The 116,256-nt window shown below is 39.3% G+C and overlaps 2 protein-coding genes across 2 annotated transcripts; one reads left to right on the top strand and one right to left on the bottom strand.

Moving 5' to 3' along the window:
• The first annotated feature begins 31,377 nt into the window (after nt 1-31,377).
• Nucleotides 31,378-42,999, top strand: LOC145770608 (uncharacterized). The gene is made up of 13 exons (XM_082582297.1): nt 31,378-31,449; nt 31,597-31,694; nt 32,002-32,292; nt 33,915-33,967; nt 35,738-35,843; nt 36,313-36,365; nt 36,828-36,905; nt 37,732-37,824; nt 39,366-39,458; nt 39,876-39,968; nt 40,235-40,369; nt 40,778-40,962; nt 41,447-42,999. Exons 5-13 carry the CDS (start codon nt 35,815-35,817, stop codon nt 41,609-41,611), a joined length of 924 nt encoding a protein of 307 aa, XP_082438423.1. The 5' UTR covers nt 31,378-31,449; nt 31,597-31,694; nt 32,002-32,292; nt 33,915-33,967; nt 35,738-35,814; the 3' UTR covers nt 41,612-42,999.
• Nucleotides 43,000-53,634: 10,635 nt separating this feature from the next.
• On the bottom strand, nt 53,635-114,961 carry LOC145770378 (uncharacterized). The gene is made up of 7 exons (XM_082582010.1): nt 114,833-114,961; nt 112,710-112,769; nt 96,071-96,935; nt 94,066-94,211; nt 91,762-92,054; nt 56,960-57,221; nt 53,635-56,092 (listed from the first exon to the last, which is right to left on the bottom strand). The coding sequence occupies exons 1-7, from the start codon at nt 114,855-114,857 to the stop codon at nt 55,530-55,532; spliced, it is 2,214 nt and encodes a 737-aa protein (XP_082438136.1). The 5' UTR covers nt 114,858-114,961; the 3' UTR covers nt 53,635-55,529.
• Between the last annotated feature and the right edge of the window lie 1,295 nt (nt 114,962-116,256).

The following is a 116,256-nucleotide window of genomic DNA, read 5'->3' as shown; positions in this document are numbered from 1 at the left end:
TTTTAGATAAGAAAGTGGGCATGCAAGGGCCTGACTCATAAAGAGGACGTCAAAATATTTGTAGTTTGTTGCTTCAGAGACGCTATTTTTAACTTTTACTGCTGTAAAAAACAATTTTATGTCATCTTGTGGGCTGAAAATTAATCGTTGTTTTTTATCATCCATCTAAACCAGTGGTTCCCAACCTGGGGTCAGCGGACCCCTTGGGGGTCCGTGAGAAAGCATTTGGGTGTCTGTGATTACCTTGATGAATTTTGAAAAAAAAAAAAACGAAAAGCGATCTTTTTAACTTACTTTCATTTCTCTCATTAAATTTGCTTACGTTGAAAAAGTTTCGGCATGGCACTTTGGGTCACCTTAATATTCAAGTACTGCTGACATTTCTTGAACAATTCGTTCATTTTCTTATTTGAGTAACCCCTGATATTTGCCTCAATGCATTTGAAAGTGGGAACGCGTCTTAGCAAGAGGAGAAAAACAGCGGGAGGTTGGGGGATTTCCCCCACCAACAAAAAAAATGAAAAATTACAATTAATTTGGTGCATTCTGAGCAAATTTTCAGCTCTAAATTGTAATGAAAAGTTAAGATAAAACTTTTGCGGTTTTCACTTTAGAAGATTTCTTTTTTTGCGAGCCATATGCCGTCGTCAAAAGAGCCATAGGTTCCCGACCCCTGCACTATCTGATAATGGTAATATACCGGAATGGCCGTTTCGGCGAGTCCGAATCGGAGAGTTTCCTATTTCGAGACAGCCTTTTTCATAGAGTTCCCTGTTCGGCGATTTTTTGAAAATCCAACGACGCCTTCTGTAAATCCGACGACGTCTTCTGTTTATTTAAAGAATTTTGTATTTTATTCCACAATATCGTTTCTTTTGCATTCCGACAAAGAAAAGTAAACTGAAGGCTGCAAAGCATAACCGCACATTGTTTTACGAAATCCACAATGTTTGGTTTATTTAATTGGTTACTCATTTTATTGTCAATAACATACATTTAGAGAAGGCTTCACAGGGTTACCAGATTGGCCTTTTGCCCTTTTTAAGGGCAAATTTCTCGAATTTGGCCTTTTTTAGAGTCTGTTGGCTTTAAAAATTATACATTTGGCCTTTTTCTAGATTTGACCTTAAATTTGGCATTTTTTAATTTATTCTTCAAAATGCAAAATATTCAATATTTCTCTAATATCGTAACCTTACCAGATGAAACCATTCACCGTTGTTCAATGCATCTTCTATAATTGTTTAATACTTGTAATATGACGCCGGTGGAGAGTCAGACTGCGCTCACACTCTAAGCCATACAGTGGTGCCAGATGTCACCACTGTAGCGGATTAAAACTCATCCGCTACAGTTCTTTTATACTTGCTATTTTTCTTGCTTTTTCAAGAATATTTTTGCTATAATTTATTAAAACCCGCTACAAGTCATAAAATATCAATAAATATGAATATTATGGACATTACTTTGATAGAAACAGGTAAATATCCATCTTGCATTTTTTATCTGCCGCCACGTTAGTTCAGTGGTTACGAACTTACGCGCCCGGCTCAAGATCACGCTGCGCTGGTTGGACTCTCGAGGTATGCGCTTGAGCAGCGCATTTCAGGACTGCTCTCCATTCAGTGGCACTTAGTGAATGGAGTAATTCCCCAGCAACAACACTTCAACAATCGGAAAACTTCACTGTGCCAATCTCGGTAACCGGCCCTGTGTCAAGAGCCTCTACAAGTACAAGAAACTACCAGGAATAACCAATCAAAGCTTTGTCAATCCGAGAATAAACATTCAAAACCAAACAACCATCTAATATTTTCCTTGTTTGGCCTTTTTTGTATTATTTTGGCTTTAAGACCTTTTCATAGTCTGGCAACTCTGCTGCTGAATGCTGATATTCAACAAGAACAAATCCAAGCTCAGATTCTACCACAATGAGTCACGACTTTTATCTTGTTTGAGTTGGCTTATGTTTGGCCTTTTTTTACCTATTTGGCCTCAAGTTTGCCTATTTTTTGGTGAATTTGGCCTTTTTTGCAAATTGCAGTCTGGCAACCATGTAATAGGCTACTTCATCACGCTGAACAATGTCGTGTATGTCCTTCGTGTTTTGTTGAGTAGCAAAGCATATAGGAGTGGGAAAAGTAAAACCCAGCTTTGCTTTTTCAGAAGAACCACGTATAACTGCCACAAATAAGACAATTAGTTAATATCGATAAATTGATTGAATATATCGCTATTACAAATTGATTGGTTCTCTTTGTGCGAAGGTGAGTTACTGAGTACAGACGAAATCGTTTGCTGTATGTTCCAGCCAGCAAAACTAGTCCTTTTTACATTGATTTATTGTCTGCAGACGTTGAATCAATGCAAAAAAGACCAGCTTTGCTGACTGGGGTACGACCAAAGCATTTTTCTGCAAACTGGGGCAATCGGACTTCCTTTCATCTCACCAATCTCTGTGACGTCACAACGCGAACTTTGACCTTTGAAATTTTTTATTCAAGCGTGCTATTTTTAGCCCCGTACTTGCTGTGTAGTTTTGAGTATGAAACGTGGCCTACGAAAATAGAGGTATGGTAGAAAAACACCGCTCACACTCACTGTTTGTTTTGAAATCGCAAAGGTTTTTTTTCAAGTCTTTTGCGCTGTCTAGCCTGTCTCGTAAAATAATTAATTTACAATGTTCTTCAACTGAACGAAACTGTGACATCAAAAGCATTTAAACTTCTTTATTGGGAAGTGTGATGTGCTCTTCTGTTTAAATGAAGCCCAGCTGTGCGAAAAGTGGTTGTTTGCAGTGTGATGTCTAGCACATAAGATTATGACCTGGGATTACAGATACAGACTCTTGTCTTTGTTTTGATCGCTTGTGTGCGTTTCGGCTCACGCCAGTCAGATAAATATTGGGTTGTGAAAGAATTGTTTTCGCTTCGGCTTCTCAGTAATTAGGGAAACCAAAAGTCAATAAAGTCAAAATTTTTCTGCCTTGTTCAAAGTTCATAAAACGTTAGGTCTACCATATTTTCATCGCCTAAACACAGGCTTGCCAGATTGGCTTTTTTACGGCCAAATTTCACAAATTTGGCCTTTTTTGAAGTCGTTTGGCCACAAAATTTGGGTTTGGCTTTTTGGCTTTATTTTGGCTTTTTTTTCATGTTGGTTTGGGCGCAAATTATTTGTTTGGCTTTTTTTACATTTACTGTATTTTGTAAGATTGAAACAACAATGGCAACACTTGTCTTTTATTCTTTCACTGTGGGTTGTGGAATTGCTATTTGTTTTTGTTAATGCGCATGTGCACTGTGCAGAAACTGCAGGAGTGCAGGGGCAGACTGACAGCGTGTGCAAGGATGAAGGCTTGCTCTTTTGGCGATGCTTGTTAATTTTTATAAAGTGACCATTTTGACAGGCTATTATTTAAAGTACCGTATTAATTATTATCTGTTCAAAAGTAGGCTATTGTAGCTGTTGATAATGTCAAAACGAAAGTGGAAGGCAATGTATGATAGCAGCAGGAAATATCTACCTGAATGGGAAAAGGAGTTTGCTTGGCTTAAAAAAGATGAACGCACAGGCAGGGCCGTAGCCAGACCGCAGAGCAAGGGGGCCAACTTTTTTTTAGGGGGGCCGAAAAAGCTCTGCAACGGGAAAGATGGGCAAAATCATTATAATTGTAGCTGTTGCTCGAGAATGTTGGGATTTTGCCAGGGGGGCGAATTTTTTTTCAGGGGGGGCAAGGCCCCCCTGGCCCCCGGCTGTCTACGGGCCTGCGCACAGGTGATGCTTTTTGCAAGTTATGCCAAGCAACCATTGTCCCAAAGAAAAGTAATTTTAATAACCATGAAAAGACAACGAAGCATAAACGTAAACTTCCAGTACAAGGTCAAAATTCTTTATTATTTGATACGCTTGCAGCTACTGCACTTGATTCTGAAAAAGCAAAAAGAAAGAAGATTGAGCTGAAACTAGCATTGTCTGTCGCATGCCACAGCTCTATTAATGCAATTGATCATTTCCAAGATATAATTGTTGCAAATGCAAAGGGTAGCATACTGCAACAGCTAAAATCATAACTAATTACCAGCTCCTGTTGATTTTTTTTAATGAATTACAAACTGTTAGAACGCAACGTGAGATTACCTATCAAACTTAGTTTTTACAAGTGACTTGTTTGGCTGGTTTTTGGCTTTTTTTAGTTTAATGTTTGGCTTTTTTTTACAGTTTTATTGGCCTTTTTTGGCTTTTTTTTTATGAAGGTTTGGCTTTTTTTTCAATTTAAAATCTGGCAACCCTGCCTAAACAGAGGACACGTTTCGCCAGCAAGTAGAATTTTACACTTGAAGAATCGTTTACATCGTTTTTGGTCATTACAGTATAGGCCTATACGCAGCAAAAGTTAACGCAAAAAAAAACAAAAACAGGAAAACAGATTGACTAAACGTTTAACTTATTTTTTCTCATTTTTAGTGCTTCCTTACGACAACAAATGATTTTATATTATTAAGAGTCAGCAAAAAGTGAAAAAAATACCTAATTTTTAGACAGTTTCAGTCAGACAGTCATGATTACAAAAATGTGACAAATCAGGCACGATCTCCAGGTAGCCAAGCCTTAACTTTCTTCAACAAGAAATGGTCAGCCTTAAGGAAATTGTTAAATTACTTGCAAGAAATATGATTAAAACAGTAGGCAGCACATAACCGTTAAGATGCTAAAAACGGCGTGAACTAAAAATATGTCCCTTTAACAGCCCTTTAAGCAGAAAGCAAAATACAAAGTTTGGAATTTTTTATGGTATTTTCATTTGATTTAATTATTTTGCCTACTGCACGTAAGCGGCAGTGTAACTCAATTGATAAAAGCATCCAACTGGTATCTGAAGGTATAATTATAAGCACGGCGGTTATCTCAGTGGTTTGATTCTGAATCAAGAGGTTGAAGATTCGATACCCACTGCCGCTGTTGCGATTCTATTCATGCATAACTTACAAAAAATTTTGTCCCTTTTTAGTATATTATGTTCGATTTTCGTCATGTTGATGAAAACAGTTCGTGCGGCATGGGATGGGGCAGCGCTAATCAAGAAAAAAAAAATTATCGTTATCGGACATTATCGGCGATAATTTATCGTTATCGCTTAACTTTTTTTGATTTATCGTTATCGCTTTAGGCATTTTTCGTTTATCGATTATCGTTATCGCTTAACTGAAAAATGAGTTATCGCGCCCAACACTGCCCTTTCCTTGCAAAGCTTTAGGCCTATCCATGCAACGATTTCTTTTGCTGGAGGTTAGGTGTTATACACATTGCACTTATAGACATTCGTTTCGATTTGTTTCAAGTAACAAACGAACCAAACTGAGCTGGTGATCAACAATGTCTACAAGCGTTGTACCAATATAAAACGTATGTAGGTAGCCTAAAAGAATAATTTTTTGTGAAAGTGTGAGCATGGCCTTTAAAATGTCGTTTAATATCTTACAGTGAACCAGGCAATGAACGCTCAACAACAGTTCCATAAAATGCGCCAATTTCTTAAAGAATTTATAAATCAGTATGTTACATTGGTAGCCTATACAAAATGTTTAGAAAACAAATAGCCTACAAGCTGTCGCTGAAACGTCATCAAGCAATATAATCCCGTTGAAAATATAAGCAAGAAAACCTAAAGTGTCAAAAAATAGGACATTTGAGCATTTTTTAGTGTCCTCGGAGGACAATTAATTTTTCTTGAAAAAAGAGGACAAATCCTCTTAAAAGAGGACGTATGGTAAGCCCTATAAAACGACCATAAACTAAATTTCAGGCTGACACGAAGAGAGGTTTCAAAGTTATTAAGTAAAAAATAAGTCAAATTTCAAGGTTAGGTCAAAATTTTCTTTTAGCGTAGTTTTTCTTCTCTCTATTGATATTTTACTAAAGCTACACAGATACTGAATTTTTGTTGCAATTCTGACGTAATAATCCATTTGTTGCAATTTCTGAAGTAATAATCTTGTTTCGCCCACTACTGAGGATAGGCGTGGAAGACAAGTAACGTAGTCTTTGTTCTTGGTTAGGTGAATGCTCAAACCATTATACATATAGCATTGAGTTTTAGCTTAGCATCCCATCGCGTAATACTGCAGAACCCTTTCAGTAATTTCGGGATATTTAAAGACACTCCATATTTATCTTTTGCAGTTTTTCGAGTGACTTTCATTACCTGTTCGTTAGCTGTAGTGTCCTTGAGTCTTCTACATTTTTCTTTTTATTTTATTAGAAAAAGAAGATAGGCTATCCTAACTTAGCGGTTTGATTTCTAATATGCTTTGTATTTCGCATTTGGGTTGCAAACGCAGCAAGTTATTGGTCAAAATACGTAAATTATAAAGTCAAAATTTCAAGCTTTTAATTCAAAAAATTAGTTGCCCTACTCATTAGACATAGACAATTAGACGCTGACAAGATTTCAAGACATTGCAGTTATTGTGGGAGAATAGCGAAAGGATAATTCGACAGCAATGTTTTGGGAAAAAGCGCAGGGTTTGGGAAGGAAACTATATATATATAGGCCATTTGCAAGCAATGTGTTACTGACTGTACTACATTTTAACGCGAATTTAGAAATTGCAGTTACCATTTAGAAATTTAAAATATTTTTTAACACTAACTCTATCCTCTACCCTAAACCATAATCTACTCCTAACCTAAACTCTAATCTACCCCTAATCTAAACCTATAGTCGCCTATCCATGGTAGATTACTCTGTTGGCTTTGGTTACAGTTTTTTCAGTGGGTTTAGGTATTCGTTCTGTCCATTTTTGAGCAAGTTGAATTTTTTCTTTGGTAATTTTTTTGGGAAAGTTTGATTTCAAAGCTTTGTTTTTAAGTTTTATAAGTTGTTCAAGTGCTGCAGTATAATCGTGTTGTGTTTCATTCAATCTCCTGAGTCGTAATACTTCTCCATGTATGATTGCCTTAAATGTAAATGTGGGGTGATGTGATTTACCATTGAGATACAAGCGGTCTATAGCTGTTTCTTTGGTGTAGTTGGTGGTCACAAATTTAAAGTTTGAAGTTTTACAAATGCGGTGGTTAACATCTAGAAACTCAACATTTTTATCAGTTTGGGAAGTGTTGATTTCTCTGAAAGTAAGATCCAAGTCGTGATTTTGAAATGCTGTAATTAAACTGCGTTTTATCAATTCTGTAGTCTTTTGGCCAAATGATATCCAAATTATGTCATCTGTAAAGCGTTTGAATATTTCTGCTTGTTTCAGTGTGTTGGAAGCTGCTTTGATGACGTAGTGCAGGGGTCGGCAAACTGCGGCCCGCGGGCCAAATGCGGCCCGCGGACAAACTTTTTGCGGCCCTCGAACGATCTTACCTTTAGTGCATACACATTTAAGTTTCATCATTATGTACGCATGAATTCATTTTATATCATAACAATGTCTACTGTTGTTAAAATAATCAACTTTGTTTTGGCAAGAGGCCTTAACCACAGCCAATTCAAAAGTTTACTTGAAGTGATGAATGCTGTGCATCAAGATCTGGTGTATTTTGCGAGGTTAGATGGCTAAGTCGCAGTGCTATGTTACAACGGTTTTATGATTTGCGAAACGAAATAAGGACTTTCTTGAAACAAAAGAATGCAGGTTTCGGCATTGATGATCCTGATTGGTTAACAGATTTAGCCTTTCTCACTGATTTCACTTCTCATATGAACAAGCTAAACTTACAACTACAAGGAAAGTAGCAATTTATTAATCAGATGTATGATCATATTACTGCCTTCGTAAACAAGCTACGTCTTTGGGAAACTCAATTAATCAATTCCAACTTTGCTTATTTTCCCAATTTTGGCCTTTGTAAACCTTCCAACCCTGATAAGTAGCCTACATATCACTTATCGTTTCCACTAAAACTAACTTTGAATCTCGATTTTGCGATTTAAAAATTCAAAAAAACAGATTCGATTTATTTGCCTTCCATTTTCAATGGATGTCAATACTATGCCACATGAGATGCAAATGGAAATAATTGAACTTCAATCGTCTTCGTCGTCGTGTGAGCCTCTGGGGCCAAGGGTCTATCTTTTTACCACCCCAGATTCACGATGTTCCCGGACTACAGTGGAAGGCTACTAGAGAGCAGCCAGTCTTTGGTTGAACATTGAACTTCAATCATCCAACATATTGAAGGCCAAATACGATTCAGTTCCAATTGCCAACTTTTTTAAAGAATATGTCCAGAAATCCACCTATCCTCATCTGTATGACAATGCAAAACCTGTAATGTGCAATTTGTGCATGTTTGGAACCACATATTGCTGTGAGCAGCTTTTTTCAAAAATGAATTACGCAAAGAATAAACTTCGCACTCGCCTGTCAGATCGTCATTTGAATTACGTATTGCAAATATCATCAACAAAGTTGCCAGTTGATTTAAACACCTTGGCCATGACATAGAAACAACATCATCCTTCACATTGATAAATGATAAGTAAATAAAAACAATGCATTGCGTTTTAATACGTGTTTGACAATAAATATAAGACGGCAACAAACACGTCTCATTGTGCAATGGACACAGGAATAGGAGTTGCAGGTGCGCCATGATTTTAAGGATAATGTGGCGATTGTTTATAGGTTGAAGTTTATGCGGCCCGCGCGTTACCGGAAGTTTGTAGATTTGGCCCAGTAGTACAGAAAGTTTGCCGACCCCTGACGTAGTGCATGGCAATGTTGGCGATCGATACAGAATGGTTGTCACCTGTTATTATACCCTCTAGTTGCTTATAGAAACTCTCACCGTTTTGCGTGATAACATTGTCAAAACAATAATACATAAAAAGTCAAAACATTGTCAAAATTAAAGCTTTAGGTCAAAGGGTCAAAAATTGTCAAAACCAAGTCAAAGTTGTTAACAAACTGCATTGTCGTGGTGTCGTAGAGGTTGCACTGTCAGTGAACTTTTCATTTCACACCTTGTAGCCAACTTTATATTGTTGTAAGTAACCCATTGTCTACTTATTGTGAATCATAAGCCATTAAGTGAAATAATTAGGTTGATACGGTGTGATGCTCAACACACTTCAAAGGTTAGGTGCAGCTCTTGCTTCCGTTTTGCTTTAGGTAGGCTACTTGGCTCCAACGTTGCCCCTTATTTTGTATTTTGTCCTATTTCTATTTGCGTCTACTTCACTACCCTGTTTTTCAAAACTGTTTAATCAGCAATTTTATTCGAAAATAACCAGGGTGTTGTTTTTTCTTAAAAAGCTGCTTAATTTTCATATCTGTTTGTGATTTTTCGAAATACCGAAAATATCAAATACGCACAACAAAACTTGGATTTACATACGCGAGCGTTTCCAAAAGAGTTTTGCAGGAACCCGAATGGCGAACTGTTTTGCGTAGTTGAACTCGTTGTACTAAAATAAATTTTAACTTTTTGTACAATAATGCATAATTTAACTACTTGAGTTCTTCATACGTCAAAATTTGTCAAAAAATTTTTTAATGTCAAAAGTTGTCATACTTTTCAATTTTTAGGTCAAATTTTTCGTTTTTTAAGTCATGGCCACCTGGAGATGCGGCCTGATTTGTCACATTCTGCAGATTTTGATTACAGCTACTGCTAGTGCTTGACTGACATTTTTTGAGATGTTTTTACTTTTTGCGGTTTCCTAATGACATAAAACTTTTTTGTTTCCTTGTGGAAGCAGTAGCAAATGAGAAAAAGTAAGTTGAAAAACGCAAAATCAGACTGTTATTGAAAATTAACAGTCTGACTAAAATCTTCGAAATCAAATTTTCTTTGTTTTTGAACATGTGAGGATGTTAAAACTTATTGTGTCATCTGGGGAAAAGAATAAAGAAAGCGTAAAAATCTAATTTTTAGAAAAATTTATTTAAACGTTCGCCCAAAGTTAAAAAAACCTGGAAATTTCGGCAAAATGTGACAAATCAGGCCGTATCTTTAGGTGGCCATGTTAAAGTCAAAAAATAATCGCCCTAATTCAGTGGCGCCGGCAGAGGGGGGGCAGGCGGGGCAGCTGCCCCCCCCCCAATGTTTTGGGCATCATATTTTCAATTTTATTATATTATAACATATTGTTATTATTTTTTTAATATTTGGATCCCAACCTGAAGTCAACTCAAGTTGCAATGGGGGGAGGGATAAAAGCTTTCTCTTTTATTTTACACTTGCTCTTCTTGCTGCTGTTATTACTGCGATTTTGTGATTCTATTCACGTACTTCGCCTGCTGCCTGTCACGTAACAATTGTTACCGGCTGTTCAGCAGATTGGCTCTTGCTTGCTGGTTCTTGAGTGGTGGCAGTGCATACAGCCAGGCCCGCAACTAGGGGGGGCATTGGGGGCATTTGCCCCCCCCCCCCCCCGAAATTTTTTGAAAACATTTTAAGCGTTCTATGCAGTATATAGACTATCGAAACCGAAAGTAGGCTACGCTGGTTGGAAGCCATGCTAACGATTTTGTTCGATAAATTAGGCTGGCATCCTCATTATCTGTTACTCAAATTCCAAGCGCGGAATTGGTGTTAAACGAACTTGACAAATCAAATAGAAAGTTAGACATTATGCTCTAAATTAAAATGTCATTTTGCATTTGCAAAGTCAACTTCTTTGGGCCTACAAATATAAAAGCTTGTTGAGCCAACAAAATCTTTCAGGATTGTAATTTGTAATTACCGTGTTGAGTTTATTCATATGTATATGTTTGTTTATGTTAATGTAAATATATGTTATTGATTAATTTATGACTCCAGTCGTGCCAATGCAGTTCGTAGCCTACAGATGTTGTATTTTATTTGTAATCCAGTGAACACATTACTGCATTATCGTAATTTTCTTTCTTGGGTAGTCATAGCTAAATAAGAAAAGGTTACAAAGGCTAGTTTCCTTTAATGTTGTACTAAACAAAAACGTGATTGACATAAGTTATGACCACTAAACCGTAACATGGTAGTGCCACACACTCTTGTCCCTTATCATTGGGCGTGGACATTAACATAAAAATGTCACAATGCATCATTTTAATGTTTGTTCTTTGATAAAAATTAAATGCCCCCCCTCCCGAAAATATTTACTGGTTGCGGGCCTGCATACAGCAGTAGGTCATTCAATGTTTCAAGGATATAATGTAGAATTGTAGATTTAACTCAACGAAGTCTACTAAAGTAATACAGTAAGTAACCAGTTGTTTAGTTGTTTGATGAATATCTCTGACTGGAGTATGTTTATTTATGTTTCTTTATCCTATCCACGAAAATTTCATGCGCAATATAATGACGATAAAGTTTAAAACACAAACTGAGCGAACAATTATATTATATACGTAATAAGATGCAAAAAATGCAGTATGACGAAATAATGCAACTAAAGTCAACATGTTCCTACGTTTATTAGACGTCTAAATACGTTTCACTTGCAGTAAAATTGTTTTCTCATTCTTTTATTTCTGAGGATATTGCTTTGCTTTTTGCCTTTAAATTGGAAGACTTGCGTTTCCCGCGAGCAAGATTGTGCATTTTTTACATCGATTCAACGCCCTACAACGTTGAATCGATGTAAAATCAGCAGATTTATCTGGCTGAAGTTGGCGTTTTAGTTGATTATTTTTACTTTCAGTGAAGCTTGTTTTTACGTCTAAAAAACGTAGAAACATGTTGACTTCTGTATTGTTCCGTCATACTGCATTTTTGGCATCTTAATATTAAATAAGAAATATAAAAATTGTTCTCTAATGTTGTGTTTTAAACTTATCATTTGATATTGTGCATTTTCTTGATGAAATCTTCGTGGATAGGAAGAAGAAATATTAAGAATAAAAAATCATTTAACCTCGGCTGAGTATTTATTGCAGTTGAACTACGCCTGGTGGCCGTCACAGTACATTTATTCCATTAACTTTTATTAGCCTCAATTCTCACAATGTCATAGGCTACGCAATACGCATGTGACCGCCTCTGCGTTTGATATTCTACTATGTTTTGATATCTGTAGTTTCCAAGCATGGCAAAACGTTTTCACAGCGTTTCAGTAGGCCTACAGTATTTGATAATTTCTCTGTCAACTAACAGACTAGACAAAATCATGAGGAATATTTAACTAACAGACTGTTCGATAGTCAGAAAGTGCATTTGTAAAAATGGTTTTTCAATCCGGAAAAAGCTACGCAGAATTTCGCTAGCCATGGCAGTTGCAAGCCCCATACGGAATCAAACTGTGATTTATTTTGTATTTTATTTTTTTCAACAGATCAGACATGTCAAAAATGTGGGACTTTTAGTAGGCTATATTGCAGTAGACAAAGCGGTAGAAAACAAGAGAAATTAAATAATATATCACTGTTTTGCACCAGTGGCGTAGCCAAGGGAGGGGGTTTGGGGGTTTCAACCTTTCAAATTGAATTTACGGATGTTAATACATTGTTTGCAAGAAAAGCTTTAGCCTATGATGCAATTTCACGTCAAACTGTGCAAGGATGCAAGCCTTCTGTAACTGCTGAGATAGCTTGTTCGATCTAGATTAACGTCTAAACAGCCATTCGTTATACAAATCCGATATAGACATAATAAATACCAAAACATATATCAGAAATAAAGTAACTTCATTGTCTCAAAGCTTTTTGTTTGACACTCATCAAGATGTATGACGCTACATTTTCTAAACTTTGGGTTGACTTTAAAGCATAAAAGTTAATGACTTACCGGAATAAAATCGCTTTTTGGATCAACCAAGGAAAAAATTCATAAATAAAAAAACTGTAATAATCTCGCAAAAAAAAGCAATCAACCTATGTCTCTGAAACAAAGTTTGCCTAATTTTAAACAAAACTGCATAGCGAGTTTTGCCAATACCAAACATTTAAATATCTCAGTCTGGAATTAGCAACAAGAAAACATAGAGAATTAGCTTTATTTCCGAAAAATGCCGAAGAAAACATGATCTTATCCTTTTGCTATGCCACCGGACAGCACCATTTTACAGAAATATTCATACCCACAATTTTGTTGAAAATGCTCTCGGAATGCACCAAACGGAAAGTAATTTTTCAAAATTTTCTGGGGGAGGCCCCCCAGACCCCTCTCCGCTAAGTGTCGCCTTCGGCGAACACGCCATCGGGCTTTGCCCGTCGGCTATCAACACCCCCCTTTCAAAATTCCTGACTACGCTACTGTTTGCCCCCCCCATCGTTGAAGGTCTGGTGGCGCCACTGCCCTAATTATAGTTGAGGATCATAGCTTATACAATACACATGTTTTCAAAAAATTCACAAGATAAAAGTATTTTCAGTTTTACCCCACTCGATTTCGTTTCAAAAGCTTAGTTCAAGCATCATCGCTGTCAAACTCATTTTGTTGAAATTGTAGATTTTAGACTTTTCCATCTGATGAGTTTTAAGTAATTTATCAAATTTGGTGCAATGGAGGGAAATCCCCCAAATAAAAAATGGATGAAACACATGTACAACCCTGATTATGGAAAGTAAGTTCAACTAGAAATACAGCTGTAACTCTTTTTTTAGATTAATGGGCATCTTCTGGAACATTTTTCAACACTGACACCTAAAATAATTTTTTGGCTGATGCTCTAACTAAACTTTGTATAATTTTGTGCAATAAAATTACATTGAAAATGAATTATCTGATGTGAAGGTTTGTTTGTATGTACAGTACACTGTCAGAGTAAAAGTATTCCAAATAATCAGTTTTTAGACATGATGTGTATGAGTTAATTTTGTTTCAGGCGCACTGGAAAACTAGTTCCATTCACAACAGATCTAGAGGCTTTATTTCCTTCTTCACCATCAGGTATTTTCATTACTTGTTTCAAAATGACAAAATTTGTCTAGCAGAACATAACAGCACCTAAGAAGGACGTGTCATGTAATTCTGACGTTTTCTATCAGTTGTTTGGATGATTTTTCTGTTACTTTCATGCTTTCATTGTGTAAATAGAAGTGACAGTATATTGATAATACCATACAAATAATTTTGTTTTCTGTTATTGTTTTCTAGAATATTCAGATGGTTCGTCAGATTCATCTGTGGTGTTACGGTCTGCCAAAAAGGTAAGTTTTAATTTTAATCTTATTTGCTTTAAAAACATTATTTTCGAGAAATTTGTTTCAAAGCTGGTTGTTGTAAAACACCGCTCACCTCTACCCAGGGTGTAATAAATTGGGTGGGCACAGCTGCTGAAGGAAAGGCGGCCGAGAGAAAGAAACTGGCCACCCTACTCTCGTTAGTGCCGATGGCTTAGTATAATGAGAACCTAATCTTCTCATTCCCCGATGCTTGGATTCAAGTATGGGACTCACCTTAGTCTCAAAAGTAAAAACCTTGCAGTTTATTTTTGCTACCTCTTGTTTGCTGAAAAACACAATGCTGCAATGCAATTTTAGACTTGAAAATTACAACAGGAAGATCTGAATAGTCTGATATTCTTTTCTTCCTGTGGCCTCCAATTTGCAAGTACGGTTTGTTTACATTTCATCATATGTCTGATGGGTTGTTCTAATTTTTATGTATTGTTTTCAGCGAAGTCAACCGAGCATACCAAAACCTCCGCCATCCTTCTCACAATCAGCGAGTGAGAATTCTCCAAGTCCAGGTTAATTTTGGGTATTCATTTGTTATTGGTTAGAACAGGGGTCACCAACCTTTTCTGCATGCGGCCACTTTGGCAATTAGGAGAGCTGTGGCGGGCCGCACTAATAAAATTTTAGGTAGGTTGAGTCTTATGCTAGAAAATAACGCATTTCGTACCTAGTATCCAGCGTTACATGTTGTTAATAGTTATCTTAGAATACCACAGCAACAAAAGTAGTGGAACAACGCTACTACCAGGCCAAGCTTCTTTAACAACACTTTTGACTTGTTTTGCGCACTTCTAGCGAGGCGAGCGGTTTCATTGGAATATTCATCCCCAAGCAACAGTGGTGTTATCACTTCGTTTCACAAAAGATATCTTGCCATGACCAGTTTCAGTAAACATGGAAATGTTTGACACATCGCAATACAGGCAACAATAGTGACCTGCAAACATCAGCGAAAAATAGGCTCCAATAACAGGGAAAAAGAAACCAGGCACCATGAAACAAACGCTTGTGGAAATCACCGAAAAAACGTTTCTATCGTAACTCAGGAACAGTGTTCCCTCTAAAAAAGCAATGAGTTGGTTTTTCATCCTTTTTGTGAGAGTCTATAAAACCGTCTTTCCTTGATTATTAGACAAATGTCACTTGCGGTGCTTATCAGCATGGCAAGAATTTGTTGATTAACAACATTTTGTAGTACTGAGCTAAATATTTTCATAATACCAGAAAAAGTTTTTAAATTTATATATAATATTTTTCCAATTTGTTATAAATTGAGTTGGACACCGACCTACTTTTCCAACAAAAACTTGCATAAGGAACACTGCTTGTGAAACCCAATAACGGTGAAACGCACACTAGTGTTTAGCCTACAGGACATTTACAAACGTAAAATAATAAGCAACCTGTTGTGAAATTTTATGTTGCTTCAGGTTGATGACGCGCTCTGCTTCACGCTGATTAGCCGGCGCGGCGTTTAATCATTGCGTTCTTTGTGTTATTGTTGTTGCTTTCTTGCTGAATGTCCAGCTATAGATGTTTGTGGACTGTTTTAGTTATTCAGTTATCTTATGTTAGGTGCTTGTGATAGGCAGACTTTAATTTGTGCTTGTTTATATTTTGCATGTTTTGTTTAGTTCATTAAAGCCTTTATTTTAAGGTGAAGTTATTTGTTCATTTTTAATTGATGTTCATTACAATTTAATCAACTTGATACCAAGACTATGGATAAACTACTAAAGCCATCTCGCCTTGACCTTGACCCAAGCTCTCCTACTGCATGCAAAGAGTGGAAGCATTGGAGAAAGACATTTGAGTATTTTGTTGAAGAAATGGAACAGGGTGAGGCTAGCCAGGCTGTCAATAAGCTCAAGCTGTTGGTGAATTGTGTTTCACACAATGTTAATGAATTCATTGATGAATGTGACGAGTACGATGGAGCAATTGGCATTCTCCATAATTTATTTTCGAAGACCCCACATGTGATTTTTGCTCTTCATTTGTTGGCAACTACAAGACAACCGCAAGGTCAACCTCTTGAAGAATTTCTTCAACTGCTTAAAAAAAACTCAGCAAAGATTGTAACTTTGCAAATGTGTCGGCTGAACAACATCGGGTAGAGGCCATCTGTGATGCCTTTATTAATGGACTGCTGTCACATTCAATCCGACAACGGCTTCTGGAGAATGATGCGTTGACTCTAACTGCAGCTTTCAATTAAGCTCGAACGTTAGACATTGCACAGAAAAATTCGGAGGCATATGACACTTCTATGCTGGCGACAGTTACTCCAACGTCTACAGAACCAAACGATGTAAATCGCGAAGAAGCCTCGGCGATGACCAAATCGAAGAAATTGTGTTTTCACTGTGGTCAATCATATCACGACAGAAAGCATTGTCCAGTGCGAGACTTAGTGTGCTTTAAATGTAACAAAAAGGGCCATTTTTCTAGAGTATGTAAAAGCAAAGGAACTGCTGATACATCTGCTTCTGTCTATTCGGATGCCTTGTGTGTGATCAAAGAAGCCCTTCAATGCTTGTCTCATGCCACGCTAAATGCTGTTATTGCTGGGAGTGAATTATCTGCCTTAATTGATACTGGCAGTTCCTGTAGTTTTATAAACAACGAGACAGCACGAACGTTGAAGCTTCCAGTCAACTCTTCCTCGTTACAGGTTTCGATGGCTTCGTCAAACCTTAAAGGGAATGTTGTAGGTCATTGCATGACTGACATAATGGTCAACCGACGTAATTATCCAGATGTGTGCTTGCGAGTTCTCAACAATCTGTGTTGTGACATTCTGCTGGGTCAAGATTTCCAAAGTCGACACAAGTCTTCTATATTTGAGTACGGAAGAAACGAAGAGGATCTTGTTGTGTCTCGTTAATCAGGATTGCGTGCTCTAGCTTCAGCTTCTGCTGCTGTGCCATCGCTGTTCTCAAATTTGTCTCCAAACTGCAAACTAATAGCTGTGAAGTCGAGAAGATTCAACAAGAAAGATCATGCTTTTATAGAGGCCGAAGTGTCACGTCTTCACTCGGAAGGAATAATCAAGCCCAGCATTTCTCCTTGGCGTGCTCAAGTGGTGGTAGTGAAGGATGAAGAAAGCAAGAAAAATCATCTTTGCATAGGTTATTCGCAAACGATCAATTTGTTTACGGAACTTGACGCTTATCTCTTGCCCAGAATAGATGACGTGGTAAATAATCTTGCCAGTTATTAGGGATATTAGATTACAGGGATGCGTAACTACATCCGCTTTTCGCTTATCCGCAACACTAGAAGGGTTACGTTTTTTTGTAATTTACGAAATAATGTACTTTTTATGGGTTATATTAAGAAGAGTGAAGTGGGTTTTACAGTAATTTAAGGTTTTTAGTTGAAAGCAAGCCAGCAGCAAAGCGTAAAAAAATGTCTAATTGGCAATTGACCCTTCTAATGTTGGCGGAACAACGAAGTTGCTCATCCCGTAATCTACTGTCCCTACCAGTTATAAAGTGTTTTCCACTTTTGATCTGAAAAGTGCATACCATCAAATCCGTATAGCAGAAGAAGGTAGGCGTTTTACTGCGTTTGAGGCCGCTGGGAAATTATGGGAATTTGGACGAATTCCGTTTGGCGTAACTAATGGTGTGCCCGCATTTCAGAGAGAAATGGACCACGTAGTGACGGATGAAAAGTTAACGGCAACATTTCCTTATCTTGATAGTGTCTAGGTATCCCTGTCTTGATAACATAACAGTGGCGGGAGGTACTCAAGAAGAACATGATAGAAATGTTGAGCGAGTGCTTCAGACAATCAAAAAGAAGAACTTAACATTAAACGAGAAGAAAACCATCTCATCTGTATCAACAATAAGCATACTTGGTTACACCGTTGGACAGGGTGTAATCAGACCAGACCCAGAAAGACTACGTCCTTTTAGAGAGCTTCCACCTCCAACCAGTGCGAAATCATTGAAGCGTACTTTAAGTTTATTCGCATACTACGCAAAATGATTTGCGAGATTTTCAGACAAAGTTCAGAATTTGAAGAAAGCCACAAGTTTTCCATTGGATAGTGCTGCTCTACATGATTTCAACACATTGAAGGAGGAAATAGAAAACGCAGCTTTGCACGCCATTGATGAAAATGTGCCATTTGTTGTAGAATGTGATGCATCGGATGTTGCTGTATCTGCGACACTGAACCAAGGGAACCGTCCAGTAGCTTTCATGTTATGGTCGTTACATGGAAGAGAGCTTCATTATCCTGCGATCGAGAAGGAAGCAACAGCGATAATAGAAGCAGTGCGCAAGTGGAACCATTTTTTTGCCCGCCAACACTTTACATTGATCACTGACCAGCGTTCAGTGACATTCATGCTTGACAATCGGAAACGTACGAAGATCAAGAACAACAAGATACAATGTTGGAGGTTAGAATTGGCTTCTTTCAGTTACTCTATTAACTATCGCCCCGGAAAAGAAAACGTGGATCCAGACACTCTTACTCGGGCATTCTGTGCCACTGTACCTGATTCAAAGCTTGCTGAAATTCACAAAGGACTGTGCCACCCGGGAGTAACGAGGCTTTTGCATTTTGTATGTACAAAGAATTTGCCGTTTTCTACAGATGAAGTTAAGAAGGTGTGTTCTTCTTGTCGCACATGCGCTGAACTGAAACCACGTTTCTACTTACCTCAAGAAGAAAGACTCATCAAAGCAACACTGCCGTTTGATCGAATCAGCATTGACTTTAAAGGTCCATTGCCATCAATCTCACGTAACAAATATTTTCTCACCATAGTTGATGAATAATCACGGTTTTCGTTTGCCTTTCCATGCCAGAATATGCATTCTACCACAGTGATCAGTTGCCTCAAAAAGTTATTTCCTATGTGCGGAATGCCGGGCTATGTGCATTCAGACAATGGTAGATCATTCTTGTCCAGTGACTTTAAAGAATTTCTCTTGGAACGTGGAATTGCGTCTAGTAAATCAACGCCTTACCATCCCACTGGAATTTCTCAGGTAGAACGGTACAATGGCGTGATCTGGAAAGCAATCCGACTTGCCTTGAAATCAAATAATCTTCCAGTTTCGTGTTGGGAGGCTGTGCTCTTGGATGCCCTGCATCCGGTTCGGTCTCTGCTATGCACCGCTACAAATGCGACACCGCACGAACTGTTTTACAACTTCAATCGGCGATCACCCAATGGAAAATCGCTGCCAGCATGGTTATCAAAATCAGGACCAGTTCTGCTTCGAAAGTTTGTCAGGTCAAACAAGAATGAGGATTTAGTTGAAGAAGTTATATTAACTCCAACATATGCACGTGCGCTTTCCCGATGGGAGAGAATCGACTGTGTCTGTACGAGATTTAGCTCCATGCCCGCCTTCGAAAGACAAACATACTATGCACGTAGACCATGTAGAACAGTCAAACCTCCAAGGATACCAGCAAGTCGTTGATCAAGATGCAAACACAAAACAGTTGATTAATTCTAAAGTACTCAGTCCGGTACCGGACGTTATTTCATCAGAGACGATTGAGTCGCATCAAACCGTAACCGAAACTCGTCGTTCAACCAGAAAATATTTAGGTGTACCCCCTCTTCGATATGGTTTTAACGATGCTTAGTTATTTTTATAAGGAGGGAGAATGTTGTGAAATTTTATGTTGCTTCAGGTTGATGACGCGCTCTGCTTCACGCTGATTAGCCGGCGCGGCGTTTAATCATTGCGTTCTTCTTTCTGTTATTGTTGTTGCTTTCTTGCTGAACGTCCAGCTAGATGTTTGTGGACTGTTTTAGTTATTCACTTATCTTATGTTAGGTGCTTGTGATAGGCAGACTTTAATTTGCGCTTGTTTATATTTTGCATGTTGTGTTTAGTTGATTAAAGCCTTTATTTTAAGGTGAAACAATATGTTCTTTACACAACCCTATGCTCACAAACATTTTCGAGATTCGAAAACAGACGTTTTAATCAACCACTGGGACAGCGTGGCTGGACATCGCATTAAAATAACTTTAAGCGACCCCCACCTAGAACTACAATCTGATTGGTCGGTCTGTGGAATCGTATGCAAAGCAAAAATATGCTTCCTGGAAATTATTTTTTGCCTTCATGCTCTTTAACTCCTCAAGAAAAGTATTTTTGGTTATACTTGTGCGCTGATACCTTCCGCGGGCCGCACATAACAGCGTGGCGGGCCGCCAGTTGTTGACCCCTGGATTATAACATCTTCAAGATATCAATTAGTTTGAAGCACTGATTCCAACTGAATTTGGTCATCGTCATCTAAACTAGAGAAATTAAAGTAAAACGAAAAAAAAATTCATCTGTATATTTTTTTACTCAACTAATGGGAACATTTGTAGTTTTTTAACAACGTAGTAATATGTCCTTCTTTAAAGAAAATTATGCATGGTCAAATTTTGCATCTGTTTATTATACTGTACCACTACATGCTTTTTGTGCTGCCTCCAAATAAAATTACTTGTTTCAGTAGTTTGTATTAGAAACTCAGAATAACTGAAGAAGCATACAGGACAAACTGTTCTTATATCATGCTATTGGAAGATTAACTTTTGGCAATTTAGGATATTCTGAACAAAACGTTTCCAAAAAAATTGCGATTTTATTTGGCGAGACTCTCACTTTTGTTATATTCATAAATAACTCCTAATCATGGCCTATGTATTGCTGGTATGACGTTTAAGCAAAGATGATAAATACTTTTTTATTTTGAAAGGATTTGCAATAAAAGAAATAAAAACTTAAAAAGAGGGTCAACGTAAATACTTGGGTCATTGGTAAATATTTAAAGTAAATATTTGGGTCATTAAGCTGAATCGTAGCATTTTTACAAACTGCTTAAATGGTTAAGCTTTTAAACGGGGGTATTCACACTTTTTGAGGCTAACTGCCAGTTAACGTTTATATTTGTAACCTCAATTGAAACACTATTCCCAGGAAATAATGTCCTTTTGTACTTTTTCCGGACTTTTTCGATTGTTAAAACTTAAATGCACTTGACATGATTCAATTGAGTTCGACTCATTATCAGTTTGTCTGTGTATTGTTTTCGTTAATAATGCTGGACAGTGGACATCTCTCTATGAGCTACTGTGAATTGCGGTGTAGTTAGTCCATGTGATTTATATTTCCACAGCACTTGCAAATGTAATTCCAATCGCAAAAAATTTCAAACTTGCTATGAATGGAACGAAGAATGGAAGTTTCACTGAGATCCCGGTCAATCACACCCCGCTATTCTCACGCACTGCCAACACTGTTAATTTTAAACGAGCTGACGTGGATAGAAGGTGACTGGCATCTTCGTCTTATTTCCTCCCAGGGCCTTTTTAATTTTGCATCACGCTTGTTTGCACCTATTCAAAGTAATTACTAATCCACCTCAACAATTGTCCAACTATTTTTTGTTACAAATTCCTAACTGCATTTTGGCAAATCTGTTTCTGGTGAAGATTAACATGACTCCTGAAGTGTTCAGAAAATTTTCCTGACTTCAAAAGTGCCCACAGTGGTCAAACACTTTTTTAAAAAAGATTGCGAGATCACAACAACTGGATCAAAAGATAATTCATCCAGACACCCAGTTTGTTCCACGATTTTTTTGCTGCTTGTGCTTGACATCTGTGATTTATTCCTTACCGAGTTGCGCTACTGAGTTGTTCCGTTGTTTGTTTTATTTCTTATATCATTATGACTTACGAAGACTTCTATCATTGCTATTTTCACTAAAAACTTATATACCATGTAACATTCTGGTTTTAGCGAATGTCAATTGCTCTGTTGAGATAAAACTAAACCTTTTAGTGTTGAAATTATTAACCGCCTCACATCACAAATAGACCGATGATATCTTATTTCAGGTCGAGATTCCATAGCCTTAATAAATTTGAGCTTGATTAACATCGAACTTGAATAATTAAATCGACAACAATGTCCTTTCTAGATTAAGGTTTTCTGGAGCGAATCTTGTCCAGATCGACCCCCAGCGTTGCTTTCCAACCCCTGATGTAAGTTCCCTAATATTGTGGCAGTTCAGTTATTTGTGGGGCGACCACCTACTGTTAGAGCTTGGCTTGTGTTGTGCAATGTGAGCAGTTTCGATCCTAGTTGGCTTGATGTCAACTTTATATAATGCTCAATTATCAACTGGGGATATTCTTATACCACCTTTCATCCATCAACTGCGTTAAGAAGATATATACAATTTCAGTAATTGATTTGTTTACAATTTTATTGCCCCCTCTTGTTCAAACGCTAGATTTGAACCTGATCAACTTTAAAAGTACCTTTAGAACCTTTCCATTCGTAAAGGCATAATAGACATTGTGACGTAGGTGAATTGATAAATAATCAAGTTTTTAATTACTTTGCTGTAAAATGACAGCATGACAATGCCATAAAATGACACTTTGATCTTGATCGTTTTATTCTACTTCCCTTGCATGAGGTTGATAAAAGCCCAGTTTCCTTTCATTTGCTGACAAAGGCTGTTGGACAAACTAAAATTTTTAACAAAACCGGAGATTAGATTAGAACTAAAATTAGAATTAACAAGTTTTTATGAAATTAGTCTTAGATTCGAATTAGAATTACCAACATTTTGCTCCAATTCATCGAATTAGACAACTATAATTATTTAGTTGTCCAAGTCTGATGCTCGCGCCATGATTGGTCAAAGTCGTGTTTTTTATAATTTGTGCTGTACTGGTCACTTTTAAACCATCTGTGTTTCCTTTATGTCAACAACACCTATAACTTTTAGCTTATCATGTTCCCTTCTTAAACCGATCATGTTTCTGTTTAGATTTGCTTTCCCCACCAAATAAAGTGTTTTGACATCTAATGTTTCACCTGCCATCAACTTTTATTTCAGAATTCCGAACTCACGCATGGATTGTCTGAAGGAGACGGTTACCACACGGCTACGACCACACCACACCGGTCCTTGAACAAGTGAGCACTTTTATGACATCGAAAAAAAGTTCAACTTCATTGATTCGACGTTTTTATGATACCAACTGCTTTCATCATGTTAACTCAACTTTCCACTACATCCACTCGCTTGTCTCCAATTTTCCTTCAAATTAGTCTTCAATTTTTTCTTCGTTTTCCTTGTGCTAAAACGACTTGAAATTGTCTTTGCACCAGTCCTGGAACAATAAACATGTTGATGTTGGCTGATTTTGACACCAGCTTCGAAGAAAATCGAAGTAGTTTTCAGACCTGTGGACGTAACCCCTACCCTGTCCACATCATTACCGAAGCTGGTTTTTGCCTCCTGAATGAAGTTCGACGTACAACAGGCTTGAATCTTTATATTTAATCCAAATCGCATCATTTTGTCTGTTGTGTATGGCTTGAACGGTGAATAATTTCTCATCAGTACACAGAACTTGTACCTTTGTGCCATCAATGAGCTTATTCAGAGGAATCTTTGATCTTTAAAGTCTTCGCCATGTGTGTAACTTTAATTCTCTTTAATTAATTAATTATGAAAATTTATAGAATATTAATAATCTAGGATGATTATGGATTATACTATAAATTTATTAAAAAAAAAAACTAATTTAGTGATCGGGAAATCTGTTTAAATTTAATATGAAATTTAGTTCATACTTGGCTTGGCCTCCCTGTACAATGGATTAATGCTTGGTGAACACTGAACAGTCCCATTCTGTATCTAAAAGATAATAATTATGTTTGATGATTTTAGTCACTAATACAAATCTTGCCGCTTTGACATTTTCAACATTTGCTTTTACTTTCGTGATCAAAGCGTCACACAATGAAAAAATGATAAAGATTGGATATTGCCGTTGGTGGTGGCTGACGGCTGTATCTCTTCTCACTTTTTAAGTATATTTAGGTTATTTCTTGTATTTTTATTTTTTGCATGATCAGTTACCCGCATCAACGACGTCTATTACCGCTACTATTACCTAGCCAACTTTACATTGTTTTATGCGGCCGCTGAGGTTGGAGATCGACTGCAACGATCATGAAATGTTACGTAACAAGAACGATTATTATTAAACAGTTAATACTCTTTTCCAAAAAACAGTTAATCTGTCTCTTGAGCTTTGCATATTGCGAACCGCCTTGGGACACCTGCGTTATTCTTTGGCTCGCGGGCGCCGCCTTTGTCGCCTTAATCTCGTGCAAGCGGACAAAATTTAGAATATCATTAAATTTGAAAACGCTGTTTAATTAGAGAATTATAAAGATTATTGTTCGGGAGAGTGATATACATTCTAACGAATTATTTGCAAATATTAGACTAGTTGGAAAGAAACAACAGTTTCAAGTATCTGTGATGTGTCGCATTTTGTACCTGTAGTGTAGAAATTAGTGTTTTGCAACATAGTTAAGGCAAACTAAACAAGGTACAGATGGCGCTGATAACACAAGGGAACACAATTTTTGTTGACTTTGATCTTACAATTGTTTTTGACTAACTTTTGGGCGCTGAATCCAAAACTGACATCGGTTTTTCTCTATCACGTCAAGTTTTTGAGCTAGGCACCCACCACTTTGTCTCATAACCCAGAAAAGTACAACATTTAAGAGATCTGCGTTTATTGTATAAAACGTTTTAAGAACTACAAGCAACCGAAAGTAACTCCATGGTTTTCAAATAAACATTCATACAGCTATATTCTGTTCCTTAAAACGGATATTGCTTCTGCAGGACAAATAAAGTGCGAGTTTTAAGGCAAAAATTTACACTTGTAGCTTTTCCTGGAATGTTCAAGCTATGAACAGTCTCGCTTATTACTCCAGCAATAGTCAGCCAGCATATCTAAATCCAATCTTCCCTGATATCTTTCCACCATCACCTTCAAATCTTGGTGGAATCTTTCTCCTTGCTCATCGCTGACCGCACCAAGGTTTTCCGGGAAATTAGCAAGACGGCTATGCAAAAAATGCATCTTGATGCTCATGTTGCAGCCGAGTTCTTTGTAGCTTTCGAATAGCTTCTGAACAATTTAGATATAATTCTCTGCCCGAGTATTCCCAAGAAATCCCTTGACAAAGTTTTTAAATGATAACCACGTATTTTCTTCCAATTCTGACATTGAACCACTGAAATGTTCATCTTTGATGAGTTTCCGAATTTGTGGACAATCAAATAGGCTACACCAGCCTTAATTTTTTGTATTGACAGGCCAGGAAAAGCCAAAACGAGGTAATTGAAACAGCTACTTTCGGTTGACCATGCTTTAACGAATTGCTTTGTCAGGCCGAGCTTTATATGCAGAGGTGGGAAAATAATTTTCTCTCTGTCAACAAGTGGCTCATTTAGAATATTAGGATCACCAGGTTTAAGGTCAGATCTCGGCCACAAAGCTACTATCACTTCGAAAGTACGGTAAAAACGCACTTTCTTTCGATCGAAAGTGATACCTTCGCTCCTTTCCCAAGTAAATTTTTTTCATTTAGTCTGGATGCTAAGAGTTCCGAAGCTTTTTTTCCTAGTCCCAAATCTCGTGCCAAATCATTCAACTCATGTTGATGGAATACTACACGTTCAGAATCATCTTCAATTGCAAAATCTTCATCATTAGGCTTGTCATCACTAAAACATTCATCATGATCCAAATCTTCGAGCATAGGTGTTTGAACGAAAACTGGAACTGGGATTTCAGCTGAATGAGGCACTGGAGGTAGGCTATAGCTGATGGAAGACTTGGGTACTCAATTTTACGTTTGTTTTTCTTTTTATACCCTGAAGTTTGCACCAAGCAAAAGTAACAGTCTGTGTAATGATTTTTAGGCTCTCGCCAAACTATGGGTATACCGAATGGCAATTTGTCTCGTGTTCCCTTGGTCTACATCCGCAAACTCTCGATACACTGCTTGCATACCTTGTGGAGTGCCCAAGACTTATCTTGATCATCAAGTTTTATTTTAAACGGTGCAAAGTAGGCTTATTTGACAAATGCACTAAAGTCTTTTCTTTGGCTAGGAATAGTAAAACTGCCGCAAATATAACAAAATGAATCCGGGTTATTTAGACACTGAGGACGAGAAACAGCAGACACAGTCGCAGACAAGATAGTATTCTAACAAACAAACATGTAGTACTAGTACATACATGATTGAAAGTGGAAAGCAACTAACTTCAAAATTGATGACTGCATCGTTGGATGATTGCATCCTCCTACCAAAAGTGGGGGAAATAGCATCGACCTAAATCGATGCCTGTGCCTGTTTTGCTTAATAATTCAGTTGACCCTTCTTGTATATAACTTACTATATGATTAGCTTGTGCATTCCTATTACGTATGGAAAAGCAATACGGCTAAACTCGTGAAAAGTTGCATATTTTGGGTGTATGCTGTAGAGCAAAAACTTGACGTGATAGAAGAAAACTGGCGCCATTTTTGAAATCAGCACACCGGAATTAGCCTAAATCAAGTGTAAAATCAAAGTCAACAAAAAATGTTTTCAAAATTGTTCCCCAGTGTAATACAAATCAACGCTAAGTAAGGTGGAGAGTTAAACATGGAAACCGTCTCCCTAAACGATCCCTATAATGTTTCTAAATTAACAGAAGCTGGAATTTTTAGGATTGTCTACACCGAATCGGTTGTCACCAGCCATTTCCGAATTGGCGGCACCGAATTGTCACAGACCACTCCAGTTGTTATCAGTGTATTGCCTCATAGCGCTGGTCACTTTCGGTTGACGTTTCGTTGAGTTTTGTCACAAGGATCTTTGTATTAGTTGAGTTATAAGTTCACATTTGTTAATTTCAGTATTTTTCCGAAGAAAATTTCAGCAAGTTTGTCCAAACCTCGTTCAAGTGAACTGGTGAGTGGTAGTCGATGTCTATGAACATATCCATTAGTTTGCGTTAATGTCTCAATTATCATAACAGCCTACAAAGGTAATGCTACATGCTGGTTGGATCAAGGATAGCCTATGTGCAAGTAGAACTAAGAATTAGATGCAGATCGTTCATTCTGTGTATATTAGTCGAAGTATCACTTGATACTTTTAGTTTGGTTCCTATCACAATCTGAAAGGTTGCAAATGTCTGCAAGTTTTGGTCATAGCGTCCACATAGCTTGTCTTTTGGACAAAAGTGCATTTGCGTGGTATGCACTTTATGCAGCCCATCTGTTGAATTATAACCAGCGCTCCGAAAGTTATGCGCTGCACAATGTGCGTGTAGGATATAGGAATTGAGCGCTGTTTCTTAGTTTTCATCACGGCATACCCATAGTTTAAAAGTTCACCCAGAATCGTTGCCTGTGCAGTCTAGCCCTGCGCACACAAGTAACACTTCTCCAAGCAAGAAAAAGAGCAGCAGCAAAGACGACAATGATGATGACGAAAGCAGTCTTGACCTATCCCTTGCAGACCAATTTGAAGTGGAACCTTGCATCTCTGACCAACCACGGAGGTCAGTTGTATTTTCGATTGGTAGAACATCTTGTGTTGCTCTGCACTTTGTCAACATGTGTTGTGTTTTCATCAGATCAACGCGTACTTCGAAACGAAATATACCTGTGGTTTCTACTCGCATCCGCAATGACTCCCCACAAGATGCAACCACATCACTGAGTCATCTTAGGGTCAGGTCACGTGGGAAGAAGACTTCCTCTCAACGCAAGAAAAGGGAAAGTTCCAGTGATGAATATCTCCCTACTCCTGCAAGTCGACCGAAAAAGAAAACCAAAAGTGCGTCAAAAGGTCATAATCAAACCACCACAACACTGCCAACAAGCACTGATGAAGCACTCGGCCTGAAGGAGTGGCTCAATTCAAAGGTCAGTTTTTGTGTTGTAAGTAAAGGTATCTTCACATGACCATTCTGGGACTTTCTTGTCAAATTTTTACTGGGTTGAGAGTTTTTAGTGCACGCTTCTCTTTTGACATTCAGCAATATAACTTATTATTTATCTTATCTTTAAATAAGCAGCACAATAGGATTTAAATGATCAACAATATATGATCACAATAGGATCAAAATATGCTCCGACCACACCTCATATAATACTCGCTGACATTTTATACCATTGTTTGTTCGTTCTTTGCAGCGATCTAAGTCGGATGTCAACCAGGTGGAAACAGTGCAGACGGCTACAAAAAGAAAATATGCTTCAAAGAGGAAACTCAAAGGTTTTTATAAATGTCCTGCTGTTTTAATGAGTTAAAACATCCCCAAAGTGCTGGCTGCTTGTGGCGCGCGGGTACACCGTCTGTGGCCACCGTCTTGGCACTAGAATATGCAATCTTAATGCTTAGGCCGAGTTTCAAGGAAAAAATGAGTGAAAATTGTAATGCGGCCCGCCAAGACTCGCGAAATGCGGCTAAAAGGGTAAGTAGCTAAAAAGCTTTGGGCACACCTGGTCTAGCGGCTTTTCTTATAGTCGACTTACTTACCGCATCATCCCCATGCAATAGGTGGTCAGACCACACAGCATGTGACAACTCATCAACTGCATTTCCAGCTACTGTCCAAGTCAGCAAAAGAGATTTTCACCTAGCATCGGACTTTCTCGGTCATCGCAAATTGCTAAACTGAATATGCTGCCTTTTAGGACATGCCATTCCAAGCTTCGGCTTGCTCGATTTCATCATGGGCCACCTTCAGCCACTTGCTGAAGTGTTCTTAGCTCAGTTGTCACTTGCTCAACTTCTATTTGCTCAATTCAACTGCTGACTTGCAAGAAACTCCATGCAATATTGTTCCTATCTTTCGTGTACACGTCCAGTTGATCATGCTATGTGGTATTGACACATATCTAAGCTACACCCAGGCAACTGCACCTTCAATCGCTTTTAACCTCTTGATGCCATCCAGATACTCAGTTGTAATTGAAGGTGTAGTGACTATTGATGAAAAATCGATTTTTTTTTTCAACAAATTTTAATACATGCTCTGATTAATCTTGCTACGTCATCAGGAGGCGACCATGACGTCACAGAAGCAGACCCTCAAGAAAGAACTTACCGAAAAGCGAGCAACATCTCCTTCCCGGTAGTCGACCGATCCTCCACCATGAATTTGCACGACAGGCAAGTAATGACAGGATGACAATGACGGTTTAGTGATGAGCTGAGCTCTCTTCATATACTGCTCAACATTTTGTTTGTTTCTCAACAGATCAAAGCACATTTTGAAACAAAGCACCATTGTGTCCTCTCCCCTTCTCCAAAAAGACCTTTCAAGTGATGCCATCACATCACTAAACCGTCTTCAGGTTAGGTCGCCTCGTAAGAAGACTTTATCTGAAAGCAAAGAGAAAGGTGCCAGTGATGAATATTTTCCGGTCTCCAGAAGAGGTCGACCAAAAAAGAATAGCAAAAGTACGTCAAGAGTAGATCATCTGATAACCACGCTCCTAACCAGCAGGAGAAAAGCACCCATTCTGAAGGAACGGAACACTACACAGGTAATGTATTGCTTCAACTGGAGGTCTTTGTTTGAATTTATGTTACAGTAGTTGGGGTACTGTCTGTATATTCGCTTCTAGTTAAAGCCAATCGACCAATTAGTGGGATCTTTCTTAGTTTCCATCACTACATACCTGTAGTTTAAAAGCTCACCAATAATCGTTGCCTATCCAGCCCGGCCCTGCGCACACAAGTAACGCTTTTCCAAGCAAGAACAAAAGCAGCAGCAAAAACGACGATGATGACGAAAGCAGTCTTGACCGATCCCTTGCAGACCAATTTGAAGTGGAGCCTTGCATCTCTGACCAATCACGAAGGTCAGTTGTATTTTCGATTGGCAGAATCATTTTGTCGTATCCAATATCCATGCTTTCACCCGGTGAAGGTTTCGATTAAGTGGACGGGAAGGCAAGGAAGCCACTTTTCGTGTCCACCTTCAGGCATGCCTTTATGTGTTTTGCCAAAGGAACAACCGCATGCTTATGAGCGGTGTCGAACCAGCGCCCTTTTGAGTGCCGTACCACGGCTCTCACCACTCGGCTATGCTTGTGTTGCTCTTCACTGTGTCAACATTTGTTGTGTTTTCATCAGATCAACGCGTACTTCGAAACGAAACATCACTGTGGTTTCTACTCGCATCCGCGATGACTCCCCACAAGATGCAACCACATCACTGAGTCATCTTAGGGTCAGGTCACGTGGGAAGAAGACTTCCTCTCAACCTCTTCAATGTTTTAAACCTCTTTTCTCCATCTTTTCTATTCATCGTATCCCCCTTCTTTAGCCCACCGTACCAGGGCTCTCACCACTCGGCTATGCAGCCGACATGAGGTCATGAGTACGGATCGTACCTGTTCGTGAAAACAACCGTCTTTGGACATATTTGCAACGTCACTGAACGTTATGAAAAGGGAAAACTCAAAAATGCTAAGAAATTACAAACACCAATGCTACTTTTATTCTTGCTGCGTCATCAGGAGGTGATCATGGCGTCACAGAAGCAATTCATCCAGAAAGAACTTACCAAGAAGCGAGCAATATTCCCTTCCCAATGGTCGACCAATCCTCCATCATGAACCTGCACGACAGGCAAGTAGTGACAAGATGGGTCGTTGTATCTGAGAGCTGTTGCATATTTTGCAAAGCGACGCTTAAGACTTTAAAGTAAATTTGCGTTCTTCTGTTGACTATGGCTACCAGGGTTACCTCCTGGTGTTAAAGATGATGCCTAGCTTTTATTACCGACGTTTCGTCAGGCAACACGACTGACTTTATCAAGGGGGCTGAAACAGGTAAACACAACTTGTTCAACAACGATGGCACAACACAAAAGCATACTGACGAAATGAATAAAGGAGCAAGAATCAGAGTTAAAAAAAAACAAGCGGTTACAAGCGAGTTAAAGTAAACAAGCGGTTACAAGATAACCGCTTGTTTAACCGAATGCAGTTTTTGCCTAAGACTTTATTAATGTTTGAGGTAAGAAAAACATACCCGTTGTTATGGGATTTACCAACACGACAATAAACGGGAAACCGAATAGTTGTAATTTTAAACAACCTAGCGAAACTATATCGACACACGGCATTCATTAATATATATGTACAAAATGATAACAAAAAATGGAAACGTTTTCGGCTATACATCTAGCCTTTGTCAAAGTAGTAGTAGTGTAGTAATCCAGTTTTAATCCGGTGATATCCCCGTCACCGAAGGTGGCCGAATTCACCTCTAAGTGCCGCAATCACCTTCACACCCTGCCTCCACATCGATCTGTTTCATTTGCCTTGCAGCTATCCCAACAAAATTGCACGAACCGGTCCCCCTGCCTCTACCCCGCGTAAAGTCAAAACTACCAAAGACAGCGCCGGAGCATCAATTGCGCCCGATGCTGTTGATAGAAGCGTCGGTGAGTCAATGTGTTTTTGAGTTGGAAAATAGTCTGTTTGAAAATTGTGAAATAAAGTTTGGCAAATCTTTTCATTTGGCCGAAAGCTAGCTTATACCCTACAAAAAGGGTTCAGTTTGATGCATCAAATTAATATTGTTGTTTTAGATATAACGATCCCTACTGACAGTGAGAGAAGTTCACTTGGGGGGTATGGAGAGACGTCTCCCGCGTATGTAGCGACTCCTTCCGACGCAGAAAAGCAGGTTGTTTTTTGCATTTGTAATTTGTGATGATGATTTGACCAATGTGATCTTTGGAGTTGCATCCGAACTAGATTTGGAGATCTCAAATCCGAATCGCTCAACTGTGAACTTTTATGGGTGTACAAAAGATTTGTTTCTTGTGCTCTCCCTTGGTATTCTGTATAAGCCTCCTTTGGAGGACATTATTGCTTACCGCATTAAACACTGTCTGCTTCTGCGGGCCCTCCTAAGTCAATTGCATTGTGACCTTCAATCAAAGTTGCCTGGCGTAGTTTTGCTAATGTTCGTTGTCATGTTTCTACTGTAGGAGTGTATCCAGGAATGCCACTTTGATTGAAGAGATTCCACTTCCCAATGTGGATAAAGATCAAACATCTTCAGCTACCGGTGGTGCTATTCCATTAATTACTGTTGATAAAGTTGCTGTTCCTTCGGTTAATAACAAAGATAGGAATCATGCTATTAAACGGAAGCCTTCAAAAAGGTCCCAGAAGAATATCTCTTATCACGAAGACACAGATGACAGCGGCTCAGATGAAGAATGGAGCTTAGTAAAGAAGACTCAAAAACGTAGAAAAAAAACAAAACCTAAAAAAAAGTAAGCATCGTGTTTGTATATAATCATCATCAGTCGTCATCTCCGCCTGTAGCAGATTGCGCATCAACATGGGTTATTTGCTTCCAAGAGTGGCGATTTTGAGCCAACTCGCCTAGTGTCGCCAAGTTGAGTCCGGTCCATGATTGGATGTTGTCTTGCCATCGTTTTGGTTGTCTGCCACGTTTTCTTTTTCCTTCTACTTTGCCTTCTGTGCAAACTTTGCTGATTCCGAATTGTGATCTTTTAGTGTGGCCGAACAGTTTTAAAACTTTTGATTCTATTATTATTGCTGCAATTGGATGTGGTTTTGTCATAGTTAAAAGATCTTCTGTTTTCGTGTGGTCAAGTAGCCTTTTGTTAGTCATGCTTCTCATGATGTGATTTTGGAAGGTAGTCAGTTTTTTCATTGTTGATGATGTCCAATTTCCGCATTCTAGACTGTACAGCACAACTGGTAAAACGTAGGTGTTGAAAATTTTTGATTTCAGTTCGATTGAGAGTCTATTGGATGTTAGAATCTTTTTGTTCTTTTCAACAAAAGACTTTGTATGTAAGGCTTGTATGCGATAAACTTTTCATATCTTTTCAATAATAATGTAGTTGCCATCTCCCCAGCATTCAAAAGTTAACTTATTTTTTAACAATGCTTAAATATTGCGTCCACTTGATTGATTTGAAAGTAAGCTCAAGGTTGTGCGAAAGCACCAATACAAATAAGAAGCAAAGAAGTTTTCCTTCGGTTTCTTAGTGATTGAAACTTCGTAAAATCGACGTAACTTTGTCAAAAATTATTCATTTCCTTTAATTCATGATCTACATAACATGTTCCGTGTTGTGCTTTTGTAACCCTGTCTCTGACGTCATGAAAGTACGCTGCTGCGTGGGTAATCTATTAGCATCCTGACACACAGAAAATAGCTTTCATAGTTCGAAGTAAACTTTCACCCATTAACTCGATTCTAGTCCCCAATATCTTGATTCTGTCTCAACTCGTGCACCCATTAAACGCAATTCTGTCCCGACTAACTTGATGTTGTACAGTACGCATTAACTCGATGTTGTTCTCCATTAATCCAATGTTGTCTCCCATTAATCAAATGTTGTGCCCCGTTAATCAAATGTTGTGCCCCGTTAATTCGATGTCCCCCATCAACTCGATGTTGTACCCATCAACTCGATGTTGTACCCATCAACTCGATGTGGTACCCATCAACCGGATTTTGTACCCTAATAGCTCGATATTGTCCACCATTAACCCAATGTAGTCCCCATCAACCCGATGTTGTCTCCACTAACTCTATGTTTTCCCCATCAACTCTATGTTTTCCCCATCAGCTCTATGTTTTCCCCATCAACTCTATGTTTTCCCCATCAACTCTATGTTTTCCCCCATCAACTCTATGTTTTCCCCATCAACTCTATGTTTTCCCCATCAACTCTATGTTTTCCCCATGAACTCTATGTTTTCCCCCATCAACTCTATGTTTTCCTCCATCAACCCTATGTTTTCCCCATCAACTCTATGTTTTCCCCCATCAACTCTATGTTTTCCCCCATCAACCCGATGTTGTCTCCATTAACTCGATATTATCCACCACTAACCCGATCTTTTGATACCACAGATGCTCATTGTACGAGGCTCTGTATACGACTTCGCGACTTCCGCCAAGACTTCGTGAGTGCTGTCATGGATGTTTCATATTGTGTGGCTTTTATATTTTGATCACATCACAATGAGGGTATCTCCAGAGCCTCACGTCATGTGTCTACAGTCTACACAACAAATATAAGAACTATCTGTTTTGATACCACTTTATTGTCAATCATTTTCAATTGTTTGTAGTTTCGTTTTACGAGAAACATTTCTCATCAGAGGTATGATTCTGAAAAATTCAAGATATTTCATGCAGGGTGATCCGAAAGTAACTCCCCATTCTAAAATAACTGTAATTTATTCTTGAAGTGTAATTTCTCCAATTAATGAATATGAGAAGAAAATATATTGCATAAAATTTTATTTAAAATTCAATATGGCCACCATCATTCGCCGCAAGCTTCTCAAGTCGACCATGAACAGCATCAACTGATTTCACAAGAAACTCTTGTGGGATGGAACTCATAACTTCACGTATTCTCGCTTCAAGTTCTTCCAAATTTTTTGGTTTGGTTGAGTAGACTTGTTCTTTTAACCAACCCCAAAGAAAAAAGTTACAGGGTGTTAAATCAGGACTTCTGGCTGGCCATTCGTGTGAACCACGACGACCCATCCATTTTCCATGAAATTGGGCATTCAGCCATTCTCGAACAACAATAGCAAAGTGTGGAGGAGCTTCATCTTGCATGAAAATTAAATCTTCAATATTATCCCAAGCACTGATAATTGGCCAAACCTCATTTTTCAGCATGATGAGGTACTTTTCGGCATTCATGGTATCATGAAGGATAAACGGACCCACGTTCCTATCCGAAGTCATTCCACACCATACCGTTACCTTGGGTCGATTCTGCATTTTTTCACTGGTAACACGAGGATCTTCTCCAGCCCAGCAGTGACAGTTATGACGGTTCACAAACCCACTTATGTGGAATACTGCTTCATCACTCCAGAGTATATTTTTTAAGAGATCTAGCCGGTCTCCAAATCAAGCCAACATCATCTCTCCAAACTCCATACGAATGTCGCAGTCTTCGGCAGAGAGTGCTTGGCAGTAGTGTGGCTTCTAAGCACGCCATTTAAGTTCATTTTTGAGCACATTACGTACACAACGAAAGGAAAGTCCACTTTCTCTTGCTGCTTGTCGAATTGACTTTTTCGGGCTACGGCTAAACATTTGTTGAACAAGCTGCACTACCTCAAACTCTTTGAATTTGGAAGGGCGACAGGCTTCTTAGAGTATCACTCACAGATCCTGTAGTCATGAGTTTTGCATGACAATTTTTTATCGTCTTTGAGTCAATTTGAGCATGTCTTCCCTTAATGGTTCTCCACCATCTTTGTACTTTAACAATGGATCTCCAAACTTCGTAACGTGCAGCTATCTGGGCACGTTCCTGCACAGTGAGACGTCCAGCCATTTTTGTAGGGCTTTAAAATTTCAAACAAATTAACAAAGTTAAAAAAACAATTCACATAAACATATCTGAAAAGAAAGCAAGATCATAGATTTAATTGCCAAACATTAAGTATCTTACAAACAAAAATTAAGAAATAATATTGCAGGATTTGAATAACTTCTGAGTATTTTCAAATAGGGAGTTACTTACGGACCACTCTATTTTGTTCCGTTTTTCTTATATGACCTCCCTTCAGAAGCGAACAATCTGGGCCAAAGAATATCTTGTTTGCATAATGTTCAATAGCTTCAACTAATGGAGTGGACAGTTAGTCATCCATCATGTTGGCCAGCTTCTCATAAAATTCTTACCTCAAACATTATTCACTCAGTGGTTCGTCCTCCATCCCCACACGCCATCCAACTCGGCCTTCGCCGCAGCACTCGCGCCCGAGTGCGGCCACTGGATATGTGCTTCGGCGAAAGACTTGAATATGAGTAAGCGTCCATCTAACTTTTTTCACAGATTATATTGTTATTGGATATATTTACAAGCGGATCCGTTGCTTCAGGTTTTGTTTGCGCAAGCTATTTAAAAACTGATACCGGTCCAAATCAGGAATAATAAAAATCAAAATAGTTTTCATAATTGCTTTCAGATAACTGGTAGTTACTAGCAAAGTTTATAGAGTAAAAGTCAATTTGGATTTATTAATCTAAGTTTTACTACGCCGTAATGCTTCCTCTACTTGTCACAGCTAGACAAGTGAGATTATGTTGAGTAAAATGTTATAAAGAAGCTTTCTCGTGACCTTGAGGTTATCCAGCGTCGTTTGTGACGTCATAACTCGTCAATATCGTGTAACTGCTATTCAGTCAAAACTTATAAATGCAACATAGTGACAAAAGTGGGTTTTGAACCCATGTCACTGACACAATGATCTAACATTGAACACTTTTATCGCAGTGACAACAACGAGCTGGTAGGGGTCATGACGTCATGCAACACCATTGACCCAGGTCAGTCATTGGATGTGGTTGTTTACGCACGGAATGTAATGTTTTTTGTTTGTCGTATCCAGGCTTACGCCCGGTAGTTGAAGATTTAGATTTAAGTGGATGGGAAGGCAAGGAAGCCAATCTTCGTGTCCACCTTCAGGCATGCCTTTAAGTGTCTTGCCAAAGACACAGCCGCATGCTCTTGAGCGGTGTCGAACTGGCGCCCTATCGAACGTCGTTCTAGGACTCTCACCACCCGACAATGTAATGTTGATTGTGCAGCAAAGATGCCTCTGCAGCGAGTCTGCTGTTGGTCCAATGCAGTTGTTCACATCCGATACGAATCACATGATTGGCGGTCATGAACCCAGACAGCAAAGCACCCGTTTTTGTACATTGATTCAACGTCTACAGTCGTTGGATCAACGTAAAATAGCGGTTACTTTGCTGTTTGGGAACTGATTTTATTTTTTTCCAATCCAGTTCATTACTCCGGTGACTCCACCACATCCAGCCTCGTTCAGCAGAGAACAAAGAAGAAGACCTCCAACCGCTCCCGTGGTACGTTGATAACGTTGCAACAACTCGCATGGTGATCTGGCTGTCATAAGGTCATTGCTTGCTTCAAGATTTGTCGCAAGGCGATGATACCATTTTGTTGTCAATTAAAGGGGTACTAAAGGAAAAACCTGACTTGGCGATTTTCCACGTTCTTTGTGTTTAACATGCTACCATAAAACGATTTTCAATAAAATTTCGCCCCATTGCGGTCTGACCACCATTGTGCGCGTGCTTTTGTCAGAGCTTTCAAAATGACATTGAGCCTGAGCAACGAAGCGTGCGACTGTACAGTCTACGTCATAAAGGCTAGCAATCAACCGATCACGCAATAATTGTTACTGCGGGCGATTTGACTGTAGGCTATGTATGTATGTACATCAAAACAGCGCATTTCAACATCAAAACAGCAGACAGTTTGCTCAAAACATCAGATGTGGTAACGTGGCTTTTGTTATTGCTGGCTTTTATGACGTATTCTCGAGCAGTGTTTGCACGTTTTGGTCATTTTGAAAAAAATGAAAATAAATGAAACACTGGACTTTGGGCCTTGCCAGCGCCAGTGAAAACATTTTTTTTTTCGGTAATTTTTTTTGAAATGTATTCTTGAATGTTCAGTTTACTCATTTTAATGCTTAATTCCGGTTTGAAATTTTCCTTTAGTATGCCTTTAAGAACAAACAATCCATTATGTACTTGTACTCGCGCACTGTATGTTAGACTGTAGTTGCACTGTATGTACTTGTTGTTAGACGACTTTTACAGTTGTGACAATTCAAATTTCACTAAATGAACAACAAACATTATAACATAGTTTTACATTGTGCAGCTCAACCCATCGACGATGCTTCAAGTAAGCGAATTAAAAAGATCAGGAAAAAGCAAAAACCTGCCAAGGAACCCTCCCCACCACCGCCGGGAGGTATGTGGGAAGCTAGGCTAACGAATATGCATCGTAACCCATACAAGTTGCTGTTCTGGCAGGTGGCCTGCAATGTGACCAAGTAGGGGGGTGTTGTTCCCTGTACGCCAAAGGGCTGATATTGTTATAAACCAGCGGTTCTTAAACTGGGGGGCGCGCCCCCCATGGGGGGCGCGAAAGGTTCACAAGGGGGGCGCGAGCGATGTCAAACTATGTGATTAAACGTGACTAAATTAAATCTGCTCTTGCAGGGCAGAAATACTAACCGGATTAATAGCTATGATTCCATTCAAGCATTTGTGGTAAAGCTGGGGCTGTGGCACCGCCGAATACAAATAGGAAATGCAGCTTCATTTCCCAACCTAGATACTGCACTTGACAAAAAGCAACTTGAACTGGAAGGTGAGCTTAAGGCTGAAGTGGAAGCTCACCTTCAGCTTTTGAAACAAGAATTCGAACGCTATTTCCCAGACTTGGGTGACACCGACCTTCCAGAATGGAAGATGACAAGAAATCCCTTTCGTGTTAACGAGGACTCTTCCCGACGGTTTGCAAGAGGAATTCTTGGAAATAAAGTGTAATTTTAATGCAAAAGACGATTATGAAGCAATGCCACTAACTGATTTTTGGGTTAAATATTTGCACATATACAAAAGAGTGGGTAGCGTGGCCATACGCACACTTCTTTCGTTTTCGTCCACTTATCTGTGCGAAAGTGGCTTTTCTACACTTTTGAACATAAAAACAAAACATCGAAACAGACTTATTGATTGTGAAGCCGATCTGAGGTGTGCATTATCAGCCACAAAGCCTCGAATTAAACTTTTGGTTTCCGAAAATCAATTACATCCCTCACATTGATGAAGGCTATAAATATAAATTCCTGTAGTCATTACACTTTAATGTTTGCTAATTTTGTAGTTTGGTGGGGCGCAAGTTTGGATGGCACGTCAAAGGGGGGCGCGGCTCAAAAAGTTTAAGAACCCCTGTTATAAACTCTTTGAAAGCATCAAGGGTGCACTGGTTGCCATTTCTAACCCACCACACTCTTTCTTTAAATAATTTTTTTCCATTACTCTATCCATACTTGCGCTACTTAATAATAATGCTTGTTTTTAAATAGCGCTGTATCCATCGCAGAATGCGTTGCTCCTCAGCGCTTTACAAAGCAGACAGTGTCAATGCAGCCGTATAGAGGCGCAACTGAGTACATTAATACCCGAATCCATCCATTGCTCAGTGCCAAGCAGGAATTAGATTCAGTACCATTTTTAAAAAGCCACCGAACCGGTTTAAAGAAGCAATAAGTGCTTTGGCATTGTGTTATAATGTTGAACCTTGTACGGTGGAATTTACTCTCCAAAACTAACGGCAGTTAGTACAGTATGTTAGTCAGTTTAAGCCACTATTGCATGGTTGTATTGTATAATCTTGTAGAACTGGTCCTATGTTGGGAAACATCACCCTTCAGCATTTCGCTTGGCTGTGTCTCCGTTTGTTTGTAACATACAAGTGTGTTCCTCACATGGTTTACGTTTTAGAAGACTCATGGACCAACCAAGAAGAAGACAGAGCATCCTCCGTCAATGCCGCCCCTTTTGACTTGACGAATCGCGAACACTCACGCTCGCCTGGTGAGTGACTGAGGGGCGAGGGCTGCCAGTTTTGGTCTGTGTCTTTGCAACTCTCATATGAGCTTAGAGGAAGTTTTAACCATCACTTTTATCATCCAAGTTCGGTTTTGTCCTCACTAGTGGGGGTGGCCGATTTTTTCCTTGCAGCGATTGCCTTCACTCCTATTCTCCGCCTTGTTCTGTCCATCGCATCGTCTTTCTTTAGTCCGATTTTTTCTGCCTTGTTTTTCACCTGTTCCTTCCATGTTTTATTTTTGGGTGTTCCTGTTTCCTCTTCCTATCTACCTTCAAAGTCAATGCCTTTCAAAGAAAACTTTCTTCCTCCCTCCTTAGTACATGCCCACGCCATCTTAGTCCGTTTGTTTTATTTACTGCATGCTCGTTGAATAACAAATAACATGGTTTTTCATTGTGCAGTTCAACCCACCGATGATGTTTCCAAAAAACGAAACAATAAGATCAGGAAGAAACAAAAACCCGCCAAGAAACCCTCCCCACCACCACCTGGAGGTATGTGGGAAGCTGGCGTGCATGTTTTTTTTTTATGATTTATATGATGGTGCGAACGTATGCGTTGTCAGAGGATGGTTCGAAATTGTTCAACTAATCTTGGAATTGGTTCATATCAAGCGATCTTGATGATTTTCACCATGGGTTGTAACAGAATGCGTGCCTTTTGAAAAGGGGGCAGGTCACGTGAGCAACAAACGTTGTTGGACGAACAATTTCCCCCTAGCATTGTTTCCAATGCTTTATTTAATAGTTGAGCTTTTCAGACGATCTTCCCGCTGCTCCCAGAAAAAACATGGAATCCTCTATTTGCAACGCTACCTTCAACTTGACCACCAGTGAGCAATTAACTAGCGCTAATGTTTCCATCTTGGACAGGACCGGACGCCCATGCACAGTCGGTGAGTGGCTTGTTGTGTGATATCTAGAACAGCAGGAAATGTTCCTTCAGACGTGTAGCGGCAATTTTGCTAAAAAAAAAATAGCCTCGCGAAAGTGTCTGCAGAAGGAAGAATTATGAATTCTTCAACACAACTTGTGTAAACTGTTTAGTAATGAGACTATTTCTGTTCCAGCACACGAATACAGCCAACTTTGCTTAAGCAGACCATATTAACACCAAGCCAAGTTGGTCTCATTAGACAGAGTCACCTTGTGTTTAATTGGGTTATCAACAACATCTTTTGTGGAACTGGTTAATGTCTGCACACAAATTGTTACGAACCAGCAAAGATTGTGATTTAACTTAATTCCTACTTTCCTGGTACAATGTAGTATCTAACAATGTCTTTGTTTTCTCCTCCCATCAGAGGCACGGACCCTGATCGCCACCCGAGAGAACGAGATCCCATTTGGCAGCAGCGGGGAGCCATGGCAACCTGAAGATCCCCTAAGATTCGTCAAGAACCTCTCCAACGACCGGTTCGCCATGGGGACTGTCACCATCAAACCGCTCCATGAAAAGCCGATGTCCTATATGAAGAAAGATGAACTGGTATGTATTGTGACCATCTTTTGAATGCTTTGCTCTCAGCTTTGGCTCTATAGTACGTAGTAGTCAGTGGGAAACCCCCCGTTTCGACACCAACTGTAACTCCCGAACTTATCTGCGTAATAAAAGTTACAAATGCAAATTCATAAAATGACCCACGTCCTACATGCTTCATCTGATTTTGTGATCAGGCATTAAATGTAGGCTACCAATTTTTTTTCTGAATCCGTAGCAAAACCTTTCCAAGTTCTCTATTTAATTTCTATGTGGTCTGCACATTTTTCAAGTTGTGCTTCCTGAATATTAAACCTTTACACTTGCTGGCTATTATGTTCACAAGTTAAATTTAATCTGAAAATCGTCTCTAGTACTACATGCAGTAAATCCAAATCCATGGTCTGATTAAGCAGAGTCAGTTTTTTATTGTCGATATCAATTTTTGATCTCTGCCCATCTGGCAGCTCTTTAACCTGCATTCTTTTTCCAGGCGTTCTACGTCACTCGTGGCACAGTGGAGATCTGCATCAACTCAGGGGAGGCCACGATCTCTGAAGGTTCTTCCTTTATCATTCCTCCTGGCAACCATTATAAGGTGAAGAACTTATCTTCAGATAAAGCGGCGTCTCTTGTCTTCTTCCAGCTAAAGAGTTGAACATGAAGAAATCATCCTCTCAGATGGGAAGATTTATGAAGAAGCAAAGCCGGATGTTGTGTGTCCTCCGGATCCAGCTATTATGGTTGTTTTTATCATCTTGAAATTAAACAATGTTCAATCCCTGGCTGGGACTGCAAATATGAGAGCACCATGGAGCAGGTTGCGGTGGCATCTGGTTGCATCATCCTGGTGCTTCACCAGTCACCACCTCCTTTCAACTGAAGTCTGATGATGAGCTTTGTCGTAGCTTCTAGGAGAGTTAGATACCGAAGTCAGGCGCGGATCTAGAAGTTTTTTTTTTCGGGGGGAACCAGAAAATTTGAAAATCAATTATAAAGAAAGAAAAAGATAAAACAGATATGAACAATGATACTACGACATATACGATATGCTATAAAATATACATTAAAACAGCCATTTTCATCAATTGTGAATGTTTAAAAAATAAATTTTGCTTGAATAAAAATTGCTAAGCATGCAAAGTAAACTTGAAATCTGGTTTAAAACTCTGTATGCAGTGTCCATGACCAATTGGATATTTGCAGGTATATACGGTAATTGATTGAAATTATAATGAAGATTAAAAACTATAAAACAGCCATTTAAGGTTTCAGATTGTTTCAACAGAGGTCATTTGGTTCAGCGTTGGTTTCAGCTGAGTCAGCTCCAACAAACGTTGCTATTGAAATGTATTTGAAGTTGTATGAAAGAAAATAACGGATTCTGATCGATGGATAATTTCAACCAAGATAATAACAAAAACTACCTCCCCCCCCCGGATGAGTTAAGTCCATACAGTCCATACAAAGTTCGCCGTGGGACTAATATCTGCTGTTTACATATCAAACCTCAGTATCTGAGTATGGGACCTTTACCTTTACATATCAAACCATATGATGCGGGAACATACAATTTCAACAATTCCTCACAAAAGTTTTGGGGGCGCCCCCCATAAATCCGCTCCTGACCGAAATGCTTTGTATGATAAAGAGTATTTATTTAACCTGTTTCGATGTAAAGAGCTTTTCAGAAAGAAACGAAAAAACGCATCACCGAATACTTATGTATTTGATGATTGTGAGTTGATTATGAACCTGCTGTGAGGATCTTGATCCGGTTTCATCTGGCTGGTACCGGTTTCTATAGCGTAATAATGGACAGCTGAAGTCACATGATTTGTGTACCTTAGTTTCTTAGGGAATATTGTTCAAGTTTCAATTCAGTGCTCCCAAGATTGCTAGCGTGTTCTTTCGAATATGATTTTGTCTTTCTTTCATTTGTCACTGCCTACTACAGTTTCTATAGGCATGTTTTATGCCAAGATGTGTTTAAAATTCACAAATTTGTTTTAGTCGCTCTTTGTTAAATACAGAAGAAAAGTTGTTGTAGAAACCCTGTCTACTTAAACAATTTAAGTTAGCTCTAGCAAACTTGTATTAAAATGCAGTTTATGGGTAAGCAGCAAACTTGAATAGGCGTAAGAGATCCAAAACTTGTTTTCATCATTCCATGAGAAGCTGGCACTACTTACTCTGGCACACTAATGGTGTGGGCCATTATCATGTTCTCGTTATAGCTTAGGCCTAGAAGATCTAAAACAAAGTAATAGAAGACCAACATCTGGACATAAGAGATCCAAAACTTTGGCATAGGGAATCTTGTTTTGATTATACTAAGTTGTGGTCATTCTGGCTTGTGAACGGTGTGTTTCAACAACCAGTTGAAGCCGAGAGTCGAACCAGGATTGCATAATTGGAAAGCGAGCGCCTTATCCGCTGCGCCATTCCACCGCTTGGGCAAAACTTGTGCATAGAAAGTTAAATCAATTTGTGCTGACTCCAACGTTGAATCAACCCAAAATTAATTTAGGCTACTCCCCCCCCCCCCGTATTTAACGTAAATTACCGTAACAGTGTGCGTATCGCGTTGCTCGCTTTATCGCTAATTTTGGCATTATTACATCTCATCACCCCTGAAAACCCATTCAACCCAGTCCCAAGCAAACCTGTGAAGAAGTGAAATTTTCGCAAGGCAAACTGGACCAAGTTCACACTCCTGATTGAAAAGAAAACCCGGCACCTCCCAGAACCGACTTCTGACGGGCTGGAGAAGTCTTATAAAGCCTTCTGCAAAACCTTACTCGTGGCAGCAAAGAAGTCCATCCCCCGTGGATTCCGTCGTCAATTCATACCTTCCTGGGACGAAGAATGCAACAAACGCTATGATGCGTTCCTGGCCTCAAAAACCAGTGAAGAGAAATCCATGACTGCCACTGATCTGTTGGAACACCTCAACGTAAACAGCGTTGGGAAAATACAGTACAAGGCATTGACTTCACCCACTCAACAAAACTTTCGATCGCCTTACAGGCCGCACCTCCAATCCTAAACGATGCCCTGTAACCGCTAACTCCATAGCACAACAGCTCCTAGCCAATGGCAAATGTAAAGTGGCAAATAAGAAGCACGCCCGTGCAGTGAAGCAGGAATGCAGCAGGCTCTGGAATGCCCCAAGCGCAGATGGCCATTTGTCAGCCCCCTTCAGCACCGGAGAATTTGCGTCTTCCCTCAAACAAGTTAAAAGCGGAAAAGCACAAGAGCCCGATAACATCCCTCCAGAATTCTTAAGGCACTGTGGCCCCAAATGTCTGGCATTGTTGAAAAGGTTCTATTCTGCTTGCTGACCCTCCAGGCCATACCTAAAATCTGGCGAAAATCAACTGCAGTGGCATTACCTAAACCAAATAAGCCAGCTGATGATCTCAAGAGCTATCGCCCAATATCACTACTCTGCGTCCCATACAGCATCCTGGAACGGCTCCTGCTAACTAGACTCGAGCCAGTTGTTGACCCCCAGCTACCTAAAGAACAAGCTGGATTTCGGCACGGACGCTGTACGACTCATCAATCAGTCAAGCTGACCGAGGATATTGAGGAAAGTTTCGAACAAAGCAGGAGTAATCTTGGTGGACCTCACTGCTGCTTATGACACTGTGTGGCACCAAGGGCTAACCCTAAAGCTCCTCCGCATGATCCCAGACAAAAAGGTAGTGCGATTTCTCGCAAACATTCTGGCAAATCGGACCTTTTTGCTGAAGACGAGTGACGGGCAGTGCAGCCGGCCCCGCCGCTTAAAAAACGGTGTTCCGCAAGGATCATGCTTATCACCCTTACTATTTAACATCTACATTAGTGACATGCCAGAGACTACGTCACGCCAGTACGGCTATGCTGATGATCTGGCACTACTCCATTCTTAGAAGTCCTGGCATGTGGTAGAGGAAGCACTTACAGATGACTTGGCCCAAATCGCAGACTACCTGAAGCTGTGGATGCTGAAACTGAGCCTGGCAAAGACCACTGTCACACCTTTGCAACATGGAATCTACGCGCCAATTGTCAGTCTCAACGGAAGCCCACTCCCACACAACCCGTGTCCCACCTACCTAGGAGTGAAGCTCAACCGACAATTAACCTACAAACATCATGCTGAAGCCCTGTATGCTAAGCCAGGGCCCACAAGAGGGGGGGACAACCGGTGCATTGCACCGGGGCCCGGTGAGTTCAGGGGGGCCCGACAACATGTCTAAATTCACGCGCTAAAAATTTCAACAATTTTGCATAAAATATTGTTTTTATATTTATTCCGTGTTTCGATTGGGCCCCCTCATGGCCATGCACTGCCACCACTCAAGAACCAAGCAAGAGCCAATCTGCTGAACAGCCGGTAACAATATTGTTACGTGACAGGCAGCAGGCAAAGTACGTGAATAGCATCACAAAATCGTAATAATAAGAGCAGCAAGAAGAGCAAGTTTAAAATAAAAGAGAAAGCTTTTACCCCCCCCCCCCCCCCCCCCCCCCCCCTTGCAACTTGGGTTGACTTCAGGTTGGGATTCAAATATTAAAAAAATAATAACAATATGTAATACAGTAATATAAAAACAATTAAAACGATGATGCCCAAAACATTGGGGGGGAGTTGCCCCGCCTTCCCCCTCTCTGCCGGCGCCACTGCTAAGGAGTCATTCAGGTGTGTTTCAACCAGGGATTCATCAACAACCAGTTGAAGCCGAGAGTCGATACAAGATTGCATGATTGGAAAGCGAGCGCCTTTCCGCTGCGCCATTTCACCGTTTGGACAAAACTTGTGCATAAAAGTTCCAAACAAGATTAATGGAAGATCCAAAACATGGGCATGGGAGATCCAGCCAGGCGCGGATTTATGGGGGGGCCAGGGGGGCCGGCCCCCTCCCGAAATTTTGTGAAGAATTGTTGAAATTGTATGTTTCCGCATCAAATCGTTTGATATGCTTCTTAACAGCTGATATTAGTCCCACGACGGACTTAACTTATCCCCGGGAGGGCGTTGAGAGGATAATTTTTTGTTATTATTATGGTTGAAATTCTCCATCGACCAGAATCCATTATTTTCTTTCATATATCTTCAAATACATTTTAATAGCATCATTTGTTGGAGCTGACTCAGCTGAAACCAACGCTGAACCAAATGACGTCAGTTGAAACAATCCGAAACCTTGAATGACGCTGTTTTATAGTTTTTAGTCTTCATTATAATTTCAATCAATTGCCGTATATACCTGCAAATATCCAATTGGTCATGGACACTGCATACAGAGTTTTAAACCAGATTTCAAGTTTACTTTGCATGCTTAGCAATTTTTATTCAAGTAAAATTTATTTTTTAAACATTCACAATTGATGAAAATGGCTGTTTTAATGTCTATTTCAGTAGTTCTTAACCAGGGGTCCGCGAAGCGATTTCAGGGGGTCCGTGAAAGTTTCCGAGCTTGCAGCATGATTGATAAATTACGAAATTTAAAAATTGGTTGGTTGTGCTTTATTTATGTAATTGGCTACCGTGATTTTCAAACTACTTCCCAACGAACTGGTGCGATGTCCTTTGAAAGTTTAAAGGTTTGGTTTCTTCATTAAAAAAATGTCATATAAATGAATTAATTTTTTAATAATGCTTTGTTCAACTTAATTCTTTCAAAACAGCAGTCTATTGATCAATGCTCAACTTAGAAATGCAAACGTTAGTGAGCAGTCTATCACCACTCACAGTTTTGCAATGACAAAGATTATAACGAATTAATATTGATTAGAAATGAAAAAAGGGAGAAATTGTTAGTAACGGTCGCAAAATTCCACTGATCTTTGATAAAAATTTATTGAAAAACTACAAATCAACATATAGATTGCTGATTTTTGATGCTGTATGCCAGCATAAAGCTCATAACAAAACCGCGTCTATGTCATCAATCGTCATAAGTGCGTTGCGAGTTCAGCAAATTTTTCTAAGTGTCGCTTCGAAACTTATGAAACATTTGATTCCATTATAAGAGAAGCGATATACCAAAATTTCAGATAAAAGTTTTTTAAGGGTCCGCGACCGCTTCGAAGGTACCAAAGGGGTCCGCCAAAACAAAAAGTTTGAGAACCACTGGCCTCTATTTTATAGCATATCGTATATGTCGTAGTATCATTGTTCATATCTGTTTTATCTTTTTCTTTCTTTTTAATTGATTTTCACATTTTCTGCCCCCCCCCCTCCAAAAAAAACTCCTATAGATCCGCGCCTGGATCCAGCATACTAGTATGGGAGTTGCAAATCATGGGCATCAGAGATCAAAATTTCTGCATAAAAGATACATAACAGGCGTTAGGGTTGGCACGGGAGATCCAAAACATAGGCATAAAAAATCCAAACATAATCACAAGGAATACAATAGTTATTTTCAAGTATTTTTGTCTTGGCAGACATCTTTTGGTACTCTCGAAGCAGTTGGCGGACCCCTAGAAATTATTTATAAAAAATCTGAAATTTTAGTATACCTATAGCGTCTCCTAACGGAAACAAATATTTTGTAAGTTCTGAAGAGACGTAGTGAAAAGAATTTGCTGGACTCGCAACGCACTGGTTCGACTCTCGGGGTGTGCGCTTGAGCAACGCACGTTAAGAACTGCTCTCCATTCAGTGGCATCTAATAGATGGAATAGCTCCCTGGCAACAACACTTCAATAATCGGAAACTTCACTCTGTCAATCTCGGTGTAACGGTCCAGGAGTTACTGCGGTCTGAAAGTTACCGTAACTTCTGGACCGCGTATACGCAGTCTGAAGTTACTGCCAGTCCAGAAGTTACTAAAACAGGGTTTTTCAGATTTGACGCTTGCAGCAGATTTGTATAAATGATTTCAACATTGGAAACATGTTGAACTTGAATTAAGACTTATCCACCATTGCATCTTAACAACATGATTTACAGCAGAAACGTAATTGGGAATGAAGCGAAAATAAGATGAAAGTTAAAAGATGAGTTTTGTACCAGAAGTTGTTGCTGTTTTGGAATGAAATTTGAATTTGTGACCTAACAATTTACGTAGGCTATCATTTTAACCTGATTTGTTTGTATTATACCATTTGAAGTTGTGTCCGTGCCTTGCGTGCGTTGGCAAATAAATTTGCATGGGGAGGTGATTGACTAAATGACCACTTAGCCTATAGTCTTTTGCTGTCATCCTGATTGTGGTATGATGCAACTTACGATTCACAAGTGTTATGAGTGTTTTATTGACTCGTTGTAGGCTATATGGCTTTGTTGAAACAAATAGTTTAATTGATCATCGCTATAAACATTTCAAAGTTTAAATCGTGGTTATACGTGAATCGGTGGCATTTGATAAGCTATGCAGGCCTTAATATATCGTGCAAAGTTTGCATTTGAAGGTTGACTTGTTAGCCGCTGGTCTTGAGTTGTAGTTGACGAACATAGTCTTTGACTATATTTTATGTAGGCCTATTTCATGAAAGTTAAAACCAAAGTTTTCCAGTGAATGAAGCACTGAGCCTATTTTTGGTCTGGTTTCTCATAACTACCGTTTTGAAGAAATATAAAGTAACTTAGGCTACATGTAGGCTAACCGGTAGTCAAAACGCCATCAACCTTCAGTGAGTAGGCTATCACAGTCTCACACGAGGGGAAGGCTTTAGCTTTTACGAAAGTGTTGAACACTTTGAGATTCCAATGAATTTCCGTTGGACTCTCATCGAAAACACGTGGCACGAAACTTAAAGTCTAGAATTATGGTTTCGTGGTGAGAATATTTATCCTTGGGATTCATCTTTCGCATACTTGCAGAGGGTTTAATCTACTGACCAAGTGAAGTTTCAGTCCATTTACAAGTTTTCCCAAAAGAATTTCGAAAAAGCACACCCACTTGCAATAGCAATAACTTTTGGACCGCTTCTGCGGCGTTGCAGTCTGAATTCTGGAAGTTACTGTCAGTCCAAAAGTTACCAGCGGTGCCCGGCGTTTTCACAATCGATAGAAAAGCGAAAATTGTTTCAACTAAGTGTAATGAATTCATTGCTCTCAAACTAATGCAAGCTTTTCAGTTAACATTACAAAATACTTATAATTATTAATCTGACCTTTTGAGAGGTTAAAAATTTAATTATTTTTCAAAACAAAATTAAATAAAATTTAAATGAAATATTTGGCAACTCTTGTAACTTTTGGCATGCAGTAACTCTTGGACTGCTACACCGGCCCTGCGTCAGTGATTTAAAGCCTCTACAACAGGGTTGCATTCCTGGGGGGGGCTCGGGGAGCTCAGCCCCTCGAAATATGAAAAAGCTTGAAGTAGGGGAGGCTCCGGGGGGGCTCGTTCAAGCTTCCACTTTTCAGCTCTTCTGGCTGAACAACAACTTATCGACTGAACAAGTAACACTTTAGCAGCTTTCTCACAACAGAACTGCAAAAAAACACGAACATAAGTTGGTAGCAATCGCCATTTTCCGTGATAAGGTCCCGTATAGTCAGCTTAATTCTATCATGCAATCTAAAATATACCGGTATAGTAAATCAAGCCTTTTGCAAATAGGGCAATAAAGAATGACGTAACAAATTTTGTGGCTCTTTTGACATTCTAGATGTCTGCGTGTGATGTGACTTGCATTGCCTTGTGACCTCTCGCATTGCCAGTGACTCTTGCGTCTTGCCTTTCCCACTCATGTGCTTTAAAATTTAGAAAGGTGGGTAAAATTTTCAGTGTGCGTTGTGTTACGTCCTCACATCATGGTATCAATGTGGATAAAATGCTCTGTGGAATAGTTTCCCAATATTGTATAGAAACACTTCCACAGGCCTCGCAGAAAGGAAGAATATTAAAGAAACAGATCGGGCCATGTTCAGAGGTCTCTGCATGAAAATGACCAATAAGGAATGCGTAGAAGATCTGGCGCTATTAAAAGATTGTCGTCGGCAATTATCGCTTTTGTCAGAAACTCTCTAGACTGAGAATACCAACTTCGTAGTGGTTAATCGTCACGTCAAATGGACTGTTAATTCTCTATTTCAAATTTAAAAAAAGCTGTTCAAGAAGGAAAGTATTCGTTTGATGAAATTGTTAACTTGAGTCCTGAAAGTACAAAAATACTCCTTTAAAGGCATAACGTTGGATCAGTTCACAGCTCGACGTAGAGTTTATATCCTTCTTTTGGTCGTTATCGGTTTATTCAAGCTTCAGTTGACAACACTGGAAGCAGGATGGTAGACACCAACAATGAAAATTCTGTGAAGAGCTTGGAAATTATTGTACCAGAGTTATGGCCCGCTCTAATCGAAGTTCTATGACAGGAGGGGGGCAGATATTATGGGAAATAGAGGAGAGATTTCATATCACCACTCTTATTTCCGATTTTCGATTGTACGTTGACAATAATCCTTGCCATATACCAGATAAGATAAAGTTGCTCAAGACTGTAGTACTAAAAATGATTGCTATAAGTTCTGCTGAAGCCGAACGTGGATTTTCGCAAATGAACTTGGTCATCATACCGCTACGATCACGGCTGACCAGATTACTTGTTTCAGTAATGTTGTTCATCAGCATCAATGGACCACCGCCTCATTTATGGAACGGCACTGCGGCAACTCAGAAGTGGTTGCGGACTCATCGATCGACTGTGAATACTCAGGTTAAGCATTCTAAGCTGCCCACATTAAATGAACTAAGATCTGCGCAAAAACTGTTGGCTGGCTAAAATCAAAGACTGTCGTGGTGCTTATAACTTAGCCCATAAAACCAAAGACCTGGCAGACAGGCCAGGCGCGGATCTAGGAGTTTTTTTTGGGGGGGGCCAGAAAATTTGAAAATGAATTAAAAAGTATGAAAAAGATAAAACAGATAGCCTATGAACAATCAGTGGCGTAGCCAGGAATTTGGGGGGTTTTGACGGCCGGCGGGCGAAGCCCGACGGCGTGTTCGCCAAAGGCGACACCCAGCGGCGGGGGGTCTGGGGGACCTCCCCCAGAAAATTTTGAAAAATTACTTTGAATTTGGTGCATTCTGAGAGCATTTTCAACAAAAATATGGGTATAAATATTCCTGTAAAATGGTGCTGTCCGGTGGCATAGCAAAAGGATAAGATCATGTTTTCTTCGGCATTTTTTCGGTAATAAAGCTAAGCATCTATGTTTTCTTGTTGCTAATTCCTGGCTGAGATGTTTGAATGTTTGGTATTGGCAAAACTCGCTCTTTTAATGCAGTTTCGCTTAAAATTAGGCACACTTTGTTTTAGAGACATGGAGACTGAAAGCATCATTCTTAATCTCGTGACGTCACACGCGTGCCAAAGGGGGGGTTGTAAGTCAGCTGTGGGACTAATATCAGCTGTTTAGAAGCATATCAAACCATTCAACAATTTCTCACAAAATTTCGGGGGGGGCCCGGGCCCCTTGGGCCCCCCCCATAAATCCGCGCCTGAGACAGGCTATTTGTTTTGTATAATCTCGTTAATTTGCACCAACTTGGAATACGCTTTTGTTGTATTTGGAGTTGTGCGGTTCGTTAATAACTAAATGAGATTTTAGTGTAACTGTCACATTGGCAGCTTATTGGTTCTTAATCGCTAAGCAGCAAACACAAGCGCTCATTTCAGGAGATGTATTTCTCCACTTTCCTACAGTCAAATTTTTTTTTTGCAAGTTTATGCCTACTTAGAATTGGCTCATTCAAATATGTAGCCTACGATTGATTAAAGAGATTGGAATTAGCTCATGCAAAGCGAGTTTCAAGTGTACTGTAAGCCTTTGCAGTAAAGAAAAAGCAAAGGAGATTGCAGTGTAGCAACCAAGCCATATATCAAATTTATAATTTTATTTCGGATTCAACCACGTTTTCACGTTTTGTTGCTTCTACCATTTTTCTGTAGCCTACTTCAAGCTATGTTTTGGCGTGGGTTGTTTTTCGATATGATGTTCAGAAATAAAAACAAACTGAACAGTGTTTCTTTTTAAAAAAGGTAAAGATTGTTGGCTCACCTACACCAATTACTTATACTTAGCTTGTCTATATTATAGACTCTATAACAACACAGCTAGGTGTTAGTAGAACCCCCCCAAATAAAATGCTAGGAATGCACCCCTGCTCTACAAGTATGCGAAACTGCAAGGATTATGCTCTGCAAGAAGCTTTTCCACTCCGAGGATAGAGATTCAATCAATCAAGTGGTTTAAGTTTCAAAGCAATGCTTCCGACATTCTTAGCTTCGAAGTTATGCTGAGTTTTCACTGATGTGGTTTTATGTTTTTTCCAGGACTTGTCACTGCCTACTATAGTTTCTATAGGTTTATTTTATGCCAAGACGTGTTAACAAGTTTGTTTTAGTCGCTCTTTGTTCAATACACAAAGGAAAATTGTTATGAAATTCGGCTACAACTAGATAATAACGCACCTTTCTGTAGTAAGGGTAAGCCGTAGGTGTTAGAATTTGCAGTGAAGGTTTCGGCTCGTCCGCCCGATAGCTCAGTTGGTTAGCGCGTGACTTCGTGAACGACGAAGCTTCAAGATCAAGCGGCGCTGGTTCGACTCTCGAGGTGTGCGCTTGAGCAACGCATTCTAAGGACTGCTCTCCATTCAGAGGCACCTAATGGATGGAATAAGTCCCCGGCAACAACACTTCAACAATCGGAAACTTCACTCTGTCAATCTCGGTAACCGGCCCTGCGTCAAGAGCCTCTACAAGTATGCGAAACTACCACAAATAACCTATCAAGGCTTTGTCAGTCCGAAGATAAAGATTCAAAACCAACCAAACCAAGCTACATCATGCTATTGGTAACTCAGAAATTCACACTTCTGACATTGACAGCATGATGGACCCCGGCAACACTGTTAAATCTTTGTGCGTATTTACGAGTTGCACCATATCTCTACCCATTGGCACAGGAAACGTATTGAAGTGGAAAGATATATGTAAAAATGACGAACTTTGCTGTCTGGATAGCTTTTGTGCCAAGACCCAATTTAAGTTGGTTGTGGTATGCCTAAATATCCTCTTAGAACATTCCATGGCTCACTGTTCGTTCCATTTACGTCAACACAATCGTGTCTGCATGCTACAACTTGAGTGGTGGGGAACTCCTACAATATCCCATTCGTCACAACGCAGTGTTACCAGCGTTCCATGTTGAGCTTCCGGACGTCTGTGACGCTGTTAGAGTGACGTAACGTTGATTTAGCGTAAATTTAACACGCTTTGTTTTGCGTAATAAAGATTATCCAGCACATTGGCACTCCAAAATATCCCAGGCTGTCACGCAAGGACCGTTTCAGTACAGTACGTTCTCGTTTGCGCCGTACGCTAAATGTTGTCTTTACATTTTATGTGATTTGGCAACCCTAATCACTGGTTCTTTTCGTCAAATGTTTTCTCGTCGTGAATTGTCAATTAAGTTGCGTTTCATTACGTCCAACCACCGGTAGCAACGCAAGTCGCGTCTTGGCGACGGACGCATGCCTATTGTGACGTCACCGACACGTATTAAGCTATCTACTGATCTGATCCGTTGCGAAATCTGCTCTTTCATCCCATCGGGGTCGCTCTGATCTGATTTCCAAGTGACTTGTTTCTGGCAAGCACCATTAATGTAAAAATGGTTGATTTTCTGTCTGGGTATGACCTTGCAATGCACTAAAACCAGAAGGCAAATATGCATACCAAGATGTATTGTCTTTCATTGTCAAATATAGTAAACAATAGCTTCTCTTTAGTTTAGCGAATTCACAATTCGCCAAACTATTAACAAAATCATAAAGAAAATAACAGCAATAACAACGTTGATCCAACGAAGGAGCGTCTATACTTTTAAGCAGAGCATCAATACGATTGCTTCATCCGAGGCCAGAACATAATTTGAATCAAACAAATTGTAAGTGTAACAGTTCCTGCAATAACATCACGACGCCACAAGTTGAGCTGAAGAAATAGTAAAAAACAACAAAGTTTTTCTTTTTCCACGTTGATCCATCGTCTTTGACGCAATATAAACAAAAAAATGAAATTTGTAAACCTTGTTAACAACGTCATAATGGCGACGCGAATCATTGTTCAAAACCTGCAGCAATAAAGGTAAAAATCCGAACAGAAATATATCCTGTGTTAATATCTTTTACATCAATTCGGTTACGATAGATACGGCGCAAACTGGCAGGTCGTAAGTCCTACTTGAAAGGGATGCAGAAAAAATTGCAGTTTACACTTGTCGGAAAATGGCATCAGAGCCAGAAAACAGGCCCGTTATTTACCCTGACTCAAAATCTACACGTAAAACGGAGTGAATCTCTCGCTGTGATCAACAGAACATATTTGAAACGCTTTTCAAGCACCATTCGTCCTAGTGAAAGCAATGAAGCACCTTGGAACTTTCGAATTCGGTGGCCGGTAAAAAATAGTGATTTCCAATCCACAATGTTCCGCATCCCATCTATTGATGAGTTCCTAGACAGCAAAATCAGCCATTGTTACATTGATTCAACGTCAGCAGACGTTCAACCAATGTAATAAGAACGAATTTTGCTAGCTGGGAATAATTCTCACAGTTCGCAATTTTTGATTGAAACAACATTATTTTGCGTTACTACAACATCCATTTCACCACAAATGAGATAAAATGACGTTTGTGATAACACAAAATGTCGACGTTTTACGTCAATGACCAAACACTGCAATACAAGCAAGCAGTTTGATTGGCCCGTTAAACTGACCAAATACATCAAGAACTTATCACGTGACCTCGGCAAATGTCACATTCTAAGATCTAGAAGCTTTCGTACGCTCATGCATTGAGTGACCGCTTTGCAAGCGGGTCAATACGTACTTTCTTTTTTGTTTACCATAAGTGTAAAACACCAAGGGACTATGTCTCGAAACAATGCGGATAATGCGTCGAACCAACCTTGTAAGAAACCAACGAAAAACAACGAAGTTATAAAAGAACTCTAGCGCAGATTGCGGCAAAGACCTCAGAAGATGACGCGGTTGTCAATGGTCTCACTATGGCAAGTTGAGTGAAGGTAACAGTATGAGGTGACGAAACTCAAGGTGCTTTGAAAATCACAAATCAACATTTTACAAGCAAAATACCACCTACAACATCACCGATGACTTGTAGTATTAAATCAACACCTGAACTTTGGATTTAAACCACTTCCCAACACTTATTCAACATACGTTTGCATAAAAGCGACGGCAAAATTAAATCGATGTTCGGCCAGACATGTCATCAACAAGAAGCCGTGTTGTTTCCACTCGTTCTAGTAAGTTGAGAACTGCTTGCAATATCAATGATGGATCACGTCATACTGCCAGACAGAAAAATACGCCATTTTTACATTGATTTAACGTCTGCATACGTTCAATCAATGTAAAAAATGACGAATTTTCCTGTCTCACATTACCTTATACACCTTCTCCATCGAATCTTTTGTGAACTTATCGGTATGGGAATGTGAAACTTGCAACCTCAGCAATAAAAACTTGTTTGCATCACATTAAAAACACGTTGCAATAAAACATAGTTTCATTTTCAATCATTAAATAAACTATTAGCGCCACTGCTTTTCAACAAGCAACGCAGAATAGGCCGGGGGTTCTGAATACTCAGGGGGTAGATCATCTGTTACCCCTCTGGTAACCTGGGGAGAATATGTCCTTTCACGCAATAGCAAAGCCGATTCAATTGGCGGTGAATGATTGCGAGGATGCGCAACACCTCGGTATTGCGGAAGATTTGTTGCCGGAAAAGCGGAGTTGTCCTCCCGCGAATACTTTGGAAGGTTTCCCGATGTTCTCCCACCAGTGTTCGGTCGTTGTCCCGCTAGGTGGCAGCGTCCAGTCACATCAGTGACCTGGTACTCGCCATAACTGACAGAAGTGATGCGTTGTCCGTCGTTTTCTATGATAGCACGGTTTGGTGGGGCCTTGTGACATGTGGATTCGATTGCCCCTCCCCTTCCATGCTTTGAGAGTCTTCTGCTAAACGTCTGGGCGGCAACAGGAAGGTGTGAAGATAGGACGGACGGAGAGATTGCATATTCTTGCCTGTGTGGGTTGTTGATCAGTCCGTTGTACTTGGAAAAGCACGACTGGTCCTGTCGAGCGATGGTTCCTGTCAATCAAACCAAAATTACCAAAGAGCCAGACAGATTACAATCGCCGCCCAAGGCAACGGCGCTGCATGTTTTTTTCTACCCATGCACGACACAGCCAGACGCTAACGAGACGATAGTGATTTAAACAACACACGATATCTGATTTAGATTCTCTAAGAATACACAGCACAATGGCCGGGTGCAAATGTCAAAGCCATCATAAACACCTTTCAGCCAACTGAAAACGATGATTTTCATAGCAATTCTCCATTTGCGGTGGGGAAAATTGGACAATTCGTGTTGTTGTTTGCCGGTCATGCATTCGGTCAAAACAGACTTCTGCCCACTTTACTTGTTTCAAACCAAAGAAAGGCCAGCGATTGAGTGTTTTTTTTACATTGATTCAACGTCTGTGCACATTGTAAAAAAATTGCTGTAAAAAATTACTGTAATCGATGTAAAAAAATACTCATTTGCTGGTTGGGTCTGTTCTGTGGTACAAAAAAGGACTGAAGAATTGTTGGATATGCTAGAGATGAGAGAGACCATAGACCAACTGGCAAGGGCAAATGGAGTAAGATGGTATGGACATGTGATAAGGAGGGAGGAAGGAAGTTTTCTTAGAAAAGCACTAGATCTAAAGGTGGATGGAAAGAGGAAACGCGGTCGTCCAAGAAGAACGTGGAAACAACAAGTGAAGGATGAATGTAAAAAAGTCGGACTGAAGGAGGAAGATGCAAGGGACAGGGTGAAATGGAGAAAAGGGATTAAAACAATTGCTGCGCGGAAACAATCGGCCACCCCCACTAGTGGGGAACAAACCGACGATGGATTATGATGATGATGATGAAACTGATCCCAGGCTGATGAAAAAAAAAACTCACCGTTGTCGTTTGGTCGCTTGCTATTGGTCAGATGATTATGTGACTCGGACGTCATGTGATCGGGTAGCTTTCCGCAACAGCACCGCTTGGTGTCTCGTTTTCTTCGGAGCTTTTGACTTTTCTTGGACTGATGTTGACACTGGTTAAGGAAGTCTGCGTTCTGTTGAGATGGCTTGCTACTTTTTGTGACCGGTTTGAAGTTCTTGTATTTTCCAGCACAACAACAAGATCTACTCTGAGTCATATCCTCAGGTAAACGGCTCTGCAAAACAAGAAAACTGTCAAGAGCTGTGTCGCTATTGAACCTTGCAAACCTAACACAATGCTCCATTCTATTCTCAGACAGCAAAACTCGTCATTTTTACATTGATTCAAAGTCTGCAAACGTTGAATTATTGTAAAAATGATGAATTTTGTTGTCTGGGTGGTACTACAACGGAACAAAATATTTTGCTCTGACGAAACAGATCTTCTTGGCAAATGTTATATAAATGCGGATGACGCTTCTATGATTGGCGCTGTGTCAGAGCAATTGCATTAATTAATCAAGTACTCAAGAATGCTAATTAGATGCAAACGACAAAGCTGCAGAAGTAGTCATTTAATTGGCTTCCAAATCACTGCACTGCATTGATACCTGTAGTAAAGCGGTAGTTGGGACTTATTTATCTTAGCAGGCAAATGATAACCCTGTTTTTTTCCTCCATTATGACAACACACATGAGAATGAATTATAGTTGCAACACGACAGACAAGTAGATAAACAGCTGATAGAACAGTCCGATCTAAAAACGCATCTGATGCAACGCAACCTTCTACTCTATTCTACTAGGTGGCCATGATCTACTCCAACCCTTGCAACTATTCGGACAATGCAGGACTTCTCCACCACACATGACAAATGCTGAATACTAAAAATCTTTGTATTCAACTGGACTGAAAAACGAGGAACCGTTCTCGTAGAATGACTAGTATCAAACTGCCCGAAACACTTATCCCCCCTACACACAACGGGTGCGCCGCTGTCTTGGCAAGCCCCTTATAGTGTCTCTGTGTTAACAGCCGCTAGGTCGTGGTAACGCAAGAATCGCATCAAGGTAGGCTTTGTAAGGACTTGTTCTTCCCAAACCTATAACGAAACTACCCTTGAAAGTAGAAACTGAATGAGAAAGTTCTGCGACTGAAAAAGGAAGTTTTACAACACCACAGACAGATGAAAAAGAAAACGTTTCTAAAAAAAAGCGGACTTTGTGATCGCTAGAACTACAGCTGGGACATTTTTTTCAAACCGGGACAAAACTAAAGTGGTTTGGGTTGGTCGCGTGACAAGAGATCGAATGTCTACTGGTCACGATCTACTCGACTCGTCACGCTACCAATAACAACTACTGAGGCGTCGTGCTGCGGTGACTAAGTCATATTTTCTCAAGCCTTCTAATCTCTTAAGTTGGTAACGATAAAAACGTAAGATAGTTAACTCACATAAAACCTTCATACACCGCAACACGATTGAATGAAATTTGTTTGTAACGAGCATATATTTATTAACGTACAGTTAAATAAGTGGAACAAGAATGGCAAAGCAAACCAGACAGACGCTTGGACTAAACTCAAAAACAACGACTTTTTGTTTTAACGAGCCCTCTTATTTATGACTGCATCAAAAACATTCGCCCAATTTGTTGTTTTTGAGGCTATTTTCTTCTGAATGATGCATTTAAAGCGGATGTTATTGTTAAAATTCACTTACGTATAGCACAGCAAAAGTACGTTGCTATACACAGAAGTTGTACCACTTGCACCCAACCCTAACCATCAGAAGACGCAGAGCCGCAACCGACACGATCCTCAGCGTTGCCTGCAGAATTTGATTTCAAGTTGACGCTTCTCAAACGATCACGGCAATCATTCTGTACACTATTGTGACTGCGTTAAGTTCTATTGGTCAAGGCTGCTGGTATGTTGCTCAAGTACAACCAATACTTGAGTATTTTGTTATTAGTTTCACAACAGCAACATAATCTAAACAAAATTGCTGAATTTATCAGGTTAAATTTTTTTACGAGAGTTTTGAAAAATTAAAATTTACAAAAGTAAGGTTGAAAAGCAGGAATAACTATCACTCTCATCCAACTAGATAGTCGACCTTCACACATTGTTTCAAGGTCTGTAAGCACTCTAAGTTCTCTTTTATTCAAACTGATCAAGATTCGAGAAACACAACAACGCCAGCCTTCCCTCATTCTCACGAACTATTATATCAGCAACTGTCACAATATCGCACTGTATACAGTTCCCTCATACACTCGACTCGGTACTAAGGCCTCAATGCTCTGTTTGTGTTTATTCATATGACGGTCAAAATCGAATGAGTGACTTGAGATTGAGAAGTAACTCAGACTAAAATAATTAAAAAAAAAAACAGCAGAAAACGACTAAAACTGTTTCGACGCCTTAAAAGCTTAGTCAATTGTTTAAAACAGCAGTGAAAAAGTAACTAATACCCTTTGCCGAAAAACCCATCAAGCCAGCTTGGACAACTGTCCATCCACCCGTTGCTGGTGTGACCTGCTTATGACTTGCCCTGCAGACGAATGAACTGATAATGACAAGAAGCCTGGTCTGTTGCATGCGTTTCGTCATCAGACTGCGTTGTATCCGGTAACTTTTCACATCCTGCCACTCACTCGCTGCGCACGGATAAGACTGTGAAAATACTATTTCAAAAAAGTAATTAAACCATCTCATTCTTCAAAGCCTGTTCTTTTTGCATTGATTCGACGTACACAAATGTGAAAAGAATGTAAAAGGTTAGGAGAAAAACTAAGCTACACAAGAATGTAACTGGCCCAATTTGAACAAAAACGTTTTCAAGAAAGTAGTATGAATTTTCCCTATAGCAAGCATCGCTATTTAAACAGTGAAAGCAATTTTCTCCAAGCTAGACTTTGGCTTGCTGCCACTTTCGAGACAAGGTCAGTAAGTTTGTTTGTCATTGCAATTAGGGAAATTCTTTCATGAAGGAGGGTGGGTGGCCACATGTTAGTGGCACTTTCATCATTAATTAACAAATCTCAAACTGTATGTGCTCAGTAAAGTGAAAACTATAACCCTCTTTGTACTGACGATAAGTGCAAACCCACTGCTCATGTTACCAAACTATCCATAGATCAATGTTTGCTAATTCTTGCAGTTCCAGATTTTTACCAACATACAAATTCTAATGCAAGTGGGTGCTGTCAATAGAAGGTTAAAGTGGAACATTATACGTCGTTATTGCATTGTGAACTAATAAATCAAAATATTTCATTACCATAAAGACTCTCATGGGATAGCAGGTCACTGAATCTTTGGTAAACGAACCAGGCCAAAATCTTGTTTAAGAAAAACATAACTACACTTCGGGACACGTTTAACCTGACTTACACATGTGATAAAAAAACAAGCTCCGGCCTCAATCCATCATATTTTCCTGGCATCAAGTCAACTAAAAGAATTCTGAGACGCTTCTTTGTTTGAAAAGGTGTCACGTTTTATGCAATCAAATAATGCTGATGAGAAGTGAAAACAGATTTGTTGTTTATCGGGCATGTGTTCCAGACGCAACCGCAAAGTTGAATCATTAGTCAAACCTTGAACAACAACACTGCCAACGGACAAGCAAAGCAGAAAGAACATCATACTTTTGTGAATTCAATCACTTGAGATGGTGCGCCCTAATGCTTCAGATACATATGCATAAGTCGGAATTAGACGAAACCTTCACTATGGCTGGCAAGGTGCTAGAATGGTAGCCAGCTTGAAGTGCAGAGATCGATGTTCCGGCTTTTCCGGTTCAGGTTTTAACAAAAGAGTGCACTTATTTTGTCACAACAAAAAAAGAAATGTTGTCATAAAACCACGACAAAAGGTATTTCTTTAAATTTTTAACTGTAGTCAAAGCACAAACGACGATTAGCGTCCTGACCTTCCACCAAGCACGTCTTACCACACACGTACGTGCATGATAGTGACGTCACAAGAGTTAAAACAAAACTCTGTATCCGGTGTGTACAAGTGAAACGGCTAATCACTTCACAAATGGTGCCTTTTGCACGACATTTACCTGGTCTTTTGACTTGCTGAGTATTTGCAATGATCAGACCGGCATACACTGTATAACGTAAACCTAATTTAGATCACAGCCGACTGAAACAGTTCTGTGTTTCTACCTGCTCTTCTCCATACAAACAGCAACTTTCAGAACGGAATACACATAAAAACTACGTTTCTTCAACGCAGAATTGTGTGTTTATTGTTCTGCAACCGTTGATGACTTGGACACGTAGTCTGTCTGACAAACCCTGACCGTATTTCAGAATGCAGTGTGCTGGTCTGCACTCTCAAAGTCAATCGAAAATGCAGTGGATTTGCACACGACACTTGCCGTCTGTCATCACGGTCTCTAGCAACGACGATGCTTTCGCTTCACAAAACTCATCAATGCCCAGCCAGTAAATCAGTACTTTTTACATTGATTCAACGTATGCAGGAGAATCAATGAAAAAAATAACTGGTGGCCCGTCTAACACACAGACAACATAATACGTGACCAGAATACACATGAAATTGAATCACCAATACCAAAGTAACCTTTACAGCCTGTTTCATCCTTTGCGGTATATAGATAGAACGAGTAAATTTCGTGTCTGGGCCGCCAAAACTCAACATGGAAGAATTTGTACACAGAACACACAGCATGGTTTCGCCAAACTAGGTCCGCGAAGTTGATAGTGAGGCGGTGTTAGTAGACAAAAATAGATTTCCATATACAGTGTTTTCTTTTGCCACGCGACTTCTAGTGAAAATCGAGTTGGCACATCCAAGAAGTTGTATTTGTTGGAACAGTCTCTAACATACAGATTAGCTCTCGTCTGTTTTGTATATTGAAGAACACACACACAGACATTTCACCATCATGCCCGATGCTTGACACGCATTCTCTGGCAGCACAAAACAGGGGAAATTAATGTCTAGTGTCAATGCAAACTAATAGATGATATTTAAGAACATGTTGACAAATACCAGGCCGGAGTCATTCCCAATCCACTGGGGCTATTTCAAACAACCATCAAATCCCAAGATAACAAATATGAACTTGCAAAATTAAAGACAAGGTTTACATCTACAGTATACGTACTTAATTATAGACGTTAAAAAACTATTTGCAGTAACTGCATAATTTTTTGAAGCAACAATGGTTTTCAGTAATTAATCATCAGTGGAAAATGAAAAGAGAACTGAACGACTGCGAATTATCATGTTATAAATTAGATGAGTTTAAACTTAAGTTTTGTGAATCAGAATTAAGGAGAACTGTTAAATATGCTGTCTCTATATTGACAAGTCAGCAGTCGAACTTATTTGCTGTTTACTTTGTGTTGATTTCCTCACATTTGCCTTCAATGAGCTCACAGTAATTATGTCCATTTGCATGACAGAACGTCTTCCACTACGCTTGGTATACGTGACTTCACGTTCACTCGTGACATCACTGTCTTTTGAAGGAAGATTTCGAATCTACTCCGGTCGGCAAATTGATTCTTACATTGATTAATATCTGCACACATTGAGTAAATGCAAAAATGAGCAACTAGTGCTAGAAACAATGACCAACTTTGCTATGTGAGACGCCACGCCACCACCTCATTTATAATGCAGAGTGGTGTGCACTGTGCACTTGAACGATGACAGCGCGCGATGTTTGGAAAGGCAGCGTGTGTTTGTTTACCTTAGACGCCTATCAGCCAGACAGCGCAACCCGCAATTGACCCAGTGACGTCAAAGCCAACTATGCGTACACAAAGTTGTTTGTGACGTGACATACATGAGAGGAGAAGTTTTCAGGTCGATTTTCGGTTGAAACAACAGTGTCTGTGAACAATCATTGTTTTTGGTCACAAGACCAATCGCTTTCGAGCAATAATACTTCGCCAATCTCTGCTATGGAAACAGTTAGCGAATCGCTGGTCTACATTGATGCAGAAAAAAGTTGCTTTATTATATCAACCCTCAATTCTGACATCTCGTTCCAAATCCAAAATTGTTTACACCAGTGGTTCCCAACCTTGTTGTTGTCACGGACCCCTTTAGACAGATTATTAATTCTGCGGACTCCACCTTAATTTTGCCAGAAACTCAATTAACATACCAATACTATTGACTATTGTAATAATTATGTTACTCAACTACTGTACTGTGTCATATTGCATTGCCGCTATGACTCCTGCGGCAAATATCAGGTTAAACAGTTGCTCAAATACGAAAATGAATGAATTGTTCAAGAAATGTCAGAAGTATTTGAATATCAAGGTGACCCAAAGTGCCATGCCGAAACTTTTTCAACGTAAGCAAATTTAATGAGAAATGAAAGTAAAAAGACCGCTTTTCGTTTTTTTTTTCTCCAAAATTCATCAAGGTAATCACGGATCCCCAAATGCTTTCTCACGGACCCCCAAGGGGTCCGCGGACCCAAGGTTGGGAACCACTGGTTTACACTGATAAAGAATGCAACAAAGAGATTTCAGGAACTAATCCCAACAGTGCTTTTTAATTAAACAAAACAGCTTTGCGTTGCCAGAATTAGCACAAAAGTGTCTATGTTGAGCTTGGAAACAGGAAAAACAAGTTAATTAAGCTTGGCAATAGATGAAATATAATGAGATTGTAATATCTTTTGTTTCACTCTAATTCCAACTAAGTGAAAATCGCTCGAAGTCATCACGATTTTTGCAATCAGACTGACTGCACAGAAAAACAGTTAAATCACATGTTGTTGAGAAATCAGCAACCCTTGTGTTTCAGCATGTTTCAAATATCACAAACCGTGCCTTGGCCAAATTGACTAGCCACTTTTTAATAAAAAATATCTTCCATTAATCGAGTTGAAATGTTGCAATCGAAAAGGGAATTTCCGATCGTCAGACGTGGTCTAGACAGAGATGTGAGCTAAAATCATCTCCAGTCACGAACCAAAACTTAATCCGACCATGACACTCAACACGCAACTTCACATCACGTGATCGAATCCAGTCAAGCGGAAACATCAACGTCAATGTTGATTGACAGCCCATATGGAGAAAAGCTGCAGGCTCATCGTGAAGAGTTGGCACGTGGAGTTAGCTATGAATAATTTAATGGGAAGCTTTGTTTCTATTTCAAGCGCCAATTACGGACATAATCTTCATTTTCGGTCGATTCAACGTTCGACAACGCTGTTTTCGTGAAAAGTACACTGAATTAAGTTAGATTTCTGCAAAGTAACAGACCATATGATGACCTTGATAAAGTCGACGTTCGCATCACATCGACATAAACAGACTTTAAATAGACGCAAAATGTTAAAACGTATTCGCAAGTACAGTAGCATCAAAGGTCGCCTGCCCTGGTCTGAACCTTGCGCCAAAAATATTGATCGTCGTCTGCAGGCTGCACCTTCGTCGTGATATGTCTGTGCATTTTTCTCTACGCCCTTGTCACTTCTTTAAACATCACCTTTCCAGTAAACAAATCAATTTATTTTTTACACTGATATAACCTCTACAGACGTTGAAACAATTTCAAACCAACTGGTTAGCAAGCTCTAGGGCAGTTTTCAATGTTTCCGCCACAGCATTGCAACAGCAATTTCAGGATCCCTTCAAAAGAACTTCTAGACGGTCGAAGCAGGATATGAAAAAAGCCGAAAATAAGAGCAAGACTTGCTTACGCTAAAACTGGCTTCTTTAATTTCCGGTCAACTTTCACATTAATCTTCAACCAACAAGCAAAAGTTTGGATGCAAAAATGACAAAGTCTGAGCAATGATGAGAAATATTTCGTGTCTTCAAACAAACATTTTCGTGTATGATTATGAGTCAAGAATAGACATCCCTTTGCAAATAAATAAATTGCCCTGGTGTAACTTAAATATCAACTTAGTGCATGGTGCCCGCCGCATAACCTTTGTAGACATGCAAAGCATGCCCTAACGTCGGTAAAGAAAATGTTTAAAATAAGTCTAAAGAGTTTCTTTCTTTGCAAAGTGACGGTATTAAAATACTAGCAAGCGTGTAACCATCTGCGAGGAACAACTCCTTGGACCAACAACAGATCGCTATGTGCGAAGTTTATATGTGAATCAGTAATCGGCAATGCTAATCGGCGGATTACGGTGTAAAAAACTAATTTGTAAATTAATCTGCTTTATCAGCCGATTTACTTAATCGGTAAGTTATATGCTGCTAAATAATATAATAGGGGATGCAACAAAAGAGGAACAGAGAATGATAGCTGTTGGTTTGGTTGGTCCTGATTGTTTTTACGCTGACTCTGAATGTACAGCAGTTTAAACGTCTCTCACCAATGATGTATTTTGTGGTCATCGCTCAGACTGTTTTGGTAAGTGGGGCGCACAATAACGTTCCCGTTCCACCACCATCTAGACAGCAAAACCCGTCCTTTTTACATTGATTAGACGTTCAATCAATGCAAAAATGACGGATTTTGCTGTATGGGCTGCGTTATACTTTTCTCAACAAAATTAAGTGCATATTAACTTTCTTACTGAAGGTGGACACTTGCACTATGTTATGTTTGACTTGTTTTCATCGAAGTAATTCAAGTAAATGTCATTCAAATAGAATCTAAGACAGATAGAACGTGCAACCGGGCAGCTACGTGACGGCGCTTCACCTGAACAAAGGGCTCTAGATTGGCGCCGGTACGTCATTTAAGAAGATAGAAGATTGAGAGGCGAGCGCCGAAATGAGCGATGCTCGCGATGATGTCACAAAAAGTGTGCTCGTCTAGACAGATTGAAATATTTGTTCAATCAAGCAAAAGCGGTGGCAGTCCTATACAGCAAAGCAACCTTTTTTGCATCGATTTAACGTTTGCAGACATTGAATCAATGTAAAAAACGATTGGTGTACTGTCTGACAATAATAACAACGACGAAACACACAATCATGTAGTGAGATAATTTGTTTTGTAACTTGTGTTTTTGTAGGATGAGCATCGACGTTTTCATAAACCTCTGACAGCCAAAGACAATCATAATCTAATTAGCATATTGCAATTCGGGCGGTGATGCATATGCAAAATACTGACAAATTTCCAATCAATGGTTAGCTAGTTTCAGACAAAAAGTTTCACTTATTTTTCTGAGTTTGTTTAATTTTACATTTTTATCACTAACTCATCTAAATATTTTTTTGTCTGTTTAACGAACTTCTTTGTTTCGACACCGAAGCAAATCTTGTTGAGGCCTAATCTTGACGTTTCGTGGTAACCCTGCTAAATTTCGCAACAGAGATTGCGAAATCGCGTCCCACCGCGGCCAGACACAAGATATTGCATTCTCAGATCGTTCCACCGGTTCCTGTCACGTGACAGCAGTGTCAGCCGATGAGTCATAGGTGACTGTGCCCAAGATGACCGGTGGCTTAAGGAAGCTATTATTTTGATACAATTTAACGCAAATCGACGGTGCAATTTTGGGTAAACGCAAACCGAAACGTGACTTGAGCCCAGACAGAAAATCAGTCCTCTTTAAGATTTTGATTTAACGGTTATATAAAAAATAGAGTAATTGGGACCCAGCTGGAAAGGTTTCGGAACTGTAACATGAAAAATTGACTATTGTTGTTTGCAGACGACTATCGAATCCCCACTGTGCTTGCCATTAACAAACATCAATTTATAAAAATTCTTCAGTAAAAGGTCAAGCAAGTCGGATAATGCAACGCTATGAACTACGTGAGACTGCACTGGCAATCAAACTACAAAAATAATCGCAATATTGGATAATATAGTTACTAAACACTGCATATCTTTCAAAAGGCGTTGAGGATCTCTAACAAAGCCATTGCCAGACAGCAAAATCCATCATTTTAACATTGATTTCGTTAAATCAATTCAATTAGGTTGAATGAATCAATTTCATCTGGGTTGCCATTACAGTGAAATAGTGTATGTCACCACATTATTGTCTGAATATACTAACTGGATAAATTTATCAGGTATTTTTCGTTTTTGAACATTAGGTAAAATACTGCCGCCATACTGGATTCACCTCTGCGTTAATGCATACACAATCTACGCATCACGACAAATAAAACGAAGACAAGCATTTACCTCTCTACCACCCAGGCAGGCAGCTAAGAAGAGACAGTCCAAGCTTTCGCTTTTCTTTTCTTTGAACAGTTGTTCAAATTTCAAAGGTGTTTTTTCGTATTGTAGCGCTTCAGAATTGCTAAGCTTCGGTTTTAGATGCTGTATTGCAGATCGGAAAGTACGCAAAAGTCCTGGCATTTCTTTCTGGAGCACAAGTGGAACGATTCTGTTCACAACCGAACTCTTTTCATAACACTGTGCCTAAAACTAGTCACCTCAGTTACTCCAACACCTATTTGAATACATAAGCATTGAGCACAAAACATTCATATTGAAACGCCCAGACCATTAGTCACCGTTTAGTCACAGTTAATCTGTCTGTCTGAAGGTTTGGCTCTGTTTGTTAAGTCACGTTTCAGCTGATGCGCCTGACCATCTCAAAAGGTAAAACTTAAGCTTTGACTTTAGATTTAGCCATAAGCTTAGCCATGGCCACCTGGAGATGCGGCCTGATTTGTCACATTTTGCAGATTTTGATTACAGCTACTGCTAGTGCTTGACTAACATTTTTTGAAATCTTTTTACTTTTTGCGGTTTCCTAATGACATAAAACTTTTTTGTTGCCTTGAGGAAGCAGTAGCAAATGAGAAAAAGTAAGTTGAAAAACTGTTATTGTTATTGAAAATTAACAGTCTGACTAAAATCTTCGAAATCAAATTTTCTTTGTTTTTCAACATGTGAGGATGTTAAAACCTATTGTATCATCTGGGGAAAAGAATAAAGAAAGCGTAAAAATCTAATTTTTAGAAAAATTTATTTAAACGTTCGCCCAAAGTTAGAAAAACCTGGAAATTTTTGCAAAATGTGACAAATCAGGCCATATCTTTAGATGGTCATGGCTTAGCCCACTATCACTGAAATACAGGTAAACCAGCTTCAACAAAAGGACTATTCAAAGATGGTTTAGTTTTCTGACTGTAGCCTCTATCTCGAATCTAAATTTAAGTCTTCTGCGCAACCTTTTGACCGTTGCTGGTATCGTGCGCCTGCAGCTGAAATAAATGACACACGTTTCACCATCTGCCAAGCAAACCAGCCCTTTTTCACATTTGCAGCCGTTGAACTAATGTAAAACAGGACTGATTTGCTAGTTGAGAAGACCCAGTTTTCTGATCGACAGCATGCCAGATTACCTTGCGCTTGCAAACATAAAGACAACATACCAAACAGCACCTACATAACTTACAAGGGGAGTGTTCATTGCACTGTGCAATGTATTGAGCCCATTCCTCTAACTTCTAACAGGTCTACGCTCACACAACTGTAACCACGTAGCGACAAACAGGTTTCACAACCGACTGTCAGACAGTAACAAGACAAGCACCAGGCAACTACCTACCTGCTGCCAGTTCATCGAGACGAAACGACTTGAAAATGAAGAGAAAAAAGCGTAGAATTGACAAAACATCACTCAGATAAAAGAAGAGAAAGAAAAGAGGAGGATTGAAACAGAAGGTATCGTCGACCAGACAGCAAAATCCGCTATTTATGCATTGATTTAACGTTTGCAGACGTTGAATCAATTTGAAAATGACGGATTTTATTGTCTGTAGGGCGAAAGAACACAAGCGATCCTCTGCTGAAACAGAGATACAGCAGACTGCGAACAAATCCGTGCTGGCTTGCGAGCTGTCTGCAGCTTGTGTGGAGGGGGCGGAGGCTCCAGACAAGACATGATCATTCAACACTAAAACTTTCCAAGCAGACAAACCACATCCCACTTTCCCACCAATTGTGATTGCGCAAACATGAAAATCAACAAAGTGGTTAGAAATACACAATGCTTGAAATAATACAGCAGCTAGCACTGTTTTTGTTTCTGACACATCTTTCTTATCATTTTCTGTTCACTTCTCAAACTAACCATCCATAGACGTTAAATCAATGTAAGTAACTCAAATCATTTGAACAACTAGTGCCCACATTGGTGGCATTGGCAACCAGGCAAAATGTTTCAGCCCAAATATGGAACAATCAGACCAATTTGCGGAATAAATCTGTTTGCATAGATTCTATGCGCCCAGACACGAAACCTGACAAAAAGGGGTCTGCCAGGGGTTTGTCTAGATTCTTAATTAAAATCTTTGCAAACAATCACAACAATTTTAATTAAAATGTTATTTGTTTGTTGATGATACAAAGTGCTTGTTTCCCCGCGTTTAGCACATGTTCTTATTGATTTATGACGACACAGATACCAATGAAAAACATTTTTGGTATTTTCTTTTACTGTATGTTCTGAACCCTTGCAGATGGTGCTACAAGGAAAAAAACAGTTGCTAAAAGCTTCTGTTACATCATAGACGAGGAAATTCCAACTTGGTATCAAAAAAAGTACCAGGTCAGGTCATAATGACGTCACGCCAGTGCAGGTATTGAAATTACTGACAATAAAATGCTCAAAATGAGAAAATCGAAGCATTTTGTGATATGTTCCATATATTCTGGGACCTCATAGCCTCTTCTTGGGAGGTTACCAGGTTGTCGAGTTAAACCGCTGTTGTCAATAGGTGATGTGAAAAAACTGACACGCACGTAGACCCATAAAAAGATTCTTTGATAAAATAATCACACTTGGGACAGCAGTCGAGACAATTGGAATTTAAATCTTCAAAGCAAACCTGACTTCAACGCATCACTGAAGGAGTAAAACGTGTCAAGGCTACGTCTCAAACTATGACGTAATAGTTTCCCAACGACGACGTTCAAGATCAATTGTTTTAATGAAGTATGGAAATTATGTTTCATTCTTCTTGTGCATGAACTGGCAATAAATAAAATTAACTACATTTAATACATTAAAAGCCACATTATCACCGTGTGTCTGTTTTCAATTGTCAACGCTGCCACTTCACAAGTTCAACTAAAATTTCATATTGCGTCAAAAATATTTGATGCAGTAAAACAGCAGGAGATGCAATGAAACTCAAACAAAATTTTTCAGACAATTAAACACCAAAACATTCTCATATGGGTTATTCGTCAGATTCGCTACATTGGTACGAGAGCTACAAACCGAATGTGGCATTTTATTAGAAAGACATCCAACATTTCTAGGCGTCTATTTGTGCAAAATGACCATAGAATGCCATTTGCAGTGATTCAGCGAAAACAAACGAATATTACTATTCACACAACTAAAAACAAAACAACTGTTCTGCAAAAAATGTGCCAAAATTATGAATATTTGAGTTCCATTCAACCAACGGCCGCAAACAAAGTTGGAATTTCATTAAAATGGCGGCTATGTTACCTGTCAACTCACTGCTAAGCAAACTAGCAGGCTGATGAAAAGGTATGCAATGAGACAGAACAATTATGAAAAAAGTCAAATGAAATGTTAAATTTCAACTTTCCTAAGAAAAGTATTTCTTTCCCAGCGAGCGATTGAAATATTAAAACCAATCAAATTATTAAAACAAAATTAAAAAATCGAAATTCAATTTCAATTTGCATGCTACAGAGAAGATACCAAGACAGCGAAATTGTTTAACTATTGCAAATGATTGTAAAGTGATTAATTTTTAATCCAACGTTTGGTCAACAAAGAATATATTTTTCACAAACATTTTACACGAGCGTTTTGCAGTGTGTCACTTAAGTAAATGTTCATGCAAGCAAATAATAAGAAAAAAGTGGAGGTGAGTAAAAAAAGACAAAGAGGTGAAACGACAACAAAAAGCAAAAGGCTGCAATGTCTGAGGCTGAGACAACAAGGGGCAACCATATGAAGTGTCACAGGGTCAGGTCGATCACGAATTCAAACAACGACTGCGACTGCTCGATTTAGACAGGTCAGAAGACGTCAGAACAATTAAGGAACAAAATAGACTTAATTTAGCGCGAAATAGACGCTTTTACTGAAGACGACTGCACCTTTTACGACACAAATTAAGATTATACAGTATTTGTAAAACATGGCCTTTTGTCTGTAAGAAACAATTTCTAAACTCAATTTGATCTAAACGTGCGTGATGGTGTCTTCTGTGGTCACGTAGAGCGGAGGCTGCGTTAACGTATTAGTGGCGTTGAAAATACGTTAAATAACCTTCATTTAGCATAGATCTGTCTGTTGCTTGAAATCACATGAAATCCAACACCGCATATAAAGCAGCGACCTTTCATTAAAGAACACTACGACCTCATTTATTCAGTTTTCAGAAGCACAGTGGCGCTTCACATGTCTAGACAAGACCATTGTGTAACTATAACAGGCCTTGCCACCTTGAAGGGTTAGTCTGCTCAAGTACATTAACTATAGACACAGACGCACGATACAAAACGACAGCTAATCAAATGATGGACACTTGTAAAAATATTCACCAACGAAAAAGAAGGAAATATTTATTGAAGCTCAATTGAGACTTTTCAAGTGGACTTGCTATTACGATAGCGTAATATTCCAGAAATAAAAATTATTGTCTTGCCATGAGCATTAATAAACACGTGCCGTGTGTGTTTTGACCAAATGGGGTTTTACATTTTTATAAGGGCCATAAAATTAAGAAGATTCGGCTAGTCTTGAAATATCTTTACTTATAAAAATTAGCAAAAATATATAAATATACTATCCGAGACATGGTTCCACAGCGATCAATCAAAGTTCAGTGCAACCATGGTAGAAACTAGGCAACTTTATTATATATTATCATAACATGGAAATGTTTCTCGACAGTCGATTGTAGCAAGAATTGACAGCGATAGACACCGTGTTTCTCCCATGAGGCTGGGCTCGTTAGTATCGCACCATTAATTCTGCCACAGACTATCATCCACGGCGTCTATCCCTGTCAATTCTTGCTACAATCGGCTGCCGAAAAACATAACGTTGATTGGATGGTCTAAATGACTAGCGTGGAGGCAACACCGTTATGGTTAGCGAATCGCAACTGCTCGCTGAACTAGTGAGTACTCAGCCTTGTGCTGATAGCCAGGAAGATTGCTCCCTGCTTCACAACAACATGGTAACAATAATTTACATGATGCAACGAAGCTTACAGCATCCAGATGGAGAAAAACGACAGAAGCATGAGGCCAGCGTTTGTCAAAATTCCCTGCATTTCCTTCAAAACAACAACACAAGCAAATGGTTTTATGATTTCATGCATTGCCTAGCTCAGAGCGTTAAAAATTAGACATACAATCAATCACAATACAAACGGTAATCTATAGTAAATAGCTCTTCTTTGATCACCAGTACACACGATCTATCTTCATCTCGAAATAAAGCAATCAAATTTCAGAAGAAACTTGCTGATAACAGCAAACGCGGCAGACACCGACTGGCTGCGCGTAGTCTGGAAGCTTAACAAGAAGCGTCCTTCCTGGCGACGTTTGGAAAATAAAATTGCTTTGTGTCAGTTTTCCTCCCGCTCGTGGCTCATTCCTCTAGTTATGAAAGTTAACTGTATCCACACACTCTTATCCGCTCATATCCACAGGACTATAGATAATTAATTATTCTCTGATACTTATTGGCAGAGCATAAACACATCTCAATCTGCGCTACTACTACAATATTCAATCGCCATCTCCGCCTGAAGCAGACTGCGTATCAATATGTGAGTTCAGTCTATGCCCGAATGTTATCATGCCAACGTCTTGTTGGTCTGCTTCGTTTTATTTTTACGTTGATACCTTCCACGCAGATTTTGCTGACCCCGTATTTTGATCTTCTGGTATGACCGAACAGTTTTAGAATTTTTGATTTTATGGTTGCGGCAATATAGTCGTCGTCGTAGTCGTTGTCGCAGCTTCGTTGCCATTGCCATTATTTATAAATTAAAAAGGTTCTAATCGAGATTATCTCTAAGACAGCGGTTCTTAATCAATGTGTCGAAAAAGCCAAATCAAGGATGATGGGTAAATATAGACTTTAAGTATTAAACCATTTCGCTCTGACTTGTAAGAAAAAAACAGAATGGCCATGCGGCCAGTGCTCTTCCACCTTTCACTTATCCGCCTGCTATGGAAAAAAAAGTTTGGTAACCTTTTGCCTCTGCCATAAAAGCAGTGCTGTATTCGTATGACATACGGCGGTATACGCAGTATACTCTCTGCTTTTTCGAGCAAAAATAGTATACCCTCGGGTTTTCCAAATAGAGTGCCTATGCTATCCTTAGGCTTCTGATTCTTGACAACTACTAACTAACTGCTTAACCCTTTGAGGACCAATGGTATACGGGTGTACCATGAACCCGTTCTGAGAGTTTTATCATTCAATCAATTCATTCAGAGCATTGTTAGCAGAATGCAAATGAGACTTTGTGCTAATGCCGACACTACCAATGGTCAGCTACTGGTTGATATTGCTAACTTTGCAACCTGAAAAAATGATAGAAGGAAATTTGCGTCATGGAGAAGCAGAGGTGAGAAGAATTTGTAGACGCTTTGACATTGATGAAATACAGTCAATCCAAGGGTTAAGAGACTTTAGTGAAAAAGTTGAAATTGTGCCCAATAATTTGAAGCCTCTCTTGACAGCTATTTCAAGTTTCCTTGTTCTACAGCAGAATGTGAACGTGGTTTCAGTTTATTGAACGATATTATCACGGGTTCAAGAGAATCTTTGCTTATTGATAATGTGGGCTGTTCGATGTTTACTAAACTTAATTGCAATGGACCACCTATGGCTCAATTTACTGCTAAAAAATGTGTAAGATCCTGGCTGCCAAACCACCGATCAGCTAAGGATACTAAATCCCAAGTTTGTAAAGAGGATAAAGATGTAGATTCCTCTCGACAGGCTGTTTGGAATGTAGGCCTATTCATAAAAAAATTGTACCTCTCGCCAATTTTGGTGTTGATAATTCATGTAGAGAAATAAAACATAGTAACTTTAGCGGGTTTAGCATACTTTATTTCACACAAAATATAACATAATTAAATAAAATAAACTTAAACGTTTTCGACACGTACGTGTGTCCTCATCAGGAATTAAATCTGCAATACATAAAATGAAAAATCGTAAGATAAATTTGACTATGCACTGTCACTGTAACGAGTCAAATTTATCTTACAATTTTTCATTTTATGTATTGCAGATTTAATTCCTGATGAGGACACACGTACGTGTCGAAAACGTTTGAGTTTATTTTATTTAATTATGTTATATTTTGTGTGAAATAAAGTATGCTAAACCCGCTAAAGTTACTATGTTTTATTTCTCTATGGTTCAACAAAGCAAACTCTCTACCAAAGCTTTATAATTCATGTAATAGTAGAATAAAGATTAGTATTTTGCAAGTTGTGTATTTATCATTCTATCAAATCTGAGATAGTATACCCTGTGCTTTTTTTACGAATACAGCACTGCATAAAAGGTAGTCACAATGCTGTGGGGCTGAAACTTAGCTACGAAAACATGGAAACAATCTCACAACCATCACGTTGTGAATGTGAGGCCGTCTCATTGCGTACGGAAGAAGCACCACACTCGGCCACGTGTGAAAAAGCATTTTCAACCTTTTTATAAATTATTATTATAAATAATCTTTTCAATCTTTCAACCTTCTGTTAGCACTATAGTGTAAGTGCATTATTCATTTAGTCTACCATTACATTATTCATTTATAGTAGCAACTATCATTATCACTGTAGCTCCTCAATGCAAATGTACCTTTGAAACTCAGCTTGCAACCATTTGCACTGAAATCTAAAACTGTGTGTTTTCCAAACATGTCTTTATCTAATCAGTTCAACGCAATCGTATGCAAGTTTTCCTAATATCAAAATCGTGATTGCTTGGTGTCGGCTAAAGTTTAACGGAGTGAAACGAGTTTGGAGCCCTGGCAGCCTTATGAAGTCATCGGTTGTCAGACAACGGCAGTGCACAACGCGCGGGGTCGTACGATCATGGGAACGACGTTTGAGTGATTTAAAATTAAAATTTTTAAAAATTCTATCAAGGTGTTGCGACCGTGCCATATTTTAAACTGATTGTTCTGCTTTGGCATCATGCACGCTATAACGTCCGCGTTTTGTCGCTTCTACCTTTTTCTAGACCTCTGCTATGTTTGGCATATAGCGTTTTTTTGTTGTGATGGTCAGAAATAAAAACAAACTGAAGTGATAGGGTGTTCCTCATACTGTATTGCTCGCTCCTTGACACGCGCGGTCACCCGGGAAAGGTAACATTCACTATAGTCACTTCTATGACATAAGAGAGCTGGCCGAATACACAAAGTCATCTTAAACTAAGTTGTTTTAATCAAAAAGATACGTTGGATGGAGCTTCAAAAAAAGATTCGTCAGAAGAGGTATATCTGCCATTCTGCCTAATCGAAAAAATGTCCCAAGAAAATGCCAAAAATTATGTAACCGCCCAAGCGCATCCAACGGGTTTTGATGACATGCGTTGATTGTCTGCTTCGCAATAATTTAAAGTAATTTTAATTAAACAGAAGCATGTCTCTGTCCTAGTCAGCATAAATTAAGTATTTTTTCTATTGATTTAACATATGTGAATGTTAAATCAAGTCAAAAAGGACCAAATTATGGCATAGCTACGATAGAGCTGGCAGTAACTTGTAACAATGCTGTGACGCCACCACCAGATAGGTGAACGGCGAACGCCCACTATAAGATAGCTGCTCTTAAATCAGTCTGCTACAATCCATACCGAACAAATGCTTTCACCATCGTGCAGCATTATGCGTCACTACAGGCCTCCATCTTAACAGGCGGACGATAACTGATCGAGAAAGAATGTCGGCGGCCGGAAGTATCGACACTAGAGGCGCCAATTCCACCAACTCCAATTCAACCCACAACGACCATAGTTGTAACAAAATTACTTCAAACCACAACTTCGGAGGACGTTGTTGCCATGTTGAATACAAACTCGTTGCAGGAGTAAACACCTTCGAAAAAAAATATAATCAACTTCCTCCCCAGTTGCAAGGGGCAAGCAAGAACCACGCTTAGAGATTAAACCAAAAAACACGATTTAGGTCAGAAATAGTTTCAAACAAAAATAGAAGCCATTCCAAAAGACATGCAATGCAAAATAGCAGGGGTAGCACAACAACGCTGGTAGATGAAAAGACGGCGACTTAAGAATGCCAATAACAATAATTAATTATTATCGATCAAAAAATTCCAAAAACACATCACAATCACAGTTATGCAACTGCTCCGCTGCGGTTACGCAACCATTATGCAAGGCGCGATATGGCAATCGCAGCTTCACAGCTGTTGTTGCTACTTGCTACTGGCTTCTGGAATAACTTCCTGCTCGTATAAAGGATGTAGAAACTCAAATGCTTGAAAATTCGCTTGTCTATTTTACTAACATTCTGAGTGATTGCATTGCATGCTCACCATCACCGTGTGCAACGTCCAAAACTCGCTAGAACCATGATTTACGCTATGGAGACGTTGAATCAATATAAAAATGACGGATTTTGCTGTCTGGGATAGAATCGACAAGACATAGATGCTATTTACAATAAACGCTATATGACAATGCGACTGTTGTCACATAGTTGCTGTTCGTAGCCCTCTCCCCTCGGTTCTGGTGGTCGATAAAATAATTTTGTGCCATTCTTTAGGTCATTGACAGTCAAGTGATTGATGTCTTTAATAAATTAACAACTTTTGCAACAACCCAGACAGTAAAAATTTTACTTCCCTAGGTGTTGAAAACTATTCACAATGTCAAAAGTTAAAAGGAATAGAATTTTTAAACTATGTATGATAATATTGTTCAACAGTAAATGAACCAACGAAGCAAGACTGTGGTTGATGAACAGACGAGCATTGAAGGAAATGTATTATTATTATTATTTTTTTATTATTACACAACAATAACAACACAGATAAATAACACAAAGATATTGTATTCATCAGCAAGATGCATGCAAGTTCTAGTTCACAATCTCTCTATGCATGTGGTTCCATTTCAATTGGTGTTTTTTCAAATTTTTGAGAAATTACATTGTTCACATCGCTATGCTGCCACCAAGAGGTAGCAATAATTAACTGCGACAGTTATGAAGTTGATTGGGTTTAAAAATCTTAATTCAGACGGAGAAAACATTCTGACAGTAATTCTGGCACTTTTGCATAGCCTACTTGTAAAAGCTTTGTACCATTGACGTTCTCTTGTTACTGTGAACTATTCAATCCACTAGGTGCAGTTGCGTAAGGGGTTGCCCTTGGAGTGCTTTGCTCAAGTGCAAAAGCCGAAACTTGACCCTTTCTTGCTTGATGTTGGCGTTTCGTCGTTCACAGTTCCAGGCATTTTTTAATGTCGTCACAGTTATCGATACGGTAGCAAAGACAAACAAAGGATTGAGTGGGAAACACACAAAGAAACTTTACTCACGGCGCCAACAAGATGGCAGACTGCAGTTGTGTAATGGCAAAAGAGATCGTTGTTGTGGTTTTGTATCGCACCAAAAACATCTTGTGAAAACAGCCAAACCCAGCAACAAACAGTGACAAATTCTAACAACACGTGTTTACAACCAATTCTGAGCCTGTGATATTGGTTATCTTGGAAGTAGTGTTCATTTGGCATCATGTATTCATTCATTTATGACTGAGTGCTAGAAAATGGTAGTTAGACAATGGTTTCATCTTTATACGATGGTTTCATCCTCAGACGATGGTTTTATCCTGAGACGATGGTTTATCCTTAGATGACGGTTTCATCCTTAGACGATGGTTTCATCCTTAGACGATGGTTTCATCCTTAGACGATGGTTTCATCCTTAGACGATGGTTTCATCCTTAGACGATAGTTTCATCCTTACATGATGGTTTCATCCTTAGACGATGGTTTCATCCTTAGACGATGGTTTCATCCTGATACGATGGTTTCATCCTTAGACGATGGTTCCATCCGTATTATTTTGTAGAGGACAATGCAATCGTTATATTAAAACTAGGTGTTTTGTTACGACAACCCCATTACACTATAGAGACACTTTCAAGCCTTTAGAGAACATTCAGACTACAAACAAACAATGAAGCTGTAAGGAACTTGATACATCTTTAAAAATGAATACTCAGATATTATCAATTCGTATCACCATCAGTCGCATCTCCGCTTGCAGTAGACGTGCAGCAAATTACGCATCAACATGGGTTAGTTGTATCCATGAGTCACGCTTTTGAACTAGCTCGCCCAGTGTCGCTCAGTTCAGTCCGGTACTCCGGTTTATGTCTGAATAGTGTCTTGCCAGCGTTTTGGTTATCTGCCTCGTTTTCCCTTTCCGTTGACTTTTTGACTTTACCTTCTATGCAAATTTTGCTGACTCTTTTAGTGTGGCTGAACTGTTTTAGAGCTTTGGATTTGATTTTTTTGTTTTCTTTGTAATTAGTATTTTTTTAATTTTTTTTTCTATGAATTTTTTAGTTTATTGAAAGATTTTATTTTTGCTGCAATTGGATGTAGCAATGCCTGTCAACCAACCGTCCAGCCACATCATCATCATCAACCATCACCGTGATTCATGAGGGTCACATAATGTCATCTACCTTACGAATGTCGGCTGCACAGCCAAGTGGTGAGAGCCCTGGAACGGCAATAGAAAGGGCCCCGGTTCGACACCACTCAAGAGCATGTGGCTGTGTCTTTGGTAAGACACTTAAAGGCAGTGGCTTCCTTGCCTTCCCGTCCACTTAATCTAAATCTTTAACCACCGGGTGTAAGCCTGGATACGACAAACAAACATCTACCTGACAAACTTACCATGACATAAACTACGACGCCACCACGAAATAATATACCCTGGGACTAAATATCAAAACTTGCCATTGTTACGTGTTCAATGGTAGCTTTGCTTGTCTGGATTTGCAGCTTTGTAAGTCTGAGCTCACGAGACGAAACAAAAATGAGGAGATAGACAAGCGCGGCTGATGGGATGGGGGAAGCAGACAGGATAAAAGAAAATTATCAGGATATAAAACCGAGGTGAAAAGTTAACCAAAACTTTCCCCTTCATATGGCTGCCAGCTGCTAACGCATGTCAGTCTTTATGTAGATTAACCTCGGTCTACAGACGTGTTGGAACCTTTTGGTTCTAAGAGACATATTAAAACATTGGAAAATTGTAATGGGTTTCAAATGCAATCATGCGCAACAAAGTATATTCTGTTCGCTCTTTGGCAATTGGCCTAATAGTGATTTACTTTACAGAAGACTCAAGTGTCAAGGTTGCCAGATTGATTGCTTGAGGATTGAATTGATAAGGTTGCAATGTGAAGGTAGGTAGTGTGATGGTTCACGAGTACAGCCTGAAGATGGACGCAGTCTTCAATGGACCACCTCGACTATTCAAGGTACCAGGTAACTTTTATTCAGGAAAGTTTGAAATTGACCTCACGTCTAAAGTCTCATCTTAACCGGCACTTCTTGCTTGCAGCGGATTAAAGCAGCAAATGCTAATCGCATGGCAAGAATAAGAATAGCTGAGTTACTGCAAGACGACTGGTCCACCTTGATGTTTCGGGATGAAGACCAGGCTTCAGAAAACCGACCAAGAAGCGTAATTTATGTGTTCCTGTTTAGTGATGAAGAACGATCTCATGAGAATTTGCACAAACATCCAATCTAATTTTTTCCCGCAACGCCCTGTTGCGGGCAAGCATTGTTAAGTAATGGTGAACTCTTTGTGTAGCAAGAGTTACTTGCACAATAAATAGGCAGTGCTGGATTTTCGCGATTTCAAAAATGATGAGGGTAGGGATGGTAGACTGTCCCTAGATGAGGGAAGCAGACAGGATAAAAGAAAATTACCAGGATGTAAAACCGAGGTGAAAAGTTTACAAAAACTTTCCCCTTCATGTGGCTGCCAGCTGCTAACGCATGTCAGTCTTTATGTAGATTCAACGTCGGTCTACAGACGTGTTGGAACCTTTTGGTCATACGAGACATATTTGAGCTGCAATTGAACAAGCGCTTTGATGCCTAAATCAAGCGACTGAAGCCGACGTTTCGATTTCATTGTTCACTGTTGGTGAATCTGCGTTTCTGTTCGCAGTTTCAGTTTGTGCAGGTTGTAGTAAAAGATGTTGGTTTAACTGGTTCTCTGCTAACTGAATTGTATCGTAGTGTTGTTATTTATTTTGCAGATTCGAATTTTAAGTTTAATAAAGTGAAATCATGATTAGAACAATTTATTGAACTTATGCTTTAAACAAGGACAAGATTTGAAACCTGAGCGTTTGGAAACTGAGCCAAGTGCTCCGTCAGCAGTAGACTTATTAAAACATTGGCTTGAGACGTTCAATCGTTACTTAAAAAGTAGATCTTGTAGCGGACAAAAAGCCGCTCGCTTATATATAGCCGTCAGTATAACGGCAACATTCCGAGCACTGTAGCGATGTTTATTTCAAGTGCAAGCGGGAAGGCGAGATGCAGCAAAGCTTCAACAAGAATAATTTATTGAACCCACAGAAATGTCGTTACCATAAAACATCACCAGATCAAAATCAAAGATTACCAAAACAAAATTGGAAGCCATCTTCAACTGAACGCAAAACAGAACTGTGGATAACAATGCCAGTGCTACACCATAGCTGCACCGGCTTAAGAGAACCCAAGGTAGCCGCAATGTTGATTACAAGCGCATTGCTTAGCCTCAGAACATTTCAGGCACAACAACGGTTGAATGGTAGGATGAGGTACACAACAGAGTGGCAACGTAAACAGGACGTAAGACTACGTGTAGATTCCGATGCTCCAGCAGAAAATGTCTGATTGCTCGGTTGCATTCCGAGCTTCACAACAACAGTACACATAGAAAGAGACGTGAAAAAACACAAAGTTAACCTAAGGAGCTACGATCTCAAGGAAGCAGACTTTGCAGAAAAACATCAAATCTCATTTTTGTCCTTAACGCCCTGTTTCGGACAAGCATTGTTACGTAATGATAAATCCTTGTGTGCAAGAGTTAACTTTTAAATATATATAATATTGGCTACACAAGATTTTCACAGAATATGAAAAATCTTCTTGACAGGCAGGTCGTGTAGTGCGCGTTTAAACACGGCTTAACAACACCTATTGTTGCTTGCTAGGAATGCGCGAATCGAGTATTGAACTTAGTTGAACCTGAAGTGTTTGAAAAACACGTCTTTCAACACAACAGAATCTCAACGTAAGGTTTTGCTAGCCCACAAGAATCAGAATGACCCACCAAAAAAATAACACCAGGCGCTACTCACAGTAACACCCCAACAAACAAAAATTATCAAATGCTACAAACCTAACATTTGTAGGATTAGAGGTGGGAAGATGTCGAATTCTACTTAGTTCAGCGAATGCAAGAGTCAATATGTGTGTTTGCCCTCTGTGCGTTTGCAGCTGACAATCAATTTGTCTTATTTCCGTCGATTCAACATTTAAGTGTGGAGTAAAGCCGATATGGAAAAGGATGTAAGCAAGCAAACAATGAAATTATATGGTTGAACTCACAAGCAGAATTGAAGCCATTGAAGCAGAAGTTCCACTGCGGCAATGGCCAAGACCTCGGATGAACCCACAGAGATATTTCAAGAGCAGCTTGAGTGAAAGGTTACTGCCAGGTCAACGGGAACTCAGCACCACTTTCAAAGCTTCAAAGCTATTAACAGCGCTTCATCGTCTGGTGATCTTTGCAATTTGTCAATGGAATTCCAAATCAAAGCACTTCATCAACCATGAAATAACGACTTCTGGAAACGAGTCGTTATTTGCCACAGTTCTATTTAAGCATAATCGGATTAAACTAAGAAAATATCAAGTTCAACTATTAAAAACACGTTTTGGCCGTCTGTTTTTCGTCACAGACGTTCAACCAACGTAAAGGCTGTAGCGTGAAGTTAGCAAGAAACAAACGCCTGAAGCCATTATTCATTGATCTAACTCATCAAATGTATCAGTTTTGTAACGTTGCTGAAACATAATATGAAAAAAAATTGATGTACAATAAACAAAACAAATAAAAGTAATTTGCGTTCTTCTGGTGACTATTTACTAGGTTACCTCCTGATGTTAAAGATGATAACTAGCTTTTGTATTTCCGACGTTTCGTGACGGTGGCCCAATAGATAGATAAATTTACGCTGTTGGAAAGCAGCCTACTGGTTTTAGGCATTCACTGCATTCAGTTTAACCTCTAGGTATCTTGTTGCGTGTTTTAATTCTGATTCTTGCTGCTTACTTTATTCATTTTATCAGTACGTTTTTGTGTTGTGCCATCGTTGCTGAACAGGTTGTGTTAACCTGTTTTAGCCACCTTGATAAAGTCAGTCGTGCTGACTGACGAAACGTCGGAAATACAAAAGCTAGTTATCATCTTTAACATCAGGAGGTAACCTAGTAAATAGTCACCAGAAGAACGCAAATTACTTTTATTATAAAATGCCTGGTGAACAGTCTCTCTCTGTTTTTACTAAACAAAACAAATTTGTTAAGTAGACCGCTTGCATCCACTAATGAAAGCTTTACCAAGTGATGAGGAAAACTCAATGCAGTGGTGGCCGTGTGCTTATGGGCAGCAATTCGTTGGAATCGTTGGTGAGGGCAACTTTGATTAGTGGTGGCCCGTTCTTATCAGCAAATTACAGCAGTTGAGGAAAGTGAAAAACAAGCAATAAAATATTTGCACTGAGGCGCAAAAATGAGCAACAATGCTTTGAAATTAAAAGTTCTTGCATCATTGTACCAGTATAGAGAATGCATCACACCTTATCACCCAATTACTGGCCTCACTGTCAATCGGTGCTGACCCAAACACCATCCAAAAGGAGGTAAACTAAAAGAGGGGCATAAACAGTGCAAGAAAGTGACGTAAACCTAAGGTCCGACTCTGCCTATATTTTGCGCTGAATGAAAAACTGACATTAAGAATGTCACGTGATTCCCAGCCACACCCCTCGCACAGCAACGGGTGTGTTGTTGTGCGAAGGGTGTGGTTGGGAATCACGTGGGTGTTAAAGATTCGTCTTTTTGGTCAGAGGAATAATTTCAGAAGCAAAGTATCATATTTTCTTTAATAGACATTAAACAAGCAGAACAAAGTACAAAGAACAGAGTAACGTTACTTTACGTTACTTTGTTTTGCTTGTCTATGGTTTAAAAATGCTAACCCTCTACCAAAGCTTTTCTTTAATAGTGCGCGTGAGTTACAACTACAATACACAATGTGGCAATGCGCCAATTAAAGGTGGTAAAAACCTTGGAGGGTTGAAAACTTGCTTAAGCAGATGCTCCACGGTGCATGTCTACTGTTAACCCGTCCACTAATGATGCTTTGGCTCCGATTAAACAATGGGACAAATGTAAAATAAATCACATCGAGGCGTATTTCGTGGATAGGCAGAGCCAGAATATATGTAGCCACCTAAACACGTGTATATTTGTATTGAAAATAGCAGTACCTTGTATTGAAATTTTAATTAAAAACCACGCAAACCCAGACATCAAAATCCGTTATGTTTACATTGATTCAACGTCTGCAGACGTTGAATCAACGTAAAAATAACGGATTTTGCTGTCTGGAAAGAAGTCAGCGACATTTACGCCGTCACCACACGTTTGCAAGCGCGGCAAACAACCAATGGATTCTGACGTCATGAATTGAACAAAGGAAATAAACAACCAAGCATTCCTGACGTAACCTGTCTGTGTTGTGACGTCATGACTCTGAAGCCCAGGGGACTATTTTTAAACCTCCGAGCAAACATCAAAAACTCTTCACAAACGCAAGTACAAACATCAGTTAAACCGTGTTCTTTCATTTACGTTTGGTAGACTGAAGATGCTGACAATAGCGCTCCAAACATAGCAGGTAGTCTTTTCTGCATCGTAGTTGCATATTAATCGTAAGTATGAGTGCTAGAAACGAGTATGATTTTACATCGTGGCTATTGTTGCAGCATACAGAACAACGTAATTACACATGGAACAGACAGCTGGAAGCAGCGAAAGACTTTAGTCATCAAGTCAGTCTGCTACCACTTTACATAAATATTTTTACTACTCTTCATAAATAATTATCGTCAATCGAATCATATTAAGAGCTTTTCACCAATAACTTTGATAGTTATTTACTATCACGTCTACAAACAACGGAACAGCATTTTTTCCAGCGATTGAAAGATAACATTTTCCCGGCTTTAAGTAATTTTTAACACTCCAGAGTTGTGCCTGGTGCTTGAAGTCTTGTCATTAAGCAATAAGCATCCTGCCAATCGAGTGCTTCCAGTAAATATTGAACCAGTACCCTTATGAACGACGCTATACCGTGGCTATGCGATGTCGCCTACCACGACTTCTATTTGCAGAGAACAACAATCGATGTGTGGTCTCTAAGAGGCTAAGTTCACGTAAACGAAGTTTGTACCTTCTGCAAACACAAGTGATGCTCTACAGACGATTCCATTCCTCGTAGCTGTTGGTTACGGAATATCATAAATATTCCAAGATGAAAGCCATGTAGAATGAAATGCGGTCCAACCTCACCAGTGGAAGAGACGATTAAATCGCTAACAAGCAATATTTTGACTAGTGTAAACGATCCTTCTGCAAGCATCAGACAATTGGACATTCAAGAAAGCCAATCAAACTATTTTTAATTCTAATATTCAACGTTTAAAAACACGAATTACATCTTACGCACACGCATCGCCCTGCTGACGCAGACAGTCATATCCGAGAGAAAACGGTTCTAGAAACTTGAATTGCCGCAGCCAATTCCATGACAAGAATGCAGACTGAGTGGATGGTTAGGTGGCAAGAATTTCGTTTTCAAGTTGTGTGAAGTACTGCGTGATAATCGTTATATCTTTCTATTGTTTACAGGGTTTTATCTGTTGACTTGTTTTAGCCAAGAACGTTGACAAGGGGGGGCATGAGGGACTTTTCAATCGGGGCACAAGATGATATTAGGAATAGTCACCTCTCCAAGTGGCCCAGAAATTTGAAGAAACCATCGGGTATTCTTTAGATATTGTGCATTTTTCTTAGAAGTGCCTTGAATTGAGGCCGCAAGATCTGAATGGCACCGGGCCCAAATTACGTATTGGCGTTCTTAGTCATCGCACTGGCTCCTTTCCGCGTTCACAAAGAATACAATGAACAACAAAGAGGTGTGGTTCATGATCTCGATAACAAAACCAATTTTGATTCCATGACGTGTGAGGTGATCACGTGACCTCTTCTTACGCTAGCTGATAAGTTAATAGCAGCAGGACTCTTTTAAAGCATGTTTTTGTGACGTTGTTTCAACATCTGCAAAAGAACTAATTTGCAAGCAATAACCTTTTGCGGTTAAACTATAATGATTCGCCAATAGCGCCGATTCAAGGGTGGATTAAGACAGCCCATTGACACCAGGGACAAGGACTAAGTCTCTAGTGGATTGACGACATAAAACCATTGTTGGCCAATCAGTGAAACGCCTGCAAGTATCCAAATCCGAAATGATCTCAGACTGTAGTAGCCCAACAACCACTCAACCTACTCGACAGAATACTTGTTGGGCTGTTTTTAAACGGCTTCAAGTGGGCCGTGATGAAATAGACGCCACTGAGTAGGGTTATATGAAGGACTGCACAATAAGGCGATGTGAAATTTGAATGGACAAAATCGAATTATCACACAGGGTGACTACTGTTGTGTAGAGTATTTTTTTGAAGTTTTATGCAATAAAATCCAGTATCCGTAAACATGTAAGCGTTTTAAGGTTAGTATTTTCTAATTCTTGCAAGGTGATTCCACAAAAAATGCTATCACAACGCATCAATCCACGTGATCCAGATAGCGCGCTCTGAATGGCTAGTTAAGGAAAACGCGTTGTGTGCCGCACACACGCGCGCGCGCGAGCGATTGCTGTCTGTTGCTGAGAGATTTATAGCTTGAGATGCTGAATTGCTGATAATTATTATTGAAGATAAGGCTGCAAAATTCAGATAAGCAGTTGTGTTCAGCCGAAATGTTTGCTATGATTTTATGCTTGGTTGTTAAATAATCGTTCAGGCTTCGGTTCAAAGTTAGTTTAGGCTAGGTTTTCCAAATTGTGTAAAGTAGGCCTAAGAGGCAGTGTCTGTAATTATCAGGTCTTCTGGAATAAGAACTGCTTATTCAGGTGAAGTTGCTGTTTGTGGTTCTGCATTTTTTATATGTAGCTTTGAGAATGACACTAATAAAGTTCATAGTATTACGGAAGGCTCAGACAACTAAGTTTTCAGCACTTAAATTCTTAGTTCTGTGTACGGTAAGTGGGCTATGTTTATTTTTTAAAAAATACATTAATCTCTTCACATATTATCTTTAGTTCATAAAGCTGACCTTGTTGTGGGTAGCATTGTTAACTGTTAAATCATGCCTAAAAGTTCTAAAAAGAGAGTAAGAAGCATGGAAAGCTCTTCTGTCATTGGACCCTCCAAGGAGCTTCCCACTGCTGATTTACCAACACTACGATATGTTCTTGCATTCTGCACTTTGTTAAAGGTGATACTCAAGTACTTTATTACGGCAACTTTTTCTCTGACTGGTTTTAATTAAGCTTGGTAGTGACATAAAACATAGACCAACTCGTATATCTTCGTATGGATGAAGGGTACCGGTAGTTGTTGAAAATACTAACATATATATAGCTTGCATGAATGAACAGTACACGTAGGCTACAATAACCAACTAGCAGACACTTTTCAAAACCTTAATGTGTTGAAATAATTAATTGCACGTTTGCAGAGACAGAGCACTCATAAAAAATTAATTTTTCAGGAAGCTGGAAAAAAAGCTAACTATTCTCTTTTCAAATGAAGATCGCATTCCTAAAACAATTGAGGTTTCTCCTCTCCCAACGTTATCTTGGAGTAGAAGCACCGTTATACCAAATTGGGCCTCTTGACAAAAGAACAACGAAAACGCTTCAAAAGAGAGTTAACAAAAGGTAAGTTCTCACATACGGTATCTTTTCAAACTTTTTTGTCTAGTAATTTTCTATGAAATGTAAGGCTTTTATAAGTATATTCTTTGATAACAGGGTCAATGGGTCATGCATAGACATGTCCCATGTTGTGTACTGGGGTTGGTCAGTTGTTGTCATTGACATGGCTCTTCTAACAACATTTGTTGAATGGAGCCATATGAGAAGGAGAATGGGTTACTGCCAATTCTACAACCCCACTTCACTATTGCAGATGTAGTGCAACCAACTCTAGATAGTAGGTGGTTTAAGGATTTTTCGCTTTCCTAAAGCATTTCCTCGTGGGGAAAGTGATTCAGATGTTCTGATTTCTATGTCTGTAAAGGCAGGCAGCTTGTGCTTTCACTATAAGCTAGTCGTGCTATGACGAGAAGATTTTTCTTGACTATCACTGATTTTTACTGTCATTTGTCCGAAAGAGTATTATTTGTTATGCTTGGCATATATTGTTTTTCGTTGTGATAGTCAGAAATAAAAACAAACTGAACTGATTTACATGGATTATTTTGTGTTCTTTACATTTATCATTCACACAAAAAACTTATTTTTTCAACAACAGCGAGGAGATGATTTCGCTGCAGCAAAAAAGTCACAAGTGATAGAGGAAGAGAACTGAAAAAAAACAGCAGTTTTCTGCAGCAATTGATGAAGAAATTGACTCTTCTTGCGAACCAGCTGCACCTTGTACATCTGAATGTGACAATGCCCCGGTATCCAGTGATGATCCTGCTCTGCGATCTTTTTCTGTGAACATGTTAGAAAATATTCGCAAAGGCAGTAACTCTTGTGATGTTTCTGTCCTCACTTTTACCCAACCGAAATTAAATTTGGATGCCAACTCACACGGTTCTCTTTGATTGGGACCATGCCACGCTTACTGAGTCTATCCTTACTTCACACTTGACCATAGATGAACTAAAGGGTTTGATAAACACAAAGTTTGAATGCCCTCATTTTCCTGCCCATACTCAGGCTGTGCAGCGTATCATTTGGGAAGTCACTAACGACTGTGGAAGTGTTGCTGGCCATCAACGACGGTATAGTTTCATTCGGGCGAGAATTGCTTCGCGTAGGGCCTTGCCGAAAGCAGACACGAAATCTGACTTTCTTTCATTGGCTGCAGTACAATGTTTTGATATTCACCATTGTTTCTTGTTCATTGTCTTTATTTTTCATTCGTTTGTGCACGTTTTACAAGCACATATAAAGTTGGTTGGTTGATGTGTAAGCTACCATTGGAGAGTTGCAGTTACTATATCTGTCAAAAAACAAATGTAAATCGGCGAAAACAATCGAATATTAATGCAGTGCGTTGTGTGATTATGTAATACATATTACTACAACAAAACCAAAGTGTCATCTTATGCACAGTGCATTCCTACTCTTGCCATAGAAGTGAAAAAGGCTTTAATATCATCAGTTTTTGCTGACCAAGCAAAAATAGGGTTGCCAGGTGATTGTTTAATATCTTACCGTACACCGCCAGCCTTTACCTAAAAGGGCAACTAGCAGTCGCATCATATGTAATTGTTGTTCTGGTTGTTAAAGTTGGAAATTTTTACAATTTAAAAAAGATAAACAAAGTTTTTTCTTCAAAAAATTTGTACCTGGCAACTCTGTGCTGGCAACAAATGCCAAAGACAAAATCGACTACATGTTTAAGGTTACTGAATATTTTTGCGTGAAATTTTACAGAAATACTCTACATAGCAATAGTCACCCTGTGTGATAATTCGATTTTTGATTTTTTTAAATTTTTTGATTTTCACATCGCCTTACTGCACAACCTCAGACCAACCAAACCAAGTATGAAACGGTAGATTTTAAACATCTCAGGAGTTGTACATCTGTGGACATATCCTTTTGAACAAGATCGCATTGTCGTGGCAACAATGCACCCGCCTAATAAACTACCAACTTGATAAACAGTAAAACTATTCAGACAGAAAATCGATTTGCTGTCTAGATAAAAACATGAAGACAAAAGAGCGGATGCGCTGTAAGCAAGGTCAAAGAAATCTTTCCCAGCGTGCATTGTCTGGTCACAATAGTTCACTTCCCGACAACCGCCGTCTGATGATGACGAAGGCTTGGGTTAAGACTTAGGTTTTTGAATCTACATTCTCAGACTGACATAGCCTTGATAGGTGATTCCTGGTAGTTTCGCATACTTGCAGAGGTTTTTGACACAGGGCCGGTTACCGAGATTGACAGAGTAAAGTTTTCCGATTGTGGAAATGTTGTTGCCGGGAATTATTCCATTCACTAGGTGCCGTTGAATGGAGAGCAGTCTTGAAATGCGTTGCTCAAGCACACATCCCGAGAGCCGAACTTGCGTCGCGTGATCTTGAGCCGGTCGCTTCAGTACACTTCATGCCACTTCAGTGCACGCAACATGCACATTGCACACGGAAGGCACTTTAACATGCAGATATCCAATCCATGGACTTCTGTCCAATCCAACCACGAACCAATCAGATGCTACGTTATCTGTCCAATTGTGACCATTCCAGCACTCAGCCAGAGAATTAATTATTACTTTGAACTTTGTTTGGTGATTACAGAAGAAAAAACAGCTATAGCAGAGGTGGGAATCAAACCCACGTCATTGTAATGACTACCACCGCCCTAACCCAATGCGCCAAGTCAACCGATGTCAAAGCGATGATTTAATTTAGCTAGAATTTACGTTTTTCCTTTATTCTTCTCAAACGCAACCTTGATAACGTCATGAACAGCGTAGCTTCTGATTGGTTCGTCGTTTATTAGAAATCTGCTTGTTAAAGTGCCTACCCATGCACACGCTTGTTGGAACACTCTTTGCTGCTCCTTGTGCCTATGACAACTCAAAATTATGACGACAGCCTGGCACAATATTATGACGACGACAGCCATCTACTGTATGATCTATGCTACGTTGCTTTGTTTGAAACGGTTGTTTTGCTTCCACAAATGGAAACGGACCAGTCCACTGAAAGCAATGTTCCAAGCCATATTTGGGAAGTTATTAGTTCAACAGCTCATTTTTTCAATTTTTTTCGTTTACAAACGCCCCGATACATCGGATGTAACTTTTACTGTCACTTTTCACATGTCGCTTTTACTGTACCAACGAAAATTGACTTCTAAATTGTAGCTTCAACTCTTCAAATCAACTTTCTTATCCGATTTAGGTTAGAAATTAAATTTACAAACTTTTCACTGAAAAAATTGGTGTGGATAAAATTTTATCAGAATGTTAATATTTGATACTGATACTGAAGGAGTGAACGGCCGCCTTTATGGTGGCGAAATCTTCATTCATAAACTATATAAGTTTCTGAACTTGGCTGATTTAATTAACTCGTTATGTTTAATTGTTTGGTCGCATTCTAAATGAAAAATCTTTGTGTAAGTTTTCATCCTCAAAAACATCGAGGAACCAGAACAGAGGTCAAGATACAACAGCGTCTGTGTCATCTTCAGATTGGCCTGAAGCGCAACGTCGGCGACTTTTCAATCCATAAAGATAGATCAAAACTTTTCCAAGACTTGTTGATTATGACTCACAATCGTCAAGATGCAGCAAAAAGCTTCTTCAGTTCAAGGAACAGTGAATCACGACTCGTTGTTTGAAAGAAAGGGATTGTTGGGGACAAAATTGAAAACCAGGCACAACAATCAATCAATATTTTAGAGAAAGCAGAAAGAATAGCCAAAGGTTAAATAAACATCTGTCTAAAAATCGGCGCTCATGACTTACTTGTGTTGTTTTATGTCCTGACACTAGAGGAGTGTTTTCTGCTTAGAAGAAAAGCAAATCAAAAAAAAAACATACCCAAAAGCTTACAACTCGGTATTATCATAACAAAAGTGCTTTAAGAAACAGGGCTTCTACTTCTAGCGGCTCATGCAAACTAGACAATACAGAAAACAAAGTAAAACATCGCCCTCTGCTGGAAAAACGATGTTCTCATCCCTGTACCTTGGCTAAATATGATGAACTGGCGAAGTGATGCATCGTGACATCAGTGCATTCCTTTCGATGTGCCTTCAAATAAAATGCCATGTACGATCGACAAGGCACACCATCGGTCAGGCACTTGTGTGGCACGACACCACGGGCCACTCCGTATTTCTAATCTACGAGGCTCAGTACCCAAACAGCAAATCAACCATTTTTTACATTGATCCAATGTCTGCGGACGTTGAATCAACGTAAAAAAACGGTTGATTTACTGTCTGGGTAAATACATTTTATTGCTCACACATCGCCTGTTTACAACAATAACTTCCAACCCTTGCCTAGGAAACACTCTTTGTATGGAAGATATCTTGCGGCACATCAATATAAGGTGGATAATAATATGATAAATTACGTCACGAATGTGAACTTCAAGCTTACGATTTGTAAGTATTGTACATGTACTTATGTTCAATTGTTGCGCTTCAACCACCGAACTTGCAGACTTCTATTATTCGGTAACAAATCCTCGCCACAATAACAATGAACTATGTGTCAAGAAAGATTCGACACTTCAACTGCTGAAGATCTTCCACGAAACAACGATTAATTTGCTGATCTTATCTACAAGTCTCAAAAACGAAGACGTGCAAACTCAAGGTACGTTTCAAAACAGCCATTAGCTGCTATTTGGCATAATAATGATGCTTTCCAATAAAATCATCTTATTTAACACTTACTTGTTCACACACCACCTCGCGGCAGCCATCAGATGAAAGTTCTGTCCACTCGGTGTCGCTCGATAATTCTGCAGATGGCTTTGCATGACCACGCTTCTTGGCTCTTTTGTACCATTTGCAGAAGATCACCACGATCCCGAAGCTACACGCAATGCAAGCCAAGATTATCGACAGATTGGCAGCATCTAGGCCCGTAGAAGTTGGACCTTCCGTCTTGTCCCTGCCAGGATCGCCATTCTTAGACCTGACCACAGTTCTGTTGTACAGTTCAGGTGGAGATGTTATCTGCAGATCTGTTGACAACAGAACACCTGTAATCAATAATGACGCTACGTCACAGTGGCAGCCATTATGACGCGTTATACGGGAGATCACGTGAGCTGAAATATCCTAAAACGAGCAGGGTTTTGGTAATGAAGAATAAAGCAATTTAATTTTCAAACGTGTACTCAGCAATTAGTTTCTACATCTTAAGCTTTGGGGTTTATATTCAAGAATATTTTTGAATTCAAAGTGTTAACGAATTCTTCCCAATATATTTTATGAAACTACCATCCCACCCAAGGCTATAAAGCATGCTACTTCTCATATCTTGCTCATCCTAGGGGAGCCAAGTCAAATCTTGGGGGGTGGTCATGAACTGAACGTCCCTGACAAATGTGTTACAAACAATCACTTGACAAGGCATGGAATATTTAAAGTATTTCGCCGTAAGCAAACACCAAATAAAAACGCAATGCGACGTTGGACCAATGTAAGTTGAATACGTCGCAGACAACCTTGGCTCTTCATGTAAAAAGTGACGCTGTGTATGCTGCTCTTCATGAAATTACAAATTGAAAAGTGACTAAGATATCCACTACATGCCACCGTTGATCGACCACACAAATATTATTGTTTGTTTATTTGACCTGGGTCACGTGATAACTCAATCGAGCGTGACTGCCATTCGCACCGGCGCCGAGTCCCGGGCGGGCGGGCGGGCCGCGCCCGCCGGACATTTCAAGAATTTAAAAAAAAAATTTAATGCAATTTTAAGTCCCAAAATATCTGTAACCATCTGCCACCTTCTGATACTAGCCTACTTACCTTATTCACAGAGTTTTGTCGCCATATGATAGGCCCTACTAGACCTACTAATTAAGCGATTAATTTTCGTCAATTATTGCCATTGTTACATTCATGCAACGTTAAACAACGTTGATTCGCCGTTAAACGAGCAAAAGTGTCCGGCCGCGCCGTTTGTCTCCGCTCTGCCACTCGTACGCCCAGTGCTATAAATCAAGTAAATTGCGCAAACCTGCGAGGAACTTCATTTGCGGCAAAAGTCTGACCGCAATTTTCACTGCTTTTACATCGTTTTAACATCGCAAGATGTTAAATCGTTGTAAAAACTGTAGCATTGTTCTTCAAAGGAGTAGTTTTCTCTCAAACGACGTTATCAATTAACTCTGCTGCCAAAATGCTCCATTTTGTGTTCTCAATCATCACAGTTGCGTCTGTTACGTCACTGATATTAAAGTGTGCACACCTGTTGGTTTGGCCGGATGAAACCGTTGATTGTCATAAGTCGCAATTCTGCTCCTTTGTTATATAACTGTTCTAATTGTAGATTCAATGTAAGCTCGGTTCAATAGCGCAGTTTATCGCTAGATGACTTCTCGGGAGCTGAATTGCCGTAAAATCGCTTCTGCGTTGCATTACAGTATTTCTTGTGTCTTATCTGTGCGCCCGCTAGGAGCGACTTATCGCATGAACCCACCGATGTATTGTGTGTGTGTTATCATGTTGTATCAACAATAGTAATGTAATTATGGAACTAGTACAGTATTGCAGTTTTCGTTCTGCAACCCGCACGTACCAATTACAAAAAAACATGCGGAACTGAATTACCAGGACCAGACGTTGTTGCGTACCAATTATATTTATTACTTGTTTCCAAATCGTGTTAAGAGGAGACATAGACTTAAATGTAAAACTAGGCTAGCCCAACAACCCAGCAAAATCGCCCTTTTGAAAAACGCACAAAATAACCTTTATGACGTGTCAGTATGTGTTCGCCCGCCCAGCTATTTTGAAAACTCGGCGCCTATGGCCATTCGACATGATCAACAAAATAAAAATTAAAGTGCTTCAGCTTGAAAATGTCCCATTAAATCAATGGGAAAGGGACTAGGTTTACTGGCTGGAGTTTTCCATAACCAGGTAGGTCAATAGTGACGTCACAGCCATGAAAACGATGATTATGCGGCTGATCCAATACAGATCCGATACAGACATAGCGATAAAGCTAATTCCCTTTACCTGCCATTTCGTGCGAGGACGAAAAACGAAACTGAAGAGTTAAGTTCCTCTGCTTTTTCAAAGCTTCCTTAACCCTGCCGTCCCACTGTATTTCCACTATCGACTTGCGGACTTTCGTTTGCAACGACAGTGAAGTGTTTCCAAGCCTGAAACATAATTTTTATAAAGTTTATTTCAATTTACACCGTATGAATCATATTTCCCAGAATAATATCATGATATTATCATGATTTTATTTCTTGTGCACTTTATCATGCATTTCATCAAAATATGCCGACATTATGCAAATAAGCACACTTACAAAATGTATCACAGTTCAACTCTCAACCATGACCCCTAAACTGTGAGCCACCATTGACCAGGCGTGCCGATTTCGTAATAACCCATCAAAAGAGGAACAGGGTGAAGATGAGGAAAACTGTCAGCAAGTCTTGGATTTTTTTTTGTACATTAACCGAAAAGTTCTGTGTTTTCGGACAGCTATCTTTCTGCTGGTATGTCGCGACCTTCTTCCTTAACGATTACCCCAGTACCCGGCTCAAATACCCAGCTATCATAATCCGTGCTTTTTACTTTGCAAATTGGGTTTTGACACTCGCACTGTTACAGTACACGATCTATATCATTTCTTTAAAACACGCTGCTTGAGTCACAACTTGCAGCAATCAGAATTGATTTCTACTTTCTATGCCAATAAAATCTATCTGTTGGCGGTGTTCAGTTCTCTAGATGGAATTCATTTTAGACACTATTGTCGTAGCCAAACTTGGTGGTTGAAGAATGCGAGCTAGCAACTAATCGACAGACCGCCAGGTGATAAAAATCAACCTTCATGTCCAGCTTCAGATCCGCCAAAATGCGTATTGCCAAAGACACAGTCACATGATCTTAATGTTGTTTTTGAGTATTTCAGTTTCAATTCGACCGCTGACTTCGTAGTGCCCAGTTGTTTTTCACACATGTGGCCACAAAACTCAATCCGTTGTCTTTGATGGTTTCGTGAGACAACTAACATCGCATTTGAAGAATGAAGACAGGAAAATAATACAGAAACTTAAGACTTCAGGGTGACGTAATCGTTTAAGAAGGAACTGTTGTTTTTCAAAGAACATCAGTGAAAAGGTGGAGATCGGATCACAAAGGTGATGCCACAAGAGAAACGTAGGTCATTAACCATGCTTTAAACTCATTGAAAACAAGAATCTACTGTCACAGCCGAGTGAGTATGCACCAACAATCTCGCATGGTACTAAACAACAAGCAAGGGTACAAACAGCTATAATCTAATCAGAAAACCGCGTTTACAAAATTTGAAATAGCTGAAAACCACTCATTAGCGAGCTAAGGGAACAGGGTTCTTATTTATTTCAAGGTACCAATTCCTTGCTTTAGCACCTCATCTTGTAGAATCCCAGAAAAAAAATCATTTTTGTTGATTCTTCGTCTGAATCATTGCAAAAAAGGAGTGATTTGCTGACCAGGACAAGATAGAGCTGCGCGAGTGAGGACAAGTTTGTGAAATAGGTTGAATTTCGCCCCCAGCTGCTAGACTTGTAAAATAAGTTCAGTAGTAGGACTTGTTGAATAAGTTTAGTCAAACTTGTGCATAACAATCACCGCGTGTGAGAGGACCCGCTGTGATACGCTGTACATAAACCAAAAACAAAACCTTTTCAAACACAAAAAAATCACGTTTTGGCACTCACCCGTCCATCACCAACAACGTTGAAAGAAAAACATGAAGTAAAAAATGTCCAACCTTCTTCATTGGCCTCAAACTCAGATTAGAAACAATCACCTTGGGACAGGGTTCTTAGGTTACATGTTTAAATGGGGAAATGTACTAAAGCGGAACAGATAGGCTGTATGATAAGTAACCATAGTCTAAGGATAGATATGATGAATTTGTCTTCAAAGAGTCACCAATGAATAAATGAGATTAAAATGAAGAGACATTGAGAATACGAACAGACCAACCGAATTGCAAGATTGCTTTAAAACTTACCTTTCAATTCCTGGTACTTCTATATTTTCGCTACGATTCGTGTCACTGAGCGGATTATATATCAGTCTGTTTTCACTGTTACTGCAAATGTTGAAGACCTCAAGCCACGTATCTCTTGGCAACGATCTGGTGTACCGACGTTTCTTTTGTCCGGTTCGAGCAGGTTTAAACCGGCTTTGCTTCAGCAACCTGAAACACTTCTTTTTTTGAATGCTTGGCATTGAATGTCTGTTTTTAGACTTCCTTCGTCTGTGTTTCGGCCTCCGCCGTCCCAGATTCAATTCTTGAGAAATTAGTCTCTGGCAAAAATAAGACCACTTGGTGGCGTTTTTCTTTTTCATCGGATTTCGTTGCTTCTTAGGCTTTCTTTTCTTATTTAAAAATTCGCGTCGATGATGAGTCTCAGGACGCAAATCGCTTAAGCGTCCAGAGCCTCTCTTCCATAGACGCCTGCTATGATGTGGCGGACTAAAACCACTGCGATTGTTAAAGTCGCTTGGAGCGCTTTCTTGCCATAAACCGATTCGAGGCAAATGGCAGTCGTCACCGCCATTCCTTTCCTTCACCTCTCCGGAGCGAATTTGATTCGTCCAGTTAGCTTGTAGCTTTAAGATTGTGGTGGAGTTTATGGGGGAAAGAACACAAATGCGAAATATTTCAACGTTATCGGGAGTACGTCGAACGCGGTGAAACGATGCAAATGTCTTAGACATTTCGTCCCTTGACTGCTCTGTGGCTGCCGGGTAGGATTCGTTTATCAAGTAGAGAAGATCGTCCTTCCTCATGGAGGATGGAATGAAGTAGACCTTGGAGGATTTCAAATCCAGCATCCATGTCGTATCCTCTTCCACATAAAGATGACATACTGCAAACACAAAGACATAAACTGTAGTTTGTTGGCAACATATTCTAACAAACTGAATACTGAAAAGTTTGGGTGTTCATCAGGACAATTATCGTTTCTAGCACTAGTTGCAACGTTCATCTGATGAAATTGAAAGTAAAAGCAACAACAAACAGGATGGTTTATTGCTTCACTGACGTTTCGCGCACCATGACAATGCGCATCCTCAGAGCGAATAACATACAAAATAAAATTTCACAAGGTTATATAGTGCAGTTAGCTCAAATCCGTGCTTGGAGGAACACCGTTAGTTTTTAGTTTCCAACAAAACAAAAAGTCACCACCTAAGACAGATTTTCTTCTTGCAAACCCAGCAAAAAAAGGTTGCGGAGAATCACTTATGAACTAAATTTAATTAAAAAGGATCCCAACGCCTTCGAACATTTTGAAAACTCATACAAATATATTTTTGTTACGTTTTAGCTCAATTGCAAACTATATCTCAATTTGAGGCGAGTAATGGAAACCACATCTGTTTTGAGGCGAGTAATGGAAACCACATCTGTTTTGCTCTTTTCAGCATTTACCAGAGATGTACGTATACGCCGCAAATTCTACGCCGCATACTTTTTGTTTACGCTAACGCTTACGGCCACATTTTTTTGGATAGTTTGCGCTTGAGGCTACGCCGTAAAGTTTTCGCGGTTTTTTAGCGCATAGCGTCACCGCATACTTTTTAATGTATTTTTTTCGCTACAACACGCCAATACCTTCCAGCGCTGCAGTTGAAAGAATGTTTTCAATGGGCAAAGACATATTGGAACCAAAACATAGCAAAATGTCAGATGAACACTTTCAGATGCTTGTGTTTCTTCTTGGAAATTCAAAATAAAACTTGTTTATTTCGAGTGGTTTATATCGTGTGAATGTTTGGCACCTAGCAAACACAACGAGTTTACGCTAGTGTATGCGCTGACGCTGACAACTTTTTTACAAGTTGCGTTGACGCATACGGCGTATGATTTTTCGAACGTTTGCGTTTACGCTGACGGCGTCAATATTTTTTGTATGCGCGTACATCACTGGCATTTACTGTATAGGCTATTACATATTAAATTAAAGTGAAATAGTTTGAAAAACATTTTAAAAACAACAAATTGTTGTGTGAAATCTTAAAGGATAAGAACCCAGACAGCAAATCAACCGTTTTTTACATTGCTGCTATCTGGGAATCCTGTGAAGATGGCAGCATCTTGTTCTATTAATTACAAAGCTGACATCACAATTAACGAATCTTGGAGTCTAAATCAACATTCAACAGCAAACTCACAAATGTGTGACAAACAATTGCCACTCCTCCCAAATCAACCAATCACAGACGCGGTCGTGACAATAGCGATTATGAAGTCAAAGAGTAGCCTGGTGAAATGACGTCTGGAAATCAAAGTCAAGGGCACACACACACGGTTGGGATTTCGAGAAACTAGGGTTGCCAGATTGGGCGCTTTTACGCCCAATTCGCGTTGGGCGCGCTTTTTTGGTTGGCGCCCAATTGGGCTACTTTTTTTAAAAATATAATATAACTTTTTATGTAAAAATTGTATCATGTTTAAGATGTTTACCTAATTCGTATTTATTTCATTGGAGAGCAGCGTTTTTGGAGGCCTCGGTCAGGCAGGATTACCAATTTGGCACGTATAAAGATGCCAATTTTCAAAAATGTGCATATTTAGGCTTAATATCTGGCAACCCTGGCAACTTAAGTGATCCAGGTTTTCATGAAAATGCAGTGGACAATGGACATCAGTTCAGTTTGTTTTTATTTCTGACGATCACAACGAAAAACAATATATTTCAAACATAGCAAGGGTCTAGAAAAAGGTAGAAGCGACAAAACACGGACGCTATGTGCATGACGCCAAAGCAGAACAATCAGTTATGGCATGGTCGCAACACCTTAATAAAGTTTTTACAAATGTAGAAAGATGAGAAAAGAAAGGCTAGTGAATTTTTTTTTAACAATTTATATGAGTAAAAAAAAGATAGTTTTTACATTGATCGACCAAGGTGGGTTATCAAAACTGTTGATGGTCTTGAAGGGAACACTCTTGATGCGTTAGCTCATCACGAAACGCAATTAAACCATTTTTTGTGTTGCTTGGTGTGGAACCGGTACTTGTTTGTAGTTTCTCGACCTTTGCTATGTTGACATGTATTTTTTGATATAATGGTCAGAAATAAAAACAACTGAACTGAACTTCGGAACTAGTTATTTTAACAAACAGTTGAGTGAATGCATGGTTGCCAATCTGCCTGAAAGATGTGAAGAACTGGAAAAACACTTATAATTTGGGACTGATGATCAAGCGTTCTTGAATAATTTGGTATAATAGCCTATCTCTTTGCTTGGGCTCCAATTTGGGCTCCATTTTAGAACCCCCCAAAAAATTGGGCTACTTTTGGGCTACTTTTTGCATAAGCTTGGGCTCTTTTTTATATTAACCTCTGGCAACCCTACGAGAAACAAAAACCAGCCTTTTTTAAAAACCATGCGACGACAGCCGGCACGTTTTTAGCACAGACCTAACGTTTTTAGCACAGCACAGAGCAACGAGTATCTGTAAGCTGAATCAACAATGACTCGAGGTTCTGAGGTTTCTACTAAATTCATTCATACCTAGCAGAAAAACATTGCAGTACTAGTAGCCTATTTCAGGAATGGCCAAGCACTTTCCTAAAACCAGTGAATGATTCCTTTAATGAAGCACAAAATTATCAAAACATTTACACGGCCAGGATTTATAAAAGACACAAAGCACAGCCATAAATCATCAGGTTTGACAGACAGTCTACGTTTTGTGATCTCGCCGTATGCTCAAACTTCAGCATTTTTATTCATTGATCTGGTTACTAAGACATCAAGATATATCTTCCCAAGGCAATAAATATACCATCAACTAGATTAAAAACTTTAAGCTCTTTTCGGCAGCAAATTTCATCACTTTGTATAAACCTTACCTATCATTGCTGTATGTTGAATTAATGTTTTTCCTTGGCTCTATTTAAGTTTAGCAATAAAAACCAGAATAGCTGTTGCTAGACACAAACCAAACTGGCTGGCTTTTCAGTTTATAAAACTAACAATGTAAATAAATAACTAATCTAACATAAAGATTTCCTGAACCTTGAAGAAATTGAAGCAGTCACATCAGCCACAAAATAAAGTTGCAGTAACTAAATATTTCAATTGAATGAGGCTGTTCATCAGACATTTAATGAAATAACATGATATGCGGTCTTCGGGTGCAAACAAAGCTAAACTATCACAAGATGTATAAGGTGATAATCTGCTTTTATTCCGACGTTTTGTCAATCAGACACGACTGACTTCTTTAGGGGGCTAGGTCAGGTACCTGTTTAGGATGACAAAACACATGCTAGACAGGTAGTCACTACCTCACCTGCCTTGTTTTATGAAACACAACGCTCTCTCAATTAAGGGATTGATGTACTCCATCTCGATTCTCAATTCAGAGTTGATGCTAATATATCAAGTCAAAGCCATGATTACCTGAAGCAACCCAAGTTAAGGAAGTAAGGCCAACCAATAGCGTTGGCAGGGAGGTCCAGGGAGCAGTGGCGTAGCTAGGGAATGTGCCGCCCGGGGCGGATTCAGATTTTGCCGCCCCTTCAAGAAAAAGCATGTAAAAATGAAATGCGTTTTTTATCAGATTACAATCAAAATCAAAAATCGTAGTCTGAAAGTGCCGCCCCCAGACGTACCGCCCAGGGCGGTCCGCCCGCCTCCCCTAGCTACGCCACTGCCAGGGAGTACTTTTGAAGCCTGGTCCAGGATGATTTTATCGGCCGTAACCTCTTCAAGGGGCCGGGAAGTTGAAGAAGCCACCGCGTATTTTTTGGATATACAGTTGTGCGCTTTTCTCAAAACTGTCATAATTTGAGTTCGAAGGACCTCATTGGTGCTGCGCCCAAATTACCCCCTCAACGCCCTGAAGCCAACCTCGCTCTTCGGCCACCCCTATGTCTGAATGCATCACCTGAGTAACTGCAGCTCCGATTAAAAAATTTCGTTGCACCCACTGATACGCCATAGCACCAGAGCTTGTCTTTTCAAACGGAAGTGTCAATTTCAACTGCAGTGATGTGACATGATGGTATCAATGGAATTTTCATAATTATACGAATGACGTCGAAGAAACAATACATCATCACAATGTCAGTTTACTGACTAACAACGTTGCCCAGACAGCAAAATCCGTCATTTTTACCTTGATTTTTACATTCACATTTTTTCATTTTAAAATACCGGAGTTTGCTGCCTGGGTAGGTAGACTAGTGAGTAGTGAGGGAACAAGCTATCCAAGATTTCAATTGAGAAATCTCTGGACCAACGAGGTGGAGCTTTCGAAGAACAGATCAAAAATTTCAATACGGCAACCGGTGTGATGTTTTTGAATAATTTATAATTTGTCCAACAACCAAGTTGTAATATTTGAATCGTGTCTTTAAACTTGTAATTTTTGTGACAACTTGCCGTTTAAGCTTGTACCTTGTGTTTCGCATTTGCCTTACACGTTTTCGTTGACCTCTTGATTGGCCGCTGTTAAATTCGCTTTCCTGACAGCGTTGGGGCATTCCAACTCGAGTTCCAATAATAAGTTCAATTGTTTCAGTGCCGCAGCTATGTCGGCGTTTATGTTGCTAGCTTATGCTGAAGTCTGAGCACATGTTGAGATTTAAATAAAGATATCTGTTTGCGTATAACATTCCGTCAGAGTTAGACGTTTAAGGAGTTCGTGAAACAGTACACAAGTAACTCGGTCAAAGATCAGATCAAAGGTGTGAAGTGAATATCTGCTCTGATAACAGTGCAATAAAATCTTTAAGAACAGTTTGAAAAAAACATGTAAGATAACAACCATCTCGGCATATTGTAACAGAGTGCAGGCACTCGGTGAAAGGCCATGTTGGGAGTGAAATCGTTATTTGCATCACAAATGCCGCATTCGACTGTGTAAACTGCGACTTGAAAATACATAAAAACGATCAACTTTTAAATCGCTGCAAATTGGAGCAAAACATCTGCTGAGGTTAAACACGGACAAAGAGAAAGCGAGAGCAATTTACAAAGAGACGTTTTTATAACCAACAGGTTCAGTTCCTTTACTGAAGTTCCTTTACTGAAGGTGATAATCTGCTTTTATTCCGACGTTTCGTCGATTAGACATGACTGACTTCTTCAGGGGGTAGGTCAGGTGGTGACTACCTGTTTAGCATGACAAAACACATGCTAGACAGGTAGTCACTACCATTATTATAGTCTAGTATATAGTCGTGTTCAATACGGTATTACTATATGGGGTACTGCAGGTAAAACACTAATCAAGGAAGTTGACGTAAGACACAATAATATTATTCGCGCAATCACTAGAAGTACAAAATTCAGTCACGTCACTAGCTTATACAAATCTTTGAATATTTTACAACGTGAAGATATTTACAAACTCAAAATTGCAAAATTTATGCATAAAGTTTCCAATAATAATCTACCGCCTGTATTGCAAGATCGTTTTATAAAACTTGATAATATTCACTCGCACAACACTCGACAACTAAATAAAATGAAGTATTTTCTTCCACAAATAAACAAATCCGTGGCACACAATCTTCTGACACATCGGGGTACTAAATTGTGGAGTGAATTGGATGAATGTATTAAAAGCAAACACCTTGCTTTGTTTAAAAAACTTTATAAAATTACCTTGTTAAGTTCTTATTAAATCGTTAAAATCGTTCAGTTAAATTATTTTATTTCATGTAACCTCGTATTTGTGTTCTTAAACGATATGATTCATTATATGCTCATGTTTTCCCAGCTGGTCTTGATTCAATATTCTACAAAACCTTATATATTCAATTCGATTTCGAAGCTACTGTTCCATCCATCATTATGTTTTATTGATACAGTTATAATGTCTGATGCTGCAATGTAAGATGACTGATGACAGGCAGCACCTTGACTGGTTAACCGCAAGGTTGTTCGGTGCTGCCAGACCTTTCTATTGCCATATTTTGATTTGTATGTAATTGTGTTTCTTTATATCGAGTCGTATTAGAAAGGCAAATAAAAAACAATATCTCTCTCTCTCACCTGCTTTGTTTTATGAAACACAACGCTCTCTCAATTAAGGGATAAGCAAGCTTTTAAGGTAGCATCAATCACCTACTCCATCTCGATTCTCAATTCAGAGTTGATGCTAATATATCACGTCAAAGCCATGATTAGTTGATTACCTGAAGCAACCTAAGTTAAGGAAGTAAGGCCAACCAATAGCGTTGGCAGGGAGGTCCAGGGAGCAGTGGCGTAGCTAGGGAATGTGCCGCCCGGGGCGGATTCAGATGTTGCCGCCCCTTCAAGAAAAAGCATGTAAAAATGAAATGCGTTTTTTTATCAGATTACAATTAAAATCAAAAATCGTAGTCTGAATATGCCGCCCCCAGACGTACCGCCCGGGGCGGTCCGCCCGCCCCCCTAGCTACGCTACTGCCAGGGAGTACTTTTGAAGCCTGGTCCAGGATGATTTTATGAGAAGTAACCTCTTCAAGGGGCCGGGAAGTTAAATGAGCCACCGCGTATTTTTTAGATATACAGTTGTGCGCTTTTCTTAAAACTGTCATAATTTGAGTTCGAAGGACCTCATTGGTGCTGCGCCCAAATTACCCCCACAACGCCCTGAAGCCAACCTCCCTCTTCGACCACCCCTATGTCTGAATGCATCACCTGAGTAACTGCAGCTCAGGTTAAAAATTTCGTTGCACCCACTGATACGCCATAGCACCAGAGCTTGTCATTTCAAACGGAAGTGTCAATTTCAATTGCATTGCTGTGACATGATGGTATCAATGGAATTTCCATATGGATGACGTCGAAGAAACAATACATCATCACAATGTCAGTTTACTGACTAACAATGTTACCCAGACAACAAAATCCGTCATTTTTACCTTGATTTTGCTTTCACATTTTTTCATTTTAAAATGCCAGAGTTTGCCGTCTGGGTAGGTAGACTATTGAGGGAACAACAAGCTATCCAAGCCTTCAAGTGAAAAATCTCTGGACCAATGGGATGAAGCTTCCGAGGAACAGATCAAAACTTTCAATATGGCAACCAGTGTGATGTTTTGAATATTTCATAATTTGTCCAACAACGAAGTTTGTGGCTTAAAATAACAATGGCTTTAATAGTATTGGAAATGTGGCTTTAAAATTTTAATTTTTGTGACAACTTGTCCTTTACGTTTGTGTTCCGCATTTGCCTTACGCGTTTTCCATGACCTCTTAATTGGCCGCTGTTAAGTTAGCTTTCTTGACAGCATTGTGGCATTCCAACTCGAGTTCCAATAATAAGTGGGCGTTTATGTTACTAGTTTATGTTGAAGTCTGAGCACATGCTGAGATTCAAATGAAGCTATCTGTTTGCGTATAACTAACTATCTCTGACAGTCCATCAGAGATAGTTAGACATCAAGGAATTCGTGAAACAGTACACAAGTCACTCGGCCAAAGATCAGATCAAAGGTGTGAAGTGAATATTATCTGCTCTGACAACAAAGTAACAAAATCTTCCAAAAGGAGTTTAAAAAAAACCTAGTAAGAAAACAGCCATCTCGGCATATTTTAACAGAGTGCAGGCACTAGGTGAAAGACCATGTTGGGAGTGAAATAGCTATTTGCATCACAAATGCCGCATTTCCGTATGTTCAACTGTGTTGAAAATACGTAAAAATGATCAACTTTTAAATCGCTGCAAATTGGAGCAAAACATCTGCTGAGGTTAAATACGGACAAAGAAAGAGAAAGAGAAAGCAATTTACGGAGAGGCGTTTTTATAACCAACAGGTTTAGTTCCTTTACTGAAGCGGAAAAATCAACCCACTCAAAATTACGGGTGAAAAACCGGTGGCCTTGTTCACTATAGTCACGGTTAACAAAATCCTGGTCATGTACGCACTGGTTTTCTTTTCACAGAAACGTGTAAGGCAAAGTTTCTACATGACAGCCAGACACGACATTGTGCAAGTCTGCAAAGTTTTTCAACATGCAGACAGACAAAATGTTCCCACATGTAGACAAGTGCATTGTTTTTACGTTATACTTGCTTCTTCTAACATCAGATTAATGCAAACACAATAATTTCATCATTTTCCAGCAAATAGGAGGCGAGGAAAGAGATGATAAGGAAGACTGTCTGCGGTGACAGCCTGGTGTCTGCTTAACACTGAACAAGCACAGACACATGCAACCCCTCTTTCGACGAATGAGGCTAAATTTAACTGAGGAGAGCATCAGACAACCACAAACAGATAAAGATGTCAACCACACAGGCACAGCTCACGACCTGAACAAAGATCTCAGCAAACGCTTGTTCTCTTAAAGTTGAAACAAGCTGCATGAAAACCTTGAACATTGATAAAATACAAACAATTGTGAGTGGAAAATGCAAAAAAGATTTACTGCTGTTTACAATGCTAATGATCCGACTATTATCCAACATCAACAAACATAAAAATAAAATTCACAAAAGCTATTTGGTTTTGTTGCTACAAACCAGTCACCAGCTCAGAGGCCGAGTGGAGAGAGCACTTTTCTGCTACTCACAAGGGGGCAGAATCGATACCCAGCCGCGGTTCACGGCTGCACCTTGGGAAGGGTTGCTAGCAAAATTCGTCATTTTTTTAAAGTGATTTAACGCCTGCAAATGTTGCATCAACGTACAAAATGGCATTGTCTGTTGAATGATGATACGTTGAGAGTAGACACGAAAACAAACTTCTTTCCCTTCGTGGCTACTTATCACGAAGACTGACTTCTACTTGATCTAAATCTTTACCAACTGCGCATAATTGTTTAGATACCACAAAAAATGGCGACAAAGACTGCTCGCAGATTGAAACAACGTGAAACGATTTCAAGAAAACACTGAAGAGCAAAATATTCCAATGTTAATTGACGACAAATGGACGCAAAGCTTGGTTTAGAAGTGGTGATTCAACTTACGAGCAATAACAAGCTTCTTTTTGTAGCAAGAAATGTTCATGCCATCATTTAAAAAAAAAAAAAACTAATTTATTAATTCCACATCTGCATGCGGTATTTGTGCTGACATGGGTTTAATCATGCACACTAGTGTCCATGTGCAATTGTGCATGTTTACGAGTACGCCTACTACTCTGAGGATAGTGAACAAGATTTTACAAAATTTACACTGTGAAAATCTTTCCAAACTTCATCAGCTGACTACCAGTGATGTCGTTGCAATACTGTACTTGCAAATTTGACCGCAAAATTTTACATTTCTACTTGTATGAAAATTCTCATATACTAACGTACACTTCCTTATGAACAGGATTAGTAAAACGCGTTTATTTTGGTTGGAAGGAAAGTATTTAGAGCAGTGATTCTTAACCTTTTTTCTATCAAGCCCCCTTTCAATAATGGTCATGTGCCTCGCGCCCCCCTAGATTTTAAATAAGTATCATACCAAAAAATTGCATTTTTGTCTGTTTATTGTACACATCAGTGAGATACTTGACACTGCTTCTTAGCGACTAGATTTTTAATGCGAGGTTTAACTCCAGAGAGTGAACAACGTAAGTCTCCTTTAACTCTCAGCCTGTTTCTGTACTTGGTCTTGATAGCAACGAGAGCAGAAAATGCAGCTTCACAAAGATACGTGGATCCAAACATTGTTAGAATTCGAAGAGCCCGAGTTGCGATAAACGGATAAACAGGAAGGTAATTGGCCCAGAACGTCTCAAGTTCCAGTTCTTTGAAGTCTTCTTTAGCTGTGGAGTTGAACTTCATCTCAAGAAACTCCTCTTGTCCTTCGAAAATATCAACTACTTCGCATTGAAACGGGTTTCTGATGAACTTCCAGGTTTCACGCTTCTCATCCAGATCTAAGTTCATACTACCAGATCTAAGTTCATATTTCACGCTTCTCATCCAGATCCAGATCTTCTCATTCAGATCAGATTCATATTAAAATACAAAATATGACGAACAGCATAGGTCCTAGGACATTAAAGTAATTAAAAAAATTGAAATTGTTGTAGAGCTCACGCCCCCCCCCCCTCCCCGGTTAAGAACCACTGATTTAGAGAGAAATAAATTCGAAAAAAAAATCAAGTCAAGATACTTTGTGTTGAAACAAAACGAAATATTTCGATATATTCATGCGCAGAACAAGCTTTGGCCCAACACTCGAAGGGTCATAAAAGCAGTAAATAGTCTTCGTTTTCGTTTTGAGTAAAATTTGAGCCTAAGAAAAGAAATTTGAAGTCAAAGCAAAATATTTTAAAGTATAATTTTGTTCCAACCTTGTTCATAAACGATGCTTTTCTCTGTCAGAAAATCAGTCTCTTTTCACATTTATTTAGCATCTGTTAACGTTAAATCAATGTGAAAAAGTACTGATGTTTATGTCTGGATCACTTTCCAGCTTTTGCAACAACGTGCCAAGACCAGTATGTCCTTAACTAATAAACAAGGCAAATGCACAGAAGTCTGCTAAGCGGCTGGACTTCGTATGGTAATGCTGCAACTGGTGGACCTGAAAGTGAAGGTGAAGATTTTTACATTTTTAACATCTGCGTACGTTGAATCAATGTTGAAGGACTGATTTTCTGACTGGGATATCTTTGCACAGACAAGACAAAGAAGACTAGGCGTTTAACTGCGGCAAACAACGTTTCCAGTTTAACACATCCAAGCTAAAGAAACCCGATAATCGCAAACGATGCTCTTTAAGAGCATAAAAGAAACAAACAGAGAAAATATCGGACGGCTGGGTCTAGTCTAGACGGACGAAACAAGAAGAATACACAACCTTGTTGAGCCAGTGGCTGAGCTACGTCGACCTAAATATGGCTTGCTTCTGGGCGCTGGGGGCAATAGAAATTTCTCGATACACCATCAAAACCAAAGGACACTTTTGCGTTGTGTCGTTCTTTGTAAATTCGTCTTAGTTCATTCACCATTCCAAAACCCAACAGCGAAATATAAAATGGCGCTTCTCCTTCCTTAATTGGTAAAAATAGACGGAAAAGAACCATTGCAGCAATGCTATCAGTCAAAAGGTTGAAAAGGATGTAGCAAAAGTACACATTGAGCTATAAAGAAAGCAAAGCAGGCAGTATCAAGCTTCAGGCGAAACAACGCCAGGCCACATAATCTGCAAGGAGACAGCTAAAATACCATCACTTTAAAATTGGAACAAACAACTGAAGACAACGCCTTATACTGTGCGAGTGTGCGTGGCCTTGTTTTATCACATTTGCTTGTTCCTCAAATTACTACCATATTGCACGTCGTGACAGGGACTGTGATTTTCACTCGACGATCGATAACAATACCACAAAAAGAAATCAGCATTTATGAATGAAAAGAGTACTTATAATTATTAGTAGATTTCTCCAAGAGAGAAGTTCTTAGACCAGGACTGTTCGCACCACTGACGGACCGTGCAACACCTATTTCTGGAAGGTGTATGCTTGTTTGCTGGTGGGTGGAGGCTTGTTTGTGGTTTCAAAGTGGTACTAGCAACCAAAAGGTAAAGAATCACAGCTTTAAGGAGTTGTTATTGACATTCATATTTGCGAAAAAAAACTTGAATGAGTTTAAGCGGAAACACCAAATCCAAACAAAAACTTAACACAACACAAAGAGCGGTTTGTAGTGCAAAAAACAAGCCATAGTAGAACAGAAAAAGTCGGAAAATAACCGGAGACCCTTGCAGGTTAAATGCAAAAGTTATTGATCACCTCAAATTGCGCTGAAAATAATGCATTTCCTTTCATGTTTTCACTTGCCAATTTCAAATCGTTTCAACAGAGCCGTTGAGAAGATATTTTGGGCCCGGTACCTATGAGATCCTTGGTTCCGAAATCAAAATATTTATAAGAAAAATGCACGTTTCTAGCACTAGTTGCTACGTTCATCTGATAAAATTGAACGTAAAATTAACAACAAACAACTTTCAATTTCATCAGATGAACTTTCAATTTCATCAGATGAACGTAGCAACTAGTGCTAGAAACGATAATTGTCCTGACGAACACCCAAACTTTTCAGTATTCAGAAAAATACACTGTAGTGTATCCAATGAATACATGTTTTCTTCATGTTTTCGGACCCCTTAAAGAGAATCCTGGCCCCTAAAATCATCTCAGATCCAAAAGTACCCCCCTGGACCGGTGGACCCCCTGTCAACGCTATTGCATTTCGGTGTACCAGACTTTGCTGAATGAGCACTGCTTCCAGCTTGTGGAACTACAACGCAAATCTAACTTAAAAACACGTCAATGTGATGCAAAAACTTTAGGAAATCATCTTGGAATGACGTAATCCGCGTTGGTATGCAGACGCACTCAAGCATGACCAAGGTTGTCGAAAGGTCCTTGCTAAGTGGCAAGGCCAACACAAGTTGTTCAACTGCAAATTAATATTTTATTACGCTGAAAACAGCCAATGGTTGAATTCCAGTTCCAAAACATTCCAAACAGATCCCTGATCTCCAACTGACGCAGTTTACACGTTTTTATGCACCTCAAGAACAACCACATTAGAATTGTTATACCCCTTGAACTTTTTATAAAATTTCATGCGAATTGAAACTACAAAACACTATGAAGCAGGTAAGCACGTGGATGCTGTAGGATGAAATCAGGGCCGTTCAGAGAATAATTTGGGGCCGGTACCAATTCTATGGTCCGCTACCAATTCTGAATTCTTTGGCGAGTGAGTGAAGTCGTGTTTGCCGTTCGCTAGCAAAGCCTGGCGGTCTCTACAATTTCCTCCACCTTGTTGTTGAAACTTTACAAGATCAGCCGTTGAGTGCTCATCGACTACATAGCTGAACCCTGGTAAGATTGGAAGAATGCCGGTTCGGCACCGCTCATGAGCACGCGATGTGTCTTTGATGAAACAATTAATGGCATGCATGAAGGTGAACACAAAAATTGGCTTCCTTGCCTTCCGGTCCACTTAATCTAAACTTCTAACCACCGGCCATCAACCCAAAGACGAAAAAAAGCACCAAGAATTCACTTGACACAAGTATTCAAGTAATTCATGTCTCCTCTTCAGTTTCGGGATGGGACCGACATGGAATTTCGTTATTCTCACCATTTTTGGCCATACAAGCAAGTTTACTTGACAACGTCAAATCGTGAACAAGTTTCTTTTGGAATCCAACAACAACACGTTCAACCATTCTGAGTGTTGCCGTGGTCAAACACTCGACAATTGAACATGAAGTTGACATTTTATGGTTAGAAACCTTTTTAATTAAAACGATTTGAGCTTCCATTTGTGTGCTCACATTGCTACTTTGCAGAGCTGCAATATATCAGCAGAGACAATTTGCATCATCGATTTCACAAAAAGTGGTTTTCAGAAATGCACAAAGATACATTGTGGTGGTATATGATTTTATCGTTAGATCAACGTCTAAAATAGAAAAATAATGCAAAACTGATGAAAATTGTTAAAATGGTTGTTTCGTTTGGAGGAAGTGAGACGTGATTAAGTGGTTCACTGTCATGGCGATGACGGGGCGACAGAGAAATCAGGCCAAGTGACAGACTAAATAAATGGCATGGCTTGCGGTCGGTGTCTATTGCCGAGGTCTAATCGGTTTTCAATCACAAGCTAGCATAGAAAGCTATCGTCACAGAAAACCAAAATAAAATTGAATTAAGTTAATAAAACTGAATAATACCCGTAACATTTTATAGTTGGGTTAAGGTGGCAAGATCGCCTATTTGGGAACGCAAAAAAAATAAACCAGTTTCTAGACGCATCCCGGTAAAAAGTACCAAATGTACAGCTGTTGAGCAAGAAAAACACAACCATAGTAGACTTTTAATTGTGTTTGATGAAAGAAAACAGTTAAATATTAATGGCATAACAAGAGATGCTGGTTTAAAACAATGGAAAACCAAAACAGTAGGTTTTAAAATAAACACAACGAATGAAGTGATAGTTGTTAACGCCTTGATGGGAATGCAAATACACTTGTAAGTTTGTTTGGAAGTTACACCAAACGATGTAAACTGCTGGAAAAGTGATAAATAACCTGCTGCGGCATCAAAAAATTGTTTTCAAAATACTTGTACATGTAATTTCGTATATTGCCTCATCAGAGATTCACCTGCCCACCCCGATAGATAGAAGATTCAAGATCAAGCGGCGCTGGTTCGACTCTCGGGGTGTGCGCTTGAGCAACGCATTCTAAGTACTGCTCTGGATGGAATAGTTTCTCGGCAACAAGACTGCAACAATCGGAAACTTCACTCTGTCAATCTCAGTAACCGGCCTCTACAAGTATGCGAAACTACCAGGAATAACCAATCAAGGCTTTGTCAGTCCGAGGATAAAGATTCAAAACCAACCAGCCAGTTGCCAAAACTAATCATCAACATTTCAGTTGGTGTATTCTATTTGCTAATTGTTTATGCAAAGTGAAAAGATACATGATTCAGTATTTTAACGTTCATAAAACGTTTAGACACGTTGGCAAATTAGTAAAATGCTGCATTCCTCTATTTTGCTGAACCAGCCAATCGCTCAAAATAATTCAGCCAGCAAAATTGGTTATTTTTAGTTCTTTTTGCAATGAATCAACGTCCGCAGACGTTCAGTTAGTGTAAAAAAAGAATGATTTTGCAGGCTAGGCTGTGACAAGTGGCGAGGCCGTAAACAAGCAAAATGGAGGACAAGAGATCGATGAACGAAATAGCAACAGCATAAAAAGGCTAATTGAAGGCTTTGCTTGAACACAAGCAAATCCAAAATTCGGGAAAACTTGCTTCAGCGGTTGTCATTTTTCTGCCTTTATTAAAGCCAACTAATGCAAACATATCAATGAAAAACGCTGTGTACAGAGCGAAAAACTTTCTTTTTCAAATTTAGTTCAATAACATAATATGTTCCACTGGTGTATACCAAGCTAAATTATCATAAGATGTGTAAGGCGATGATCTGCGTTTGTTCCAACGTTTCATCAATCAAAAACAACTGACTGATTGACGAAACGTCGGAACAAATGCAGATTATCACCTTACCACATATTGTGATGGTTCAGCTTAGTTTACACCAGAGGAATGTATTCATCAGAGGTTATTGCACTAAATTCGAAAAAGAACGTTTTTCGATACGTGCACAGCGTCTTAATAATCTTATTGAAATAAATGTCTATAAAAAAAGTGTCATTTATTTCAATAACGTCTATAATGTTATTGAACTAAATGCCTGATGAACAGCCTCATTCAATTTTTAAATCCAATCACATTTTTTGCAATGCAGAAAAGATATAAAATATATTCCAACTGGCACCAAACAAGATTCAACTCATAAAACCGTTCAAGTAATGCAGAAAATCAATTCAGTAGACTAGTATTTTATTCTGTTAAACCAGGGGTGCACGCACCACTAAGGGGTGCGAGACCTGTGCCTAGGTGGTGCGGGGATGCTGAATTATCAAGGTTTGTTACAATATGACGTAAGAAGCAAAGTTGTTTTACCAGGTTTCAACAAAAATTTCGAACTGTAGGCGTCTATTACTTTTCAGCCAATCCTAGGAGGGGGTGCGAGAACTGGTTGGTAATTTCAAGGTGGTGCCGACAAGGCAAAAGGTTAAGAACCACTGTGTTAAACCACACAGCAATCTGTCTACTGTCACATTAGTGAAATTGTCAGTAAAATGTTCTTACCTTGATGTTGTGCTTCTGTTGTCTTGGAATTACTTGTAGGAAGAATCGCAGCTACCGCAACTGAAAAACAAAGTGTGCAGTAGAATTCAAATTCAAGACAAGTTGTTTTTCCATTCAAGCGCAGCAGGTCACACAAAATCTGTCCATTCTTTAAACGCAATTATTGAAGCAAAAAATACACAAGATTCCTTATTTTAACACAAAAATATAATTGTCACAATTGGCTGACGGCCTAACGCAGCCTGATGATAATTATCATCATCATAATTCCAGCTAGCAAATCTGTTGTTTTCACATTGATTCGATGTTGCAAACGGCTGGCTAGGATGCCATCAAAGTGTCATGTTGCAAGTTCTGCAGCAGCTCAGCGCCACAGCATTTCAGAAATTCTAAGGAAACAGTAAAACAGTTGGGAAATTGGAATACGCCTAACCCGGCTCTATTATCGCACACACTACTAGACAAAATCTCCACAAGGAATGGAAACATTCAGTAAAATTGGTTTGTGCTGTGCACTTTGAAGTTATTTTTTTAATGCAAATTCAACTCAAAGAGACACACATCGTAATTTGTCAAATATTTTCATAGTCAACGCGCTCTACACGAACAGAATATGCATTGTCGAAAAAAGGTTGTTTAATGTTATTTAATGCGTAAAATGTTATTTCTAGTTCAACAAGTTGTGCGAAAGATTGCGGAAGAATCCACTTTAACCGAAGCAAAGGTATACACAACAACAAATTGTATAAGATAAGTTATCGAACCTGGGTAATTTATCATTTCTATAATTTGATAATATAAATAGTTTTCTACAAATTTTACAATTAATTTTCTTCAAAATTCTACAAGCTGCTCGTTTTCCTTAATATTTTTGCCAATTTTAATTTCATGTAGCACAGAAGATGAAACGGTTTAGTTTTCGAAACGTTTGCTGAGCATGAATTTAAAATCTACATGTTGGGATCTTCACTTTTTGATTAGATCAAACCACTTTATGATTACTCTGTTTCGGTCTCAAGCACATTATAACATTTCTATTTTGTCGCTTCTACCTTTTTCTGAATCTCCGCTATGTTTGGCCTGTATTGTTTTCGTTGGTGATAGTCAGAAATAAATACAAACTGACGTGAAGGAAAAGAACACCAAAGACAACGTGCGTGTTGAACAGCGCTTTGCAAGATGGCTGCTACTTTCATCTTTCGGATAGACAGTGGTTCTTAAACTTTCTTCAATGCAACGCACATAGAAAGTATAATTTGGTTGTGAGACGCACCAATAACGAACTGTCACGACTCCTGCCCGTTCAGAACCAACGTTTTGTAGCGCGATATAAGAAGGAAAAGGTGAAAGGAAGAAAGTTTTTTTCGAAAGGCGTTGACTTTGAAGGTTGGTGGGAAGAACAAACGAGACGGCCAAGAAGAACATGGAAAGAACAGGCAAAAAACAAGGCAGACTAAGTTGGACTGAAGGAAGAAGATGGGGTGGACATAATGAGAGGGATAATAAGAGTGAAGACAATCACTGAAAGGAAAGAATCGGCTACCCCCACTAATGGGGACAAAACTAAACAATGGCGATGATGACGGGCAGTGTGACCATTGTTCTAAATCGGTATTTTTTGTAGGTAATGTCATCAAAGATAACGTTTTATATTTTGTTTAATGTCAGTTTAAAAACATACAGTGCATTAACACCATAAAATATTTAAGCTTGGCGTCATTCTCAGTTTAATTACTCCATGAAATTATTGCGCGACAAAATTTCAACAATGCACAGTTTGAAAACCACGGCATAGAATATCGACAACACAACACATTTACAGACAGGGCAATTCACAGACAGCAAAACCCGTCATTTTTACGCTGATTCAACGTCTGCAGAGGTTAATTCAATGTAAAAATTACGGATTTTGTTGCCTGGAAAAGCACTGTCTACTTGGGCAGCAAGGTCTGTGTCAGTAAATCAAAATTTGTGCAAGTGTGTAAAAACTGACAGGATAAAGCTTCCTTTCAAAAGCGAGCATACAAACCCAGTCATAATTCTGCTTGAATTTTAGCCCGTTATAGGTAGTCAAAGGTTTGCACGCATACTGTGCGACCATACTAAGCAAAATTGACACTTACATATAATTGATGTTAACCACTGCATTGCAGTGATATCTTCTTCAGGGCTGCTCTAAGAGCTGGCCCACTACACATCGGGTAGGGTGGAACACATATCTTGCAGCAGTATCTAGCTAACACGTGTTTCCTAAAGAAAATAAAAAATATTTAGCGAAACGCACACAGCGAAGTCCGTAAACATAATCAATGTGTTAATTTTATCGTAAAACAGAGAAATAATTGAAAAAGATAACTGGTTGAAATTGCGCTGCTTTTTCGTTCATGTCCTGTTGCAATATACGTCCGAGCTACACAGACAAAAGGCCTTCTTGCCAGCATATTGCGTTGTTGCAATGTAAGTGTAATCGTGATATAAGAATTAATGATTAACTCAGTGGGATTTCAAAGCCTTGTTAGAACGTCTGCGGTCAAATTCAGCAGCTATGCGACACATATCTAAACAACTTAAAAAAGCATTGACTGAAAACGCTTTGGCAAATTGCCTTAATTCAAACGTATATGTCCACACATATGGGTTGATTGAATTATGTCCACACATATGGGGGTAGAATAAGCATATGTGTATAATTATGGCCCATTTTAGTGGTCCTACGTTTTTATAACTTTTTTTGTCAATAAAAACTTAATTTTGTACCCAGGCTACAAGCTTTTACATTTAGTTTGTGCACACGCGTACTAGCACTACACAAAATTGAGGAAGACAGTTCTATAGCATTTTATTCAGAACAAACTTTAGAGAGCCTTCAAACGCTTTTAAATTCAACTGTATATTATTGCTACGTTATTGCAAGCATTGATTGATTGAATCTTTATCCTTGGACTGGGAAAGCTTCTTTGAAAGCTTAATCCTGGCAGTTTTGTATACTTTTAGAGGATTTGAACCACTAACACAGGCCCAATCATTGCAACTGGCAGAGTAAAGTTTCCGATTGTTAAAGGTTTGTTGCCGGGGAATTATTCCATCCATTAGGTGCCGCTGAATGGAGAGCAACCCTTAACGTGCGTTGCTCAAGCGCAAGTTGCCCCGAGAGTCGAACCAGCGCCGCTTGATCTTGAGGCTTCTTCGTTCACGAAGTCACACGCTAACCAACTGAGCTATCGGGGCGTTATAAAAACAAAATAAAATTATACATAAAGCAGCAGACGGGAGCAGACCTAAATTGTTAGTCCACCAGAATGTTAACTTGGTAGCTGATAATGCAGAAGAATTATTGACAAAATCACAACCGTGCACAAATTTAAACATGACAAAACGTCATTTGTTGGCGCCAGGCTTGGTGCTTGGCTGCAATAGAGAGACCACTACCTCAGCAATGTAGCAATAGCAAGCAGATTAGCATTCGGAGTCATGTGTCATAGGCACTCGTGACTGCGACTGAAAAGCTGCTATTTGCTGCATAAGAAAAATCTCTGAGCTACTGAAC

This window comes from Aplidium turbinatum, chromosome 5 (genome assembly GCF_918807975.1).
Source record: "Aplidium turbinatum chromosome 5, kaAplTurb1.1, whole genome shotgun sequence".
NCBI lineage: Eukaryota > Metazoa > Chordata > Ascidiacea > Aplousobranchia > Polyclinidae > Aplidium > Aplidium turbinatum.
Note: the sequence above shows the minus strand (reverse complement) of the source record. Positions and strands in the feature narration are given on the sequence as shown.

Excerpts from the sequence above, each read along its gene's own strand:
- LOC145770608 (XM_082582297.1), top strand. The coding sequence starts at position 35,815 with ATGTGCTTCGGCGAAAGACTTGAATATGA. Across the intron at positions 37,825-39,365 it reads CTCCCCACCACCGCCGGGAG|AAGACTCATGGACCAACCAA; the intron begins GTATGTGGGAAG and ends TTTACGTTTTAG. Across the intron at positions 39,969-40,234 it reads CTCCCCACCACCACCTGGAG|ACGATCTTCCCGCTGCTCCC; the intron begins GTATGTGGGAAG and ends TGAGCTTTTCAG.
- LOC145770378 (XM_082582010.1), bottom strand. The coding sequence starts at position 114,857 with ATGCAGTGGTTAACATCAATTATAT. Across the intron at positions 112,770-114,832 it reads GTGGTTAACATCAATTATAT|TTGCGGTAGCTGCGATTCTT; the intron begins GTAAGTGTCAAT and ends TTTGTTTTTCAG. Across the intron at positions 94,212-96,070 it reads GAAGTACCAGGAATTGAAAG|GCTTGGAAACACTTCACTGT; the intron begins GTAAGTTTTAAA and ends ATTATGTTTCAG.